The sequence below is a fragment of the Canis lupus genome, chromosome 30, assembly GCF_003254725.2.
Source record: "Canis lupus dingo isolate Sandy chromosome 30, ASM325472v2, whole genome shotgun sequence".
Taxonomy (NCBI): domain Eukaryota; kingdom Metazoa; phylum Chordata; class Mammalia; order Carnivora; family Canidae; genus Canis; species Canis lupus.
In genome coordinates, this window is record NC_064272.1 from 25,153,150 (window position 1) to 25,297,328 (window position 144,179).

Genomic DNA, 144,179 nt, shown 5'->3' on the forward strand with positions numbered 1-144,179 from the left:
ATATATCTAGAGAAACAATGGTAAGCAACACAACTAGCACACCCACTTTTACCAAGTCATAGCCATTCACATAAAGGAATAGAAAAAGGACAGATGGTTGGGTGAGTGAAGGAAAGTATATTTAAATACAGCAATTCTGATGAAATATTAGGCATAGGAAAGAAAGACTTATCTGGGTCTACTTGGTAGATATTTTTCCTGCCACATCATCTGGATGTATTAGCCACACAAATGTCCCAGAAAGCCAAAAATGTCATGAATGACCACAAATGACCCTTTATATCCTGGACTATAGGCCTTGGAAATTTTGAGAGTTGTGGGGAGAGGGAACCCAAAAAAGTCTACATGCTCTCCTGTCATGTTGAAGGAGGAAAACAACATAAGAAGCATATATTCTAGAAACCTTATAAATATTTCTTTTTTTATTTCCTGATTCTATTTTATTTTATTTTTTATCTTTTTTTGTATATTTTTTAATTAGAGTTCAATCTGCCAACATATAGTATAACACCCAGTACTCATTCCATCAAGTACCTCCCTCAGTACCTGTCACCCAGTCTCCCCAACCCCCCACCCACCTGCCCTTCCACCACCCCTTGTTTGTTTCCCAGAGTTGGAGTCTCTCATGTTCTGTCACCCTCTCTGATATTTCCCACTCATTTTCTCTCCTTTCTCCTTTATTTCCTTTCACTATTTTTTATATTCCACAAATGAATGAGACCACATAATGTTTGTCCTTCTCTGATTGACTTACTTCTCTCAGCATAATACCCTCCAGTTCTATCCACGTCGAAGCAAATGGTGGATATTTGTCATTTCTAATGGCTGAGTAATATTCCATTGTATATATAGACCACATCTTCTTTATCCATTTATCAATATTTCTAACATAAACATTTGATTGACTACTAAAAGGAAAGCAAGTATGTAGACATGCCTATTTGAAAAGAAAGCAAAGAACAATTCACACATATGATTCTGGATGTTAGCTCAAGTTTCTAAGTTTTAGCCTTGACTACTTCTTGGAAAATCCATCTTTCCTTTTTAGTAAGTGTTTTCCCCAGTTTACCATTGCTTCTTGATGAAGATGGATGGATCTGCATCTGGCATTCTAATTAGATTAGAGAATAATAACCAGGAAGATCTTGGGGAGGAGAGGATAATTTATTACTTACATTATTTCCACTCTAAGTGTTCAGAAGTAAACTATCTAATTCCCCCAGAATTCACTTATCACACTCAGAAACCACAAGTGGGAAACAAAAACTTCTACGCTTTGGTACTGTTACAATGGGTCATGGTAGGAACCTCCCGAGATATTTCCAACCATGTCCCTTAACTTTCGACCCAGAGCATAATGCTATTTGCAGGAAAAGGTGGATGGCTATAGTTGCTATCATGTATTACAAGGTGACATGGGCTGGAAATTTTTAATTCTCCAAATAAGCCTGTGAGGTAGATGGAACTATTCCTGTCATACAGAAGAAGCAAACAGGAAATCCAGAAAGTAACTTGTACAAAGGCATACAGTTGATGTATTATGGAATAAGAACTTGAACTCAAGTCTGGCTCTAAACCCATGTTCTTCATTGCTCTGTTGCCTTCCAAATGACCACTTCCTAATTAGTCCACATAATACCCAGCAACTATAACTGCAGCATCACAGTACCTAGAAACAATCTACAAGTGACAAGTGGTAATAATAATTTCATTCATTTCAGGGCCAGAGCCTGAATTAACAAATAGCAGGGCTGTAGTCGCTAAAGGTGGGGGACTAGCATGAGAGGTAGAGGTGTTCTCCTTGGTACTGTTTGTACATCTCCTTGGCATAGGCCCTCAAGTTCTATCTAGCAGGCCTGTGCTGCCCTTGGGGGTGACACAGGAGCCCCTTGCCACTCTGAGAGTTAAACTGACCAACGGATTTGCTTCCTTCCATATCATCAACCAGTTCACTGATTTTGGGGACAGAGGACACAGGTAGTTTTGGTGAGATAGAAAAACAATTGGCCACACAGTGACTGAACCATTTCTTAGAAGGAGAACACTGGGCAAATCACTTAACAGCATGACCCTCAGTTTCCTCGTCTGTAAAACAGGATTGACACAGTGTGCTTAATTCAAAGGTAGGATCAGATGTGACTATGCATGAGATACACAATATACAAGTTGGCAGAGAGAACAGAGAAAGAAAATTAACATTGATTTGACCTTCTTGACATGCTAACCTCCTGCATACCATGTATATAAATGTGACACTTGTGTACATGCTTCATTTATTTGTCACAGCACTTTGTCCAGATAGGTACTGTTACCTCCCCCTCCCCCCCCCTTTGTTTTTTTGTTACCTCCCTTTTGAGATGAGAAAACAGCAAAGCTAACTAACCTAATCATGGTCCACAGCTAGTCTGTAACAGATTTGGGTTTGAATTAAGATGAGTTTGACTTGATTTCCAGAGTCCCATACTGTCTCTCAATATAAACAGTGGAGACAGTGTTTTGTTAAGTATGAGCATTCTCTCTCTGGTAATAATCAAATAAAGATGACTGGATGCAAAGTTGGGACAGATTAGCTAGCCAGTGCCCTCAAACTCTAGAATTTGTAATTCTTTAAGTCTAACTTTCATTCATTCATATCTATTATTAAACACATATTATCAAGCACCTATGTGCCAGAGCTGCTCTGGGTGCCAAAGCAATAAACAAAACAATCAATGAGAAAGAAAATAAAGAAAAATCATTTCAGAAAGCAAAACTGCTCTTAAGAGGGTCACATGATAATGAGTTCCTGGGAGGCTGGGCGGGGGGTGAGGTAGGGGTCAGGGGGAGAGGATCCATTAGATAGGGAGTCAAGGAAGGCTCTGTGTGAAGAGGGTATCTAAACTAAGGTCTGAAGATGAGAAAGAATCAGCCATGCGGAAACAGCAGGGAAGAGCACTCCAAGCAGAGAGAATAATAAATGCAAAGGTTTGGAGGCAGGAACAAACTTGCAAATTAGGGGGAGACTATGGTGGCCAGCTGGTGGTAAGCACAGGGAGAGAAGGGAAATACACCAGGAGATGGGAGAGGCAGGCAGTAGCCTGGCCACATGAGGCTACAGGGTCTGAATTTTGTTCTAGTTATCCTGGGAATCTCTCAAAAGAATCAGAATAAAGGCCTTGTATTTGCTCCCCACCTCAGATGAGTCATACAAACTCCCGGCAAGTGAACATTTGCATTTTCCCCTAGAATGCAGAAATAGCAGCACAATGAATTACCCAGGTCTTCATGGATTGTGACTGTATCTGACATAGATCTATCCATTCACATCTGGACAACAAAGTAAATTCTCTCTGGCAGGCACTAGCCAGTAATACTGAGACCTCGAGGCTGCAAATGAAAAGTCTCCTTATTTGCTACAGGCCAAAAAAGTATTTGCCTGCAAGGCTACTGATCCTAGACTGTCCCTGTGCTCTGGCAGAGGTTTGCACTCACAAGTACCCAAGCCTATGATGACACCCTGGTGTATTTTTATTTGCACACAAGTATAGCATCACCTCCTCCAAACCTTTCTCCTCTTAGCAGAAGAGATATCAGAAACTTGTAGTTGTGGTGTAAACTATATTTAGTTTCAGATAGATGGGTAAGTTACAAGTTACATTTGGCATGAAAGGAGTTAACTAACCGCATTGAGCTCAGTTTCCTTATCTACAGAATAGTGGTAGAAAAATAAATTCCACACAATTGTAGAATAAAAAACAATGATGACAATTTGTGAAAGCACCCTACAGAGTGTCTACCATGTAATTCATGCTCAAAGATGTATATTTTTAAAAACTGGAACAGCTAAACCTTGCTACATAAACCTAGGATCAGATAAGAAACACCGCTTGGGAATTTCTATAAGCCATCTGCATCCTGTAACTGTGCAACAAGAGAAAAGGAGAATGAGAATAAATCCAAATCCAAATCATTACTTCAAAATACAAATATCTTCAGTATCACGAAAATGTAAAATTTAAATATTAGAATCAGCTAAACTTGGGAGATAGGAAAATGAATAATAAATGCAGGTAAAAATTTACAGTTCTGTTTTATGCATACAAGGGGAATAATTAACTAATCTCAAAACATGTAAATGAGGGCTTAGTAGCATTTTCAAAACACCACATCCAATTCCAGTTACATAGGCGGAATTTGCTACATTATAATAATTAGGTTTTTTTTTTTTTTACAAAAGATTTATTTATTTTGAATAGAAGTATTAAATATTATACTAATTACTGGTTATTTTACTTTGTACCCAGGGAAAAGAAATGAATATTCATTAGCTCCTTAAGCTACTGATCCTCCACCAACTAGACAGATTTCAACATCTCCATGAAGCTGTGGGTGGGTAGAAAATGCTCCCTGTAAAACAGGCTTTTGCTACAAATCACAGCCCAATGTATTCAGCTAATGTGCACATGCTAGAATCCCCAAGTGAATTCTGCTAACATTGTACCCCTGGAGCCCCCAGCTGAGTAGCCAATGAACGAGAATAACTGTTAAATCGAGAATGAGTGTTAAATTGATCATAAAACAACAGAATTTTTCTGTCTACACAATCCAGCGATCTTGAACAGGCAATTCCTAAAATACTAAACATGGTTTCACACAATAAAACAACATTGTCATCTGTGAACATGCCTAGTTCCTTCCAAAAAATATTTCAACATACATATTCAACCATTTTCCGACTTGGCTTTTGATTCTACTCTAAGGAAAATATATACCCCAAAAGGACCAAGCTTGAGATTTTAATTTATGAAGTAATCTTGCTTATAGCTCAACAGGCACCCCACCCCCACCCCACCCCACCCCCGTGAAAAGGAAAACCAGGCAATACATTTCTCAAGACACTAGTCTGGTTAACTTTTTTTTTTTTTTTCCATCTACTAGTCATCTTTTATTGGCTGTTAATTCTCAGAATACAAAAGGGTTCAGGGAAAAAAAACAAAACAAAACAAACAAAAAACAAACAAACAAAAAACAAAAGGTTTCAGGAGTGTTGACCAAAGGTCATGGTCAGAAATGCAGAGTGTGCCCTTCACACTGGGCCTGCTTCAGCAGTACTTGCACAGCCGCTCATGTTTCAGTTCCTTGTAAGAAAGGCAGTAGTTGAAAAGCATGTAAACTGCCAGCACCATAGAAATCCCAGCGATGCTCCCCCTTTTTTACTCTGACATACTTGTAATACCAATAGTAACCTTTTAGAAGCACCACAGCCATGCCTTTAGGGGTGAAATCCCACATCAGTATCCAGGTTGGCAGCTCTCCTAGTTTGACATCCATGAGCTACTTCTCTTTCAGTGGTATGACTGACCATCTCGGAGTCCTTGGGTGTCTGCAGTGAGTCTGGTTAACTTATAATTCTTGCTCAGTTTAAGGTATCTCTATGTTGGGAGTTCTCATGTGGCTTGATTTTTATTTTTTGGTTTGTTAAGCTTTGTGAACCAATTTATTGCTCAAGTAACTCCCTACCACAGAGGAGGGGAGGGACCTGGCTCTGAAGGGAATGAGTCTTGCAGAAGGGGCCTCTAGTTTTCCTCTTAGCCTTGTCTATGATGCTGACCTATAGCCCCAGTGGGGCACACTGGGAGGACTGTTAATTACACCAGATTGGGCTAGGAAAGGGTGAAAGATCAGAGTGCACACAGCAATGTTGCCTATATGGAAAACAATCCTGGGGTCCTGCTTCCATGTGGGCAGAATATCGAGATGGGGGTGGGAGTATTTAAATCGCAATAGCTTGACAGAGTTAGCTTTTGAGAAAGTAAAAATTCATCGCCATCTAACACAGAGTCCAAAAGGGTGTGTCTCCACAGGGAATTTCACATTTCTGGGTGTTTGGACAGAAGAGGACTCATTCGACAAATATTTATTGAGTAATAAGCATGTGCTATACTCTCTTGCTACTTTAAGTGTGGTTCCTGGACAGGCCACATCCTGGACAAGCCACTTGTGACCTCTTAGAAATGTTCAAGGGTCTACCCCAGACCTACTGAATGAGTATCCTAACGTGATTCCTACATTACAGTTTGAGAAACACCACTAGACACCATGTTAGGTGATCTATTCATCTCTACCACTGATGTCAATTTAATATGTTATAATAATAAAAGTCCAGGTAACACACTTGCCAGAGCTTGCTTATGTTACAACTTAAGATATAACTCTAAATCACTGGTAGGAGCACAACATAAGTATTTATGTGATATGAAGTAGGCCAAAACCTTTTATAAAGATCTCATATGCAAGCCAAGAAAGAGCCTCACTTGAAGGCAAATGAGGATGCCTCAACCCACCTGTTTGGAAGAGTTTCCCATATATAAACTCTAGACACTATGAAGACCTACGAAATTGAGGCTGGTCTCATCTGGTTTCCAGCTGGCAATGAGAGAGGGCTAGAAGGAAAATTACCCAATTCATTTAGCCAGATAATTTATTTAGGCCTTTCACTAGTCTATAGCCCTTGCATGGGAGAAATCACATGAGGAAGATAAACATCAGGGTGGATGTCTCCCCTGATTTCATTGGACAGTTGTGTTACATTTTATCTTCATTTTCTGCTCTAATAGATGCTAGTAATACTTCTTGACAGGTTGTGTAGAGCCACAGATTTTCCAAAGCCAAATGGAAGTGACTTTAAAGATATTGTAGAAATTAATGACCCATGAGAGTTTTCTATGGACTTATATCTACTCTCCCTGGAGCTTCCTCCATGTCAATCTTTATCAACTTGTCTATTTCCCAGCATCTTACTTTTACATTTTTCTTTTAATTTTTAATTATAAAAGCATTGTGTAAATTCATGTTTTAGGAAAAATTCAAATAATACAAAAATATTATAGTAAAATAGTGAAAAATCTCCTTTACTCTCCTACCCAAGAGTAATTACTATTAACACTGGAATGCATTTTTCCAGACCTTATTCAAATTTATACTGCATATGCATATATCCACGTATAGTAGTTTTACATACTTGGACCATACTATATTATTACTATGCAACTTTTTTTTTTTTTTTTTTGCTTACTTGCTTTTTTCCACTTTATCTTGGAGATGGTTCTCTCTTACCATATATTATATACGTATAATTTCTTTTCTTTTTTTCAATATACATATAATTTCTAAAGAGTTGCATAATGTTCCATAAACTAGATTTATCCTGATTAATTTAATCATTCCTCTATTGATAAAGATTTAATTTATTTCCAATGAGTTTTTAAACAATTATAACAAATTTCTCAGATGGTAAGATGTAAGAGTAATATATGAAAATTAAGAGCTTTCCATATATTACCAACAATTAAAAATATATCACCAATAATTAATATATAATTATTAAAAAGCCCATTCACAGTAATAGAATTGAGTGAGGACAATATGAAAAAAATCTATAAAATGTATTGAGAAGTATAAAAGATCAGAATAGTAGAGACATATACCTTCTTTGTTCTTAGATGAGAAGACACAATGCTGTATCAACATTGCTGTATCAATTATCTCAACAATTAAACTTACAAAAATCAATGCAACCCCAAACAAATGATAGTGGGATAGTTTATACAACTTGACAAACTGGGTGTAAAGTTATTCTGAAACAGTAAGTGTAAGGGATAGCCTAGCCAAGTAAATTTGGGGAGGAAAAAAAAGACACATAAAACACCCTCAATTTTGGTAAGTAGCTCTAATATCAACACATTTTGCCCAGCACCAGAAGAATAACCATGTTTTTAAACTGGAAGCCTGAGAGAGAGTGAGAGAGAAAGACAGAGAGGGAAAGAGAGAGAAAATGTACCAAAGTACAATTAATTTGCAAATCAAATTTCCAGAACACTATCACTGAAAAAAACAACCAGTAAAGTCAATATATTCTTTGTGACCAACTGCCAATTATAGTAAAAGTTAAGGAGTTATCTTAAAAAAAATGTAGGTCCTCTATTTATTGGCTAGAAATTAATACATATGAGGGTGCCTAGGTGGCTCAGTCTTTTTTTTTTTTGCTCAGTCTATGTTAAGTGTCAACTCTTGATTTCGGCTCAGGAGATGATCTCAGGGTTGGGAAATAGAGCCCCATGTCAGGCTCTGTGCTGGGCATGGAGCCTGCTTGAGATTCTATTTTTCTCTCCCCTCTGCCTCTCCCCGCTCAAAAAACCCCCACATATATTCATGCTCAATCTTGTTAATTTCATGAAAGGAAGTATACATTTTTGAATCTACATAGTATGTTGTTTCCTAAGGATACAAGCATTTGAGACTTTCTTCAGTTTATTTTATTATAGCTATGATTAATTCCCCCTTTTTTCCTCACTGTCTTCATTATTTCTGTTTTAATTATTGTTCCTCTTTCTTTTCTCCCTTCTTCCCTCTTCTCTCTCTGCCTCTCTCTTTCTCTTTCAGTAAATCATTAACTTTTTTAGGGTGGAGGAGCAGAGGGAGAGCTTCTTGTTTATTTTTTTCCTAATAGTTTATTTATTTATTAGACAGAGACAGTAAGCAAAGAGCACAAGCAGGGGGAGTAGTACAGGGAATGGGAGAGGGAGAAATAGGCTCCCTACTGAGCAGGGAGCCCGATGTGACCTGGGGCTCGATTCCAGGACCGTGGTATCATGACCTAAGGCAAAGGGAGACACTTAACCGACTGAGCCACCCAGGTGCCCTGAGGAAGAGATTCTTAAGCAGGCTCCATATCCAGCCTGATGCAGGGCTCAATCTTATGACCTTGACATCATGACCTAAATCAAATGGGGCTGAGGCATGATCATCAGCTTCATCGTAAAGTTTCCAACAAAATTTTATCCAATGTTTTTTTTTCATCCAATGGTTTTATCCATTGATGGTTTTTGCTCAAATTTTTTCCCAAATTATTCATTAGAGGTTTAAAATGCTGAATTTCTATTATTTCTTAGACTTTCATTTTGTGAAATTTTCCTATAACAAAAATGCTGACTTTCTATTATTTCTTATACTTTCATTTTGTGGAATTTTTCTATAACAAAAACCTTTCACTCATCCCCTAAGGCTATTTGATTACCTCAATATACGGTTCATACCAAAAAGACAAGGTGTTTACTATTTTTGATGCCAAAATCTTCCCATTCTTAGCCAAGGAAACTCCTTCATGTTTGCTCCATATCCCTTTGATATGATTCATTACTATTTTTTAAAGATTTATTTATTTAGGTATTTGAGACACACACACACAAACACACACACAGAGAGACACAGCATGTGCAGGAAGGACAGAGAGAGAGAATTTCCATCAGACTCCACAGTCAGCCTGGAACTTGACACAGGGATATATCTCACAACCCTGAGAACATGACCTGAGCTGAAACCAAGAGTTGATCGCTTAACTGACCAAGCCACCCAGGTACCTTGACCCATTAGTCTTGATAACTCCCTTGCTTTCACACACAAGACATTTGAGGGACATCTTATAAATTTCCAATCCCATACTTGAAATCAATCATTCCTCCAAGGAGTCCTGATTCCTTATGATATTTAGAAACTACAACTTGAGAGCAAGAGATTTGTTGTGATTGTGCTTCATAGCTTTTTCATATTTTTTCACTTAATAAAGGTAGGAAAATTTGGGGCATCTGGGTAGCTCAGTGGTTGAGTGTCTGCTGTTGGCTCAGGTTGTGATCCCAGGGCCCTGAGATTGAGTCCTACATCAGGCTCCCCAGAGGAAGCCTGCTTCTCCTTCTGCCTATGTCTCTGCCTCTCTGTATCTTTCATGGATAAATAAATAAAATATTTTTAAAAACCCAAAAAACAAAAAACAAAGCTGGGAAATTTTAATTTTTTAAAAACAAAACAAAATGCTGAGTTTATACTGATATTTCAAATGTAATGTTACAAGATTTTATGTATGGCTATAATTAAAAAGACAAGAAATAACAAGTGGTGGCCAGGATGTGGAGAAAAGGGAAGACTTCTGCACTATTGATGGAACATAAATTGGTGCAGTCACTATGAAAAATAGTAGGAAGGTTCCTCAAAAAATTAAGAAGAGAACTATCAGGGATCCCTGGGTGGCGCAGCGGTTTGGCGCCTGCCTTTGGCCCAGGGCGCGATCCTGGAGACCCGGGATCGAATCCCACGTCGGGCTCCCGGTGCATGGAGCCTGCTTCTCCCTCTGCCTATGTCTCTGCGCCTCTCTCTCTCTCTGTGACTATCATAAATAAAAAAAAAAAATTAAAAAAAAAAAAAAGAACTATCAAACAACCCAACAATTCCACTTCTAGGTCTATTTCCAAAGGAAAGGAAATCAATGTCTCAAATAAATATTTGCACACCCTTGTTCACTGCAGCATTATTTACAATAGCCAAGACATGCAAACAACGTTAAGTGACTACTGACAGATGAATGGATAAAGGAAATGTGGTATGTATGTATATACAATGGAATATTACTCAACCATAAGAAAGAAGAAAATACTGTCATTTTTCAACAACACGGATGGACTTTGAGGATCTTTTACTGAACAAAATAAGTCAGAGAAAAACCAATGCTGTCTTATATGTGGAATCCAAAAAAAAAAAAAAATTAAACTCATTCATACAGAGAACAGATTGGTAGTTGCCATAGGTGAGGAGGAGGTGGGGATAATGGGTAAGTGGTCAAAATGTAAAAACTTCCACTAAGATAAGTTCTGGAGATAATATGCACAGTATGATAATTATTGTTAAAAATAAATACTTATCATATATTTGAAAGATGCTAAGAGAAGAGATCTTAAAAGTTCTTATCACAAGAAAAAAAAACCTTGTAACTATGTGAGGTGATGGATACTAACTAAACCTTATTGTGGTGGTGAAGGGAAAAGGAGTGGTGAGGGGAGACATTTGTATCATGTATCTGATCTTAGAGGGGAAGTTTTGAGTTTCTCATCATTAAGTATGATGTCAGCTGCCAGTTTTTTTTGTAGACAGTCTTTATCAAGTTGAGAATGTTCCTAGATATTCCTTGTTTACTGAGTTTTTACCATGAATGTTGGTTTTGTCAAATGCTTTTTGTGTATTTATTGATATGGCCATGTGATTTTTCTTTTTTAACCTGCTGAATGGATCATATTCATTAACTGATTTTCAAATACTAAACCAGCATTGCCTATCTGGGACAAATCCCACTTGATCATGGTGTAAAATTGTTTTCATATGCATTTTTGGATTTAATTTGCTAAATATTTTATTGAGAATTTTTGCATCAATGTTCATGAGAGATATTTGTAGTTTTTTTACTGTAGCATTTTTCTCTGGCATTAATGTTGGCCTCATAGAACAAGTTAGGAAGTATTCCCTCTGATTCTATCTTCTAAAAGACATTGTAGAGAACTGGTATAGTTTCTTCCTTACATGTTTGGAAGAATTCACCAGTGAACCCACCTAGGCCTGCTGTCTTTTGTTTTGGAATGTTATTAGTTATTGATTTAATTTATTTCATAGATATGGATGTCCTGAGATAGTCTACTTTTTCTTATGTGATGTTTGGCAAGTTGTGTCTTTTAAGGAATTTGTTCATTTCACCTAGTTATCAAATTTGTGAACATAGAGTTGCTTGTAATATTCCTTTATTACCATATTGATGTCCACAGGATCTCTAGCGATGTCTCATCTGTTACTTCTAATATTAGTAATTTGTGTCATCTCTCTTTTTTTCTTAGCCAGTCTGGCTAGGGATTTATCGATTTTACTAATTTTCTCAAAGTAAGAGCATTTTAGTTCATTAATTATCTCTATTAATTTCCTGTTTACAATTTCATGATTCCTGCTGTAGTTCTTATTATTTCTTTTCTTCTCCTTACTTTGGATTTAATTTGCTCTTCTTTTTCTAATTTTCAAAGGTGAAAGTTTAGATGACTGATTTCAGATCTATCTTCTTTTTTGAATATATGCCTTAATACTATAAATTTTTCTCTCATCATTGCCCTTCACTGCACTGCACAAATTTGATGCTTTTCATTTTCATTTAGTTCAAAAATATGCTCGAATATTTAAATTTCCCCTGAGATTTATTTTTGACTCATGTGTTTATTCAACCAACAAACATTGCACTGAGCTTCTATCCTTTTTTTAATTTAATTTTATTTATTTTTTATGATAGTCACAGAGAGAGAGAGAGAGGCAGAGACACAGGCAGAGGGAGAAGCAGGCTCCATGCACCAGGAGCCCGACTTGGGATTCGATCCTGGGTCATCCGGGATCACTCCCTGGGCCAAAGGCAGGTGCCAAACCGCTGCGCCACCCAGGGATCCCTCTATCCTTTTTTTTTTAGGTTTTATTTATTTATTAGAGAGAGACACACACACACACACACAGAGGCAGAGACCTAGGCAGAGGGAGAAGCAGGAGCCCAATGCAGACTCGATCCTGGGACTCCAGGATCATGCCCTGAGCTGAAGGCAGCCGCTTAACCCCTGAGCCACCCAGGCGTCCCACTGAGCTTCTATCCTGTACTAGGTACTAAGGATAAAAGTTGAATAAAACATTCTTCGGGAGTTCTATCTAGTAAAGGAGAAGGATATGGGAACCATTACCTATAATGAAATATGTTAATACTTACTTGAGATAAATATGTATTATCCTGGAAAGAGAGAGAGAGAGAGAGAGAGAGAGAGAGAGAGAGATAGATTAAATCTGCCCTAGGGAGTCAGAAAATGCTTTCTTAGCTACTCTTACTCAATTGTAACCTCGTTTCTTATTTTTCATGCAGGATTAATTTACTTCATTATCAATACTTCCATAACACTTATATATTTATCAACTATAGCAGTTATCACAGTTTACTACAGTTTGTTTATAACTCTATCATTCACATGAAATTGTTAAGTTTTTTGAAAGCATGGTACAGATCTTCCTCATGTTTATATTTCTAGGATCCAACAGTGTTCATAATACAACAAAGTTCAGTAAACTTTCTTTTTTAAGGTTTTATTTCTTTGTGTGTGAGAGAGAGAGGGAGAATGGGTAGAGAAGGGCAGAGGGAGAGGGAGAAAGAATCTGAAGCAACCTCCACACGAAGCACAAAGCTCAATGCAGGGCTTAATCCCAGGACGGCAAGATCATGACCTAAGCCTAAACCAAGAGTCCGATGCTTAACCAACTGAGCCATCCAGGAGCTCCTCGGTAAACTTTTTAAATAAATGTATGCATGTACGGATGGATGAATGAGGTAATATATGACATTATTACAACTGTTGTATTGGTAAAACCATATTATTTATCAACACAATAATTTGTGCAGATATTAGAGCTACAACTTGGTGAACATTAAAAAAGATAGCCTTAATTGGAACATGGATGAATATTAATGAAATATTAAAATTAATATCATTTATCTTAACACATTGTAGATACTCATTTCTATGTATGTCTTATAAAAACATTTACCCCTTTAAAGCAAATATTTCTGTTTGCAAATATTCTCTTATACTAAAAAAAATTTTTTTTAAGATTCCATTTATTTATTCATGAGATACACAAAGAGAGAGGCAGAGGCATAGGCAGAGGGAGATGCAGGCTCCCCGTGGGGAGCCCAATGCAGGAAACCCAATGCAGGACTCGATCCTGGAACCCAGGATCACACCCTGAGCTGAAGGCCGTCGCTCAACCGGTGAGTCCCCAGGTGTCCCTATATTAAAATTAATAAATAACTACTCTTGTTCACTGCCTAAAGTTGGAGGATCACCTGATTATATTTGAGGCTAACACAACCGTTCAAGGTGACTATTATAACCCCAAGAAGATGAATTCAGATGCATTTAGAATGACTGCCTTTAGGAAAAAAAAAAAACAGAGTTGTGCTTACCTATACAGTGGAGGGAAATTTAGCAAAGGCTCAAAGGGTAAAATTCCAAACACTGACATATCAATATTCTACTATACAAAACACATCTCTAAGAATCATAACACATGCCATTTCTATGGCTTCTCTTTGGGAATGGAATTAACATTCTTGCACTAACTGGAAATGGCAAATTCTTAAATTGTTAATAGCTTCCCCAGGCTGCTGCTCCTTTGCAGTACATTTAGCTCCAAATTATGAAAATATTGTGATGTATGCTCATCAACCTATAATCCTAAATCTCTTTCTATTACTGAAAACAATTTTTGGACTGGGGATTAAACTACAGGGGTCCACTTCTGAGCAGGAAGTATTTTAACATGGAAATCCATTGTACATTTTATACCTGTTTTCTTGAATACTAACAGATAGCGCATCTGGATTTTAGGCTTACAAAATCTATTTTGCTAAATACAATGTCATGTTTAGCATATAGTAAATCCCGCCAATTTTCATGGTTTCAGTACTAAGGAGGAGGAGTGATGGTGGCAAATGGTGCTTATTAGTAACTAAGTATGTAACTGAAGGAGACACTGAATAGGGAAGGAAGAGAACAGGTCCAAAAAATAAGAAAAAAAGGAACTTATTACAAGAATATAAATGCAACAACCTTTAAGAAATTAAACAAAGACATGAAGGCAGAGGGAATATAAGGTTAAGGATGTGTTCAGATGAAGTAAAAAGATTAAATTAAAGTGGACAGTAAATCAGAGTTGAGATTTCCCAACTATTACTGCACAGAGAGAAACCTAATTTATATGTTCCATGGTATCCATGAGTAAAAAACAGATGCTCAGCATAATAAAAGCTTCTTACATGTCTTCATGAAAAGCCCACTGTGCGCAAATGGGGGTGAGTTGTATGTCATTTATGGAAACTTTTGAAAATCTTTAAAACAATATTACATATTGCTTGTAGATACTTGTATATGTACTAATAGTGCACAACATGTGGAAGGAAAGATACATACCAACATTAGAATAGTAGTTACTGGGATCCCTGGGTGGCGCAGTGGTTTGGCGCCTGCCCTTGGCCCAGGGCGCGATCCTGGAGACCCGGGATCGAATCCCACGTCGGGCTCCCGGTGCATGGAGCCTGCTTCTCCCTCTGCCTGTGTCTCTGCCTCATTCTCTCTCTCTCTCTCTGTGACTATCACAAATAAATAAAAATTAAAAAAAAAAAAGAATAGTGGTTACTTCTAAGGTTGGGTGGGGGAGTGTTAAACTGTAACATTCCATTTCTTTTTCAGAAATAAGACAAAGCAAAAAGTAAACTTCATGGTACTTTTGAGTCTATCATTTTCTGTAGGTTTGAAGCATGTCATAAAGAAAAATATTTAAAGTTTACAGGTGAAATATAATGAGCAATGTATTTCAACAATCTCAAAGTAAATACAATCAGTATAAGGTCTTACAGCCTTTTCTTTTTAATACTGCTTGATGAAGACAGTTGAAAGAAACAGCAATAGCTGAAAAAAAAAGCAATTCAGTCTAAGCAATTTGGTAAGGTGGGGAGGTGGTCAAAATCATGCCAATTGAATAAATGATTCTTTGGTGATCTGGCCAACCCCAGCAATGGAGAGTACCATATTAGGTAAGGGGATGAACTTCCTCTCCTTCAGAAAATTCTCCATGAATGTATTTCTTCCTGAGATTCTGATAAGCAACTGTCAGCAGTGGGTTCAAAGTTTTATTCTTTGCCAACTACTTATTTCTTCTGTTAAGTTCCATGCCTGGATACTCAGCCAAGCTGGCATAGAACAGATGTCCTCCACAGAGAGTTGTGGAGCCTGACAAAGACAAGTGACTGGATGTAAGGCACCCCATGGCAAGTAGTACTCATGGCACCTGTGGGCAGGGATTGCCTGGACTCTACGGGAATTGAGGGAAAAGCACAGATTTTTTTTTTAAAGCACAGATTTTTATGAAGAATCACATCACTACCATTTTTTAATTTTTTTCAAATGAATGGTTTAATAAATAATAACTGTTATATTAGTGTATCTTTGTATGAAGTTTAATAAGTGCATAAAATAAGAAGTTCAGATAACTACAGTAAATATTAAATAGAGTGAAATAGCACAGTCCTTATTGTATTCTTTATTACTGTGTTATTTTCATTGTAACACATCAGCAAATGAATAAACAAGTTCACTGGTACTGGGCATTTTAACTTCCACCTTAGCATTAGAATAATAATATTGCTAACAATTCCAGAAAAACCACCATAGTTCTAGAGATCTGAAAGTATCTAATATTCCCATAACTCTCCCCAACTCCTGTTATGAAGGCAAAGGGATGATGTTCCTACTTCCCCTTCCATGTGCTCTTTTTCCTATCAATTTCCAAGACTTCCCATGATAATCATGCACACATATAGTAATTGGAAGTGGGTCTGTGTAATCTTCCTAGCTCCACATCCCTAACTATTATCTCTGGGAATGACCATAACTATACAAACTAGCTTTTCTAGGGGAGTCCTTTTATGAGCATTCAGACAAGTACCTTTGCTTTGGTATGTTGTGGATGCTAGAGAAGCCATGAGGTACGAGCCTGTGTTGGAGCCCCAAGTACAGTCCCCTCCCCTTCAAGTCAAGTATCTACCAACATTCTTTCATAGGCCAAAGAACCCTGAGGTCTGGACTATCAAGATGTGTCTCTAGTCTAGACCAATGGTTCTGAAAGTGTGGTTTTCACACCATCAGCATCAGTATCATCTGGGAACTTGTTAGAAATGCAAATTCTGACATGCAGAGAGTCCAAGATGGCAGAGGAGTAGGAGAACTTAGTTTCATCTGGTCCCAGGAATTCAGCTAGATAGCTATTAAATCATTCTGAACTCATGCAAACACAACCAGAGATCTAATAGCTGCAACTCTACAAATAGAAAAGCAACCACTTTCTGCAAGGTAGGAGGCTCAGAGGAGCAAACTTGAGGAGATATATGGGAAGATAAACAGCAAGGAGAGGGAGCCTCTTGCAGCTGGCTACTGGAAAGTGATAGAGGAGCTGAATGCAAAATTGGAACTTTTAGAAGTCTGCTCAGGTGAATGCAAAATTGGAACTTTTAGAAGTCTGCTCAGGTGAGGGACATTTCTGCCTGAAAGGTGATTAGGTGGGAAAGCAGGGGTGGAATCCTAGGTGGGACAGTGTGGTCTCAGGTTCCGCGAGGTCACAGGAAGACAGGGGTGCCTGGGTGCAGCAGTTCCCAGGCATCAGAAGAGGGAAGCAGGCTGCAATCAGCAAACCCAAGAGTTTCAGCTTGGAGTTGCCATAAACCAACAACCATGGCCCATCAGTGTGACAGTTCTCAGAGCAGGGGCCCAGCAAGTGGCAGAACCAGTATGTAAGACAGCCTCCACCACCACGGCTTCCTCCTCAATGTGTGTGATGACGCAAGAATCTGCAGGGTTTGGGGACTCAAAACAGGGTCATATGCCTGAGATATAAATCCTGTCACAGGCTGGGTGAGCACAGAGTGCAGACGGGGACCAGGCAGACAGAAGTAAGTCACTGCTTTTCCTTCAGAGTGCACTGAGGAGTGGAGCCCTGAGCTTTCTGCTGGGAGCTAGAAACTGGGAGGCCACTATTTTCACTCTCATCCTCTAAAGCACGGGGGAAGCCTTCAGGGGAAAAAAGCCATCTAGAGCAATTCAGAGCAGATTACCCTGGCTTGGGAGGTGCAATTCCACCTGGGGCAAAGGCACCTGAGAACCAGTACAACAGGCCCCTCCCCCAGAAGATCAGCAAGAGCACCCAGCCAAGACCAAGTCTACTGACCACAAAGAACTGAAAACTCCCACTAGGGGAATACAGCATATAGTCTTCATGGTTTTTTGTTTTTTGTTTTCCTCCCCACAATTCTTTATGTATTTTTTTAATTGGAGTTCAATTTGCCAACATACAGTATAACACTCAGTGCTCATCCCGTCAAGTGCCCCCTCTGCCCATCACCCAGTCACCCCATCCCCCCACCCACCTCCCCTTCCACTACCCCTTGTTCATTTCCCAGAGTTAGGCACCTCTCATGTTCTGTCACCCTCACTGATTTTTCCCACTCAGTTCCCCTTCTTTCCCCTATAATCCCTTACAATTTTGAGATGTAGTTTCTTTTAATAAACTGACCAAAATACACTTAGGATGTAGTGTATTGCTCTGTCTGTTCACTTTTATGTTTATACTCCTTTTTTTGTCTTTTAATTTTCATTTTTACAATTACATTCTACCCTTTCATTATATTGAATTTTTTTTGTACATAAAATTTTTTCTTCTGTTACAATTTTGAGATCTAGTTTTCTAACAAATGGACCAAAATAACACACAGGATCCAGGATATTGCTCTATTCTGTTCACCTGTTTGATTATATTCTCTCTCTTTTTTTCAATTTTGGGTCTCTTCTGATTTGTTTAGTGTATATTTTTCTGGGGTAATCATACCCCAAAATATGACCCCAAATAGCCAAAGGAATGTTTTATTTTTTTCCCAAAGGAATGTTGAAAAAGAAAATCAAAACTGGTAGCATCACAATTCCGACTTCAAGCTCTATTACAAAGCTGTAAACATCAAGATAGTATCGTACTGGCATGAAAACAGACATATAGATCAATGGAACAGAATAGAAAACCCAGAAATGAACCCTAGAATCTATGGTCAACTAATCTTCGACAAAGCAGGAAAGAATATCCTGCTGGAAAATGGAAAAAAAACAGTCTCTTCAACAAATGGTGCTGTGAAGACTGGACAGCTACATGCAGAAGAAGGAAACTGGACCACTTTCTTACACCATACACAAAAATAGACTCAAAATGGATGAAAGACCTAAATGTGAGATAAGAATCCATCAAAATCCTAGAGGAAAACACAGGCAGGAACCTCTGTAACCTTGGCCACAGCAACTTCTTGCTAGACATGTCTCCAGAGGCAAGGGGAACAAAGGCAAAAATAAACTACTGGGACTTCATCAAGATAAAAAGCTTTTTGCACAGCAAAGGAAACAGTCAACAAAACCAAACAGCAACCTACAAAATGAATGAATATACTTGCAAATGACACATCAGATAAAAGGCTAGTATCCAAAATCTATAAAGAATTTATCAAACTCAATACCCAAAGAACAAATTATCCAATCAAGAAATGAGCAGAAGACATGAACAGACACTTCTCCAAAGAAGACATACAAATGTCCAAAAAACACATGGAAAAATGCTCAACATCACTGGGCATCAGGGAAATACATATCAAAGCCACAATGAGACCACCTGATACCAGTCAGAATGGCTAAAATTAACAAGTCAGGAAACAACAGATATTGTCGAAGATGTGAAGAAAGGGGAACCCTCCTACACTGTCATTAGGAATGCAAACTGGAGCAGCTGCTCTGGAAAACAGTATGGAGGTTCCTCAAAAAGTTAAAAATAGAACTATCCTATGACCCAGCAATTGCATCACTATGTATTTATCCAAAGGATACAAACATAGTGATCTGAAGGGGTACATGCACCCCAATGATTATAGCAGCAATGCCAAACTATGGAAAGAGCCCAGATATCCACTGACAGATAAATTGATATAGAAGATGTGGTATATATACACACATGGACTTTTTTTTTAAAAAAGATTTTATTTATGCCTGAGAGACATAGAGATAGAGGCAAAGACATAGGCAGATCAGGCTCCCTGCGAGAAACCTGATGTGGGACTCCATCCCAGGACTCTGGGATCACACCTTGAGCTGAAGGCAGATACTCAACTGCTGAGCCACCCAGGCTTCCTCCTACAACGGACTTCTACTCAGCCATCAAGTCTTGCCATTTGCAAAGATGTAAATGGAACTACAGGATATTATGCTAAGTGAAATAATTCAATCAGAGAAAGACAATTATCATACAATCTCAGTCATATGTGGATTTAAGAAACAAAACAGAGGATCATAGGGGAAGAGAGAAAAAATAAAACAAGATGAAATCAGAAAGGAAGACAAACTCTAAGAGAGTTTTAATCATAAGAAATCAACTGAGGGTCAATGGAGGGGAGATGGGTAGGGGGATAGGGTAACTGGGAAATGAACATTAAGGTGAGCATGCGATGAGTGCTGGGAATTATATAAGACTGATGAATCACTGACCTCTACCTCTGAAATCAATAATACGTTATATGTTAATTAGTTGAATTTAAATAAAATTTTTAAAAAATAAATGAAAATTCCCAAGCTTCACTGCAGTACTGATGAATCAGAAGCTTTGGGGGTGAGTACCAGCAATCTGTGTTTTAACAAACCTTCCAGATGATTCTGATTATTTGCTAAAGCTTGAGAATCATAGCTTATTCTCAATTTTGGTCCACTAGAGGTCGTACAGTGTGAAGAATGTGAATTCTGGAGCTAGATTTTTCTGATTTCAAATTCTAGGTCTCCCACCTACTATATGCTACTGCACAAATTGCCTCACCTTTCTGTGCTTCAGTTTCCTTATCTGTAAAATGATCTATAATATCATAAATAATAAAATATAATAGTATAATAGTAGTATACCTATTCATAGGATGGTTATAAGAATTAAATGGCTTTAAGATTTATTTATTTACTTGAGAAAGAGAGAGAGTGAATGCAGAGGTAAGGGGCAGAGGAAGAGGGAGACGGAATCTCAAGCAGACTCCCCACTGAACATAGAGCCAAAGTGGGGCTGGATCTCACAATCCTGAGACCACGACCTGAGCCAAAATCCAGAGTCAGACGCTTAACCAAACGAGCCACCCAGGCACCCCTAAATGAATTGTTTTAATGCTTGTTGGTTATTTTCATGATTAAACAAGGCAGAATAATTTGGCTCAAATTCTGCCTTTGGCAAACTCCTTTACTTCCCTGAGACACAAGGGCTTCACCTGTAAACAGGAAAATTTATCTGAACCACTTGCATTACTGGGCTGATATAAAGACAAAATGAGAAAATGCGTTAAGTCCTTTGTAAACTGAAATAGCTACTTAAGGCAAGGTAGCAAACATACGCCACATTCACCAACTTGATAGTGATTTTCCCCTCATTCCTCATCAGGTGCAATGTAAATCCAATAAACTGCCTCTTTCGGTTTCTCTCCACCAACTAATCACCCTACCAACTTTTTAGAGAACGCTCAATTCATACTGAGAACAGCTGTCACAGTCTACAAGGTATTCTTCTAGCATCTTCTATAGTACTTCTTTAGATACCAGACATGTTTCTCTTTAGTGACATCATTCTTGCTGAATAAATGTTTGTTACTCCCCCAGTGGTTTCCATCTGAGTTGGAATTACACCCCAGATAGCAGCATGACTTACTTGTTGATATCCTTCCAAATTTTAATATACAGAGTAACTGTACAGAAGACATATTACAAAACCAAGGATTGATCGAGCAACTATTTAGGAACAATGTACTGTACTAAGGCTTCACATACTTCCTTCCATTCATTCCTCAAAACAACCCCATGAAGCAAGTACTATAGCTACTCTCATTTTATAAATGAGAAAAACAATGTTAAAAGAGGTTAAATAACTTTACCAAAAGCTTTCCAACTAGAAAGATCTCTTTGATTCCAAAAGTTTTTTTAATAGACCCACCCTGTAGAACAAAATCATCTTGTCCTGGAACTCATTTGGCACTTTGAAAACGAAACACACAAAGACAAGGACAAAGACAAATGAACCAGCTTATCTCATATGCGTTTCAAGAAAACTTGTGTTCAGGTGAGGTTCAAGTGACATTTTTAAAATGAATGCTCAAGAAGCATTTCATTCTTCTCTAGTCACCATCTTTGCCACCACAAAGATCAGGGCTGTGTTTCAGAATGGCACCTAACTATCCCTAAGATCAAAATCAAATTACCACTCCTATCACATTACACAGTTATTGTTGTTGTTGTTGTTTTAAATATTTTATTTATTTATTCATGAGAGAGACAGAGAAAGAAGCAGAGACATAGGCAGAGGGAGAGGAAGAAGCATGCTCCATGTGGGGAGCCCAGTGCAGGACTTGATCCCAGGACCTGAGATCACGACCTGATCAAAAGGCAGATGCTCAACCACTGAGCCACTCAGGCACCTCTGTTGTTTTGTTTAAACTTGCCATATTGGTTTATTTGTTCCCCCACCTCCAACCCTACAGCACATCATTTTTAACCAACAATTGAAATGATCTTGTTCGTCTATTCAAAAACATCTTTTGCTGACTTTTTTTTCATATGCTTTTCATCAATGAAAGAGGTCAGTATGCAAAAGCACTCAGAAAAGCCTAAATATCCATAAAATCATAAAGTTTATTTAGAAATGTAAGCTGTAAGAGAGAATTCCATTTACTCATAATGTCATCTCAGGATTTAAGAGCAAATGTCCAAAGAACACCAAATGGGTGCTTAGAAAAACCTACAACTGCAAACATTTAAATAGTGCCAAAAGACCTTTCAACCAACCTTTTTACTTGACAGATGCCATCTTTGAGGGCTTTTGGAGTAGGCTCACCCACACTCCTTCAACTGGTAGAAGCAATACTTAAAACTCAGTTCTATTTAACTGGGGTTTTCACTTTGCTTTGTTATAGTGCCTTGACAAATAAATCTATGTAGTTTCCCAACCATACAGACCTGAGAACTGCCCTCTAGAAATATTTGAATAAATTAATTTGCTGACTCAAATGCAAATGAAGTGTTAATTTAGTGGATCTTTTCATCTCAAACTTAAATTCTGTTAAACTTCAAGTGCATTTGCTTCAACTTTTGAAAAAGATTTTGTAAGAATCCTTAGTTGTTATCCATGGATGGTATGAATTTATGAAGTGCTAATCTGGATGAAAACAGCATTATAACATAAAATGCATCATTAATACTTTAAAACCCAGTATGATTTATATTTATATAAATAACATAAAGGAAGCCAATTAAACCAAAGTCACTGGAGTGTAAATAACATAAAAACTTATTGTTCCTTAAGCTACTGAAAATAAACTAATAATGAAAGTATTTATCATATGTCTAAAAACCAAGCAGGTACGAGTGGGTTAAGCAGACTTCGGGGAAAACATTTTTATTTTTCTGACATCTTTTAATGCAGGCCCAACATTTTCATCGACTCAGATCCATTTAAAATGTGACATTATATCTGAAAGTTGCCTTTTGTCCATTTGAGTAATTAATAATTTAAGTGTAACAAGGACATCTTGATTCAAACACTTTGTAATCTGACTAGGAGGATATTTAAAATTCATTACAGTACATTAAACTTGCAGTGAACAGTTAGCTTCATTGCAAAATAAATAAATAGCTAATTTGCTTTGATCAGCAAAAATTCTGATAAAATCAGCAAAACACCAATTAAAATGTGAAAAATGTCACCTACCGTAGTTATTCTAATGGAACATGGACTTACAGGAAGGAACTGATTCAATGTTTATTTTCATACCAGCTGTGGCTTCCAAATGTAAATCATTTCACTTTTTACTAGTGTAGCTAGCTCCTCTGTGGTCCCTGCACTGATCCTATGGTTGAGCAGTTTGTATTACCTAACAAGGTGGCTCTATTAGGGTTGCTATTGAATTCCTTTTTCTGGCAAATCATTGTTTCCTTTAAATGTTTTACCAGTCTTCTCATGTCAGGGAGTACTGTTAATGGTTGAGGGCAAAAGCTGTGACCAAAGGATCCATAGTCCTTCCTAGCACGTATAGACACTCTTAGGTCGAGGCAGGCTCTCTTGAAGAAGGACCATGATCCTTTGATCATCTTGTCATGTTGGTCATGTTAGTCCATCAGCACCACACTGCTATCTGTCTACAATAATTCAGACTTCTTTTTTTTTTTTAATTTTTTATTCATTTATGATAGTCACAGAGAGAGAGCGAGAGAGAGAGGCAGAGAGAGAAGCAGGCTCCATGCACCGGGAGCCTGATGTGGGATTCGATCCCAGATCTCCAGGATCGCGCCCTGGGCCAAAGGCAGGCGCCAAACCGCTGCGCCACCTTCTGTCACAGCATGGTAAATTCTAGTTCAGTGTGTGTGTGTGTGTGTGTGTGTGTGTGTGTGTGTGTGTGTATTTCTACTACTTAACCTAGTACCGCTCAATAAATGAGTCCTGGGAAAACCAAGGAGTCCCACCTAGTGTCAGTCTCAGTTAATTCTATGGCAGGTGCCTGACCTTGATCTCAGAATCCAGAAATCAATTCGCATCTCCACAGTACCTCTGAAGTCAAAGGAATAATTATAGTGAGAAAGGAAAAAACTGCTTAACACTTCACTGCATGTCCTGTTTAGGGAATTAAAAAAAAAAAAAAGAATAAAAAACAGAATTGCTTTGAATTGCAAGACATTTTCTTTCCTCATCTGCCTTTTCTTCTAAGTAGGCAGTTTCTTCTTGACAAAAATCATGAATTCATTTCTAACAAGCTCCGTGGAATCTCTATCAGTTCTGGCCACTTCAGAAATCAGTAACAGGAAAGGAATATGCAAAAATGAAAATGATTGTGCTCTGTCGTGGGTGCTGTTTTCTCTTGAATTTTTTCAAAATGTTTCATCATCTTTTCAATAATTACATGCAATAGATATTTAAGAAGAAATGTTATGATGAGACCCTCAGCGTGGAATCTGGCCCATTTGCAAATGCACTTGCTCATTAACCAATTAGGAGATGAAGCCTACATTTAAGCAAATCCACAATTCAAAAACCCCCAAATTAAATTTAAATACCTCAGGGCAACCCATAATGAGTTTAAAATTAAGTGAAATAACAGGAATTTTACTGGGTTCAAAACAACTAATTGTTGGAAGCTGCTTTCACTCATTTGAAGTTCTGTCCAATTACTGCCATTGCATTTCATACCTTCAATTTATATCTTGCCACATGAGTTTCCTTTTAATAATAGGGGATGGGTCAGTCCATTTGCCAGTAAGATGAGTTCTGCATGTATGCCTTAATATATACACTGCAAAACTCAACCTTGAATATGTCCATATGAATTTAGGACTGTATTTGTATCCTTAAAGAAAAGTTAGAGAGATACATGATCTTATCTGCAACTGGTCCTTAAAGAAAAGTTAGAGAGATACATGATCTTATCTGCAACTGGTCATTTGTTTTCATTTAATTAGAAGGCATAATGGCATAGTGAAATCAGAAAGGGCTTTGTACTGACTCCAGCTACCACTCTCTAAAACCACACATTTGTGGCAATCTTAGGCAAGTACCTTTACCTCTCTAAGCCTCATCTTTCTGTATGTGTAAAATGAGACAACGGTACACTTAACTGACAGAACTGTTGTGTGGGCCAGATGATCATAAATGTAAAGCATGTAGGATAATGCTTGGCATATAGTAATCACTCAATAAATTCCAACTACTACAATTAGTCACTACCATGCCATATTAAAAAAAAAACAAAAAAACATGCAAATTAACAAGATGCAGGGTCTTGATCCTCAAAAGGGTTGCCAGATATAGCAGATAAAAATACAGGCATGGTACAATATTTGGGACAGAGTTACACTAAAAAAGTATTCACTGTTTATCTGAAATTCAAATCTAATGGGGGCATCCTGTATTTTATCTGGCAATTTAGTGCTTAAGTTCTAGTACTTAAAGACCTTAAAATTTCATATTTTCCTTTAAATTCTTGGGAATCAAGCAAAGGGCAGGTTAGAAGAGAAATGTTCAGATTACTGCCTTAATTCTTCACTTCACTTTGGGCATAGAGACAGAAAGTTTCCACTGTCACTCTGGATGTCCTTGGGACACCATGACATGCAATCAACATCACCTGTGCTGGCTGATAATTCAGAGTATATGATGCCCTTGTTTATAGCATCTTCAATTCCACAGACATTTTTACTTGACTAATTCACTGTTTCATACCAGGCAGGGGGTAGGGAGGAAATCATTCAAACTAAATGCTACTCTGAAGTTCAGTTACTTGGCTGGAAAACAGCAGATAAATTGATAATTGCAAATGGTCTGAAATTTGAATGATTTTTTTCCACTTCAACTAAATCTATTGAGCACACCCAAATAATTTAAAAGTGCTGAAAATAAGCAGTATTGGGGATTAATGAAAGCAATATATTCACTCTGTTGCATTTATTATTTTTAAATTATAGTACTCCCACTTGAAGAAATGCAATGAGGTTGAAATGAAGCAATTTTGTTGTTAAATACTGTCATTTAGAATAAAATGCACATGACTCTGGAACAGAAACAGCATATACTGTTGTTTTTTTGTTTATCCTTAGTTATTTTCAAGTGAAGCAAAAAAAAAAAAAAAAAAAGTAGTAACAAAGAATTCCTATGTATCAATGATCCCACAGGAAATTGACCAGACTTGGCACAAGTGGTGTGGGATGGGAGAACTAAGGAGGCAAAGATGAGAGTTCAGATCCTGGCAGCTCCTTCTTGGGTTCAGCTAGGAATGGCTCTTCTTGCTGGTGGATTGGCTCTAGCCTCGTGCCTCTAAGAACAGAGAGGGCTGTAGGAAATAGAGAGGCCTGGACTACAGGACATTCTCTGGGGGCACAGACTCTATCCTCATAGAACTTATTTTCTGGTAGAGGAGACAAACAAAAGAGTTAAAGTATTTTTATATCAAATGATGCTAAGTGTTATGAAAGGAAAATGGCCTTTCTTGCTGTGTAACTTTAGGCAAATTACTTACCCTCTCATCAACTCTCAGCTTGTTTGGATTCAATGTCCTTATATGCACAATAAGAGAGATCTACCATGCAGGGTCTTTATGAGAACCAGAGATGATGGATGCAAAATGCACACAGTTCCAGAAGAGAAGCCATAACTGTAATGGTTTTTTTACTATTATTTTTTATTTTGTAGTTTTATTACTATTATTTTCATTATTTTTTCTGCACTTTTTAGAAATGGAAACCAAAAGTATAGCAAAATAGAGTTGCCAGATATAGTATAGAATGCACAGTTAAATTTAAATCTCAGAAAAACATATAATTTTTAGCATAATATGTCCTATAACATACAGAACATGCTCATGCTAAAAAAATCATTTATTGCTTATCTGAAATTCAAATTTAACTGGGCATCCTACATGCCAGCCTTGCCCATTTTATAAAAATATAAAAAACTATCCTCAGTAAAAAAAGTCCCTCCCAGGAAGTCTGTCAACATAAAAATCTTTCTGAGTCACATTCCTCTTTCCCTATTTTTTTCTGTAATGTTGATATTTTCTTAATTTCATTTTCCTTCTATGTTAATGTAGGTCACAGCAACTCTTAATCAAAATAAAGGTGCAGAGTGCTAAAAGCCTTGAGGAGGCTCTATATTCCTTACAGAAGACTCTTGAATATAGGGCCACTAGAAGTGCATCCCTGTCTGTAAAATAGAGTGCCAAATAATGGTGATCTATCTTACAGCATAGTGCAATGGCCTGCAGTAAATTGGGGAACTCAGTGTGCAATGTGGAAAATGCACAAGAAAGCTATTTTTTTCACTCATTTATTCAATAAAAATTCACTGAGTTCCTATGATATGGCAGGCACTGTTTGAGGCACTCAGCAACTCTCAGCTTGTTTGGATGTTCCATATGACACAGAATCTAACCTCATTAAACTTACCTTCCATTCAGGGCAACAAACAAACAAAAAATTGTGTCAGATGATGATAAGTGCTATGGTAGAAAAAAAGGAGGGTAGGATTAGAGAGTTCCAGGGAGTTGTTATTCTCAATTGGGTGACTGAAGAAGGAAGGCAGCCCTGATGAGTGACAGTTGCAGAATCCTTAATTGAAGTCAGGAAGCAAGCTACAAGGATATCTGGGGGAAGAATATTCTAGAGGGATGGAACAACATATCTAAATTCCTGATACAGGCGGGTGTTTGACATATCACAGGAAGACCATTCATTAGTGACGAGACTGATCAGGAAAACATATTTTTATTTCCATAAGCCAGTTTACCTGGAAATACTGGCCTTACATAGACCTCAAGATTTAATTTTAAGCCCAACTCCACCACTGCTTACCAAGTTTACATTGACAAACCCCCTGTATGTGTCCAAAGGTTTGAGAAAGCACCACTTTAGAAGTCTATTCTTAAGGGAAGCAAAGCCTCTTCTAGCTGCTACCACTGCCTTTACCCAGCCTCAATGACACTATAAGGTAACGCTCCCATAGCTACCTTAAAGTTGTACTAGATGTAGGACCTTACAATGGGAAGAGAGCTCCCAGCTTACCTCATATAACTACATCTTTCCCTTCTATGTCAGCCATTTTCCTTTTTAATAGATTTAATTTCTATCCTTTGCCATAATAAGTGATTGATCTAAAAATTCTGTCCCTGCAGGTGCTAGTATACAACTTGGCCTCTGGCATTTGCCCCTTTTCTCTATTTCTTAGTCATCACGCAGTGTATATAACTTGGTAAGATGGTCTTCAGAAGAAGTACTTAAAACCTTTAAAAAATGCAGCTTGACTAGTTTTTCAGTACCTTCACATTTTCTTTCCCTAGAAGGTAAGTTTAATGAGGTTAAACTTGACTAGTTTTTCAGTACCTTCACATTTTCTTTCTTTCACTTTCTTGAAAGTGCTTTCAAGAATAGAACAAAATTATTTAAAATAATCAAATTCATTTTTAATATGCCAACACTATATTAAAGTGGTTCTTGGATTCAGTAATTGTATCTCAGTCTTAAGTAGTGTAAATATATCTTTCACTTACTTTACTTTGTTCTGTATAAAGATCAATTCTAGTAAATTAACATGTTAGGATCTATATATTCAATGATGTAGAAGGCTTCTTAAAGTTCTTTTCACTCTTCTTAGTAAATATTTTATCATTGTTGTGGTGGGTAGAGTAGATACTAGGACATTTTTCCTGTGGCTCCTTCTATCAGAATTAATACTGATACCTCTACAATACCAGGTATAAAAAATTTTCTCTGATAGAGCTTCTGAAAATTTAGTGGGAGCCATTGAAGACCTGGAAACAATGGTTCCTTGTATTTCCTGCACAATGACTTGTTTATGACATTTTGACTGCTTTTTATCAAGATTTCTGAGCAATTTCCAGCATTAACTGACAACAAAGGAGCCCACTACGGGGAAAGAGTCATTCAAGCTACAAGTTCCCTACATTGAATCCCATAACTCCTACTATACAAAGGTGAAGCATGTATTGGTAAGTTATGGGTGCTAGCAAAGTCATCTTTTAGGGAAGTAAAGCCTTCTCTACCTCTAGCTAGGATCACTTCCCCAACCCTATACTTACCTAGGGTTTCCAGTTCTCTGAGAAATGATTACCATTTCACATTTCCTTGGGATGAGATCCCTGGCTACAACTTGTTATCCTCAGATCTGGTTTTAACTCTCAAAATAGAAGTCCTAAAGAAACAGAAACAAAAACAAAAAAAAAGCATACTCTCAGCCAGATCTACCAGGCTGGTATTATTGACATTTGGCTTATGAAGAGACATACTGCATCTCCACTCTACAGAAGCACCAACCTAAAGAAGCACCAACTTCCCACTGTAATCATCTACCTTAAAAAAAATTCTGACAGTGGGAAGTGCTCCTGAATGCCGTATTTTGTGACACCAAAGATGAATCTCAACCTCCCAGAAGTTCTTTCCATCTCACAATAAAAATAAGATGCAGAGCATCAAAACAACATCATTCCCTCCCATTCTCCAAAATACCCAAGAGTAGAATGGTAGCTTATTATAAGCAAACACCATGCAAATGTAATGTACTGATTACCGGAGAAAAATAAAGTTTCCTCTTCATACTGTTCAGTTATCCTGCTCATTTCTTAATAGTCCTACATTCATAAAAGGCCAAAGGACTCTGACCTTGACAAGCTAACTGAGCAGGAAAAGGCAATCATGTGTACAAGGCTGTCACCCACCCCACAAATTATGATAAAATACACCTCGGGATCAGAAAAAAGAGTTGCGTATCTCCAGTGACATCCACAGTAGTACATTTAAGGATCTGAATAGAACAGCAATTTATTTTGCACTAACATGTTTTATGGTTATCATCAAGCATTATGTCTTCCGAGACTGAAAGGTGATGTTTTTATGGACTCTGGTTCCTTGTTGCATTATCTTCACAGCTCAGAAATGATCTCTCTCTTTTTAAGCCCCCCCTTCTCACTCCCACCTTTGCCCCTCATTTAACAAAGCAGCCGCTTTTCTAAAGGAAAGAGGAAAAATAGAATGAATCCACATTACACAAAGGGCACAAAATGAACAGATTCCAACCCTGAACAGTTTCAAAATGAATGATTATCTGGCTAATTAGTGAAATAAATAATAATAATTGCCTGTCCCTCCTCATTAGAGCCCTTAATAGTAAATGGAACCCTAGTGCGGAGTTCCAGCAAGCCAGTTTCACAAGACTCAATCCTGATTTGGAAAAAAGACATATAACTCTATGATGCAGATGCCCAAATGACAACCCCTAAGACCAGATCACAAAAAATGATCTGCAAGGGAGATGGGTGGGGGGATTCCAGGATCTGCAAGGGAGATGGTTTGGGACATAGAGGGAATATTTCTGGCTTCCTTCTATGCTTAAGGATTATTCTATGTTCTAGGCAACCAAGAAATAAAAGCCAAGAAGCTGTGGACATAGAGCACAGGGGCCAGAACATAGAAGGATTCTTACTTGTTCAAAGTTTATGTATCTGGCAAGGTTCATGTTCTTAAAGTCTGATCTAATCCATCTGCACCATTATTTAGCCAGGCTACTTGTTAAACCTACCGTTCTGGGCTCAGACCCAGTTCCACTGACTCAGAAACTTTGAGAGTGAGCCCACAGTCTGCATACTTAACAAGATTCCTAGGTGCTTTGTACACACCTGAACTTAAAACACCACTGCAGTAGTCAGTGGCTGGTGAGACTGGGCAATGCTATGAAATAAAAGCATGTTTCTGCTTTGTGGGGAAGATGCTATAGCAGGAAATGTCATCAGACTGGATCATCTTCTTGTTGGAAGTTTTGGCCTCATGGTTCAACCACAACATCCTCTTGCCAGCGTTCCTTTCTGTACCAGCCTTGCCTCAACATCTGAAGTTAGCAGAGAACCTCGATGCAGTTCTGCCCCTAGAGCCAGCCCAGCCCAGCCAAACCTATTACTCAACACTGAAAGCCTTTGATTGGGTTCTAATGAGGCAGCAGATCAGCCTTTAGGGGTCTGTTCTCAGTGTGATAAGCTCCTCTTAATGTTAATCAATGGAGAGTTCCCACTGCTTGGGCAACATTCTTGTAAAGCTCTTGCTCCTTGATGCCCAACATTTCTTTCTGTGTTTTGAAATCTACCAGTGTTCAAGTGCTGGGTGGAAATAGGAATATAAAAACTGTCTTTAAACTCTCCCCATTTTCTGAATAAACCTTCTTTCAAGACTACCTGGGTCCCTAATCCATGCTGCTTCCTACACCATGACACACTTTATCCAACCTCATAAAGTAACTAACTATCATACGCTTATCAGCACTGGGGAGACAGAGCTGTTTCATGAGCTCAAGGAACTCAGAGTCTAGGCTGGGAAACAGATTGAGAAATGGACAATTATAACACTGCAGTATCCATGGGACAGACTGAGGAGGAAACTTGGGTGGAGTTTCAAATGATGAAGAGGAGATGCTCAAGAGAAGAAAGAATAATGCTCAAGAGCAAATACTTGAAAAAAAAAAAGAGTATTCCAGTAAGGGGAAGAAGGGCTTACACAGCCAACTTAGTCAACAGGCTCCAACTTGTCTGTGTCTGTCACAGTGAGCATAGTGCCCAGGGTCCAAGATACTTTTAGGAGACCACAGAAATGTTTTAGTCTAATTTATCTCAAAAACAGAAGGAAAAATAAATACAATGATAATGAATATAGACTAATCTAGCCAGTTATACTCATTTTTATACCAATGCAGTCATAAAATACAGTATTTAATTTTTTTTTTAATGGAAGAAGAGGCCCATAAAGGTAAAAGTGCCTAGGGCACTCAAAAGCTATAATGTCGGGATCTCTAGGTGGCTCAGTGGTTTAGTGCCTGCCTTTGGCCCAGAGCGTGATCCTTCATCCTGGAGTCCCAGGACTGAGTCCCTGCATCAGGCTCCCTGCATGGGGCCTGCTTCTCCCTCTGCCTGTGTCTCTGCCTCTCTCTCTCTCATAAACAAACAAACAAATAAATAAATAAACAAACAAATAAACAAATAAATTTATTATTTATTTTATTATTATTTTTATTTATAAATAAATAAAATCTTTTTAAAAAGCCATAATGTCTAAGTCATAACCAGTGGCTAATGCAAAGATACAGGTGAGCAGTAACGTCTAGAAATGCAAGCAACAATACCTATAACGCACTGAGCCCTTACTCTATGCAAGACACTTTTCTAAGAGCAAATATTCTTTATTCCTCACAATTCTACAAAGTAGGTACAATTACTACTACCACCCCCATTTTACAGATAATGAAATCAAGGCAGAAGAAAATAAGTTCCTCAAACTCATATAGATAATATACTCACACTTCATCCAGATAACCAGGTCACCTATTTAGGCACTATTACTCTAGAGTCAACACACTTAGGCTCTAGGCTGACTCCCTGAATTATTTACAGGCATACTTCAGAGATATTGTGGGTTTGGTTTCAGACTACCACAATAAAGAGAATATCACAATAAAGAAAATCAAGTGAATTCGGGGGTTTCCCAGTGCATATAGAAGTTATGTTTACGCTATACTGCAGTCTGTTAAGTGAGCAATAACATATGTAAAGAAAAAACATACACACCTTAGTTAAAAAAATACTTTATTGCTAAAAAATGCTAACCACCATCTGAGCTTTCAGCAAGTTGTAATCTTTTCACTGATGATTGGTCTTCCTTCAATATGGATGGCGGCTGACAGATCAGGGTGGTGGTTGCTAAAGATTGGGGTGGTTGTGGCAAGCTCTTAAAACAATAATGAAGTTTGTCATATTAGTTGACTCTTTCTTTCACAAACAATTGTTCTGAAGCATGTGACACTGCTTAGTAACATTTTACCCAGAAAACTTTCTTCAAACTTAGGAAATCAATCCTCTCAAATCCTCCCACTGCTTTACCAACTAAATTTATGTAACATTCTAAATCCTCTGTTGTCATTTCAACAATCTTCATAGCATCTTTACCAAGAGTAGATGTCCTCTCAAGAAACCACTTTCTTTGTTCATCATAAGAAGCAGCTTTTTGTGTTTTATCATGAGACTGCAGCAATTCAGTCCCATCTGCATGCTCCACTTCTAATTCCAGTTCTCTTGCTATTACCACTACATCTGCGGTTACTTTCTCTCCTGAAATCCTGGGCTCCTCAAAGTCATCCAGGAGGGTTATAATCAACTTCTTCCAAACTTCTGCTAATGTTGATATTTTTAACCTCTTCCCATAAATCACAAACATTATTAATGGCCTCTAGAATAGTGAATCCTTTCTAGAAGTTTTTCAATTGACTTTGCCCAGATCCATCAGAGAAATCACAATCTGTGGCAGCTAATAGCTTTATAAAATGTGTTTCTTAAGTAATAAGACTGGAAAAACAAAAGTACTCCTTGATCCATGGGCTGCAGAACAGGCATTGTGCGAGCAGGCATGAAAACAACATTCACCTCACTATACATCTCCATCAAAGTTCTTGAGTGACCAGGTAGGTACACTATAAAGGAGTAGTATTTTGAAATCTTTTTCTCTGAGCAGCAGGTCTTAACAGTAGGCTTAAAATATTCAGTAAACCATGCTGCAAATAAATGTGCTGTCATTCAGGCTTTGTGGTTCCACAGATATAACCCAGGTAGAGTAGATTAGAATGATTCCTAAGGGCCCTAGGATTTTCATCATGGTAAATGAGAATTGGCTTCAACTTCAAGTCACCAGCTGCTTTAGCCCCTAACAAGACAGTCAGCCTGTCTGTTGAAGAGTTGAAGCCAGGCATTGACTTCTCCTGCCCAGCTATGAAAGTCCTAGATGGCATCTTCTTCCAATATAAGGCTTTTCCATCTGCATTGGAAATCTGTTGTTTAGTGCAGCCACATTCACTAATTATCTTAGCTAGATCTTCTGGATAACTCACTGCAGCTTCTACATCAGCACATGCTGCTTCATTTTGCACTTCTATGTTAAGAGGATAGCTTCTTTCCTTAAATCTCAGGAACTAATGTCTACTAGCTACAGACTTTTCTTCTGCAACTTCCTCACCTCTCTCGGCCTTCAAAGAATTGAAGAGAGTCAGGGCTTTGCTATGGCTTCAGTTTTGCCTTAAGGAAATGTGGCTGGTTTGATTTTCTATTCAATCCACTAAAACTTCACTTTCTCATCATTCATGTATTTACTGGGGTAGCATTTTTAATTTCCTTCAAGAATTTTTCTTTTGCGTTCACAACTTGGCTAACACTTTGGCACAAGAAGGCTAGCTTTCAGCTTATTTCAGCTTTTGACATGCCTTCCTCACTAAGTTTAATCATTTTTAGCTTTTAATTTAAAGTGAGAGATGTGTTACTCCTTTTATTTGAACATTCAGAGGCTACTGTAGGATTATTAATTGACCTAATTTCAATACTGTTGTGTCTCAGGCAATAGGGAGGCCCGAGGAGAAGGTGGTGAGGGATGGCCAATCAGTGGAACAGTCAGAACACACACAACATTAATCAATTAAGTTTGCCGCCTTTATTAGTGCAGTTCATGGTGCCTCAAAACAATTACAATAATAACATCCAAGATCACTGATTACATATCACGATAACAAATATAATAATTAAAAAGTATGAAATATTGCAAAATGCACAAATACTGTTGGAAAATGGAACCAAAAGACCTGCTTGATGTAGAGCTGCCACAAACCTTCAATTTGTAAAACAAACAAACAAACAAACAAAAAACACAATGTCTGCATAGTGCATAAAGTGAGTTATGCCTGTAATTATCTGTGATGAAGAACCCATTTTCCTTCTTTCCAATAAGTTACAAACCATATGTTTGTGGAAAAAAACAATAGAGAAGAATTGCTAGGGAAAAAAAAGGAAAAAATTGCTAGAAAGGTGCAACATAAAATGAAAACATATAGAAGACAACGCCAATTTTTAAAAAAATAAATGGAAAAGACATAAAATTATAGCATAATAGTTACACTTGGACGTTGTAGCCATGTCAAATTTATACAAAAGTTTCTAAAAGCTTACCCTCAATGGCTATGCTTACCACATCTCGGACCAGTAATGAACAGTTTGTAGGCCAACATGGGTCCCTGCAAGCACGTTGGGTATAAGCACTGCTCTGGCTTATACCGCCAGCTGGATGATCTGCAGTTTGTTTCTTTACGTAGTAATGGAGTGGAAGGGAGTCACACAAAGGAGGGTGCCACTTCTCTCAAATGTTGGTTAGAGGGCTTGAGAAGGGAGAGGTTTGGGAGGTAAGAGTGAATTAGGATGTGTACGTTTTTCACCAACTTGAGGGTGTGTGTGTGTGTGTGTGTGTGTGTGTGTCAGGGACTTGCTTATTACAGGCAGAATTGGGGGTGGTGTTACCTGAGCTTCTCATTCATTAAAGCCTGAAATTTTAGACTTTTGTTTCAGCCTTAAATGAATTGATACATATATATCATTGAGGCACACTCACATAATCGAAAGATGTTCAACTACAAACTTTAAATTGGGCCCCACAGATGGTCCACACTCCCTGTGGTGCTCTATGGGCTATTGTTTTTAATTTAATCCCTCATTTGTCTTATAAACCATATAACTGTGTTGATTACATAATTTTGCATCAAAAACTGGTAATTTATTAATATAAACACAATATATACCATATTTTGTCATTTGCTTTCTATATTTTATTTTACATAAGTGAATTTCTGAAAAAGTAGGAGAAAGTAGGATTTTGACAAGCACAATCGTATTTCAAACGTCCCAGAAGATATTATATGGGCAAGCAGGCTATGTGTAGTGAATTCTATTTCCCTGTTTATAAAATGAAAATGATGTAATTGGGTGATGGGCATTAAGGGGGGCATGTGATGTGATGCGCACTGGCTGTTATATACACAACTGATGAATTACTGAATACTACATTGGAAACTAAGTATGTACTATAAGTTAGCTAATTGAATTTAAATTTTTTTTTTATGATAGTCACAGAGAGAGAGAGAGAGGCAGAGACACAGGCAGAGGGAGAAGCAGGCTCCATGCACCAGGAGCCCGATGTGGGATTTGATCCCCGGTCTCCAGGATCGCGCCCTGGGCCAAAGGCAGGCGCCAAACCGCTGCGCCACCCAGGAATCCCTAACTGAATTTAAATTAAAAAAAATGACAAGTCTTTGAAAATCTTAAAGTATTGTGTATTAGCATTTGTTATTAGTAGCATTAAAAAGAAGACAACAGGCTCAAGATGACATTGTTTATGCTAAGCTCCCATCACTAAATTGAGACTTAATTACAGTTTCAGCTCTCCAGAACTAGAATCTTAAATGAGTCAGCCAGGAATCCTAGATCAGCACTAGTGATGTAATCTGCCTGACAGACTCATGCCAGGCCCTAAAGGAACTAATTCTGCAATAACCAACCCACTTTTTGCCTACTATTATTTCCTCATTCCAGCTCCCTTCTGCCTATAAAAATCTTTCATTTTGTATAGTTGCTCAGAGCTTCTTTCTATATGCTAGGCTGGATGCTGCCTGATGTTAATAGATTTTTTCCTTAAACTTTTAAAAGTGTTAATATGATTGTTTATCTTTTAACAATAATATTCTTGAAATTCATATTTTCACATGAAGGTTTGTATAAAATGAGTTTTGTATAAATTTGCACCTATACCTCCTGGTATAAATTATAGTAACTGTCTTAGATCCCTTGCTGCCTTCCACGTTAATCTCAATCAAAATGTTGTATGGCAGTAAATGTCCTTATAGCGAAAGGAATCATTTCAAATGTCTGAAGAAAGGATTTTTATGTGTTATTTCATTACCTGAATAATCTGTCTTGATTCCACCATGTTTCCATTTATCCACTTACTTCCTTTCCATCAGATATTTCTACTAGGATGGTTCCATTCGGTGATGGGGAGCAAGTCTTATTCTTTCCCCACAGAAGGAGACATGGAGAGTTGGGATTTGGGAATTCTGAATTTCCTATTAATAGCAAATCTGCAACATTGTTCTAATTCAGGCATCTAGTCCACTATGGTCACTGTCCTGAAGGAAGAAAAGCAGCCCAGGGTAGAGACACAGCTCACATGTATCTATGCCACATAAGCATCTACCCAGAAACAAACCAAACTACCCATTCATCCATTCTGGAAATGCCAATATTGCACCTCTAGGAGAAGATAGACCCACACCTGATGTATGATAAAATACTAGTAATACTAAAATGACCACCTCTTTAGAAGAAAACAGTAGCATCTTCTAAAAAGCTACGAAATGAATATGTTCTCATTCTATCGCCAAGGAAGGTATGAGGTTTCTCAGGAGGTTTAGTGACCTGTTATGCTGAGATAACTCCAGAGTACTCTTCTAAAGCTTTACAGATAATTACCTTATTTAATTTTCATGACAACCTTGTGAAACAGGTACTGTTGATTTACAGACACATGGAAATGGTGTTAACTTTCCCAGGGTCATGCAGCTAATAATTGGTGGTACTTGGATTTGAATCTGGTTGCACAGGTAAGTGTTTAATAGAATTTATTATATTGATTTGACCCATGTTTTTCCATGTAGATACTTTACACAGCCCACTGGAGGGCCCTCTTTTTCATGACTACCACCAGAACTTCAGATACAGGAGATAGTCAAGCTAATATTAGTAGTACTAAAAATAATGGTTGTAAAAAGCATGTACACAGTGAGGAATTTTCATTATTTTATTTACTTCTCCAAATGGCCTGAAATCAGTATTGTATCATACCCTAATTACAGATGAGCAAAGGATGAGTTCAGGAGATTATATAGTTGTCATAGTCACATAGCTGATTTAGGCTTGATCAGATTTAAACCTGCTCTTTCTAATTCTTCTCCAATTCCCAGCCACCATTCAGTGGTGTTTCTATTCAGGGCAAACTATTCCTATTTGGAGCCCACCTCTCTCCTCTACCTTCTCTTGAACAAACATAGTTACTCTGGGTTCTCTTTCCTCTTTACTCTCGGTCATGCCTGAGGCCCAAAATAAATAATATTTAGACAATTTAAAACTTAGTTGCAAATTTTAAGGTTGGGAAATATTGCTATATCCCATGCAGCCTCCTTCATTGTGAATCAGGTAGTTGAAGAAGCCTCCCAAAAGGCAGAGATGATTTTTTTTTTTTTGGCAGAGATGATTTGTATAAACTAATCTGAAACCAAGCAACCCAACTCCAAGCACTAATAATTACTGAAATTTGTTGAGAATAGCAATAGCTCAGTAAAGCTCAGTGTTTCCCTAAAGGGCAAGTATAATAGGCCTATAACTTCAAACGTGTAAGAATAATTTGTTATTCATGTTAATCCCCTCGCCATTGCTAGTCACATCAATCTCTTTCAAAGGGGGACATTGGGAAAAAGAAAAACCATTGAAGTTTGAAGGGAAAAATAGGCACATAAGGTAAGCAGCAGCAGATAGCAGAGCAACTCTGTGATTCTGCTTGTTGCTGCCTGGGACTTGTAATGTTTCATTAGGATTCACCCTTTACCCCGTGCCCATGTGGCTCCAACTCCCCAGTAAGGCAGCAAGTCAGCCAGATGAAAACATCATCATCAAACCATTCTAGCTATTTTTGGAATGATGATGTTTTCAAGAATTTTTACTGCAAAGGTCCAAGCAAAATTACGAGCCCTTGTTTAAGTCCATGCATTCTTTGCCGATTCAGTTTTAACTCAGGAATGGTACCCACTTCAAAACATGTATACCTACCCAGATAGGTATAGCCACACTGGTTCCCAGGACTTGGTTTTCAAAGTTGCTGAAGTATCTCTAGTAAAAAGGATGCTTAGAAATAAACAGGTGACAATACAAAAAGGGACTCTGGGAAACCAAGAATTCAAGTGTTCTGAAGGTACAGGCTGTGGGTGAACATCTTCCCAGAAAAGAAAGAAATGATGTTGGTAGTTTTAATGGCCTCCCCTTTTCCTTTTTACTTAAATCACCAATGAAGATTTATAGGAGGCATTTTCCACTCGCAGTCACAGATAGGCCACCATATAACTTCATTTTCTTGTTCCATGAACATGAGAGAGAAGAAAAGGTAAAGGTTTTCCCCTCAGCTTTGGTTTGTCTTTTTCATGGCACCAGAAAAACAATGGCATTAGTGATTTAAGTTTTCCCAGCTCCTGGCCTTTGGGGGAAAGGAAGGTTTCCTTTTAAGTGGGTACTGACCAAAGGACCTAAAGCATAAGAAACTAACTTAATGTTCACTTTCATAAAACAGAGCATTTGAATTTCCCCTCTCCCATCAGCATGGAACAAGGCACATACACTTCCAGGTATAGAGAAGGGGAACCTCAGCCACTGGCCCCAGGTAGTTCTTGACTGAGTAGCCTCTGCAGCCTAGAGCTAGGCTTCCTCTTTCAAACATCGCCTGGAAAATCACTGGAGGAGGAATCCTGGCCCCATTGTTGGGAGGGAGACAAGGCCCTCATATCGCCAGGGGCAGGATCAAGAGACAGAGTATACATGGACATGGGAAGTAGAGTAGGTGCCAACAGCTGTCTAAATAAATTGTTTTGGATTTGGTAGGCCTATATCTTAGCAGCTGCAAACGGCTTTTATTTCTGGGATGTATTTTTTTCTCTTTAGTGATTTTTATAATTTCTTAAATTAAAAAAGTTACATGTTCATTATAAGATATTTTAACAGAAGACATGTACATGTAAATGAAAAGTAAGAGTGCTTAGGTCTCTTCCCCACCCCCACCATCCTACTCCTCAACAATGTTAATTATTTGGGGCATAACCTTCTAAGTTAATTATTTGGGACATAGCCTTCTAACTTTTTTAAGTACATCTACCAGATATATTATTTTAGGTTTATCCTTCCAGCATTCTCTACAGATTCTGCTCTGAAATCTGTGTAGCTCTGAATCTGCCCATTCTCTTTTACTGTCCTAGCCTCCAACGTCAGATACATTTTTAACTTCCTGTCTGCCACAGGACCACGGATTAGGTTCTCACTCACAACAGTTTGGCCTTGACAGCTTGCTCTAGTTCTGAATCAGTTCAGCCATTTATCATGTTTAAAATCTGTTTCCTGGGCAGCCCGGGTGGCTCAGCAGTTTAGCGCCACCTTCAGCCCAGGGTGTGATCCTGGAGACCCAGGATCAAGTCCCACGTTGGGCTCCCTGCATGGAGCCTGCTTCTCCCTCTGCCCCGCCCCTCTCTCTATGTGTCTCTCATGAACAAATAAATAAAATCTTAAAAAATAATAAAATCTGTTTCAACTTGAACATCTTTTTAAAAATATTTAATTATTAGAGAAAGAGAGAGAGAGAGAGAGAAAGAAAATAAGCAGGGGGAGGGGCAGAGGGAGCAGGAGAAGCAGGCTCCCCACTGACTCCAATGTGGGGCTCTATCCCAGGACCCTGAGATCATGACCTGAGCTGAAGTTGGATGCTTAACCAACTGAGCCACCCAGGTATCCCTTACCTTTTATTTGTTTTAAAGAGTTGCCTGGCCTTTCTTTAGTCAACAATATAAGACATAGCCATGGTGGTTTTATAAGTTAAAATGCAAACAAGTTCTGAAGAAAACCTTCTAGCCTACAGGGAATGAGTAGTATTGCCTAGATTCTAAGAAAACACTGCTTACAAGATTTAACAACTTTTGTAAAAAAAAAAATACTATTAAGCATATTTATGAACTATAAGATTATTATGAACCATCAATTGTTGAAGCGTTTTTCTTTTTTAAAGTGTTTTTATGTACCTTTCTGAGTCAAAAAAATATGGTACTTAACTCACTCATCTTTTATGATGTGAAAGTCATAACCCAGACCTTTCTTTTGCCATGGTTTACCCCAATATATTATCTTAGGTATCTATGACCTTAAAAGATGGATAGTTTCAAACACTGGATACTTAAATGTACACATGAGTTAGAACCTGAATTTATCTAAATCATCTTGACATTTTAAACTAGCAAACCCTTCTTTGCTATGAAAAGGCTGTCTAGAATGATTGCTCCATTAGGAATCCTGCCCATGGCCTTTAAAAATAAATCATACCTATAGGTGATCCTTCTCTCCATGGCTGTGGCAAAAAGCATGGGTCTTAGTCACAAGCAGTAACTGGTCACTTAGCAACAGGTACCACACACCACTCCATGGTCTCCCCTCACTAGTTAACTGGCAATTCCTCTAAAAAATAGTTTTAAGTACCTATACATATGGGATGATTGAGCCACAAGGATGTCTTGATGAAGAGGTGGGATCTGAGATACGCAAATTATCACAGTCCTACCCAACCTGTTACATCTAAAATTCTACCACCAGAAATTAATTTATTTGGACTTAAATGTGTCCTGAGAAGAGCAGTATCTTAAGTTCTTGTCATTTAACTAATTCATGATTAAAAAGCTACCAGGATGGAAGGGTGAGGAACAAGATATAAAGGAGACAACCAGAAGGTGAAGATGGACGTTTAAAACAAAGTTAAAGTGTCAAAAACAAATTACAGTCTCTTCTTCATCTTCATTTTGGCTTGTCCTATTTTGGAAAGATTTTCTTCTTAGCAGTAGATAATCTTCAGAATGAACAATGATTCACTCTAATGAACCTGAAGAGGATTAATTCTAAGCAGATACTCATATACTTTGGAACCAAAATGAGTTTTTATGGATTCTAACCAACCTGACCTTCTTTTCAGTATAGCCTTGAATATCAATGATAATGTTAATACACATAAAGAGACACTATGAAGGGGAACAACAGCTTGGATTGAATCCAAGCAAAAGACAACCCCACTTTGTTTCAAGACCCTCCCTGCTGTGGGGCTAATTCCTCACAGAAAACAACAAAACTATTAAAAAATTTAATAAAGCAACCAATTAAATATTTCAGAGAGCCTCATTAAAACATTTCACTATTTGCACTGATTATCATGTGGCTACTTATACGGATGCCCATAAATCTGACTGCATTAGGTTCCCAGGCCTTTGGTTCAGATCATTTCTTCTCCCTATGTGGACGTGCCCAGGAAATGAGATTTAATGAGTCACTGGCCTCCCTGATAATCACAGGAGAGCTCATTAGCTCTTTGTCAGATTTGTACCTACTATCTGCCCCCAATATGCCTATGACTTCTTTTGAGTTAAGTATGATATTACCAAAAGGGAGAACTCAAAAAGCCTGTCTGTGCTAAATGCTGCAGACTTGAAACATTATATAAATATTTTTACATATGTTAAAAGGCATCTGAGAGCAGAAGGGAAAAAATAACAGAAACAACATCCTCTATTGGTGGCATCACTACTTAGATGACATACACGTCATTAAAAAAAAAATAAAGTTTGACATTTGTACCTTTGTAAGCCTTGCCAAATCTGTTTTGGCTGAGTCAAAGCAAGAGAAGGTTCAAAGGATAGAAGAAAACAATCCTTAGAATTCATCAAATTTGGGGAGTCTTCCATTATGCAACTTAGGGTGCTTCACCGTGGTTTCCCAATCTCATGACTTTGCATTTTCACTGAAAATGACCAGAAGGCTCTCATGGCATTTCATGGGAAGGGGTGAAATCTTGCACTCCAAGAAAAGCTTTAAGTGAATCTTACTCCTTCCACAGAACATCTTAGTAATAAGTTTGACTTGCTTGGCACTGAAATTGCCCATAAAGGAAACTGTGACATTAATAAACTTCAGCAGAAATCATCTGAGTGATTTTCTGGGTTCTCATTTGGGTCTTCCCTAAATACAGAGTTATCTGAGTAAGGTGTTGACACTGTGTGGCTGAGCAACTGCCAAGGACCAGTGCCAGTTCTTAATCAATGTTTATTGATCCAAACAAGAGCCATAAAACCTACGTGGAATGCATAAGAGTATTTAGTTCTACGGTCCTTAGATTCAAACAAAAATGGTGCTTAACTTTTAGAAGGTTGCATACCCTTTTTTTTTTTTTAAACACACACAAATAAGAGGAAGAGGCAAAGGGAGAGAATCTTCAAGCAGACTCCCCACTCAACATGGAACCCCAAAGGGGGCCCAATCCCACAATCCATGAGTCCATGATCTGAGCCAAAACCAAGAGTCAGAGTCAGATACTTAACTGACTGAGTTACCCGGGTGCTCCAGAGGTTGCATACTTTAAGAATCTGATGGAAACTATTAACTGGCTCCCAAGAAAAATGCACCAACCTCTTAACAAATGCATATGCAGATGTATACAACACACACACACACAATTTTTTGTGTAATTCCAGAAGATTCTCAAACACTGATCTTATTTCTGCTTGGGTCCTTGGACCTAAGATTAGATCTTATATAGATTATGATATCCAGGGATGTAAACTAATACTTACTGAGAACTCACTATATGTCAGTAACTACTACATTTCATTTAACCCCTATAACAACCCCAATTATATATATATATTATATATATATTATATATATAATTATATATATATACACACAATTATAATTATATATATACACACACACACATATATATATATATATATATATATATATATATATATATGATATGATATGGGAGAGACACGTGGAAAGAGGCACAGATAATTCAATCAACATTCCCAAAAAGCTAGTTAGTGTTAGAACTGGGGCTTCAAACTCAGTGTGGCTCTGGAGTCTGTACCGAACCACTAGGTGATGTTGCCTCTCTTATATACCACATTTTTGTTTCAAGGCGTGTTCACTTTTGCTTTCTCATTTAATTTTTGTAACCTCCTCCAGGAGTTAGATTAGGAAGGTATCTCCAATTCAGTGGGTGTTAAGGGCATTTCAAAGTGGGCAGAAGATTTGCTTTCTACTCTCTTTTTCAGACAATGAGGACTATAACAATGAAGTCATAGTTGATGAAATTAAAAATTAAAAACCAAAATTCTGACTTGAGCCTACCTCCATTAACTACAGATTGAAATGCCCTAGGAATATTTCTAATTCCTTTCTTCACAACCAACCACTGCCTTGAGGACTAAATCAGCATGGTAAGGTTTTGAAGCCATGTGGTGTTTCCTGCAAAAACTTGGCTTCCTGCAGTTCACAGAGCAGTTTTGTTTCTACAAAGGAAAAGGCATGGGGAAGAGAGAGAAGAAAAGTCAAGTTGTCAGTCTGCAGAAAATAACAATGCTGTGTGTCTATGACTGTACTAGACATTACATACATATCTTTGTCCTTACATATAGCTCTAATTCTAATTGACATGTAAAAATACTTTTTAAAGTATTTAACCCTCCTTTATCTGAACTCCACTTGGTATCCTTCAGCAATTGGCTGTTCCCACTCTTTTTTGTAGGTTTTTTTTTAATTGAAGTATGATTAACACAGTGTTATATTAATTTTAGATATACAATATAATGATTCAACAATTTATACTCAATGCTCACCATGATAAGTATACCCCTTTCAATCCTATTTATCTATTTCACCTCTCTTCCCACCTACCTCCTCTGATAACCACTAGTTCTCTTTTTACTGTTCATTTGTTTTGTTTTTTAAATTCCACATATGAGTAAAATCATATCATATTTGTCTTTCTCTGACTTATTTCATTCAGCACTGTACTCTCTAGATCTATCCATAATGTTGCAAATGGCAAGATTTCATTCTTTTTTATGGCTGAGTAATATTCCATTGTATATATACCACATTTTTATTCATTCATCTATTGATGGACACTGGGGTTGCTTCTATATCTTGACTATGGTAAATAATGCAGCAGTAAACATAGGTGTATATATCTTTTCAAATTATTTTTTTTTCCCTTGGGTATATATCCAAGAGTAGAATTGCTGAATCATATGGTAATCTCATTTTCAATTTTTTTGAGGAACCTCAATATGGTTTTCCACAGTGGCTTCACCGGTTTGCATTCCTACCAACAGTGAACAGGATTCCTTTTTCTCCACATCCTCACCAATGCTTGTTATTTTTGTTTCCATTCTTCAGTGAATCTCTCCCTCCTTAAAACCCATATTAGTATGTACTGCTCATTCTTCACAATCACTCAATGTCAGACATTGGTCTCAGCTTCTCATTCGGGTGAAATGGTAAGACTGCACGTACATAGCTTCCAATCTCCTTCTTTTAAAAATACACAGAAATACTCAGGGAAATGTAGCAAAAACTATTCTGAAAAAAACAAACTTGAAAGAATGTGAGAGAGTAAAGATGAAAGAAATTCCTATGTACTAGAAATAAAGAGAAACACATAGCCAGAGCTGCCATTTTGCCATTTGTGAACTGATGCTTTGGTGGCCCAGCAGGGTGTGGATCTACATATAAGCCCAAATGGTGGGAGGTTGGAATTTAAATGCCCACTTAGCAGCAGGAGAGGAAGAATAGGACCTGTGCATGGTGTGGAGGCAGAACTGACAAGCCTGTATAAAGTCAAGATCCTAGAAGGCACAGGAAGGAGTCAAGGAACTTTCTTTTCCCAGTCCCAAGTGAAAAAAAAAAGTCAGTTATGGAAAATCAAAATTCCAAGCCTGTTTGGGCATCTAGGGTGCAGAGTCTGAACTCATGTTATCCACCCATAAAGAAACCTCAGTGAAGAAATTAAAATAAAAATTGGCTGCAGACCAATGAAACCACTGAGATACTCATCATAAGAAAATACAAAGCTCCTCTGCAGAAATACTTTCACGACCCAAAGATCATGGGATGTCCCCAAGACAGGGACAACCCTTTGGTGAAAGTAAGTTCACAAGTAAAAGAAAAAAATTACAAATCACAAGCAAAATGATCCTTCAAAAGAGAGAGTAAGCAGACAAACAGAAAATTAACACTCTAAGAATTTAACATGATAGAACAATCTGAAACAGGAAATAAAAATAAGCATGTTCAAAATCATTAAAGACAAAAGATTAGAAGCCATGATGTAAGAACAAGATATCATATAATAAAAAGAACTACTTGGAAATTAAAAAAGAATCACTGAAATTTAAGACTAAATAAATGGCATATTAGTGTTCCAGGGCTGCCCAACAGAGTATCACACATTTTTTGACTTAGAACAAAAGAAATGTTTCTTCCCATAGTTCTGGAGGCTACAAGTATGAAATTGAGGAGTTGGCAGGACCACGCTCCTTCACCCAAAGAGGAAGGATCCTTCCTTGCCTCTTCTAACTTCTGGCAGCCCCTATGTTCTTTGGCTTGTGGCAGCCTAACTCCAGTCACACAGCCCTCTCTCTAGGCTTAGCGTGTCTGTGTCCGAATTCAACACCCACCCCCCTGCCCTACCACCTTCTTACGGATATCAGTCGGGTTGGGTTAGGATCTATTCTAATGACTTCATTTTTAACTTGATTATATCTGTAAAGACCCTACTTCTAAAATAAAGTTATATTTAAAGTACTGGGAGTTATGACTTCAATGTATCTCTTTTGGAGGACACAATTCAATTCATAACAAATAAATTTAGCAGTAGATCAGGTACAACAGAAGAGAATCAATTTAAAAAAAGATAAATCAGGAAATAATCCAGAATGCAACATAGAAAAATTGAGATAGAAAATAATCAAAGACAAGTCCAAAGTTAGAAAGGACACGATAAGATCCACTATATATTCTTAAGAGTTTTAGAAAGATGAAAAGAATGAGACAGAAGAAATATTCAATAAGATAATGGATGAGATTTTTCCAGAATTTCTGAAGAACATCTCCCTCTATCCAGGAAACATGCTAAGAGCAAAGTAGTACAAACAGAAATAAATCCACAGAGATATATAATGTAATGAAACTGTAAGTCATCAAAAAAATCTGAAAGACATGAGAAAAAAAGATTAACTATAAGTAAATAAAGACTAGATTGACAGCTGTTTTCTCATCAGCAAAAACAGAAACTAAAACTAACCTATGCTGGTAGAAGTCCAGATAGTGTTTAACTATTAGGGGGCTGGCTAGTGGCTGGCTGGGGACACCAGGAGAGCTTCTGGGGTGCTGGCTGTGTTCTGTACTTTATCTAGGTTTTGATTACACAGATTCATTGAGCTGTAAATTCACAATATGTATGCTTTTCTACATGTATATTACATTTCAACAAAAATTTTTCAAAAGACAGACCAGAAGGCGAAGACTAATATCTTTAAGGAGAAAAAGTCAGTGAAATTGTCGTTCAAATAGCATGACAAAATAAAGACATTCTTTAATCAAAAGAAGATTGTGAGATTTTACTATTCATCTCCCATGCCAAAAGAGCCACTAAAAGACGTATCACAGTAGGAAGAAAACTGAACCCACTGCAAAGAGCAATAGTGAGGCAAGAAGTTAATAAATGTAAGATAAATCTAAATAAACACATGCTGAAAAAGCAACAGTAGAGATGACTAGTTTTTAACCTAGGAAAAATAAAAATCCCAAGTGGGGAAAACATCATGGATGATGAGAGGGATCTTTGGGTATAAAGGTTCTCGTATAATTTAGGAAAAGTGAAAAAATATTACATTTTGGCTTTAAGCATGCATGGTAAAAAACTAATGATAACCACTAAAAAAAAAAAAATAGAAGAAAATAGAAGAAAAGGAAAAAAGAGAAGAAAAGGAATAAAGAAAATTCAGTCTATTCAAGGGAAGCCAGCAAAGGAGAAAAACTAAACCAAGAAAAAGCAGGGTATGCTGAAACAACCAAACAAGACTGTGGGGCGAAAAATCCAAAGAAATAGTGACATAAATCGTGAAATTTAAAAGGGTTAAATTGGCCAACTAAAGTGAAATATTCTTAAAATTTTTAATAATTCAGTTATATGCTGTTTGAAAGATACATGCATGAAATATAACACATAAAAGTTGAAAGGTAAGAAATGAGGAAAAAGAGGGGCACCTGGGTGGCTCAGTCAATTGGGTGTCTGCCTTTGCCTCAGGTCATGATCTCAGGCCCTGGGATCGAGCCCCCGCCCCCAAAAAATCAGACTTCCTGCTCAGTAGGGAGTCTGCTTCTCCTTCTTCCTTCTTCCTCCTTCTTCTTCTGCTTCTCCTTCTTCCTCCTCCCCCTCTCATGCTTTCTTGCTCTCTCTACTCTCAAATAAATAATTTTTTAAAGGAGGAAAAAGATAAGCCATCTAATATTAACTCAAAGAAAGTTTAAAAGTACTAATATCACAAAAAATAAGTTAAGGGGAAAATTTTTATTTAGGGTTAAGAATTTATAATTAATTTACAAGATATAAAAGAATCAATTAATTCTCCAAGATGATCTAACAATTATGAGATTGAATGAATCATGAATCAAACAACATTGCCTCTGAAGAAAAAATTTCACTGAATTACAAGAGGAAGTTGATAAATTCTAAAAAACACTGTTTTAATTCTGGTAAGTCTAGTTGGCATGCATATATTTCATCTCCATAATGATACTGCACAGTCTTTGAGGTAAGAGTGCCATGTCTTCTGCCATGTTCTTCAGCACATGTGACGCATTTCTCCTCCACCCAAAATTAACTCTTTCTTTATAATGGATGGAAGGCTAAGTGTTAAAAGCAAATGCAAAGCACGAAAAGTGTGTACTAGTAATTTATTACTGATACTAGCCTTTTTGTTAGCAAGCAAACTATTTAATAAGAATAATTAATGAAGACATAAAATAACGGATTGAAAAAAACTGTTCTATCTTACTCTACATCTTTTGCAGCACTTATAAGACATCAGGATCATTTCTTAAATTATAAAATTACTGCATTAGGCAGAAAATCAGTTCTATTCACTCTAAATGAGGAAAATATACACTTGGAAAAGTTAAAAAAAACTGTAAATAGAGTTCACCTTTAATGGACTCAAGACAATAACAATCATGCTACCCCCTAGTGGCAGAGAACAACAACCCAAAAAGTTTTCTATTTTCTGGGTAATTTTCTTAACAAAAATATTAAACTACAGAACACACACAGAGTTGACAGTGATATGTGTTTGATTAGATGTCTATTGTATAATGTCATCATTATCATCATCTTTTTCCTCATGCTCAGCCTTTGTGACAGGTGGCAATTTCTGGGCCATCAGCTGTGGCCAGAGCTGCAAGGTCACATCACATAGGGAAATTTATAATCATGGGATAGCCTTTAGCTACTTTTCTCAGAAAAGGGCAATGTAACCATCAGACACTTGAAGGTTTCCTGGCCTTTCCAGCACATCATGAAGAAAGCAGTTCTTTGAAGATCAGTGATGTGAAGTTCCATGGTAAAGAACACTAAGGGTATCCCATAATGGAATAGAATGCCATTATCATGTGGCTCTCAGTTAAAAATAAAGAAGACAGCCATTTCAGTTACAACTCAATAGGTCCTATCTCAGGTGTAAGTATGTCCCACGTGGTGGATTGAAAGTGCACAATTTATGTTTTAAAAGCTGTCAAAGTCCCTATTTTATTTGTCAAGAGATTCTCTTACAGTAAATGCCATAAATTATAGGTAGCAAGCAGTGGTTCTACCATTTCTTACTTTAGTGAGGGTCCAGAATCTAATTTGTTGAGAAGGTCTACCATGTAGTTTCCATTAGACTTTCATCTAAACCCAATGCCCCAGTGCAGGCTTTGCACAATCTAATTCTTTAATAGAAAAAGAATTTTAGAATCCCTGCATATCTTTGTCCTACACATGAAATAATACTCTTTGTAACTTGAGTAATTCCCTCCAGGCTTCAGCTCATTTTGTTGTGTGTCTTTCAGACCAGTCAGGTGAAACACTTAACAATTTTAAATCTTTTTCATGAGTTATGACTAATCAGTGGACAAAGAAAGGAACTGGAGTTGAAGACAAACATGGAAGGAATGTGATAAAAGACAATTTGAAGATGACTTGACAGTGTAAAATGCAATGATCAAAATTTCCTGTTTAAAATGTTTTAAGTGTGGCCTTCACATAAAAGGGAATGTGGCAAATTGTGATTCCAAACTAAACAAAAATCCAATCACAGCTGCCAATCTACCTATTTGGTAATTTTACCTTTTGGTCATTTTTGCTTATAGAGAAAACTACCGGTTGGCTGTCATTTCAAACCCACCAGAATGGCTAAAATAAAATGTACAATACTGAGTGTTGGCAAGGGCACAGAGCACCTAAAACTCTGTTCCACATTCTTGGTGGGAATGCAAAATGGGTAATTTGGGGAACCATTTGGCAGCTTCTTACACAATAAAACCTATATCTACTTTATGACCTAATTAGCCCATCCCTAGGCAATTAATTAAGATAAATGAAAACATAGGTCCACAAAAGATGCTTTTACATGAAGAGCAGAAGTTTTAAATATAGATGAAGTCCAATTTATTGGTTGTTTATTTTACAGTTCATGCTTTTGGTATTTAATCTAGGAAAATTTTGCCTATCTCTAGAGTTGTGAAGATTTTATTTATTTTCTTTAGAAGTTGTATAGTTTTAATTTTCATATCTAGGTCATGATCCATTCTGAGTTAACAAAAAGACTGGTACATAAATGTTCATAGCAGTTTTATTCATAATGGTCCCAAACTGGGAACCACCAAATGTCCATCAACAAAAGAATGGATAAATACAATGTGACATATTCATACAACAGAAAGGAATGAAGAATTTATATGCATGACATAAATTAATCTCAGAAACATTATGTTGTGTGAAAAATGACACAAAAGACTATTCTATATGTTTCCATTTATATGAAGTTCAATAATAAGCAAATCTAACCCATGGGAAAGAGGTCAGAAAAATGGTTGCCAGGGCTGAACAAGGGGAGGATGCTGACTGGTATGAAACACAGGGGAACTTTCTCAGGAGATGAAAATGTTATATAACTTGTTTCGAGTTAACAGTTACACAAGAATTTAATTGTCAAATTCTTCAAACTATATACTCTCAGACACTGCTTATTTTATCGTATATACATTATAACTCAATATACAAAGAATATTGTTGATTTCAGTTTAATCCACTAGAGAACACCTTCCAAGGCACAACAAGATTACTTTCCTGGAAATGAGAAGTAAAAGTATTTTCAGCTTTTTGGGCCTTGTCCAAGCAGAAAGGTAGAATCAGGCCAGTGTGGAGTTACATCTCACTTTTCCAGCTTCTGCTATTTGAAAATTCCTTAATAACAGGTTCTTGAATCTCTGCTATTTTCTTCCCTAGGAATAGCTGAGTGACAATGAACAGGATTCATTTTTTTAATTAACTTAATACTACTTTTATTTTCAAAACAGGAACATGCAGCAGAATCCCAGATTTCATTTTGAATTCAGTGTTCCTGTTCCTGCTTCATCCATTATTCATCTACACTGCATTTTCTTGGTTTATGATTTTACTAAATTTCTTCATTTGAATTATGGCCTTGTGGTCAACAGCGGGCAATATATTATTCTTATATAATTTTTAAATACAAAGGCAAATGGCACGGAACAATTAGAATCGATGGCTTGGGAGTCTGGCTCTCGGATGTCATAGGCAAACACCATGCTCTTGACTTTAACCTATGGGTTCCACTTCATGTGGGTTGTATTTTTCATACATCAGGGGTTTTTATAAATTTACTATTCAATCCAGCAGCCCTACTTTGTTCGCAAAATATAAGCAAAACAAATATGTCAGGGTAATGATGCCAGGACTCTCCCTTATTGAAAAAAGCAGTTTATTAATACCTTATTGCTACAAGCTAGATCTTATTATCATCTTGGGTCATTTAGAATCTTATTAGGTATTCTGCTGGTGGATGAATAATCCTGTGATAAATTCTTTGCCATGTCCTTCACAGTTGTCATAGCAGGATCATAAACAGCATTTATAACAATCTAGCCTAGAGGAAGCGGCTGACAATGGTCTGCTTAGCATGCAGGAAATATTCAGATCGGCTCTGTCTGGTTAGACACAAGCCCACAAGAGAGATCCCAAAGTTAAATGTAGCATGGGTTTCTCTGAAGATTCCCCTTCGAAAAATGCATGAGGTCAGGGATGTGGGGACCAAAAACATTTTGGAAGTCACAGATAGTTTCTTCCCATCAGATCTGTTGGGCAGCAGGGGAAGACTCAGGTACAAGCCATTTTATTCCTGACAGACTGTTCAGGTCTTTATTTGAAAACTCCAGATCAAGGTACAAATTATTTTGTATTGACTGATTTTTGTTCTCATTTTGACTTCACATACAAAACTATGATTCACCTGTACTACTGCTCTGTGTCTAATTAGTACATTTGATGAGAAGATGAGTCTGAAGGAGAACAAGATTATAATTTCCAGCATAAACCAGGTACTTATGCTCTATTCCAAAACTGTAGATTTCAACACTTATTAAAAAAAAAAAAAAAAAAAAAAAAACCCAGGCAGCCTCAGTGGCTTAGCGGTTTAGCGCCGCCTTCAGTCCAGGGCGTGATCCTGGAGACCCAGGATAGAGTCCCACATCAGGCTCCCTGCATGGAGCCTGCTTCTCCGTCTGGCGCGCTCTCTCTCGCTCTCTCTCTCTAATAAATAAATAAAATCTTTTTTTCAAAAAGCCCATGTTAAAAAAAATATATATATATATATAAAATTTTGTATACACAGAAATATTTCTTTCCTGTTCACATAGGGAGGACTATTGGTAGATGAGTGCAAATCAGTCACCACTATTTTTAGAAAAATTTAGACAAGAGGCAAATAAGCCAGTGTAATATTTTTCAGCCTCCTCTCCTGCTATTCCCTGCCACTCGCCTCACAATCAATCCAAAGTAGTTTCTCATTATTCTCTAAATATTTCAGGCTCTTTTCCAGCTCTGGGCATTAATATAAGCCACTGTCTTTGTCCCAGAATACCCTGGTTTTTTCTTTGCCATATGTCCTAAGTTGGATGTTCTTAGAATCAGAACCTGAAGCAAGCATTTGAGGTAGGTAACTTATTTTAGAGATGACCCCAGGAAGCACAGGTGGGGGACTGGGGATGTGAGACAAGGGAAGAGTAGGAATGCAACAGTGAGCCCAAACTATGAGCAACTGAAATTCTATCCCCCTGGGGATCTCTAAGAGATCATGAATGTACCTTGGATGACCCACTTCCCCAAACGGCAAGGAAGCCGAGTATTGATTACCTTTTCCTATTAGTGGGCTTCTCCTAGAAGGTATTTAATTCTCCAGCACTTTCAGCCTGTTCTCTTGAGAACAAGAGAAAGCTCTCAGACAAATCAGAAGTACTGGGGTCTGGGAGCACTCAAATGGTGAATGCCAAGGAGATAGAGTAGGAGAGTGACAGTATCTATTCCTCAGCATAAGTCACCCTTATTGTTCAAGTCTTAGTCAAGTATTATTTCCTCTAGGAAAGTTTCTTTGATTCTGCCAGTGTGAGTTACATAGTCCTTCACTTGAATCTCATAGCATGATGTCTAATCATTGTACTTATCAAATTATATTATAAATGTGACTAAGTTCCCCTCTAAATCATAAGCTCCTTTAGAAAAGAGGCTGTGCCTAACTCATGTTGGTATCACCAGTACAGTTCTTGACACAATGAAGAAATTCAGTGGATGCATACATCCCACAAATATTCACTGAGGACCTACCATAAGCCAGGCACCATTCTAGGACCTGGGGGATAGAGGGATAAACAATATATTCCACTCGAGGATCTTACAGACAGAGGTAGGAAAAAAACATGTGACCAAATTGATATAATTTTAGGTGGTAGCAAATGCTGTAAAGAAAACAGAAGTGGTAGAAAAAGACTAGGGTAAGAAGAGGTTGCTATTTTGGCTAGGCTGCTCATGAAGATCTTGAGAAGGTAATATATGAACACAGATTTAAAAAATAATGAGCAAGTGTTGGAGGGAAGAGAGGATGGATAAATAGGCAGAATACAGAGGGTTTTTAGGGCAGTGAAGCTACTCTGTATGATACCTTAACAGCAGATATCATTATATCACTTAATATTACTCATATCATTAAACATTTGTCCAAACCCACAAGATATACAACGCCAAGAGTGAACTCTACTGTCAACTATGGTCTTTGGATCATAATGATGTGTCAGTATAAATTAATCGATTGTAACAAATTCATAACTCTGGTGGGGGATGTTGATGATGGGGATGCTCTGCTTGTGAGGTAGGAGGTATCTGGAAAATCTCTGTATCTTCCACTCAGTTTTGCTGTGAACCTAACTCTGCTTCAAAAAATAAAATTTATTTAAAATAATGATAATAACGAGAGGGACTCAGACTTGCAAAGAGATGGAAGAAGAATTCCAGGAAGAGGAAATAAGTCCAAAGAGGCTGGCAGGTGGGAACAATCATGGCATACTGGAGGGTCAGAAAAGCCAGGAGAGCTGCACTGTAGTGAATGAGGAGGAACATGTCAGAAGTGCTCAGAGAGAGGGGTTGCTAGGGGCTAATCATATAGAGACTTTCTGCTGTTAGAAACTAAATTAATCTAAAATCCCAAAATTAAGTAGAAGAAAATTCATGACCACATTAAAAAACTATCTTCCTCAATTGTCTGGATATTTAGGCTAATGGTGACTTCTGGATTTATTTAGCATTATACTGCCTCAGGCTGTGTGGTACAACCACAGGGTTGCAATGGTGATTAGAATGCTTTCTCAACAAACTGTTTACTCACACATTCCAGGTAACACCCAAAGTACCATCTTAGAAATAGCCAAGGCAATGAAAAATAAGTCCCTTACAGTGATTGAATTCTTGCATCAGCCCTATTACAAGGAAGCTTTGAAAGTTCTTTAACGTCATGTCCTTAGTTTCCTTTTCAGCAAAGTAAGAGTAGAGACTAAATGGCCTGCAGAGTATCTGACAGCCTACAAGTCTATGCATTGCACAAGGTGAGAACAGAAGTTATGTGGCTGATTCTTTTATTTAACTTCTTATTAAGAAAATTGTAGAACATTCACAGAGGTGGAGAAAATACACAATAAAGCTGCAGGAAGCCATTATCTATCTACAAAACTTAAGAGCATTATCGATATCACTCAGCGTCAGGGAAAAACAAATCAAAACCACAATGAGATACCACTTCCTACAGTCAGAATGGCTAAAATTAACAATTTAGGAAACAATATATGTTGATGGAGAAAGGGGAACCCTCTTACACTGCTGGTGGGAATGCAAACTGGTGCAGCCATTCTGGAAAATAGTATGGAGGTTCCTCAAAAAATTAAAAATAGAGCTATTCCACAACCTAGGAATTGCACTACTATTATCCTTTGCATCCAAAGCATATATAGTAATTCGAAGGGGCACATACACCCCAATGTTTATAGCAGCAATGTCCACAATAGCCAAACTATGGATAGAGTCCAGATGTCCATCAACATATGAATGGATAAAGATGGAAATATATGTGTATGTGCGTACACACACACACACACACACACACACACACTGGAATATTACTCAGCCATAAAAAAATTAAATAGTGCCATTGTAACAACAATGGCAACAATGTTCCTCTAGATGGAACTAGAGGATACTAAGCTAAGAGAAATAGGTCAGAGAAAGACAAATACCATATGATTTCATACATATGTGGAATTTAAGAAACAAAACAGATGAACATAGGGGAAAGGAGGGAGAAATAAAATAAGATGAAAATGAGGGAGGCAAACCATAAGAAATTCTTAACTATACGGAACAAACTGAAGGTTGCTGGAGGGGACGTGGGTGATGGGCATTAAGGAGGGCCCTTGAAGTAATGAGCACTGGGTGTTGTGTACAATTGATGAATCACTAAATTCTACCTCTGAAACTAATAATTGAATTTAAATAAAATTTTTAAAATTTTTGAGCATTATGTCATGGTTGGCTTTTTTTCATATGCATCAGTATTTGTGCAACCAAATATCCATAATCCTGTCAAATTGGATGCTCTGAGAGTTGATCCTGATCCCTGTATGGAGAGATGCAGCACATTCTTGCACAATAGTCTCAGCAGGGAAGGGTTGATTTAGGACACGGCTTAAAACCAAGGTCAGAGAAAAAAGTAGAATAAGATAGATGACCATTCATAAAATAGATATTAAACATTAAATAGTACACATTGAGTTTCTAAATTGAAAACAAATAATTTGGGCACCTGGATGGCTCAGTAGTTGAGCACCTGTCTTTGGCTCAGGTGGTGATCCTGGGGTCCTGGGATTGAGTCCTGCATCAGGCTCCCCACAGGGAGCCTGCTTCTCCCTCTGCCTATGCCTCTGCCTCTCTCTGTGTGTCTCTTATGAATAAATAAAATATTTTTAAAAAGAAGAAAAATAATTTAAGAAAGGAAATAGCTTCTTTTTCACAAGTGCATAAAACTGACTTTGAAAATATATACATGCTTCTAGCAGTGGTTATCCACTATTGGAGTGTTTTCATACGTTTATTCAGTAATTTTTCAGTAATTCCTGCACATGAGGCCTAGGAATATACACTGTGAGGGATACACAGATGCATGATTTACAATAGTTGAGGAATTCATGGCCCAACTAATGAGAACTGGAGTGGTTCTGCTGGCTCTGGTGCCTACATTCTACTATGCATGATCACGCAGCAGCCTCACCAACATATCTAAGGATTCAGGCTTGCCTTTGCTCCCCTCTGCAAGGCAGCTTTTGTTATAGCTGACAGTCTCCCTGATCTCCAACCTGATGAGGAAACACAATTCTAACACATTTCTTTCTCTAGCATGATGCTCCAGGACAATCTGCTTCTCCTGAAACTCTGCACACAGGAAAGGTTGAGATGCATGCCATCCTTGGCCAGGCATTCATGGATACCCACCACTTGGGCCCTTTACAATGTGTAGTTCTTTTTTGAATAAGTAATTTCTCCTGGAGTATCTGGCACCAACTACATCAACTGCTCTCACAATTCCCAATGAGTGAATGTGCAACTCTCTAATTGATTGATTAACACCAGCCAATTAGAGCTTAAACTGTCTAATTAAGTCAGAGATGGAGCCATCAACTTGCTGAATTCTGAGCCCTGTTAACTTTACCTAAACAATAAAATGATGTCAGGTATGTATTAGCACAGGGAATAACTAGTAAAACAGAATAAAGCACTTTGCAAATATAAAACACTCCAGGAATGTTAACAAGGAGAAGCAAAAGATACATCTAGACTAAAGAAAAAGTTAAAACCTGTACAAAATTCATAGATAATTCTTTCTAAAATCCTCTTTCAACATATATAGTTCTGAATTTACTTTCTGTATAAATAACATGAACTATACATCATTTCATAGGACTCTACCATAATGGTTTTCATTTCATCCATGTTTTTTGCAATTATCACTGACCTGTGTTGTATCCGACACTACAACTATCAAGACACCTTTCTTATATTCGTTTAGCCATAATTCACAGTTAATATGTGCTTCTTTCTCAACTCCCTACATAGATATCATAATTATTCCCTACTTTCCTCCTCTAAAAACAATAAAACTGCTCACCTCTAAAGCATGATTGTCATCCTCTTCAAGAACAAACGATAGAGAATATTACTGATTTGCCTTAAAATCAGTTCACTTAGGAAAAGATTAAACTTATCAACTCAAAACACTTTTTTTTACTGTAAAACTAGCAACTGCAAATGAAATATACACAAAGAGATGTCAGAATCTGCCTTGTTTAGCCAAGTACTCATGTTTTATAAATGGTGCAACATACAGAAACACCATCCAGTTTGTCCCTAAAACTATAGCTGTATTGGACCCTGAGATAATATTTAGCAAGAGGCATTTTAAGAAAGTCAGCATGAGAGAGAGAAAAAAATCCTCTCAGGTATGTGTATGTTATTAATCATAATTAAGGCATATTTGACAGCTTCTTGGCAACAGAGACGATGAGTTCCTTTCTCTGACATCAAAATCCTAAAGGAATACTTGCTCTTTCATTATCAACTTCACTGGTCTTTACACCTATAATATCCACTTTGAGAACATGAGGTCTTAGAGAAACCTGAGCTCTGACAATTGCTGTTTGCCCACCGCTGACACCATGTGAGGTACAACATAAGCTGGGATCTTACTAAGATAAAGCACAGGGAACCATGCTGGGGTTAAAATGTGAGTTTCAGGAAAACACATGGCCTGCCCCATAATGCATTTCTACTGAAGGGTCATCCTTCAGAGTTGTTGATTTTTGTCTGTGCAGGTGGCTCTGCACTTTTGATTTCCCATTAAATTGGAAAGGGAGCACTTGGTTCCCACTGCAAAGGCATCCTCTGATAAGATAGTGAGAAATGGGAAATGGATCTGTTTCAAGAGATAAACTCATTTTAATAAAACCAAACAAGAGACTTGCTTCCATTTAATCATGCCCAATTTCATTAATGCGTTTTCTAAAATGATGCCACTTTGGAAAGGTTCTTATATGATGGCTGACTCCTAGAGGAACCATCACCAGGATTTCTGTTTGGTGCCTTTGCAGGTGATTTCAAGGAATTTATTTGATCATCTACTGATCACAAGCCAAGTTTCTCTTGGGCCCAACTGGGAGATTTGATTCAGTCAGTACTGTGCAAACCCCCAACTCACTTCTACTGTTCTCTTTCTCAGAAAACCTTTTCTCAGAAACCTTTGCCTACATGGGCACCTATTTAGAGCACAGGTTGAGCTTTGGATGGTTTTTCAAACATAGTATGTTTCTACTTGGAAAAATGATCACAACCATTTTCACATGTCTCCCTCTTCCTCATTCTCTAAAGCTGTCTTTCTCACTGCATCCCTCTTTCTTTGCCTTTGGTTTAACTCTCTGTCCTGCTATCCTTCCCTCCGTGTCTTTCAGTCTTCTTCTCTTATAATGTCTTTCTTCATCAATGCAGGCTCAGAAGCACAGGAGTCAAGTGAAGACAAATGGTTTTGTCTCCATTATGTAAGTAAAATGAAAGAAAGTAAAATTTAAAATCGTAATTACTCAGTTTTCAGCTTAATTCTTCCCAAAGATATCTAGAAATGGAATCTATGATACCCTGAGGTTAGAAGGGACCTTAAGGGAAAACAAACAGGTTAACTTCCTTCATCAAGGCAGGGTGCTCCTCAGATCAGTTATTCATTAATGATTGGTGTCTGCCTCTACTAACTTAACATCATGACTATAACATATCTTTAAATATGGCCTTCAAGATGTTAAAATCACTACCTTTGCTGATCTGGGGTTTTATTGTCTATTCTGGGCCATATCTCATCTTAGTGAGATCCCATGGGATTCAGCAATTAGCATGAATACAGCAGTTTAATAATCAGAAGTAATTAATGGCATCAGAACACAGTCTTGCCTGCTTCTGAGAACTTGTTACACAAATCTAGATCTTTCTTTTTAAATGGGTACTTTATTCCTATTAGAAAATTATCTACCACAAAATTCTATTTAGAAAGAAAACAATTCAGCTTCATATATGGACATGTTTAAAATAACATTGGGAATGTGACTCAATATACCAATTGGCAGTAAGTTCCTAATCTACTAATAATTAATAATTGTAGTAACAAAAGAAATACCAATATTGTTCTTTGCAACTATGTACAGCACCAAAAAGTCATGGTTCCTTTTTAAAAAACAAGTAAAATTGTAAAATAGGTATTCTATCAACTATTAAATGAAAATTTAAGAAAAATTATGGTTATTTTTTTCTTCCAAAACTCTCATTTAAATATTGCTGAGGAAAAGGAAAGGGGAGGGAGATACTTTATTGTAAGTGTTCAATTTGCCATGCATCAATTTTTTTTAAAAATTCTGAAGTTTCTTATAGTAAGAGAAAAGTGTAGGGAAAGAAAAGTTTTCCTTAACCTTCTCAGGATTCCTTACTAGATCTGAAGATTAAACTGACAAAGACATATTAACAGGAGAAAAGCATATAAATTTACTGAACATTAAGTTTCTAAGTGACTCTGGAGCCTTCAGAAGGAAACAGACCTGAGTATTTTTATGCTAGGTTTGATGAAGAGTGGGTAGTTGTATAGAAATATGATAGATCAGAGAGTATAAGGTAAATGTATAAACTGCGGAAAACAGAAAGGCCTGTTTTTTCAGATTCTTCTCAGTACTTTTTTGTCTTTGGAGATAAGGATGCTCCTTTTCTCCAGGTATAGGGAGGGCACCTCTCACAAGAGCGTTTAATGATCTGTTTCAGGGAAGAAGGCCAAGGAGAAGGTCAGAGTGATCTTCTTGCTTCTGCTGTTTTCTCAAACTCCTTCAGCTTAAAATATTCAATATGCAAACATACCATATTTTGGAGTAGCATGTTCTGAGTCCCAACAGAAGTAAATGTGGGTTTTAGTCTAAATAGATAAATGCAAGTTCTTACCTGATAACTCTGGATTCCCTTTAACAAGTCACTGCTCATCGTGTCATTGGTGAAGTTGATCTTGTCTTCATATCAACAGGATATTCAGGGTAAAGGTTAGGAAAGGGGGAATGTTTCCTCTCCCCAGAGGAACTTTATTTTTTAACTGATTTTCATTTAAAATGTCCCCAGTTTCAGATAGACTGAAGCCCAGCACACATGAGCCTTTACAGTTCTCCACATCTGTAACTCATTTCCATTTCTTAAAAAATTGATGATGTTTGCTTTAATGCCAAAATCTCCCCTGACCACAAGGGATATTAGCTTCAGGCAGCTTGGTATCATTATTTAAAAAGCTAACACTTGGGCCTTTAAAGGAGAACCAAAAGTGAGAGGAATGAGGTGACTGGCTGCTGTAAAAGTGAGAAGCTCTTTGGAAGCTCTTCTGGAAGCTTCCATGTTTGGCATTTCTATTTCTAGTGCCACTAATATTAAGATAAACATCAAGTCTGGGCAATCTGAACAAACCTCTAATGTCATCTGCTGATCTTCAAGACCAAATGGAGTATATACATGAGCTGTCCTTTCAAGGATTTAAAGTCTCTACGGTATAGGATTATGAAAAAATGCAACCTAAAAAAATACTTTTTTAAGTGTTACTTTAATCATATATTCCATCTGCTTTGTGCTCAAAAAAATAAATGAGAACTTCTGATGCTTAAAGCAATGGAAAGAGATTAACAATGAAAGACAATGGGACTTGGATGCCTTTTTACTTACCCAAGGAAAGGGAAACATGGAAGTAACTTGCTAATTTCTTACAAAGAACTAGGTAAGTGTGTATATCTTCCAGCTTGCCCATATTACTGTCTACCAACAATAATATATTTCATCCAGATTGAAGGTAACACATATAAGAAATAAAAAGACTCAAAAACTTAATATTAAAATATTTGTAATATTTTATAAAATTAGGGGCTTTAAACATGGCATTTGCAGGCATTTATATATGTACTTCCTTTATAGCTGTAGTCATATAAAATGGGCATTCCTTATTAAGTTTCCTTTGAAGAAATCTCAAAGGTTATTTTAGTTATTAAATATTTAATGGAAACAAGGATAGAAAATCACTTAACAATCACAAATGTAACTTACCATTCAGTTTGTTAAAGCTTAACATTTTGCCACATTTGCTTCAGACCCTTTTTCTTAAGGAGATAAAACACTACAGATATATAGTTGAGGCCCTCAAGTATCCCAATCTGTATCATTGCTCCCCTTAAAAAAACAACAAAAAAAAAAAAACACTGATAAGCAACTCGAGTAGAGCTAAAACTGCAATAGGTCCTCTTTAAAATAGTGTACTCATATACTCTGTAAGAAGACTGATTTCTTCATCTTAGGATGCCTAACAATGGTTTGTCACCCCATCACATAGACACATTAGAAAGTCTTTGTATGTCAACCCAAAGGAAGTTGTCCTAGGCATCAGGACAGGCAGATATGGAAGATTAGGGCAAGTGGCCTTTTGTATCTCACAGTCGTTTATTTTAAAAATATTCCCATTACTTCTCTAGTCCTCCTTATCCATTCCCCAGCCTTTACCCAGAGTGATCTTAAAAATCAAATCTGATCATGCCACTCCCAACTTTAAATTCCTAGGTACCTTCCACATCACATGAAGGAGAAACTAAGCCCTTTATCCCCACATGGCCAACAAACACACCTCCTTTGCCCCTTGTCCTCTGCACTAGCCACATTAACCTCCTTTCAATTTCTTAAAGGCACCATGCCATTCACTTGTTTCTTTCACTTGAAATGCTCTTTTCCAATCCATGAGCATGGAATATTTTTCCATTTCTTTGTGTCTTCCTCAATTTCTTTTTTTATTTTTTTTTTCATTTTCTTCCTCAATTTCTTTCAGAAGTGTTCTATAGTTTTGAGGGTATAGATCCTTTACCTCTTTGGTTAGGTTTATTTCTAGGTATCTTATGCTTTTGGGTGCAATTGTAAATGGGATTGACTCCTTAATTTCTCTTTCTTCAGTCTCATTATTAGTGTATAGGAATGCCACTGATTTCTGGGCATTGATTTTGTATCCTGCCACGTTACCGAATTGCTATATGAGTTCTAGCAATCTTGGGGTGGAGACTTTTGGGTTTTCTATGTAGAGTATCATGTCATCGGCAAAGAGGGAGAGTTTGACTTCTTCTTTGCCAATTTGAATGCCTTTAATGTCTTTTTGTTGTCTGATTGCTGAGGCTAGGACTTCCAGTACTATGTTGAATAGCAGTGGTGAGAGTGGACATCCCTGTCTTGTTCCTGATCTTAGGGGAAAGGCTCCCAGTGCTTCCCCATTGAGAATGATATTTGCTGTGGGCTTTTCGTAGATGGCTTTTAAGATGTTGAGGAATGTTCCCTCTATCCCTACACTCTGAAGAGTTTTGATCAGAAATGGATGCTGTATTTTGTCAAATGCTTTCTCTGCATCTAATGAGAGGATCATATGGTTCTTGGTTTTTCTCTTGCTGATATGATGAATCACATTGATTGTTTTACAGGTGTTGAACCAGCCTTGTGTCCTGGGGATAAATCCTACTTGGTCATGGTGAATAATTTTCTTAATGTACTGTTGGATCCTAATGGCTAGTATGTTGTTGAGAATTTTTGCATCCATGTTCATCAGGGATATTGGTCTGTAATTCTCCTTTGGTGGGGTCTTTGTCTGGTTTTAGAATTAAGGTGATGCTGGCCTCATAGAACGAATTTGGAAGTCCTCCATCTCTATCTTTCCAAACAGCTTTAGTAGAATAGGTATGGTTTCTTCTTTAAACTTTTGATAGAATTCCCCTGGGAAGCCATCTGGCCCTGGACTTTTGTGTCTGGGAGGTTTTTGATGACTGCTTCAATTTCCTCCCTGGTTATTGGCCTGTTTAGGTTTTCTATTTCTTCCTGTTCCAGTTTTGGTAGTTTGTGGCTTTCCAGGAATGCGTCCATTTCTTCTAGATTGCCTAATTTATTGGCGTATAGCTGTTCATAATATGTTTTTAACCCAGAAGTGGACCCTCAACTTTATGGTCAACTAATATTCGATGAAGGAGGAAATACTATCCATTGGAAGAAAGACAGTCTCTTCAATAAATGGTGCTGGGAAAATTGGACATCCACATGCAGAAGAATGAAACTAGACCACTCTCTTGCACCATACACAAAGATAAACTCAAAATGGATGAAAGATCTAAATGTGAGACAAGAGTCCATCAAAATCCTAGAGGAGAACACAGGCAACACCCTTTTTGAACTCGGCCACAGTAACTTCTTGCAAGATACATCCACGAAGGCAAAAGAAACAAAAGCAAAAATGAACTACTGGGACTTCATCAAGATAAGAAGCTTCTGCACAGCAAAGGATACAGTCAACAAAACTAAAAGAACCTACAGGATGGGAGAAGATATTTGCAAATGACCTATCAGATAAAGGGCTAGTTTCCAAGATCTATAAAGAACTTATTAAACTCAACAGCAAAGAAACAAACAATCCAATCATGAAATGGGCAGAAGACATGAAGAGAAATCTCACAGAGGAAGACATAGACATGGCCAACACGCACATGAGAAAATGCTCTGCATCACTTGCCATCAGGGAAATACAAATCAAAACCACAATGAGATACCACCTCACACCAGTGAGAATGGGGAAAATTAACAAGGCAGGAAACCACAAATGTTGGAGAGGATGCGGAGAAAGGGGAACCCTCTTACACTGTTGCTGGGAATGTGAACTGGTGCAGCCACTCTGGAAAACTGTGTGGAGGTTCCTCAAAGAGTTAAAAATAAACCTGCCCTACGACCCAGCAATTGCACTGTTGGGGATTTACCCCAAAGATACAGATGCAATGAAATGCCGGGACACCTGCACCCTGATGTTTATAGAAGCAATGTCCACAATAGCCAAACTGTGGAAAGAGCCTCAGTGTCCATCGAAAGATGAGTGGATAAAGAAGATGTGGTTTATGTATACAATGGAATATTACTCAGCCATTAGAAATGACAAATACCCACCATTTGCTTCAACGTGGATGGAACTGCAGGGTATTATGCTGAGTGAAGTAAGTCAATCGGAGAAGGACAAACATTATATGTTCTCATTCATTTGGGGAATATAAATAATAGTGAAAGGGAATATAAGGGAAGGGAGAAGAAATGAGTGGGAAATATCAGAAAGGGAGACAGAACATAAAGACTCCTAACTCTGGGAAACGAACTAGGGGTGGTAGAAGGGGAGGAGGGCGGGGGTGGGAGTGAATGGGTGATGGGCACTGGGTGTTATTCTGTATGTTGGTAAATTGAACACCAATACAAAATAAATTAAAAAAAAAAAAGAAATGCTCTTTTCCCTCTGTAGTTAGCCAGCTCTGAATCATCTTTTAGTTTTCACATTAAAACTGCTTTAATAGAAAAACTTTCCCTGGCTTCTCCTCACACTTTCAATCTTATTAAATCTCTTGGATTTTTTAAAAAGATTTATTTATTTATTTATTTATTTATTTATTCATGATAGAAAGAGAGAGAGAGGCAGAGACACAGGAGGAGGGAGAAGCAGGCTCCATGCTGCGAACCTGACATGAGACTCGATCCCGGGACTCCAGGATCACGCCCTGGGCCAAAGGCAGGTGTTAAACCACTGAGCCACCCAGGGATCTCCTCTCTTGGATTTTTAAAAACATAATTTGCAAGTGCATACTTACTTGTATTTGTTTAATGTCTATTTCTTTTAATACACTGCAAGCTTCATGAAGATAGGGACCTTGATCTTTTTTTCTCTACTTCTAGATTTACCAGCATAGTGCCTATCTATTACATAATCAGGAATTCTTTATTGAATAAATGGTTGGAGATTTCCTGTTCCAGACCTCAGTATTTAAGGCTTTCTTTCCCAATACTGTGTAATTGCCCTAATTCTTCCCTCTTTTTCTCTACCAACTTTTATGTAGTGCCTTTCCACTCTTCCCCTCCACTTCTTTCCCCTACTCCCAATATCACATCTTTTCTCCCATTAGAGAAATAATAAACTAAGGGTTGGTAATAACAAGGTATGTCTTATGTTGATGATATTAATTCTAGTCTATTTCTCCTAAGTATTGCAAAATAAATCATCCCTGTTACATGGCATATATGCAATGAAAGATTTATTTCAAAATTTAGAAAGATCTCCTTTAAAGATATCTTAAGAATACCTCCATCGGTTCAAGATGATTTAATAAGCAAAATGGCCAAACTAATAAGCCAAATAGCTATTTTGCAAACATGGAATGAGCCAAAAAAAGCTCAACTATAAGATTGAAGATAATGTCAGTCCAAAAAAAAAAAAAGTGGTTTTGAACAGAATTGCAAGGATCGTTAACTGCAGCTGAACAGTCATGTTCCCACAGGAAGTCCTTACAAATATGATACACCATCTTGTCATCTAATATTCAGAGATACATTTGGAGGTTTAAAATTGGATTTTGATCCCTAATACAAAAATTTCTCCAGTCATAGGTTGAAATTAAAAAAAAAAAAAAAACAGAAGCAGCAGTGGAATATGACCAAATTCCATGCTTAAAATTGAAAGTCAATACTCGGAAAAACATGGTTTTTTCAAAAATTCATCAATGTTTTTACATATGTTTTTCAACCTCCATTGTTCACCCTCACAAAATCCCACCAAATTAATCCATGTTTCTTTTTCCTGCAAGAACTCTTGATATGACTTCCATGCAATATTAGAATTCATGCCTCTCTTCCTTTAAAACTGAGATAATCTCAAGACTGGGATAATTGCACTGAGATGGAGATAGAACAGAGGCAAACTGTTCCTATTCCAAAAGCAGCTAAGGCTATAAACAGAAAACACAGTGTTGAATCCAAAATCCAAAGTTTTGACTGGAGGATGTTACTAGCTATGTTCTTCTGGGATCTTTCCTTAGTTGCCCAGGAACCCACAACCCCTATTCTGTTGAGAAAGATACTTCAGAGCAAGGAATGACCAGCCTTCCAATTTCCTTCTTACTATTGCTTCTAAACTAGTGATTAAAAGTAGAAGGGTGAGAGAAGTGGATGAAGGATCCTTCAGTGAAAACATTAAGACTCATTCATTCATTCACTCATTCAATAATTATTTACTGATTTTTCATCATGAGCTCAAGCACTCTGGCCACAAGGGATATGATGGTGAGCAAAAAATTCCTGTTTAGGGATGAAAGACCAACACAGATGAGACAATTGCACAAATGAATATAAATCTACAAACTGTGGTGAGTGCTTGGAAGGAAAAGTATACGCTCCTATTGGAAATTATAAAAGGAAGAGCTGGATTTTTGAGCTGAATTGTAAATGAAAGAAAGATGAATAGGTATAAAAAGATGAGGAAGGGCACCTCCTGCACAGGGAATGGCAAGTGCAAAGGGCCTGAAGGAGGAAGACACGCAGCACAGCACATGTACTATGTTAAGAAGGGTTAAAGAGGAAAGAGGGAGATATGAAGTTGAAAGGTAGAGGGTCAGATCCAATCACCAAAGGCCTTGGAGGCCACTGTAAAGATTTTGGTCTTTGTCTGAAGAGGAGGTTGAAGTTAATGAAAGGTTATGACTAGTGAGATTCATTACCTAATTAGTTCTCAGGTCACTCTGACTGTCATGTTGAAATGTACTGAAGTGGGTCAAAGAACAGAAGTGGTAAAACCAGTTAACAATATTGTTGTGTGATTTTTAAGGTCATTGGCTACCATGTATAGAATGACTTGGAAGGAAGCCAGAGAGCAGATGGGGAAATGAGTTCACTGGCAGGTACAGCCACCCAGGTGGGAGGTGCTGATAGTCTGGGCCAGGAGGGACATGCTCATGCCAGGAGAACTGCCATGGTGACATGTGAGCTGGCTCACTGCTGCTTTCCCCATGCCTAGGCGTTGAGTCCTGAAAGGACTGCCCTCCAAAACATCTATGTGCACGTTGAATAAGCTCCTCAAAAAGACTCCTAAGAGACAGCAGTCTTCAATACAAAAGCCAAAAATCCTCTTGCTTTTTCTGAGCAATTGACTTATTTTAAGCCCCAGGCACATGAGACAATCACCCGTTATGGTGTCACTGTTTTGTTAGTGGAGCAAGAACTCAATAACCAATTTGAAGCCCCTTTTTCACCAAGTATATCATACTTATAGGCTGCCTCTTTGCAGGTAAACTCAGTCTTTCTTTCAGCTTACTTTTCCTATTCTTATTTTCTTCTTTAATTTTTTTCTTTTATTGAATGGGTATATGTAATTTTTTAACACATTCCTATTTATTATTTAGCAAGATTCTATCAGGATTATTTTTTTAAACCAGTTATTATTTAACACTTATTTTCTTATTTAAAGTATATGAAAGGAGAAGCTGTTACTCTTTTCACAACAGTTCCATCTCCAAATATGTGGGTCTTCCATACCAAACAATTCTCCAGTTCTCTGTGGACACCAAGTGGATGTTCTATAATTTAATTCAATTCTGACACTAACTATCCAGAATTGGTGCATACCCCATAGGTTCAGGGCTCAGTCCCACTAGACTGCTCCATGTCGGATTCTGGTTGCAAATATTAGGTGCTAAGAGTACCCACATTCCTGTCTAACTTGACGACAAATCAAATTCTACAACCCCCTCCCTTCCTCCGCTTTGATAATTTGCTATAATGGTTCACACAACCCAGTGAAACACTTCATTTACATTTAGTGGCTAACTATGAAGGATATTATGAAGTATATCAATGAAACACCAGATGAAGAGGTACAAAGCATGAGGTCCAAAAGTGTCCCAAGCACAGGAGGTTCTATCTCAGTGGAGTTGGGTATGCCATCTTCCCATCATATAGATGTGTTCATCAACCCAGAAGCTCCCCCAAACTATCTAGTTTTGGGATTTTTATGAAGGCTTCATCATGTAAGCATGATCAATTATTACCTCAATCTTCATTCCCTCTCTCTTCCCCAGGGTATGTGAGTCAGTCTGAAAGTTCCAAGCTTCCAGTCATGCTTAAGTCTTTCTGATGACCACTCCTGATCCTGAAGCTATCCAGGAGTCCCCAGTCATCTTCCATCTCATTAGTATACAAAAAGACAATCTTACCACTCCAGAGACTCCAAAAAGTCTTAGAAGCTCTTACATCAGGAACTAAGTACTAAGAACAAATATTCTAACAGAATATTACCCCTAAATATAAATAATAGTGAAAGGGAATATAAGGGAAGGGAGAAGAAATGTGTGGGAAATATCAGAAAGGGAGACAGAACGTAAAGACTGCTAACTCTGGGAAACGAACTAGGGGTGGTAGAAGGGGAGGAGGGCGGGGGGTGGGAGTGAATGGGTGATGGGCACTGGGGGTTATTCTGTATGTTAGTAAATTGAACACCAATAAAAAATAAATTAAAAAAAAAGAATATTACCCCTACTACTTTGTAAATTTTATAAGGGTTTTAGGAGTTCTATACCAGGAACCAGGGATGAAAACCAAATATATATTTTTTATTATATATTTTATTATATCATAGCATTACAATATGATACATTCACTGCAGAAATACTGTGAAATATAGCAAACCTCAAGAAGAAAACAAAAATAATCAATAATCTCACAATGCAGAGAAAACATTTTGGGATACAGTCTTCCAATCTTATTTCTATGCCTATCATATACCTATCATCTCCCTATCTTTTCCATAGCAAATAATATGTGTGCGTATGTGCACACATTAGTATTTGTTAAGTCTTTTAAATCCATTTTGGAGCAGTGAGAGAAATGGATAGAAAGACGAAGTGAAGGATAGATGACACACAGACAGACAGACACAGAGACAGATAGACACTTTCCCTTGCATTCTGAGTGCTAAGATGATTTAAATCCTAAGCTGCTTCTTTGACAATGTCAAAATTGTTTCTTTACAACTACTTCTATCAATAAATAATACTCTTGCTTGCTCAGAAGCAATTGTTTGGCCAAGTGATGAATGATTGCTTAGAGGTTATGTGATTCCAGTCTTTCCATCTTGAATCCTAAGAGTATTCAGGCTGATGGAAGACTGACCACAGGTGAAAAGTAAACACTCCCCATGGTCACGTCACATGCTACCAGACCGTACAGCACATTATATTTTAAATTGTTTATATAGCAAAACTAGATTGCCAGTGGAAATGACAAATCCCTTTAGCTTTCTTGTTTCTGGTAGCATTCTGTGGAAAAGCAGAAAATTGCTCCCAAGCTATATCAAAACTTGATATAACTTTGATACTTTTGGTTTTGTTTTATTTATAATTGCAAAACAATCCGAATTCAATTTCCAGAGGAAAGGCATAATCAAGAACTACAACCCTCATACCACCTGCCTGAGGGAGACTGTAGCAATATCACCTAGAACAAATGTCACTTGAAACTCATGCAGGAAAAGCCCATGACTAAATTGTTCTTTAACAGATACTCAAACTTGCCCAACTCCTCTTGCCCAACCAGTTGAGACTGTTTAAAAATACAAATATCTAATAGAATACTTAGTCTATCTGGTTTCATTTTGACTGTATCTATGTGGCCATTTTGCACTGAAACCCAGAGAAATTTGTACTGTGCAATACCAACACCAAGCCAGAAGAGTATGTTGATGAGTTTCCAACATATAACCTTGAAGGGACAAAGTGCTCACTTCTAGAGCTCTACCACCTGAATTCTCTCTTCCTCTCTTTCTCTTTCCCTTTCTTCCTACTTTTATTTATTTATATAGGCCTAACATTTTGAGAATTTACTATTGAAATGGATGTTGTTTTTTAAATTAAATAATTTAATAGAATATTGTTATATGGAAAAATGTTTACATTCTAGACCCACCGCCAAATCATCTTCTCATTCCCTTACCCCTATTATTTAGGATATGCTCAGGGAAGGTAACTTTATTGTAATATTAATTGAGCTCAATTTGAAAACTTTTATTGAACATCTAAATTATTTCAGACGCTATTTGAGGCATTGGGAATTCCAAAATAAAGAGACATAACCCACCCTCATAAATCTCCCAGTGTAGTCGGTTACTCATGAACCCTAACGGAATGAAATCTCCTAATTTTAAAAATGTTTTGATTATTTTAAAATACGAATGTTTCTTTGAACTTTAACATAAAAATTCAAGAGTCTTTTTCTCCCCAATATTATGTTCTTTCTCATTAGCCTAATACCTGTTTCTCTTTGATGATTAAAGATAAAACTCAGTTGTATCTGTGCAATAGATACTTTTGTATCTACTTAGCTTATACTCTCCTTTCCTATAGAGATCACAGCCCCAAAGTTAAGCTTATGCTATGAAACGTGACACTCATGATCACAACTAAATGAACCAGGAGTAAAAACTGGACTCAGGCTAGTGCCAACCAGATGTAGTTCTTCCTCTTCTGGCTATAATGGACAAGCTTGGATCAGAACAAACCTCTCATTGAAAACACCTAGAAAAGATGGATAATACAGAAAAAAAAAACCTATTTGAAGGCAGAAGAACACTAAAATGCATCAAGACTTAGGGAAATAAGATCCTAGAGACACAAAGGCTCAGAAAGTTGATTCTTACATTTTTGCCCTTTAGGCATGTGTGGATTCTAAGTGATGGCTGAGGAGCTTAAACATGAGCAGAACCTTCAGTAGTTTCACAGAACTATAGGGGGAAGAACTGGAATTTAGAGTCCATCAGGGAAGAGTGAACATACTATAGATATATCCCAGGCTTTCAACTAGGACTTCTAAAGAGTATACACACTCTAGTTATAAGGGTGAACTGGAAGTAGATAAGCCTTCACAGTAACGGAAGTTCAATTTTTAATCAACATAATCCCATACTGGATCAAAGTGATCTGTCTCTGGAGTAGGTAGCCTCTAAGAAGGCCCCCAGTGATACCCATCTCCTAGTACTCATGCCCTTGGATAATTCCTTGAGTATGGGCTGGACCTAGTGCATTCTAACAAAAAGAACTGGCAAATGTGATGGGCATCACTTCGAAGATTAGTTTACAAAGAGACTGTCCTTCTGTCTTGCCCTTCCTCTGTAATTCTCTCACGTGTTCTGAGACTAGCCAGACACCATGTTGTGAACTGGCCTAAAAAGGAGGTCTACATGGCAAAGAATTAATAACTCCAGCAAATAGTAGGTAGAGACCCGAGGCCTGCCAACAGTCATGTGAGCTTGGAAGCATGTTCAACCCCTAGGGGAGGCTTTTAAGATGAAACCAGAGACTGTCAACAGCTGAATTCCTAACTCGTGAGAGACTTAGAGACAGAGGCACCCAACAAAGCCACATCTGGGTTCTGGATACACAGAAATACTATGATAATAAATGTTTGATATCTGAAGTTACTGAGTTCTGAGATAATTTGTTGCTCAGCATTAGATAATATAGCCTCTATCTTAATGGCTTCTAGTATAAAAATAAATCATCTTTCAAGAACTATAAAATTATCCAGAGTTTCAAATTAGCTCTAAAATTTCTTCTTCTTTTTAAGAAAGGAGGAGAGAGAGAGGAAGAAGGGCAGAAAGAGAGGAGAGAGAATCCCAAGAAGGCTCCCCACCCAGCATGAAGCCTGATGTGGGCCTCCATCTCACAACCCTGATATCATGACCTGACCTAAAATCAAAAGTCGGACAATTTAACTGGCTGAGCCACCCAGGCACCCCATTAGCTCTAAAATGTTTATACTTATTGTCTGATATTTAATGCAACCATAACAAACACTTATACCTTGACAATTAAGAGAAAAGAACAGTTTCAGATTCACTAGACATTCAGGCATTGGTATTGTCAGAAAAAAACCTTAAAAGGATTAACATGTTTAAGAAAGTAGATGGTATGACAGAGAATTTCAGCAGAGAACTGTAAAGCATTATTTTAAAATAATCAAATAGAAATTACAAAATCAAAACATAGTAAATAAAATTTAAAATTCGATGAATAAGTTTAATGGCAGATTAGACATAGCTAAAGGAGAGAACTAGGAACTGGAAAACTGGCACACACACATACACACACACACACACACACACATGCCAGACTAAAGTGCACATTAAAAAACAAAGATGGGAAATACAAAAGTAAAAAAAAAAAGCTACAACTATGTGTAATAATTTTATGAGTAAAATGATAAAACTATTAAAAGACAAAAAAGATTTGTAAAACAGAAGATTTTATGAATATATTTATGTTGGAAACAAGCTGAATGTCACTAGAAGGAAAATGAAAATAAAAAATGAAAATAAAATGTGCTATTTCTATTAAATGGAATATTGCAGAGAGTTAAAATAAATAAACTGGATTTATATGTACAGATAAGGATAAAACTAAAAACCTTAAAGTTGAGTGATGAAAAAAGATAAACAGCATCATAACGTTGATCTAAAATCTGTCAGCATATATAACTATCCCATTGGAGGTCGAATTACTCCAGTGCTAATGAAACTTAAACTTCAGGGCCCCTTACTTAGTCTGGGTCCCTTACTTTTCTGGGCCCCTTTCAGAGCCCTGTTAGAGGCTCTGGCAATGTGTCCATATGATCATATATTTTATAAAATTTGTATAAGTAATATTTTAACCACAATTGGTTAAGACAGTTGTCTCTTCCCTTGCCAACTTCACCATCTACTTCCCTTCCCTTTATGTCAAATGGCATTGCAGAGACCATGGGCATTTTGGGATCAGTCCAGGAGAATTTCTGGGGGGGATACATTTTGGTTAGACTTTGTGAAATGTGTTCATGAACTATACTACACCCAGTGCAGGAACTGGTCCTAGGAATTCTCTTGCTGCCTACCATATGGACCCTTAGGTATGGCATCATGACTCTAAGGTACCCTGCGCAAGATCAGATCAAAACATAAATGTGTCATATACCACTAGGCACTAGAAGTATGGTGAGATTAAAAAAAACAAAGCTTGAAATATATGGAAGCAGAAGCTGGTCAGTGGAAAATTCTTCAGTCAGATATGAAAAACTGTAAATGAGAAATTTGGTTTTCATTGATACCTCATAAAAACAAATTTCTTTCTTATCAGGAATAGACTCATAATGCAGCATATGCAATTATAAACTGTTTTTCTTTGGGGGAAATCTTACAAAGAGAGTTTATCATAATTCTTGTGTGTAAAATGAAAAAAATCCATAGAAGTAGTAGTACAAAAAAATGAATATTTCTGTCTGCAAAGTTTCAAGCTTTATGAATCTTGACTACCAAGAATTTTTAAAAAATTCATCAACCATGCTAAAGGAAAAAATTGTCTTTGTATTCAGACTATTATTTAGGTAATGCTATTTCTCTAAAAGCTTAGGGGAGAAATCTATTTAGAAAAAGCTAATTTAGAAAACTATAGAGACAGTATTATTAAATCATTTCATATGAAATAAAAGGTATGAAAAAAAGGTATGTATCCAAAAAAATTAGAGAAAAAGTATAACTAAAGTGTGTCAATAATTAACAAAGTTATTATTTTTCTAGATTTTTATGATACTTGTGAGTTTTAAAAATTTATAATTTGTTACAATTTCTTTTTTCATTATGCGTGAATGATCATTTTAAAAGATTACTAAAATCTTAACAAGTTTCTTGTATGTGAAACTACGATCTGCTCCTGATCCCTCCATATTATTTATTTATGATTTATATATAGTAAAAACTGAAAACACACATGGGAAGAATACAAATCAACTTTGGAATCTTGTTTGCTTTAGGAATGGGAAGAGTATTGGAATCTTGTTTGCTTTAGGAATGGGAAGGTATTGGGGGTGATGGGCATGGTGCTTCCTCTGTGTTTGTAGCATTAACAAACTCAGTAACTGGAATCTCTGAATTCTGGTGTAAGTACCAAGCTAAATCTGAAACATGGTCTCAATAATGGTATTATATTTTAAGAAAATAAGTGGGATAAAATTTGCCTCATTCTGTAAAATTGGGTATTTTATCTTTATTTTTATTAAATAGATGCAGTTAAATTTGAACACAAGTCAGAGGGATTTACACATTGCAAAATAGTCAAATATTAGTTTGCAAGATGACAATCTATATCCAAGTGTTTAGAATGTCAATGATATTATCTGATATTTAGAGTGCTTACTATATATCAGGTACTCTTCTGTGTGTCTGGTATGTATTTATTTCACTTAAAAATCCCAATAAGCCTATGAGGGAGGTATTACTATTACACCTATTTTACATACCAGATAAATATGAAACTTCTTGATGGACCTATAAAATATTTACCTGCATTTATTTAATACATTTAAAATATTTAAATAAATGAGTCAGTTGCCTCACTCAAAAACCACCAGTGTAGCTGTATGAGGTTATGTTAAGTGTGATATGGGTTGTAGGCAAGTATGATACAATTAGTGAATGAATTTTCATTTTTTCAGTAATTGTTGCATCTGAATATATGTCATGATAAATCAGTTTGAACTTTAGGGAATAATACAAAGTAATGTGTATAGATTTTCAGTTTCTCCCTTAAACTTTAATCCAGATTCCACATTGTTCCTTCTAAAGTCAAAACTCAGCAAATTCAGAGGATCGTTCTATCAAATTCGGAAGTTTCATTTTGGTATTTATGTGTGGACCATCTTATTTATCTAAAGCATTGTAGGGGATCCCTGGGTGGTGCAGCGGTTTGGCGCCTGCCTTTGGCCCAGGGCGCGGTCCTGGAGACCCGGGATCGAATCCCAAGTCAGGCTCCCGGTGCATGGAGCCTGCTTCTCCCTCTGCCTGTGTCTCTGCCTCTCTCTCTCTCTCACTGTGTGCCTATCATAAATAAATAAAAGTTTAAAAAATAAATAAATAAATGAATGAATGAATGAATGAATGAATAAATAAATAAATAAATAAATAAATAAATAAATAAATCATTGTAAAATGCCACAACCATATCAGAAAATTTCAGCTTTGTGGAATCCACAGTTCCATTAAACATTCAACAACTATATTTGTACAATGTAGGAACTATATGCCACAAATGGAGGTTTGAAAGAGAAAAAAAATTCCTTCTCTCACAGAGCTTATAGATCCAAAATGAACAAGCCAATAAAGTAATAAATAATAGAGAGAACTCTAACATAAACCAAGGGGACAGTTATTAAGGTGAGAGCCTGAGGAAACAAAAACTGAAAGGGGAAAAAACCACCAGACCAGATTCTTTGTAGACTTCCACACTGCCTCACTTCTAAAATGATCCACAGTCCAACAGTTTCATTACCAATGGCATGAGTCAGGAGCAGGAACTCTAAAATATCACACTATGGCCACAAATAGAGGGGTGAGGGGGATCTCTGGTAAAGCAAATGGAGAAAAAGTTGGACAGAAAATTTCCTGCTGGAACATGTTGGGAGTGTGTGGTGTTTCAGCCACAGGCTCCTGATGATGGAACTTTACTTGCTGAACATGAAGATAATTTCAGCACCCTACAATTATGTGCCTAATTAAAATTAAGAAATTAGAACACAGTTAAAAGGAATAATATTTTGCTCACAGCTAATTTCATTAAAGTATTAATGAACAGGACTCTTTTTATGGCCAGAGGGCAACCACTTTCTACAGAGTACTTCCATGCTAGCTAATTTATTCATGCATGAAAAACAATCCAATGAGAAATGAGGGAGCTGAGAACTGCTGGTCCTAATTAAAATATTTAAAACACCATGTCTATTTTCTTCCATCTAGCCAAATACCTAAGCTTGAGCCAGCATGGTGCCAATTAACATGGAAAAAGCAAACACAAACACCCACAGTTTCTGATTAAAGTGCACATTATTGTACCATGCAATATATTGTTCAGCACATATATGTAAATGTTTAATTAACCCATGTCTAAATCTCAGCAACATTCAAAAATCGATACTTTATTCCTAAACAAGTGGCAATCTGTGTAGGGGAGACATTTACTTATTTATTACAGTGTTTTATTCAAACCTAATTTGAAGCAGTCCAGTGCTAGACATACTAAAGTGTTTCTTAAGGGAAAGAGCAGGGAGGAGATTCTTTGCTTGGCAGACTTCTCTTCAGATGGCAGCAAGATTGTTAGTCGCCAAAGACTTGTGAAAGGAGCTAGGTTAGCCTCAGGTGATATGCAATTTTTCATTAATAATGCAGGGGGATGGGGGAGTCCGGACCTAAACCCATTTGTCAGCCTGGACAGCAATGACAATAAGAACGAACACACACACACACACACACACACACACACACACAAACACACCCCTCTTTTCTTTGTTAACTAAAGACCTGTCTGCCAGAATAAATTCCAGAGACATCCCTGCTATGGGAACATGTTGGAGAAAAATGTCTGAAACTCTCAGAAGGTGAAGATTTGAAAACCTCACAAATATTAACTGGAACTTTATCGGTATGTTAAAAACAATCATAAAAGAATTAACATTTTCATAACTTCTGTGATTTATAAGCATCTTCATTCCAGTTATTTTTGTCTTAAGAATCCTGTGTTGTTGGAAGAGCAAGGCTGAGCAAGGGAAATCAAAGCTGAGAGCGGTAAAGTGACTTAGGGAAGGTCATGCAGAATACATACATGCAAGAGCTAGAACTTAAACCCATGTCTTTCAACCCTCAAATCATTTTACTACATACCACACATTGATATTAAAGTTATTAATTTTCTTAATAAGAGATACAATCTTAAGAAACTTAATTACTACCCATTTAGCTATTAAAAAATCATTTGTAGTTTGCTTTTCTTGGAAGGGACTGGGAGGGTAAGGATATATTAAATAACTTTTCCTCCTTCTATGTTTCAACAGCTAAAATCCAGAAATTTCAGCCTAAAAAACAGAATCCTTTTTTTCCAAACTTAATAAACACAATCTTTCATGAAATACCACTGTACTGACATAGGTAAAAGTAGAACCCTTTAACAAATGGGTAGATCTCACTCTCCAAGCTGGCAACCACGGCACGACCCCAGAACTACCTTCTAAAACCACTGTGTTCATCAGAACCTTCATTAAACAGCTGGAGGAACTGGGGCCCAAGGAGGTGAGGCCACCAATTAAGTACTTATGCAATATAAAAGACCTGAAATATGCCTACAGTAACCCTGACCCTTTGCTCAGTGCTCTTTCCATAGTACCATGGTCCCAAATAGAATCAACAGGGGCAGCCCAGGTGGCTCAGCGGTTTAGCGCTGCCTTCCACCCAGGGCATGATCCTGGAAACCTGGGATCGAGTCTCCCTTGCATGGAGCCTGCTTCTCACTCTGCCTGTGTCTCTGCCTCTCTCTCTCTCTCTCTCTCTCTCTCTCTCTCTCGTGTCTCTCATGAATAAATAAATAAAATCTTAAAAAAAAAACAGAATCAACAGAGACTATAATGCATGGAGAGTTACAATGTCAAATAGAGGCAGAAGTGTTCATGCAAAATTACCAGCAATAATACCAGAATGCAGGGCCATGAAGCAGGTCAGTCTGCTGCACAAAGCCAGAGGTGAGATTGGAACCAAGAGGCTTAAGGGAGAAATGTGTCCCTGCCCAAGACTGTAGGTTCTTCATTCTACTTCCCTGGGCTCCAGATTCCTCATCTGAAAATGGGGTTAATATTTCATAGAATTATTTTAAGAGCCAAATAAGAATCTATAAATATGCCGTTATAAAAAATACTTTATCACATTGTATCGCAATTGCTTCCTTGTCTATTTCTGTCATTAGATTCTATGCTTATTCCAAAATAATGCCTATGTTTTACTATTTTTTTTATTCTCAGTGCCTATACAGAAAAGATGTTCAATTAGCATTGTATGGTGTTGTTGAATTCGTAATGATAACAATAATTGCTAACATATATTAAGCATTTATTATGTGTTAGGCATTGACATTAAGCACTTGATGTTATTTATTTAATCCTCATAGCAATCCAGTAAGACTGATATTATTGTTTTCAATGCACACCTGAAAAACTGAGACACAGAAAAGAGATTTGCTTGCCTGTTTCCAAAACTATTAAGTTGTGGAGAAAAGATTTAAACTGAGATGGTCAAATCAAGCTCTTAATATATTCTTCAAAAGCAGCAAAATGGGGTAATAAACTGAGAGTTATTAGCTACAGAATAAGACAAATGTCCTAGATGGAAAACTATGTGAAACATACCATACATCCACTGAAAAACATGAAATGCAAATTCCAGAAAGAATTTTGCTCACAATGACTGTTCTAACAAATAGAAGTTAGGGATGATTAGTGGACATCTCTAAGAATGATGTTGTGGAGGCCATGTCTCTGATTCAATGTATCTAAAAGAGAAAGATTCTCAAATATGCAATTGTGAAAGGAAGAGAAGAATCAGAAGGAGTGGGAAGGAAAGAGGAAACACAAGGACGTGGTTCACAGTGCACCAGGGATTAACACCTGTGATCAACAACTTCACTGTTCTCATTTATAAACGTATGTACACACTGTGCTAAACAGTCCAATAGATGTGCCTGGTCACAATGCAGATGGAGGAGAATCAACAGAAGATGGCACTAGTCCTCTCTCATACGAACCACTGAATCACTATTTTAAACTATAAGTAGAATTGGCAAGGGTTTACAGAAACACATTAGTGATAGAGCCATAGTTATTCATGAAGTAAAGTTGTACATATCTGGGTTACATCCCAGACATTTTCAGGGACTTTTTGGGTAATCATAGTCATATTATCATCAAAAACTAATAATGGGCTGGCTGGACCACTGGCCTAACCCTATGTAATAGTCTTCATGAGATTTTGATATTTAATCAGTAATTAGCAACTACATTCATTTTATACAGTCTCTCTTTGAAGACAAGATGGGTTGTATGTTCCTGGGTTGCTAATTTTGCAGCTGGCATTGACTGAGCCCTTGGTGATTACAGTTTTCAAATTAACACTTGAAGGAAAGAGTTAATATCTAATTATCCTCTACAACTTACCTATATTCTACCAAATTTCTTAGTTCCTTAGAATCCAAATTTAATTAAATACATTTTATTATAATGTCCCAACATGTAAGTTAGTATTTCAAACATCTGGCATTTTCTAAAAAAAAAAAAAAAGCCTGTATTAGATAACTACATTTTTCAAAAGGTTTGTTTGTTTGTTTTTAATTCTCTCTCCATAAGCAAGTTTGGTTTTTGAAATTTTCACTTTCAAGGAAAAAAAAAGCAACAAAGCAAATCTCCAAAATAGAGTTTGCATTTTTATGCATCTTTAGCCAGACAAACATTAGTCCTTCCCCAGAACTGGAGCAGCTATTCTGAAGAATGTAAATTTGCTGTTTTCTCAATATGCAGATAGGCTGTTGTCACAGATCCCCATAGTAATGAACAACTTCTCAATATTTAATAAGCCTGGCATTCCTGTCCCCAGGCGGAGAGCACAGACAGTTGGTAGCCAGCTACTAACTGACCATTAAAATACAGAATCTCTCTTTAAAATGTGCTTCACAAATAGGTTATATCACCTGCAGTGGGCAGTGAATGCTGTCTTCTGCCGGGAGGTGGCCTGTTCTCCCTGCCTGAAGAGATCTGGCAGGAGCAAAAGCAAAGTTAGCCTGCTCAATATTCAAACAGGGGCTACAACACAATCCTGTTTTGTGACAGGGCTTTTAAAGGAGGAGGGGGGAGCCCTTCAACAACCCTACTTTTTGAAGTGTTTTAGGACCAAGAACTACCAAGCAAGTGAAAATTAGGAAATCAGCTATGAGATTTTTTTTTTTTTAATGTCAAAGAACGGAACTGTTCTGCAAATCTCTTTTTCATTCTTTTCGTGCGTGCTTGTACACAAGAGTGGTTTGTGCTGCCTCTGGTGTGCTGCGTGAGTATAAATATATTGCAACAATAATGCTCACTAATTAGATGAAGAAGCCTTAATTTAGAACAATAATATTTGAACATTTTAGAAGTGGCTTTTTTAATTCAAGGAGTAAAACTAATGTTAATATGATTATATGGGAATTCAGAAAATCATTAATACAATTAGGTCATTTTCTGAATAACAGAAAAGCTAATGAGTTCTCCTTGCTCTCTTATTGACCATTAAGACAAGATGTTTGACTGTAACTATAATTTCAGGTTAACACAAATATTCCAACAGTCATATTAAGCATATAGTGTTTTAAAATTCTTGAGTGGCCTACTACATCCCTGCCATCACTTCATAAAACCTGACTGCTTTTCTTCTTCACCAACAGCAATAGGAATTACTGTATTTTTCAGGACCACTTTCCATGAGGAAATGAGAATTTTTTTCTTCATTTCAAGAGAGTTGTTGCATACATAATGATGAAGGGGAAATGATAAAGAGGTGGAAGATAAAGATATGGATGATAGGTGACTTCCTGGCAAATAACTGACTCTTATGACCATCCTCTAAATAATGACTCTAATCCATGCCCCTAGAAAACTAAAAATGCATTAATTCAGAAGCATTAATTCTAAAAGTGTTTATAGTCATGTGTTGCTTAGCAGTAAAAGGAGCAAACCTGTTCTGTGTTTTGTCAGAAGACAAAACTAGGACCAGGGCTAACTGCTAAAATGAAGCAGATTCAGGGCCTCATGAGAATTTCTCAGCAGAGGTGTACAGTAATGCAATGAACAGGATAACGTATAAGGTAGAGGCTCAAATAGAGACTAAAAGACTATTTATCATGGGTGCTATTAGTAGCATTTTCAAGAAAAAATGTAGTATATTTTTCCCAAAACCTCACGTAAAATCCCAAAATATAACACAAATGAAATCAGCACTGTTCTGGTTGAAGTAAAAGATGAAGAACCTAGAACTCCATTTATTCACCTTGTTCTTACCCCCAAGTCTCCTTAGGCAGTACCACAAGGCTGTAAGAAATAAAATTTAAAAACAACTGCAAAACTATGTGGTAGACTGTACTGACCCACCAATTCTCAAGTTTTCTGTACTGGGAAACACACAGCAAGTGATAATTAACATAGAGAACTTGAACATATATACAGATTCAAATATCCCAAAAAAATTCATGGAGAAGTAAAGCACCACAAGAATTCCCAGGCTCCACATATGCTAACAATACTTACAGGTCTCAGGAAACTAGCTATAACTCAGTCAGCCTCATCCACTCAAGGTATGTCCCAGAATACAAGAAAGTTCAAAATACAGTATTATTACTGATGTAGCCTTGAATCTATTCTAATTTGTGAAAGTAAGAAATTAAAAAAAATATTCACAACTTTAAGTACAGTATCAATAATGATCAATTCTTTGGGTCATACCTCACAACTGATCACTACACATCAGGGCATTTTAACCCTGAGCTTAAGAACCTTGGGTGACTAAAGTGGTATCCTCACCTAAACCAAAGCACAATGTTGATTCTACATACTAGGTAATGCTGAAACAAAGTGAACATTTTTATTAGCTTATACAACTGTTTTGAAATATCCAAATTTTTAGGATTTTATATATAAAAGTAAACAGTAGTCAATTTCTCTTTGTTCAGCCAGAGGTTTAGGCCTCATCTAAAAAGTTGCCTAATGAATCTTTATTGCCCCTGCTCCTTTGAAATTATTTCAAAGTATTCAATATTGTGATCAGCAGCTTAGGTTTATCCATGTGGTAGACTTTAAAACAATGAGACATCTTTTAAAGAACTTTTCTGAGTATTTATGATTCACCAGACATGGTTGTGAACATTTTATAAGCATTAGCTCATTTAGGTTCCACAAAAAACCCATGATACGGCCATTGTTGCTACTAACCCCTTTTCATGGATGTGGAAACTGAGGCTTAGTGGAGCTAAGTAGCTTACTGAGTTCTACACAATAAAGAAACTTTAAAGCTGGGATTTGAACTCAGGCAAATCTGACCCCATAGCACACAAGCTTAACCTTTACACTAGGCAAGAAGCCAGAAAAATCCTACTATCTAGAATGAAATTGAAGAGGCAGTTCACAAAAGAACTGATTCTCAAGTTGTTATATGAGCTTCTCATCTCTGTTCTATGTTGTCAATGAGCGACAAAAGAAAAAGACATAAATAAAATGGAGTTGAGGAACTGGAGGAAAGGGTATGGTAAGCTACTTTTCTTGTAAAAGACAAAAAATGTCAAGAATTCTGATTACTTCACCCAAAGGTCAAAAGAGAATTTTTTTCTTTTGAGAAGATAAAGATGAAATGTGTTGGCTCACCCTGGGGCTAAAGAATAATTAGAAACACCCCTCCACAGCTAATTGATGAGTCCAGGGGCACTGGCTCCCTGCTGGACGCAATGCAGTGCTGGGGAGCCTCCTGGAGGGCCAGCCTTGAGCAAAACACACAGGAGACCTGTGGCTCCCCAGAAGGGACTGTGCTGTCAGCCTTGTGACAACTACAGCAATAGTATCATTGACAGCATATCTAGAGAATTGTTTAGAATTATAAAACATCCTAGCAATCATGGAGTTTGAGCCTCACAATCAGCCTGTGAAGTATATGTTATCACCTGGTCTACAGATGAGGAAATTGAGACACACAGAGTCATTAAGAGCCTTACTCAAAGCTTCCCAGCTGGTTAAGGGCAGAGTTGGGACTCAGATACAATGTCAAAGCACCTCTTTCTCATCACACCCCTTGATGCAGATGTTACTCACTCACTAGATTGGCAGTACAGTCTCAGGGACAGTGTACAGGATGCCCTGGCCTCACATCTTGGCTCTACCATCTACTAGTTGCTGGATGACCCTTAGCAAGTTACTTGACCTCCCTAAGACTGTTTTCTAAGCTGTAAAATGAGAATCATAACAGTACATGTCTCATAGAACTTTTGTTGTAATTAACTGAAATTTAAGGAGTTAATGTATAGAAAGAAAAGGAAAGTGACTAGTAATACTAAGCATTCAATACATGTTCATTTTTATCATTAATCATTCATTTAACAAAATTTGATCACATGGTTATTCTGCACCAGGCCTATATGCTTGGGCCTGATGATATGTGATAAACCAGACATGGTATGTGATAAACTCTGCTTGGCAGTTGATCACAGACCTTGGGAGACCAACACAATGAGAGATTTATAAGATAAGAAGTACAATGGCAAGTTATGATACAGGATATCATGCAGGCATATAAAAAAATGGCTTTTTACCTAGAGCAATCAAAGCAAGATGCTTGAAGAGTTTATAAAACAAGTATTTTTTAATACCAAGAAAAATGCAACAAATTGAAACACCATTCCAAATTAAATATCAATGTTACAATACTTAATAAAAATAAACAACACAACTCTGAGATTTAGAGCTGAAGACCTAGTTTATTTATTTATATATTTTTAAAAATTTCATTTATTTATTCATGAGAGACACACATAGAGAGAGAGGGGGGGGAGAGAGAGAGAGAGAGAGAGGTAGAGACACAGGCAGAGGGAGAAACAAGCTCCATGAAGGGTGCCTGACATGGGACTCAATCCCGGGTCTCCAGGACCACAACCTGGGCTGAAGGTGGCACTAAAGCGCTGAGCCACCCGGGCTGCCCTGAAGACCTAGTTTATTTTTTTTTTAAAGATTTTATTTATTTATTCACGATAGTCACACACAGAGAGACAGAGAGGCAGAGACACAGGTAGAGGGAGAAGCAGGCTCCATGCAGGAGCCTAACGTGGGATTCGATCCCGGGTCTCCAGGATCACGCACCGGGCCAAAGGCAGGCGCCAAACCACTGCACCACCCAGGGATCCCTGAAGACCTAGTTTAAATCCCAATTCCAAAACCTACCAACTATGTGACTTTAAATAACTGAACTTCTCTGGACCTCAATTTATTCATCCCTAAAACTGAGATATAACAGCTATGCACCTCATAAGGTTGTTATATATGTGAAATTTTTTTGTAAATTTAAAAATGTCATTATAGGGATGCCTGGGTGGCTCAGTTGCTGAGCACCTGCCTTTGGCCCAGGACATGATCCTGGAGTCCCAGGATCGAGTCCCACATTGGGCTCTCAGCGTGGAGCCTGCTTCTCTCTCTGCCTATGTCTCTGCCTCTATGTGTCTCTCATGAATAAATATCTTTTAAAAAATTAAAAAAATAAAAATGTCATTATAATTACTACTAACTACAGGAAATGAGGAAGTCACAAAGTGGAAGAAAAGGAGGAGGGGGTAGGGAGTAATGCTCAGGCACTTGCTGGGGTGTTTGGGCAACCACAAAGAGCAGAAGTCCCGTCATGCTCCCAGAGTCTGAGGTGTGCACAAGAAGTGACATTTCTCATTGAACAGAGCAAGCAAGGATTTTGCCAAAATTTTAAATCTACACAACTAGTTCTCTCCCTTCCTTCTTTCTCTCAGGCCCTAAGTACTCTTCAGAGATTTGAACATATTGACCTGGGGAAGCCACACTATTAGTCTGTGAGTATTTAGAACTGAAGGCTGCCACCTGCCTCCATCTTGGGAGCCCTTTTGTCCCATAGCTCGCTTCCTAGCTGCAGAGAAGGGTAGCCATTCCTAAGCTATCTACAGAAATGTTTCTCTTCACTACAATTCTTCTGGAGGCCCAGCCAAAAAATAGTAAATTGAGCCAGAAGAGGTGAAGTCTCAGTTTGCCATGTGGACAAGGACAGTGAATGGCACTTGCAGATGGCACAATCTGAGGAACAATACAGTGTCATAAAAGAGTCTGGGGATTGAGAGAATGAGGAGCAGAGCAAGGTATACAAAGGAGATGAAAAAACTGGGGAAGTGAAGGGCCACATGGCAAGACAAGGTTAGTTTAGGTTTTATTATGGTAAGTATATAGAGAGGAACAGGGCTTTTCTGAAGAGGTCACTTTGGCCACAGAATAGTAAAGAACAGACTAGAAGCTGAGGAAACTAGTGGCAGAAAGGCCACTTACCCTAAAGGCCCATAATGAGGGCACAGACTCCATACCAGTGTGCTTGGGAAGAAAGGGGAAGGATTCAAGAATGACTTAAGGCAAAAGCAACAGGATTTGGAGACTAGTTGGCTGTAAGAGAATGAAGCAAAGAGTAAAATCAACACAATACTTTCCTGGGTGACTGGACTAATGGACTATGGCTTTGTCAAAATAGTCAATTTCAATAAAAATAGTATCACCTTACATTGAAAATGAGATTTCTTATTTTTATTATAAACCTCATTTGATACTTCCATGAATTAGGAGTTGTTGGGTCAGGTAATACCTCTTCTTTATGGTGGTTGAGGCTCAGAGAGACTAATGCTTGCCTCAGTTTCTGCAGACAGCTGTAAGAGGGAAGGATTAGCATTAGCCCCATCAACTCCTGGTTGAGAAATAGGTCTCAAGTTGTATGCCAACTGGTAATAACTATGTGAAGCACTATGCTGAGATTCTGGTCTGGCCTTGGAAAGCAAGACACTGTGACAAATTGGCAATGTCTGCCATGACACCAGGAAAGGAGAGTGGCAGTTTGTCAGGTATTTGCCACCCTTGCATTAGACTATGCTGACTCGTTAGAAATAGATAGAATGAGAAGTCAGATTGTCTTGGATCTAGCAAATAGCTCCTAAAAAATTGACCTTTCTGGGTACAGATCATATATTGTACCAACTGACAAAAACTGATACCCACAAAAGTGTGAGGTGAACCAAACATGCCTAAAGTCCTTCCAGTCCTATCCTTATCTCAACACTGTCAAATAGGAGGCTTCCTTTTTCCAGACAACCAAAGTCCTGTTCCAACATTTCAATTGCCAAAAGTGTACCCCCACTCCATACCTCCCCTGAAATTTTAGGCAATGCAACATTTTCTTTATGCCCATCAGAAGACCTTTTCCTAGAAAGCAACAAAAAATGGAAAAAGACACTGGATTTGAGGACTTCCATTCTTTATCTGTTTAAAAAAAGAGTATTAATACCCTAATCTCAGAAGTGTTGAAAGGATTAAATAACACATGGACCTGCATGACATATAACGATCATTCTATTAGCGCTTTAAAATTCTTGTTTATACAATAAACTGATAGGATAAAAGGACGCAATATTTTGGTCAAATAGGCTTTTGGTGCCCTTAAAGTCCTATCACTGCTTAGAAGTCGTTTTCTAGCTTCAAATGACAAATGTTTCCATAATCTGATGGCTGCACCATTTATTTCAGACAAAATGAATCCAAATCATTTACAAGTGGTGCTTAATGTTTAAAGTCAAAGATCAAAATAAAAATTGTTCCTAAGTCCAACTATCATACTCTAAGACTACTCAATCAATTCAACAAAATTAGTGATAAAAGTTGCTTCTAACCTAAAATTCCAGGAGTCCATGAGTTGGTAATTTTTTTTTCTCAATAAAGCAAAATATTCTCATGAACAACATGCGGAAGCAGGAGACTGAGCCTAACAGCAGTTAGGAGTGCAGACTGTGCAATCAAACAGACATGAATTTGAATTCTAGCTCTTTCATTTACTCACTATGTGGACTTGGGAAAGTTACTCAATTGCTCATAACCTCAGATTTCTCATCTATAAAATGGGTAATGGCAACTTTAGAGGGCTTGATCAAACTAAAAAGAAGTAATGTATATAAAGCACTTTTAGCAAAGTGCCTGATACATAGCAGGTGCTACAAATAGCAGTTATTTTATATAGATTCATTAAAGAGATATAAAAAAATGATCAGGTCTACCAATACACCGACTAGCATCAGTTGACATGACCTTGCCTTTCCAATGCAGTTTCCCAATTATAATAACTTTGTCTTCCCAGAATAGCAGGTGTAAACTACAGACTTTTCAAGAATAAACTCCACCCATCAATCTGTATTTTTGATAATGTATATAACAAGCATAAAAGGGATGAACAAAAATTCAGATTGAGTTGGCCCAAACATCTTGGTATTGTGTATCATTAAGAGATACTTCATAATTATTATTAAAATTATTTTATGAGGGTCGTCATTTTCCATATAAAAGAACAAAGTTCTCATTTGACACTGAAAAACTCAGTCAGTCACAGGAATTAAGCCAATGAAATCACTATTTTTCAAGCTCTTGGTACATACTTAGCACAGTTCTAGGCATGGAGATAGAAGTAAAGTGTAAAATATGGCTTCTATGTATAATTTATCACCTTACTAAGGAGATGTGATTGGACAAAGGGATTCCATTCAAAGCCATAACTACCAGACCATAATCAAGATCCAGTAACTAGAGCTCACCCCACAACGAGGTGAGTGAGACAGCATAAAGCTAATATTTGGAAAAAACTGGGTTTTCCAGTCCTTATCATAAATGCCCAGGTAGCTAAGGAGTCTTTTTGAGAAGAAATGAAGCCATTTTTTTGAAAGCCTCAGGCAGTTGACCATAACTGAAGAGAACATTACCAATTTTCTCTGGGCTATTTATCTTTATTGGCACTATTTTTACAGGCAAACAAGAGGCACTATTTGTTCCCATATAGAATTCAATTATTATAACTTTCAGAAACCCCTTCCCTGCCACTATCACAATCACCACACATATACACACACACGTGCGCGCGCGCGCGCACACACACACACACACACACACACACACATATAACAGCTCCGGAATTCTTAACTGTGACTCTACTGCTCAGCAATACCATATGTGTGATTCTTGTTACAACCAACTTTTTTCTTGAGAACCCATTTGCTAGACTCCTAAGTAGGAAGCATTTTCCCCTACCCTTATTCCAGTCAGCTATCAGAAAATCCATTAGACAACCTTCTCCCTCAGAACAAAAGGGCTTCCAGGATGTTTCACAAGCTCTTCTCTGTGGGTTTGAAATTATACACAGCAGTGCCAAAGGTAAGGCATTTCTAGAGGTTTTTTTTCTTTTCTTTTCTTTTTTTTTATTACAGTTCTGGGTTGGTTTTTTTTTTTTTTTTTCCCCTGCTCCCTCTCCCTCTTGTGGTATATATTTGTGGCCTACAGCAATCACTTTAGACTTTTTAGACACGTCCGGATAGAGATAGATGACACAAGTGATCTACTTATCTTCCTTTCCCATCACCAATAAAAGTGACAGCCCGCCTAATTAGGCCTAATAAAGCAGCCGCAAAAAGAGTGGCGCAGCGGCGATCTAAAGAGAGATGGCACTGACCCGGAGATACAGGTGCTGCCTTAAGGCATTGCTGCTATTACTTTATCTCCAATACATTACAGCTCTGCTCATGCCATATTCAAATGCAAGTAGCATGTTTTTCTCCTCAATTCTTAGATCAAGAACAAAAAAAAAAATCCCATCTAATCAAAAAAGGCACTGACAATTTTTCAGCCCCACATTAAAAGCAAAGAGTCATTCAGAACAGTGCACTCCATATTCTATTTTATAATATCACTTTAAGCTATTGCTTTGAATCTCAGACATTTCTTTGTTAAGAAGGAAAATCAAAAATTCATCAGAAGAAGTTCTTTCTTCCCCCCCTCTCTTTTTTTTTCTTCCAGGGCTAGCATGGGGTTTGGAGCTGGAACCAACATTTGTAGAAGTTAGGGGTTCTTAAGCAATTATTGGCGATGAGAGTTTGACACGCTTGAGAGTTGTCAACAACTGACTTTAAACAAAGTGGAAGGAAAGAGAAATAAACGGTGCTCTCAGCAAAATTAATATACAGGCCTGCAAATTAATGATGTCGTGTATTTTTTAAACAAGGGAAAAATATCTGAACTTTGCATGAAACAGCATTTTAAGTACATCTTTGCAAAAATTATCAGATTGTCAAAGGGCATCAAAGTGAATTGAGTCTGCAACTATTCATAATATTTCCACATATGCTAAATGCAAAATTTATCTTACTTTGTTCGCCTGTTCTGTAGCAATTATTTAAAGCTATTAGAAAGGGGAAGATGTCCTTGATCTGAAGTTCCAGTGCTTGTTACACAGCAGTTATTATAAGAAACATAACCCCCTACTTTGCCCTTATGCACGTGCACGCGTACACACTCTCTCTCTCTCTCTCTCTCTCTCTCTTTCTCTCTCTCTCTCTCTCTCCAACATAAGCTACTACTTACTACTGACCAGATGCTACTCAGTCCTGTGCATTCCATCTCACTTTTAACTTATTCCTGCAAATAACCCATCCACTCATATGAATTTGATTGCTACATGTATGCAAATAAGTTTCTCCAATCTCTACTTCCAACTAGTAGTTCTAACACTCTTCTATATCCAAAATGAAACTCATGATCTTCTTCCCACCCTTGCCCAATATGAACCCCCTTCAAACATTCTCCTCTCCAACATTCCCCCATTTCCAGTAGTAGGTATAGCTCTCTATTGATAAGCTGTAATTCATCCTGACTCCTCTTTCTCCTCTGTGCTTTCCAAGATGAGGGTGATGTCATAATCATAGCCATCACCTATGGAGGGCCTGCGAGGTGTTCTGCAGGATGACATACATATTACATATAATGGTTAATTTAATTACATAACAATTCTGTGGAATAGGCATATTTTGTCATGTTTTAACCAGTGATGAAACTTTGAGAAGTAATATAATTTGTACAAGGCTGTACAGACACAGTAAGTAGCAGAACTGACAGTTAGGTCAGCAGAACCTGCTGACTATCACAGCAAAGCTGTTTTTTAAAAAAAGGAGGGGGGACCTTTGGAACTGGTGGCCAGTTGTCTCATTTCATCGTGTGTATCTTCACAATTATGCATACCAATCACTTCTCTGGATACTAGAATGGGCCCTTAGCCAAGTTTTTCACCTCTAGTGTCCTACATAAGAACAGGTCCCATTTCCTCACATATGAAATTCCTGAAACTGCCCCCTATCAGCTGGCTAACACTGGGAGACTCACTTACCCAGTGTGAGTCCCAATATCCTATTCTACAAAAGGGGATTTATGAGTGCTCACCTTGGAGGTTTCTGGTCAGGATCAATGAGGCTGTATGGAAAGGGTCTGGCACAGTACTTACCACCCAGCAAGCCCAATTACTAGCAATTTCTATTGTTACTGTTATTCCTTCCTCTCATATCATGCCTCACCACCCCTTGGAAGCTCAGCTTAAGAGGCTTTTTGCAAAATCAAATGTCAAATCAGGGAAAAACTGAGCTTAGAATTTCACAGATCTTGGGCAGCCCGGGTGGCTCAGTGGTTTAGTGCCGCCTTCAGCCCAGGCCCTGATCCTGGAGACCCGGGATCGGGTCCCATGTAGGGCTCCTTGCATGGAGCCTGCTTCTCCCTCTGCCTGTGTCTCTGCCTCTCTTTCTCTTTGTGTCTCTCATGAATAAATAAATAAAATCTTTTTTTTTAAAGGAATTTCACAGATCTCACTTGAATTCTGAAGTTTGCCATTTATTACCTTGTGACATTGGGCAATGTCACTTACCTCTCTAGTCCTCAGGTTTTTCTTTCTTTTTTTTTTTTTTCTAGTCCTCAGTTTTATCAATAGTAAAAAAGGGTATGATAGCACAGGCTGCTCAGTGTTGGTAAAACAAAAAAAAAACCAAAAAAACAAAAAAGCAAAAAAAAAGTTCTAAGTGTGATCATAGAGAGCTCCTAGTGCTATGCCTGATATACAACAAATCATCTCATTTAATCAGAAAGAGGAGGAAGAGCTGTTGTACTATTCTACTACATGCCAGGCACAAGCTAAGTACTTCACATACACTTTATAGTCCCTGATCCCTTCACTAACCCTATGAAGTCACTCCCAGAATCTCTAGTTTTTAGATTAGAAAATTGAGGCTTAGAGAGATCATGTAACTTCCCTAAATCACACAGCTAGTCAGCGGCTGAGATTTTAACCTAAGCTGCCTCTCTCCAGAAATTAGCCCTAAATCTTCTTGAATAATTATAGTCCCTTTTTCCTCCCTCTAGGAAGACTTCATTGAGTAACAGTTGCACTCCATCCTTCATCAACCAAGAACACACACATTTGGTCATATGTGAAGTTCAAAAACAGGCAAAACCAAGCCACATCTAAAGAAATCAGAACTGTGGTTCCTTTTGGGAAGAGTTCATGGATTGAGTGGGAAGGACACAAGAGAACTTTCTGGGGTGATAAAAGTTCTGTATATTTCTTAATTCGAGTGTTGGTCACATAGATGTCAGAATCCATCAAATTGTACACTTTAGATTTATGCATTTTAATGTATATAAACTACAAAATATACTTCAATATAAAAAGACAAGACAAAATGAGATAAATTATACAAAACTAGCAAGTGTCAAGCAAACAATATAACACTATATATTTCAAACGCTCAGTAACTATTTAATAATAATTCCCACCAAATGTCAAACACTGTGGTTGGGGACAGAAATAGCATGGTGGTCAATCATTACTATCACTTATGTGGTATCTATAACTCTCACTGTTTAATAGTGAGTGCAGCTGGACACAGAATGGTAACTTACCAATAGAAAGTAGACAATAAAAGAGCTGAAGCTGAAAGCTGACTGTGCCCATGGTCAGGTGGTAGATAGTAAATGGTAGGCACCATTCACTGTGGGAATGGTGCCATCAGAAAGGCAGACACTACAATGAAAGGATAATAATAGGAAACAGAGAAGAGTCCAGGTAACCTTAGCAATAGAAAGGAGGAAGGAGTATGCCCTGATAGGCAAGCAGAGCACATCAATATATCCAGTACAAGGGCACCATTATAGAGCAGGCACCCATTTACCCAAATCCAGGGACAAGGTAAGGCCCTGGCAATAATATTGGTCCAAGCACCAGGGTGGGGCAGACTAACATAGTGCTGGCTGATGCTGAGATGCACTAGAGTCCATGCTCACCTCCTCTGTCCAGAACTGTCCCCCAGCAGGAGCAGGGAATGACAAAAGACTCCCAAGTATGGGGAGAAAAGAGATATGGGGTCAAGGCAAAGCAGATCCCAACATAAACACTTTCCAGGCTTTCAGGGTAAAAAGCTCATCTGCAAGAGGGCAACTGGTCAATAACATGTATCCTCAGATTAACTATGGAATTCCATGGGAATGGTAGTACATCTTGGGACTTGCACAGGGCTCCTGATACATGTGTTCTGTATTCAAACTAAAAACAGTCACTTGGAACTCAGATGGACCTGGGTTTAAAATCAGCTCTGCTGGGGCACCTGGATGGCCCAGTCACTTAAGTGTCTGCGTTGAGCTCAGGTCATAACCCCAGGGTCCTGGAATGAAGCTCCACATAGGGCTCTCTGCTTAGTGGGGAGTCTGCTTCTTCCTTTCCCTCTGCCTACTGATCACCCTGCTTGTGCTCTCGCTATAAATAAATAAATAAATAAATAAATAAATAAATAAATAAGATAAAATCAGCTCTGCCACTCACTGTCTGACTGACCTTGTGGGTCTTAGAGTTCTTTTCAGTAAAATGGAGATGATAACAGTAACTGCCACTTAAGTCTGTTAAAAAGATTCAGTGAGGTAATGTTTGTAAAATTCATAACAGTGCCTGACACATAGTAAGTGTCCAACAATATAAAGTACTGTTATTAAGAGCTGAATGACAACTCAAAGCAGAGGAGCCAGCACACAATGGGATGTGCTTTAGTTTTATGTAAAACATAAATGGCAACAACACTGGGGTGGTCACTCATATTATTTTATTCATGCCCTCTATACAATATGGCCAATAGGAGAATTTCCATTCCATAATAGTAAAAGCTGAAAATCCCTTTTTAATAACTCTTGGGAAGAATTCTTCAGGTTACTCAGAGGCTTAATTTGCAAACGAGTGGGTGTCCTCCAATAGCCTTGGTGACCAAAAATGGCAAACCCCACAAGTACATTCAGTATGTGACCACCAATCTGGTTTGAAGGACTAAGTACAGTAAGTAGTACTGCTTTTCATGACTGGTTGGATTCTACTGAGTGGCAGGCAACTGGCTTTTGCATTTCCTACACTTGGCTTTCTGCTTCCTCTTTTAAATACACCTCTTTAGGTAATTGATCAGCAAACCAAATGCAAAGAAATGCCTTTGCTAACAAAATACATGTGGCCATTGCTGGCTCAGCATTGCTCTATCTCAGGATCAACTGGTAAAAAATTGAACTAAAGTCTTTAATTTTTAATGAAATTAAGTAATGTGCTTTCCTGCTTAGGCCCACCTTTCCTTCTAAGGAATGTGCACATATACACACACACACACACACACACACATACACAAAAGTGATAATGAAACATGATAACAAGAGATAATGAAAGCTGTTGCAAGAAAACAAAAGCAAGAACAACTTTACCTGTAAAGAGGCAGAGGAACTCCACGTAAGCCTTTCCTATTTTGAAAGTCATGTACTTAGACGTCCCAGGTTCCAGAACTGTTTAGTGAACTCCAGAACAACATGGGAAACAGGCAGTCCTGGGACTGAGTGGTTTTACACTGAGAACATCTTCCATATCACAAAATGAAGGTTTCATGCAGTATCTTGCCCCCCTTCCCTCACCTTCCAACAGCACTATCACTTCTTACCAGAGGGAAAAAAAATTGCTCTTTAAATATTGACTTTCTCAGTCACTGCCAAGGTCAACCAGTCAGCCGTGAACCACATTTGTTGCTGCCATCTTTTACAGATCTTGAACTATGCTGCTTGCCAAAAACTATCTCCAGGGCAACAGCAAAGCTGACGTAACTATCCTGAGCTGAGATTCTAGGCATCTGAGCCAGGAATGCAGGGAACAATTGCTTCCTTCAGTGTAGGAGTCATCATTCAATGTCCTTCTAGTGACATGTCTCAATGATACCACAAACCTCTACATTCTGAGTCCTTACCCTTCACTGCAAGGCTCCCAAGCCAACTTTGCCTTGTGAAGCTAATCATCATTATCACTAACAATTAATTTAATAGTTACTACATGAGAGGCACTGTTCTAAATTAGTCTACATCTATGACTACCACTACTACCACTAATAGTAATAGCTAATACTTAGATAGCATGTATTATTTGTCAGGCACTGTTTCCAGAATTGTATTATGTGTAATCCTCGTAATATCCCTAAGAAATAGGTACCATTATTATCCCTGTTTCACAGATGAGGAAACTGCAACACAGAGTGGTTAAGTAACTTACCTGAGGACATGTCTAGCCAATGGAAAAGCTAACCTTCTAACACAGGCTGCCTAGCTCTAGAGCCTGCTGTCCACATATACATGCCCTCAGGTCTCATGGGAAAGACAGACCTGTAATAATCAATCAATAGTCCTGGTTCCTTTAAAGAGGAACTCAGGAAGGGCTTCTGAGACCTGGTCCACCTTCTCAGAGAGAGTGACTCTTGAAGGATCAGGAGGAGTTAAGTCAGGGAGGAAAGAAAAGGAAGAGCTTTCTTAACAGGGGGAATAGTACAGACACAGACCTGGGATGGGGAGGAGAGAAGAGTTTACTCAGGAAACTCTAGGCATTTCTATAAAGTTAGAGCAAAGGTCACAGAGGGGAAGAATTTAGAAATAATAGTGAAGAAGGTACTGAACCTAATCTACACTAGTGCTGCTGCTCATCTAAAGTTGGACTGATCCTGAAAACAATGGCAGCCTCTAAAGGATAGAAGCCAAGGGGCTGTCTGTCACATGGGCTCCCTTTTCAGGAATATCCCTTGGCAATCACAAAGACATGAAAGAGAAACTAATTAGGAAGCTATCAGAGTAATCCAGGTGAGAAATGATGAAAGTTTGAACTAACACAATGTCAGTAATTATAAACACAGGAGAAAACATCCAGTCTTGAACATTTTGATATTGCTTTAATAAGAAAATACCTGTGTAGACAGGAATCCTCAAAGTTCTTTTCCCTTCAAGGATTGACTGTAGTTAACCCATTCTCCATGGACCTCATACTGTTATATCTTGAAATCAAACATAAATGAGCTCACCATTTTAAGTTTCATTACAATAAAACTCAACTGCTTAGCTGTTTTCATTATTTAATAAAATATTTAATTAACCAAATATTAACAGTTCATGTCTATCTTATAAAAAAAATCTTTATCATCACCATCCTTCTCCTCTACAACATCCTCTTTCACACGAAGCAATTTTTACCACAAAAATTTATGAATTCTCTATTATGTCTCACCTTGGGCCATGGCTCTTCAAATAATGCCTATAACCTACCAGGAATCCAAAGGCTGTTTGACCTCTTACAAATCTGTGCAGATCAGTGACATCACACCTGGCTCATACTAGGCACTCAAAAGTTTAGTGAAAAAAAATCATGGGGTGCCTGGGTAGCTCAGTCAATTAAACATCTACTTTCAGCTCAGGTCATGATCCCATGATGGGCTTCCTACTCAATGGGGAGCCTGTTTCTCACCACCCCCCCACCTTGTGCACGTGTGCTTTCTCTCTCAAATAAATAAATAAAATCTTTTTAAAAATCAGTGATTAGGTGGCACCTATAACTGGACATGAACAACTATTATACAGTATGTCACAAATCTACATATTATCCCATTATGTTCTCACAAAAATATATGCCATTTTACCTCTTTTCTTTGGCAAGGTGTCCTAAGGGATATCTTAACTATAAAAACAGTGGCTTAGGTGATTCAGTTATGGTGGACTACAGACCAAAAGAGTTTGAGAAACTGTTAAGGTACTTGGGAGGTCTCACAGAAACCACTTCTGATAACCTTTATAATCACCAGAAAGAAGCTGGACTGGGATCATTTGAAACAGGCGATAAACATATTCCACAAATTATGAGGATTTTAGAAGATATTGGAAGAGACTGGCCCAGAAAGCTGAAGAGATTCACCTAAGGTCACAGCCAATCAGTGGCAAAACTGAGACCAGGATGCACATAATCCTTAATTCTCAGACCGGTCTTCTTTTCATTATTTCATGCTGCCTCCTCACTCTGTATAAAAATATAACTTGAAATTTGATGGTATACAAAGCCAAGGATATGCAAATAATGCTGAAATGGTAAACAAGCCTCAGAAATCCTAATTTTGGGACGCCTGGGTGGCTCAGCAGTTGAGCACCTCCCTTCAGCACATGTCATGATCCCATGGTCCTGGGATTGAGTCCTACATTGGGCTCTCTGCATGGAGCCTGCTTCTCCATCTGCCTTTGTCTCTGCCTCTATCGCTCTGTCTCTCATGAGTAAAAAAATAAAATCTTAAAAAAAGAAAAAGGAAATCCTAATGTTTAGTTCTATTTTGACACTTGTTATTGTGTGGTCACTTGATATTTTGTCTCAGGTTTCCTGTTTGTTAAAGGCAGTAAATTTAAAAAGGGGGGGGGGGCATTAAATTCACCAGTTCTGCTTCTCATTATCTAGGAGACTCAACATTTTCTTTGCCATAGTTGCTTTCCCCCTACTTAGAAATCTATTCATAGCATCCCTATCTCAAGGCCCTGTCTCCAGCTCAGCCTACAATCTGTTTTTCCTCTTTCCTTTCAGAACCAAATTCCTCAGAAGAATCTATACTCACAACTGCCTATTGATAGTTCCACCTCCAGATTTCTGGGAGGTTTAAATGACATAACCAAGGCAAAGTATGTAGGCATTCATTCAACAAATATTTATTCAGCACCTCTTATGTACCAGGCAGCATTCTCAGCCTGAAGATAAAACAATGAACCAAAATAAATGTGAACTCTCATTTCCATGAGGCCGGAGAAGCCTACTTTTGAGAGTTCTCCTGCATCTCATCATTCCCCTTTGGACATTTACAATAGGGTAAATAGAGTATTGCCTCTTTGCCTTAGAACTTGAAGGAGCTGAGCACAATAGTGTAGATGAAACTACTATGAAAACTATAAAAATCAACACAAATGGAAGAGATTTTTATTAGTATTTCTCAAGCATAAACAAAGATTTGGCAAGCCAATCCCAATATTGCCTTTCCTCCTAGGGATACTGGAATCTATGATGAATTAGAATCTTCCTCAGGTATTGGATTAAGAAACCAGAGTACAACCCCAGTAAATTACCGTACTTTCTATTCGAGTCTTCAGGCTACAGAATCTGCAAATCTGTTGAAAGTGAAGTCTCCCTCTGGGATTTCCTTAACCCTCCTCAATCTGTCTTCTCTCGCTGACCTCCTCCCACTCTGTTTTTATGCATGTCTCATTACTCCCATGGGGCCATAAGCTCCTGGAGGCAAGGTATGTGTCTGGTTCACACTGTCACCATCTCTCTCTCCCAGACATGTGCTTTGACACAGAGTAGGCCTGCAAAAAGTTTTACTGGTGATTAGTCACCGGGTGTAAAGGAGAGGCTGGGCCCTCCAGAGGGCAGTGTGTATTTTGGTGTCCACCTCTTCCACTGTGTTCACTATGTTTTTCTTTTAAGCTCATCAGTGTGCTTTATAAGTAAATAGAAAATGCTAACCTAGCATATTCAAAAGAACATTTTAGCATGCAGCAATTAGGTTATCTCTCGGTTATTTATTTCTTCGGCTTGTTATTAGCTCTGCGTGGAATATTATTCTAATTATGTCAGCCCAATCAGCAGTATTGCATGTCCAGGCTCATTTCCATTAGTTTGAGCTTTGTCTTTCACACTGTGATACTAATTCAATGAGACATCAAACATTTAAATCGACCCGGGATGCCGAGGTCAGGCAGTTTTGCCCTTCCACTCTATTAGCACTCGGGTGTAATTGTGTTTGTCACTCCCCACATGACGAATAGTATCAGGGTGACTATTGGAGCACAAATGAGCAATGTGCTAATATATTATTTTGTTCTATAATATCAATATGTGTTTATTCAGTGCTCATGTTAGCCAACTTGAAACGGTCACTTTAATACAGCTGCATAAATGGCTATACTCCCAGCAAAGCAGTTACTTGGAAAATTTGCTAGACTCTCAGTGGAATTTGGTTGAAGAGAGGGAAATAAAAATGGTTGCTGGGAAAAGGAATCACAAAGGTCTCAAATTCAGAGCCTCTTATCAGCACCAGGAAGAACTTGGAAACCACAGAAGCAAACGGTAGGATGCAACATTCTTATTACCTCAGTAGTGTTTTGCAAAACTCTCCATTCTCTGATAGTTTAAAAATCAAGCAGCCTATTGTATTTGAACAAATATACATCTGACCTGCAGTTAGCTCAAGTTGTTGATCTCTATGACACTGTTTTTTAAGAGTAAGAATAATTGAAGATATTGGCAAGCAGTAAAAATAAAAGCTTTTGGAAATCTGTTTGTTTTGGTTTCCATGATAGGGTAGGCATTGGACAATGAATTTCATCTCTCAGACACCAACAAACCCTATTGTGCTACTGTTATATAATTTATCCTTAATGTGAGACTTAAATTTGAATAGTGATATAACATAGTGTTACTCATAGTCTTTTACTATATTTCACATTATAATATCAAATATATGACTAGGGAAATTGGTTTGGAAAGTAGTCCAAGCCAGTATGCTGCACAATCTCATCAGTAGGCACTGTTAATTCTAAAAACAATTCTATTTCTGAGTCTCATTGCCTTTTCACAGTCAATATAAAGGCAGATTTTGCTATGACCATGTTGTAAAGTAAAGAAGTCAGGCTTAGAAAGGACTTGATGTCCAAGTTTAAGAACCCATAGTTTCTCAGCAACAAAGCTAGAACCAAGTATGAGTTTTTAGGTTCCTGCATGTCATGACCTGTCCCAAAACCCTGAACTGCCAGCGGGAGCTTGGGTCGCCTCTGCTCTGGTACCATCTCTTATCCAGGCTGTCCTTCAATCTTGGCTCCCAGCATATTCCAAATAACCTGTGCCTGGCACTCTGCCCAGGTTGACTTATCTATCTTCTCCAAATCATAAACTTCTTGAACTAATGCTTGCATGTGCAAAGATATGCATTGAAAGAAAGTAGGAGGATAAATCATCCCTAACCTCTGCCGACAGGTTCAATGAATTACACCAATGTATGTTAATTGAAAAATCGCTCTTTATAAATATAGATAAACCTAAAAAGACACAATTAAGTACTTTTTAATAGCTTTTTTAAAACTCACCGTTGCTTTAGATGACCCTTAGATGTATTTTTATTCTATTGATTTTACCATTTTAAATATAGATGCATCTTTTAATTTACTGAGGAATTAGCTAAGAATTTCTTTCTTTTTTATTTTTTTTAATTTTTTTATTTATTTATGATAGTCACAGAGAGAGAGAGAGAGAGAGAGAGAGAGAGGCAGAGACACAGGCAGAGGGAGAAGCAGGCTCCATGCACCGGGAGCCTGATGTGGGATTCGATCCCGGGTCTCCAGGATCGCGCCCTGGGCCAAAGGCAGGCGCCAAACCACTGCGCCACCCAGGGATCCCTCTTTCTTTTTTTAAAAGAAGATTTTATTTATTTATTCATGAGAGACACAGAGAGAGGTAGAGACACAGCAGAGGGAGAAGCAGGCTCCTTGCAAGGAGCCTAATACAGGACTCGAACCCAGTACCCCAGGATCATGCCCTAAGCTAAAGGCAGACACTCAACTGCTGAGTCACCCAGCCATCCCAAATCTCTCATTTTCTGTTTGGGCCTCAGTCTGCATGTCAGAACCACCTCTAATGTAGATATCATCAAAATTTAGTGTTTCCACAGTTTAAGACACACAGTTCTAATAAATGGTTCACTGTGGAGGGAAATGGAACTTTTTACATTGAAATTACAACTGGACCAAAAAACTGAAAGCAAACTAACATACAAGAATCTGATGCTATTATTACCAGTCAATGACTTTTCAAGGAATGGGGAGGGGATTCATGTGCTTCAACACTTGTTTTTCACAACACTTCATATTTAGCCATCATACTATCTGCAATAATGAAAGTAGCACATCAGACTTTTGTTTTCAAATATTCAAGTTGAGCAGAAATGAAAGTGGAAATAAGAGACCAACTCCAAGGTAAAGAGAAGCCCTCTGAGATGCAGACACAAATCCTCTGAGTGCATAGCACTTTGGAAAGGTGACAGGAGTAGTAAATAAGCCATCGGCTGGCAACCTTTTAAAAGGAGTGGACTGGAAAGTTGACCCCTTTCTTTCTAGCATGCTGTTTCTTTGATGACCACATCTTTGCAAAGTAGAAAAGACTGAACTGCCATCTGCCAATTAGGTGGGAAGGGCTGTTAACCCTTCTTGCTACTGGTGGCCCAGCCACCATATGCATGTTGAAAAAAATTCTGACTTGGATGCCACCTCAGGCAATGACGGGCCAGATTCACTCTCATAAACATTGAGATCTGTGATCAGGGAAGCAAAATTCATCAGGTATCCTTATAACATAATTCTGATGGCATGCAAAGTATAGATAACATAAAATAATGAGACCAAAAGAAAGGGATGAAAGGCTAACAGATCACCTAAGGATCAATGATTATGTCCCACCCTTCTTTGCCCTCCTATTAAAAGAAATTAGACACAAGAAATACGGAACAAGTGCCTTTATGGGGGGAAGGTGGTACATAGTATCATAGCAGACTGGAAATAAAGGCAAGTGAAACCATAGCCAACATAATATGCAGAAGTAGCCATTTATTTATGCACTCTTTCCATTTATAAAAGATGTGTTTCAGCCTCTGGCTGCATGTACATAATAATTAGTGCTAATGAATATAAATGATACTCGCAACTCAACCTGTTTACAGAGTCTCTCCATGTCATTCAGGGAAGAATTGAGTTTGAAAATGAGATATACGCTGTGTTCTTGGGCTTGAAGATGACCCAAAGGTTACAGAAGCTAAGGATGATGAAATCAATTAACAATTAACAAGGCAAGAAGACAACCAATCCACAGAATTCAGCACTTGCAGTCTCAGGCACTGTGCAAAGGACACTCCTCTTTTCTTCATGGACATTTGTCCAGAGTAACAACTTTAAAATCACAAGAGGTCTGACAAAGAGAACAGTGAATGTAAAAAAAGGTTTAAAAGAATTATACTTCCTTAGCCAATGTGCCCTGTGGGAAAAGGAATAAACTACAGAGCTATTTAGCATTTATTTGCCAAACCGAAGAAATGTTCCCTAATCTCAAGTTTGCTTTTTGGTTATTCTTGATTACCTGAAACATAGCTGAGAACCCCAAAACAAGCTAAAAATAACTGACCTAGACATCCAAAAGTTCCTCTCCAAAGCTCACTTTATTCACAGGATAACCACTATGCTCACCTTCTAATTCTACTTATTCTTATGCCCAAACAAAGAAGGTAATCTGGTTTCCTATCTCAGAGCATGTTTGAAGCCAGAAACTCAGATATGCAAGAAGCTAACAGAAACACCACAAAGATAATGGCAACAGGTAATATATGATATGATAGAGACTGAAAAACTCCAGAAATCAGATATAAGATTTCTTGAAAATAATATCCAGGAGCTATTTAGTGTAGAGGAAAGCATCCTCACAATAACTCAATAAGTACACCCTGAAATTTTACAGTATCAAAATGGGCTGGATTATAAATGAAAAGATCACTGATATTTGATATGCTCTGTTTAATAAGAAATAAAAGGCACAACACAATTAGAAAAGATTTTTGTCTGCAGTTACATATGTACAACAAAATTTATGTGTTTTAAAAATGCCTGTCTCAGATATTTGGAAAATTCACTTACAGGACACCTCATTTTCCTGCAGACCCAAGATCCAATGCTTCGTTTCTGACATTCCTGAGAAAGCATTACTCCCTCAACATTAGATGCAGCTCCTTCCTGCCTTTGAGGATACTGCAATCCAGGATATTTCACAAGTGGAAGGATCCTGTAAGACCAACATTCTCAATTTAGAGGAAACAACTGAGCCCAGAGCAGGGACATCCCAAGGTTCCAAAATAACTTAGGGACAGAGGTGAGTGGAACTAAGGAACCAAGAATCCAAGCTTCCAGCAGTTTCCATGAAATTAAGTCCAGTGCACAAAGGACAGTGACATATTTGGCCCCTGGAAGCTGACTGTCTGCCTAGTTTATCTTTCTGAAGGAATCAGAAGGAGCCAAGTTAAGTGGCAGGAAAGACCTGGGAGAGTCAGGCAGTATGAAGAAGAAGAAAAGAAGAAAAGAAGAAGAAAGAAAGAAGAAAGAAGAAAGAAGAAAGAAGAAAGAAGAAGAAGAAGAAGAAGAAGAAGAAGAAGAAGAAGAAGAAGAAGAAGAAGAAGAAAGAAGAAAGAAGAAGAAAGAAGAAAGAAGAAAGAAGAAGAAGAGAGAAGCAGCAGCAGTGGAGGAGGAGGATGAAGAGGAAGAAGAGAAGGAGAAGGAGGAGGAAGAGGAAGAGGAACTCTTTTCACTTGCCTGATCCTACAGCAAACTTTCACACAATTGCCTCTGTCCTTCTGTTTTTCTAAAACTATGCTTCAAATTTGCTGCATCCAGGAAGCCTACCAGGTTAGACTACTTCTAATCATTCACCACAACCCAAGTCCTCCACTGACTAGCCATATGATATCTGCCTGATTATAAGAGCTTCAATTTCTTCATCTGAAAAAATGGAGATACTAAGACCTACTTCCTAGGATGGTTGTGAAACTCAATGAGATAATATGTGAAGAACCTAGCACAACACAGACAATAATATAAAAATAAAATTAAAATAGGAGGTACTTGGTTAAAGGTTGGTATTAGTACATTGCAACAGCAAATGTGTCTCTACAACTAAGTTGCTGTGTGCCTCTAGGTAGGTTGCTTTAGCATAATGATATTACATTTAGCTTTATTACTTTGGTGTTATTTTGGTCTCACCCACCATGAGCTCCTTGGAGACCAGGGCTGATCCATGCATATGTCTTTGCATGTGGGTTGAGGTACTCCCCTCATTTTTCTATCTTCCCTCACTAAATTTGGAGTTTCTTATGAGTATGGTGGTCACAGACCAACTACCAGCAGCTGACTATGCCTGAGCTGATAAATAGTAACTAACACTCTGTTGTTACAGTCATTGTTACAATCATTTATGAGACAATTTCACATACAGAATTTCATTTGATCCTTGCAATTACCCTGGAAGGTGAGCAGGACACTTACTATTATCCTCATCTTAGAGAAGAGGCGAAAACACAGGCTTGGACAGGGAGAATAGCTTGCCTCTCACCTTGAGTGGTGCTGATACAGTTTTGGAATCAGAAGCACTCTTGTCTGGCTCATCAGTTTTCAATAGAGGATATTAATCCTTCCCCAAGATGATCTTTAAAACTATGATTGTTACTGTAGGTGGAAGATTCTGTGATGTGTGAATGGAGGTCTAGGTTCTCAGATTCCCCATGAAAGACTGACGTGAGGATCTGTGCTCAAATAAAGACAGCCAAAAGGAAAACAGCAAGCACAAAGCAGTTTATTAAGGACAGCACACTCTAGATGGGAGAGCAGGTAGGCCCAGAGATGGCAACTGTACCAGCGGTAGGGGTGTCTTTTCTTTTTATGTTCACCTAAGTTATGAGTCACAGCTAGGGTGGTCTCCAACTGAGGCTGTTTCCAATCATCTAAGGACTCCTCCTAGTTGCCAAGAGGGATAGTTTTTGGCCCAGCAAGGTTCTTGATGGAACTGTCATGGGTGTCTTCTCCCAGTGAGGGTGGGGTGGGGGGTGGGGGTGTTAAAACCACAAAGTAAATATATTATAATGAAGTTATAGGTTATTGTAGGACACAGGCTGGAAAGAATCGTGCATGCTCTGCACCTGCTATTCTTGATCTGAAAGCTCCAGGAAGTGGGAAGCCACGAAACCACTGTTTACCACCATCCTTTCCTCCAATTCATATCTAGCTAAACTGCCTACTTGATCAAATGCTGCCATGCAGTGTCCACCCAATGAAGAGTTTCTAAAACATATTTCTCTATGTTTTTAGCACCTACAACTACTGGGTGGCTCAGTCGGTTAAATGGCTGCCTTTGGCTCAGGTCATGAACTCAGGGTCCTGGGATGGAGCCCCACATTCTCCCTTTCCTCTGCTCCTCCTCCTCCCCCACTCATGCTTTCTCTCTTGTTCTCTCAAATAAAATCTTAAAAAAAAAATCTGGCCCATAGCATCTTTTGATATGGTCTGCAAGTTAAGGATTTTAAAGGGCTACGAAAACCAAAACAAACAAACAAATAAGAACATGTACCAGACATGTATATGGCCCATAAAGCTGAAAATATTTACTATCTGACCCATTAAAGAAAATGTTTGCTGGTCCCTGCATCAAATTGTAGTTTTTCCTGCTGTGGCAGCCTAGAAGCTTAGAGCTCAATCTGTGGCTCTTTTCCAGCAATTGAACAGAACTTCATGTGATTTATTTTAGGAATTTCATTCTGACCTCCATTTTGCTCTCAAAGGAAATATTTACTGTGACTCTTTTGATGCTCAAGAAATTAGGATCACCACTCATGACCCTAAAACTCAAACCATTACACTTCTCAGTTCCTTTTTTACCAAGTAATACTTAAAACAGACATCCTCATCTTGTACTCTACCCCAGTATATCCTTAAGCCTTTCCCCTTTCACATGATTCAGGCTTAAGGATGCTTCAAAATGTTCTACCTACTAATTTTTTAACTTATGTCAAATGTTTTAAGTTGTACCATAATAATCATTCTTGAAAATTACTGAATCCTTTTGAGGATAAAGATTTAAGGGCTCTACATTAAATAACTTCCTTAGAACTGCCCAGGTAGCACAGAGTGGGCTTGAATCCAGCTTACCTCATTCCATATCCAGGGCTTCTTACCACTATCCCTAAAAGGTAAGAAGGTTATAAATGGAAACAGTTAAACACTGAAACCTGTTACTTAGTGACCTCTGCAGTGGTACAGCCCATTATCCTAGTAGGACTATCCTGAAGGAGCCATTTGGGCTTTCTCTTACACCACCATAGAAGGTACACACACCACTCAGCATTCTTGAGTTTTGGGTTGTTCTCTACCTACCTATGCACCATTTCAAAGGAAGAGAGTGGGTCAAAAAACCTATTCCTAATTATGTGAAAAGAATTGCTGGAATTTGGGACCAAACAGCTGGGTTTCTGTTCTGCCCTCACCACTCACCAGCAATATAACCTTGGACTAGTCATGCACCATCTCTGACTCCTTCCTTGTCTGTAGAAGGGGCTTATACCTAACTTCACATTCTCCTAGAGCTGTCATGAATTGCATAGGCAAGTGTGGGTAATAAATAAATAAAGCGCTTGGTAACTTTTGGAAGCCATGTACCACCATAAAAGATTGTAGTCACAGGAACAGCTGTTCTGCAATCAGCCAGAGATACTTAGAGCTAATCATTCCCCCACCACCCCTGCCATCAGCTCAGCTACTCTAAGAATTTGGACAACTGGGCTTTTCAGGAAAAAGAAAGTTCTGTATTTTTCTTTACTTCATTCCCTGAACCTGCAGGGACTGGACGAACCCTTTATTTACAGAAAAATCAGTAGACAACACATACACCCAAAAGGCTTTAAATGACACCCTACCTCTCCATTGGAAGATCTTTGATTTTAAAGAAACAGGGCAAAAAAAGTCCTTACCCATGCTGCCAATTAGATGAGACAGAGGAGTCTGGAATACAAAGTGATATTGATCCCATTCTGGCTCCAGGGAATGGCCAGGATAACCTTACACATTATCCACTTCAAATTTCCGTGATTATGTCCTGCATATATTATATACTCCCACACAGAATAAACATATTATTTGTGTGTTTTATTTTCCCTCCCCAAGCTCAGTAATTAAGCCCCTGTGTATTGAATCTATTCACTTGAGAACATGCCTTTCATTTGACAGATCAAAAGATTAAGCATATATTTTTCCTCTTCTCTCAGACCAGCCATTGCCTCTAAGGAGTATTGACTTCCTTCCTTAAAATTGCTATTCTGTTGGGGAGTTTTCACCTTGGGACTAAAGAACACCTTTTACCCTTAGGCTTGGTCAAAGCACTGGCTGGTCCAAAAGAGAGAAGTGAAACCACTAGGGCCACCATCATTTGTAAGCAGAAGAGTCTGTGTAGCAACATTTCAGAACTGCTGCTAAAACTAAAAGGAAAAGTTCTAGCTAGTTGCAAGGGCTGCTCTAAGGCCTTTACTGGCTCCATGCACTCTTGCTTTCTTGGAAGTCCTATCCCTCTCACATGATATAGAATACACAGGAACCCACACTTATGATTTGCATAAAATTATATGAATTGAAATGGAGTGCAGTTGATAAACAGGTTTCATTTTGTAAAAGCTTAAACCTTTATTAATATCAATTTTATAGTTTATAATTTTTCATTCAGTAATTTTCTTCCAGAATTCCGATGTTTTATTGAGCTCTTGCAAATTCCAAAGTCTCAGACTCTGGTTTACGGATCCAGTGGTTATTAAATGGCCCATTACCAATTATCACTGCTTGGGCTCTAACAGAAGGTTTTGAAAGAAGCATGGAAGGTATGAGAAGGGCCTAGAGCACATGGAATGGAAGAATATAGGACTAAAACTCTTTGGTTATGACAGTAAGTGTCTTACTTCCTATTCTCCTAGAACCAAGTTTTCTGCCAAATATTGGGAAAAAGTGTATTTGAAGTTGCTGTATCTTTTACTATTGACCTTATAAATCTTCGCAAATATGGTGACATATCATAATGATACTGTAAGGAGCACTGTGCTAGGGACTATGACTTCCAGCTAAAGTTTCAGGCCTAGATGTACCTACTAGCCACTTTGTAGCACCACAGAAATGCCTTGTATCTTGGGCAATACAGATTTCCTGAGCCTCATTCATCCAAAAAGCAGGTATAATTCCATCTGATCGTCCATAGCATTGTGGTAAGCATGAAATACTATGAGATGGGTGAAAATTCTTTGAAAACTTTAAACTGCTAATTTTAAAATGCAAAAGAATATTATGAGAGAGATCATGATGAGCTAGTCATGCTGTAATTCATAGGATATACAGTTTTACATGAAGGCAATGTACTCTCACATTGACTCATCATTCTTTGTGGAAACAATTCCCCTGCTCTTTTTTTAAGATGTATTTTTAAATTCAAGTTTGATTAACATACAGGATTATATTAGTTTCAGGTGTACAATAATTCAACAATTCTATACATTACTCAGTGCTCATCAAGGTAAGTATACTCTTAATACCCTTGATATAGTTCACCCATCCCTCTACCTCCTTTATGGCAACCACCTGTTTATTCTCTATATTTAAAAGTCTCTTTTCTTCTGTTAGTTTGTTTTGTTCTTAAATTCCACATATGAGTGAAATCATATGGTATTTGTCTCTGACTTCTTTCGCTTAGTATTATACAATCTAGGTCAATCCATGTTGTTGCAAGAGGCAAAATTTCATTCTTTTTATGGCTGGGTAATACTCTATTCTATATATTATCTTCTTTATCTGTTCATCTACTGATCAACACTTGGGTTGCTGCCATATCCTGGCTACTGTAAATAACGTTGCAATAAACACAGGGATGCATATATTTTTTCAAATCAGTGTTTTCAATTTCAAACCCAGTAATGGAATTTACTGGATAATATGGTAATTCTGTTTTTAATTTTCTGAAGAACCTCCATACTGTTTTCCACAGTGGCTGCAACAATTTGCATTCCCACCAATATTGCAAGAGAGTTCCCTTTTCTCCACATGCTCACCAATACTTGATATTTCTTGTTTTATTTTAGCCATTCTGACAGTCAAAAACAGTTCATTATGGTTTGAATTTGTATTACTCTGATGATTAGTGATGTTGAGCATTTTCCATGTGTCTGTTTGGCCATCTGTATGCCACCTTTGGAAAAATGTCTATTCAGGTCCTTTGTCCATTTCCTAATCGGATTATTTGTGGGGTTTTTGGTGTTGAGTTGCAGAAGTTCTTTATATATCTTGAATATTAACCCTTTATTTGATATATCATTTACAACAAATATCTTCTCATATTCAGTAGGCTGCCTTTTGGTTGATGATTTCCCTCACTGTCCAAAACTTTTTATTTAGATGTAGTCCCAATAATTTAATTTTGCTTTTGTTTCCCTTGCCAGAGGAGACATATCTAGAAAAACATTTTTAGAGTTGATGTCAAAGAAATTATTGCTTATTAGGAACTTTATAGTTCCAGGTCTCACATTTAGGTCTTTAATCCATTTTGAGATTTCTGAGTGAGTGATATAAGAAAGTGGTCCAATTTCATTCTTTTGCATGTAGCTATCCAGTTTTCCCAAGACCATTTGTCGAAGATACCATCTTCTTCCCATTGTAAATCCCTGCCTCCTTTGTCACAGATTAACTGACCATAAAAAATGGGTTTATTTCTGGTCTCTCTGTTGTGTTTCATTACGTATGTGCCAATTTTTGTGCCAATACCATATGGTTTTGATTACTACAGCTTTGTAGCCTATCTTGAAATTTGGGATTATGATACCTCCAGCTTTGTTCTTCTTTTTAAAGACTGCTTTGGGTACTCAGGGTCTTTTGTGGTTCTACACAGATATCAGGATTTTTCTAGTTTTGTGGAAAATACTACTGGTATTTTGATACTGATTGTACTGAATCTATAGATTGCTTTGAGTGATGGACAGCTTAATACTATTGGTTCTTCTAATCCATGAGCATGGAATGTCTTTCCATTTGTTTGCTTAATCCTAAATTTCTTTCATCAGTATTTCATAGTTTTTGGATTACAGGTCTCTCACTTCCGGGGTTAAATTTATTCCTATGCATTTTATTCTTTTTGGTGCAATTGTTAATGAGATTACTTTCTTAATTTATCTTTCTGTTCCTTCATTATTAGTGTATAGGAATACAACAGATTTCTGTATGTAGATTTTGTATCCTGTGACTTTACTAAATTCATTTATCAGTTCTAGTAGTTTTTTGGTGGACTCCTTAGGGTTTTCCAATATATATATATTATATATACATATAATCATGTTATCTGCAAATAGCAAAAATCTTACTTCTTCCTTACCAGTATGGATGCCTTTTATTTCTTTTTCTTATCTGACTGCTGTGGCTAGGACCTCCAGTACTATGTGGAATAAAAGTGGTGCAAGTGGACATTCCTGGGTTGATTCTGATCTAGAATCGCTGAGTATAATAAGTTCAGCTGTGGGTTTCATAGATGGCCTTTATAATGTTGAGGTATGTTCCCTCTAAACAAACTTTATTGAGAGTTTTTATCATGAATGGATGTTGTACTTTGCCAAATCTTTTTTCTGCAGCTAATGAGATGACCATATGGTTTTTATCCTTACTCTTGTCAATGTGATATATCATGTGATATATTGATGTACTGAATCACCCTTATATCCCTGGAACAAATCCCACTTGATCCAGTTTTCCCAAGACCCACTTGATCATGGCGGGATTTTTTTTTTCATGTTTTGTTGGATTAGGTTTACTAGTATTTTGTTGAAGATTTTTACATCTATGTTCATCAGAGATATTGGCCTGTACTTTTCTTTTGTAGTATCTTTATCTGGTTTTGGTATCAGGATAATGCTGGTTTCATAAAATGAATTTGGAGTTTCCTTCTATTTTTGGCATAATTTGAGAATAGGTATTAATGCTTCTTTAAGTTTGGTAGAATTCACCTATGAAGCCATTTGGTCCTGGACTTTTGTTTGTTGGGAGTTTTTTTTTTTTTTTAAGATTTATTCACTAGAGAGAGAGAAAAAAAAAACACAGGATGGGAGGACAGAGGGAGAGGGAGAGAGAGAATCTCAAGAAGACCCCCCTGCTGAGCATGGAGCTGAATGTGGGGCTTGATCCCATAATCCTGAGATCATGACCTGAGCTGATATCAAGAGTTGGATGTTTAACCAACTGCTCTTGTTGAGATTTTTTTTGATTATTGACCCAATTTCATTGCTAGTGATCAGTCTGTTCAAATCTTCTATTTCTTCCTGTTTCAGTTTAGGAAGGTTATATATTTCCAGGAATTTATACATTTCTTCTAGGTTGTTCAATTTCTTGGCATAACATTTTTCATAATATTCTCTTACAATCCTAGGGCACCTAGGTGGCTCAGTCAGTAAGTGTCTGCCTTTAACTCAGGTCATTATCCCAGGGTCCTGGAATCAAGCCCCACATTGGGCTCGCTGCTCAACAGGGAGTCTGCTTCTCCCTCTCCCTGCTTTTTGTGGTCTGTCTCGCTCTTTCTCTCTCAATAAATAAATAAAATCTTTAAAAAAAAATATTCTCTTACACTCCTTTTGTATCTCTGGGATGTTGGTTGTTATTTCTTCCATTTGATTTTTTTTTTTTTTTTTTTTTTTTTACCTGAGTCCTCTCTTTTCTTTTTAAAGTTACCTGGCTGGGGCTGCGCGTCCCGGGAGCAGCTCGGAGGCGGCTCTGGCAGAGGAAGAGGCTCCAGGAGCAGCTCGGAGGGGCTCGGGAGGCGAATCCAACAGCGCAGGCCCAGGAGCACTGGGCGCCGGGGACACAGCCCAGGATCCAGCCTCCCCCGGGACAGGCAGAGGCCGGGAGGGCAGAGGACCACAAGGACGCTCCTGCCCCGAGCTGAACAGATCAGCGGCCCCGCCCCGGAGCCTCCAGGCCCTGCGGACGGAGAGCTCTGTAGTTACTGCGGGAGCTGAATCCAGGGCTCCAGAGCTGGCCGTCGCCACTACGGTTGTTCCTCCTGGGGCCTCACGGGGTAAACAGCCCCCACTGAGCCCTGCACCAGGCAGGGGGCAGAGCAGCTCCCCCAAACGCTAACACCTGAAAATCAGCACAACAGGCCCCTTCCCCCGAAGACCAGCTAGACGGACAAGTTCCAGGGGAAGTCAAGGGACTTAAAGTATACAGAATCAGAAGATAATCCCCCGTGGTTTTGTTGTTGTTGTTGTTGTTGTTGTTGTTGTTGTTGTTTTTGCTTTTTGATTTGTTTGCTTCCCCCACCCTTTTTTCCCTTTCTTTTTCTTCTTTTTTTTCTTCCTTTTTTCTTTTTTCTTTTTCTCTTTTCTTTCCTTCTTTCTCTCCTCTCTTTTTCTCCTTTTCCCAATACAACTTGTTTTGGCCACTCTGCACTGAGCAAAATGACTAGAAGGAAAACCTCACCTCAAAAGAATCAGAAACAGTCCTCTCTCCCAGAGTTACAAAATCTGGATTACAATTTAATGTCAGAAAGCCAATTCAGAAGCACTATTATACAGCTACTGGTGGCTCTAGAAAAAAGCATAAAGGACCCAAGAGACTTCATGACTGCAGAATTTAGATCTAATCAGGCAGAAATTAAAAATCAACTGAATGAGATGCAATCCAAACTAGAAGTCCTAATGACAAGGGTTAACGAGGTGGAAGAACGAGTGAGTGACATAGAAGACAAGGTGATGGCAAAGAGGGAAACTGAGGAAAAAAGAGATGAACAATTAAAAGACCATGAAGAAAGATTAAGGGAAATAAACGACAGCCTGAGGAAGAAAAACCTACGTTTAATTGGGGTTCCCGAGGGCGCCGAAAGGGACAGAGGGCCAGAATATGTATTTGAACAAATCATAGCTGAAAACTTTCCTAATCTGGGAAGGGAAACAGGCATTCAGATCCAGGAAATAGAGAGATCCCCTCCTAAAATCAATAAAAACCGTTCAACACCTCAACATTTAATATTTAAGCTTGCAAATTCCAAAGATAAAGAGAAGATCCTTAAAGCAGCAAGAGACAAGAAATCCCTGACTTTTATGGGGAGGAGTATTAGAGTAACAGCAGACCTCTCCACAGAGACCTGGCAGGCCAGAAAGGGCTGGCAGGATATATTCAGGGTCCTAAATGAGAAGAACATGCAACCAAGAATACTTTATCCAGCAACGCTCTCATTCAAAATGGAAGGAGAGATAAAGAGCTTCCAAAACAGACAGGAACTGAAAGAATATGTGACCTCCAAACCAGCACTGCAAGAAATTTTAAGGGGGACTTTTAAAATTCCCCTTTAAGAAGAAGTTCAGTGGAACAATCCACAAAAACAGGGACTGAATAGATATCGTGATGACACTAAACTCATATCTCTCAATAGTAACTCTGAACGTGAACGGGCTTAATGACCCCATCAAAAGGTGTAGGGTTTCAGACTGGATAAAAAAGCAGGACCCATCTATTTGCTGTCTACAAGAGACTCATTTTAGACAGAAGGACACCTATAGCCTGAAAATAAAAGGTTGGAGAACCATTTACCATTCAAATGGTCCTCAAAGGAAAGCAGGGGTAGCCATCCTTATATCAGATAAACTAAAATTTACCCCGAAACTGTAGTGAGAGATGAAGAGGGACACTATATCATACTTAAAGGATCTATCTAACAAGAGGACTTAACAATCCTCAATATATATGCCCCGAATGTGGGAGCTGCCAAATATATAAATCAATTAATAACCAAAGTGAAGAAATACTTAGATAATAATACACTTATACTTGGTGACTTCAATCTAGTAGCTCTTTCTATACTCGATAAGTCTTCTAAGCAAAACATCTCCAAAGAAACAAGAGCTTTAAATGATACACTGGACCAGATGGATTTCACAGATATCTACAGGACTTTACATCCAAACTCAACTGAATACACATTCTTCTCAAGTGCACACGGAACTTTCTCCAGAATAGACCACATACTGGGTCACAAATCGGGTCTGAACCGATACCAAAAGATTGGGATCGTCCCCTGCATATTCTCAGACCAAAATGCCTTGAAATTAGAACTAAATCACAACAAGAAGTTTGGAAGGACCTCAAACACGTGGAGGTTAAGGTCCATCCTGCTAAAAGATGAAAGGGTCAACCAGGAAATTAAGGAAGAATTAAAAAGATTCATGGAAATTAATGAGAATGAAGATACAACCGTTCAAAATCTTTGGGATGCAGCAAAAGCAGTCCTAAGGCGGAAATACATCACAATACAAGCATCCATTCAAAAACTGGAAAGAACTCAAATACAAAAGCTAACCTTACACATAAAGGAGCTAGAGAAAAAACAGCAAATAGATCCTACACCCAGGAGAAGAAGAGAATTAATAAAGATTCGAGCAGAACTCAACGAAATCGAGACCAGAAGAACTGTGGAACAGATCAACAGAACCAGGAGTTGGTTCTTTGAAAGAATTAATAAGATAGATAAACCATTAGCCAGCCTTATTAAAAAGAAGAGAGAAGACTCAAATTAATAAAATCATGAATGAGAAAGGAGAGATCACTACCAACACCAAGAAAATACAAACTATTTTAAAAACATATTATGAACAGCTATACGCCAATAAATTAGGCAATCTAGAAGAAATGGACGCATTCCTGGAAAGCCACAAACTACCAAAACTGGAACAGGAAGAAATAGAAAACCTAAACAGGACAATAACCAGGGAGGAAATTGAAGCAGTCATCAAAAACCTCCCAAGACACAAAAGTCCAGGGCCAGATGGCTTCCCAGGGGAATTCTATCAAATGTTTAAAGAAGAAACCATACCTATTCTACTAAAGCTGTTTGGAAAGATAGAAAGAGATGGAGGACTTCCAAATTCGTTCTATGAGGCCAGCATCACCTTAATTCCAAAACCAAAGACCCCACCAAAAAGGAGAATTACAGACCAATATCCCTGATGAACATGGATGCAAAAATTCTCAACAAGATACTAGCCAATAGGATCCAACAATACATTAAGAAAATTATTCACCATGACCAAGTAGGATTTATCCCCGGGACACAAGGCTGGTTCAACACCCGTAAAACAATCAATGTGATTCATCATATCAGCAAGAGAAAAACCAAGAACCATATGATCCTCTCATTAGATGCAGAGAAAGCATTTGACAAAATACAGCATCCATTTCTGATCAAAACTCTTCAGAGTGTAGGGATAGAGGGAACATTCCTCAACATCTTAAAAGCCATCTACGAAAAGCCCACAGCAAATATCATTCTCAATGGGGAAGCACTGGGAGCCTTTCCCCTAAGATCAGGAACAAGACAGGGATGTCCACTCTCACCACTGCTATTCAACATAGTACTGGAAGTCCTAGCCTCAGCAATCAGACAACAAAAAGACATTAAAGGCATTCAAATTGGCAAAGAAGAAGTCAAACTCTCCCTCTTTGCCGATGACATGATACTCTACATAGAAAACCCAAAAGTCTCCACCCCAAGATTGCTAGAACTCATACAGCAATTCGGTAACGTGGCAGGATACAAAATCAATGCCCAGAAATCAGTGGCATTCCTATACACTAATAATGAGACTGAAGAAAGAGAAATTAAGGAGTCAATCCCATTTACAATTGCACCCAAAAACATAAGATACCTAGAAATAAACCTCACCAAAGAGGTAAAGGATCTATACCCTCAAAACTATAGAACACTTCTGAAAGAAATTGAGGAAGACACAAAGAGATGGAAAAATATTCCATGCTCATGGATTGGCAGAATTAATATTGTGAAAATGTCAATGTTACCCAGGGCAATTTACACGTTTAATGCAATCCCTATCAAAATACCATGGACTTTCTTCAGAGAGTTAGAACAAATTATTTTAAGATTTGTGTGGAATCAGAAAAGACCCCGAATAGCCAGGGGAATTTTAAAAAAGAAAACCATAGCTGGGGGCATCACAATGCCAGATTTCAGGTTGTACTACAAAGCTGTGAGCATCAAGACAGTGTGGTACTGGCACAAAAACAGACACATAGACCAATGGAACAGAATAGAGAACCCAGAAGTGGACCCTGAACTTTATGGTCAACTAATATTCGATAAAGGAGGAAAGACTATCCATTGGAAGAAAGACAGTCTCTTCAATAAATGGTGCTGGGAAAATTGGACATCCACATGCAGAAGAATGAAACTAGACCACTCTCTTGCACCATACACAAAGATAAATTCAAAATGGATGAAAGATCTAAATGTGAGACAAGAGTCCATCAAAATCCTAGAGGAGAACACAGGCAACACCCTTTTTGAACTCAGCCACAGTAACTTCTTGCAAGATACATCCACGAAGGCAAAAGAAACAAAAGCAAAAATGAACTATTGGGACTTCATCAAGATAAGAAGCCTTTGCACAGCAAAGGATACAGTCAACAAAACTAAAAGACAACCTACAGGATGGGAGAAGATATTTGCAAATGACCTATCAGATAAAGGGCTAGTTTCCAAGATGTATAAAGAACTTATTAAACTCAACAGCAAAGAAACAAACAATCCAATCATGAAATGGGCAAAAGACATGAAGAGAAATCTCACAGAGGAAGACATAGACATGGCCAACACGCACATGAGAAAATGCTCTGCATCACTTGCCATCAGGGAAATACAAATCAAAACCACAATGAGATACCACCTCACACCAGTGAGAATGGGGAAAATTAACAAGGCAGGAAACAACAAATGTTGGAGAGGATGCAGAGAAAGGGGAACCCTCTTACACTGTTGGTGGGAATGTGAACTGGTGCAGCCACTCTGGAAAACTGTGTGGAGGTTCCTCAAAGAGTTAAAAATAGACCTGCCCTACGACCCAGCAATTGCACTGTTGGGGATTTACCCCAAAGATACAGATGCAATGAAACACCGGGACACCTGCACCCCGATGTTTCTAGCAGCAATATCCACAATAGCCAAACTGTGGAAGGAGCCTCGGTGTCCATCGAAAGATGAATGGATAAAGAAGATGTGGTTTATGTATACAATGGAATATTCCTCAGCCATTAGAAACGACAAATACCCACCATTTGCTTCAACGTGGATGGAACTGGAGGGTATTATGCTGAGTGAAGTAAGTCAGTCGGAGAAGGACAAACATTTATGGTCTCATTCATTTGGGGAATATAAATAATAGTGAAAGGGAATAGAGGGGAAGGGAGAAGAAACGTGTGGGAAATATCAGAAAGGGAGACAGAACATAAAGACTCCTAACTCTGGGAAACGAACTAGTGGTGGTGGAAGGGGAGGAGGGCGGGGGGTGAGGGTGAATGTGTGACAGGCACTGAGGGGGGCACTTGACGGGATGAGCACTGGGTGTTATTCTGTATGTTGGTAAATTAAACACCAATAAAAAATAAATTTATTATAAAAAAAAATAAAGTTACCTGGCTAAAGACTGATCAATTTCATTGATCTTTTTAAAAAACTAGCTCCTGTTTTAATTGATCTGTTTTATTATTTTTTTTTAGTCTCTATTTCATTTATTTCTGCTCTAATCTTTATTTTTCCTTCCCTCTAGTGTCTTTGGGCTTTGTTGTTTTTTTTCTAGTTCCTTTAGGTGGGAGGTTAGAGTGTTTGAGATTTTTCTTGCTTCTTGAGGTAGGCTTGTACTGCTATAATCTGCTGTCTCAGAACAGATTTGTTGCATCCCAAAGACTGTGGACCATCAGGTTTTCATTCTGATTTGTCTTCATGTATTTTTTGATTTCCTCTTTTATTTCCTGATTAACCCATTCATAATTTATGTTTTTTATTAAATATTATATTTTAGTGTGTACTATACACTTTTCACAATTATAATATATAAGCAAATTTTTACTGTTACCATTTTGTGGGATTCATTCTGTTTTTAAAGAAAATATATGATCTGTTCACAAACGAATTTATTTTTTTCAAATTTTCATTTAAATTCTAGTTAGTTAACATATTGTGTAATACTGGGTTCAGAAAAAAAAATACTGGGTTCAGGGTAGAATTTATTTTTTTATTTTTATTTTTTTCAGGGTAGAATTTAATTATTCATCACTTACCTATAATACCTAGTGCTCATCATAACAAGTGCCCTCCTGGGGGCACCTGGGTGGCTCAGTGGTTGAATGTCTACCTTTGGCCCAGGTTATGATGTCAGGGTCCCGGGATCAAGTCCTGCATCAGGCTCCCCAGAAGGAGCCTGCTTCTCCCTCTGCCTGTCTCTGCCTCTGTCTCTCCTGAATAAATAAAATCTTTAAAAAAAATAAGTGCCCTCCTTAATACCCACCACCTATTTAGCCCACCTCCCACCACTGCCCTTCATCAACCCTGTTTATTGTCTATCATTAAGAGTCTTTTATGGTTTGTTTCCCTGCCTCCTTTTTTCTTTTCTCTCTACCCGTATGTTCATCCATTTTCTTTCTTAAATTCCATATGAATGAGATCATATGGTATTTGCCTTTCTTTGACTTATTTCACTTAGCATAATGTACTCTAGCTCCATTCACATCATAGCAAATGACAAGATTTCATTCTTTTTGATGGCTAATATTCCATTGTATGTGGGAACACCACATCATCTTTACCCATTCATCAGTCAATGGACATTTGGGCTCTTTACATAGTTTGGCTATTGTTGATAATGCTGCTAAAAACAACAGGGTGCATGTACCCTTTGGAATTTCTATTTTTGTATCCTTTGGGTAAATACCTAGTACTACAATTGCTGGGTCGTGGGGTAGTTAGTTCTAATTTTAACTTTCTGAGGAACCTCCATACTATTTTCCACAGTGACTAGTCTAGTCTTGTCTAGTCTTCATTCCCACCAACAGTGTAAGAGGACTCCCCTTTCTCCACATCCTTGGCAATATCTGTTGTTTCCTGTGTTGCTAATTTTAGCCATTCTGACTGGTGTGAGGTGGTATCTCATTGCGGTTTTGATTTATATTTCCCTGATGCCAAGTGATATTGAGCATTTTTTCACGTGTCTGTTGGCTATCTGGATGTCTCTTCTTTGGAGAAATGTCTGTTCATGTCTTCTATCCATTTCTGAACTGGATTTTTGGTTTTTGGGTATTGGATTTGATAAGTTATTTATAGATTTTTGGATTCTAACCCTTTATCAGATACATCATTTGTTAGTCTCTTCTCTCATTCTGTAGGTTGCTCTTTAGTTTTTTTTTTTTTTTACTCTTTCCTTCACTGTGCAGAATATTTTTATCCTGATGAAGTCCCAGCAGCTTTTTTGTTTTTGTTTCCCTTGCCTCCAGCAACATGTCTAGTACTTTTTGTACTTGTTGAGGGCTGATTTGTGACCTAATACGTGATCTATTCTGGAGGAGGTTCCATGTGCACTCAAAAAGAATGTGTATTCTGCTGCTTTAGGATGAAATGTTCTGAAATATTCTGTTAAGTCCATCTGGTACAGTGTGGCATTCAAAGCCATGGTTTGTTTCCTTGTTGATTTTCTTCTTAGATGATCTGTCCATTGCTGTAAGTGCTGTGTTAAAGTTTCCTATTATTATACTATTATCAATGAGTTTCTTTATGTCTGTTATTAATTGACTTATATATTTGGGTGCTCCCAAGTTGGGGGTATAAATACATACAATTATTAGATCTTCTTGATGGAGATACCCTTAATTATGATATAGTGCCCTTCTTCTTCATCTCGCTACAGTCTATATCAAGTTTGTCTGATATAAGTATGGCTACTCTGGCTTTCTTTCGACAGCCATTAGCATGATAGATGGTTCTCTATGCCCTCACTTTCAGTCTGCAGGTATCCTTAGGTCTAAAATGAGTCTCTTGTAAACAGCATCTTGTTTTTTTATCCATTCTGATAGCCTATGTTTTTCAACTGGAGCATTTAGTCCATTTACTTTCAGAGTGATTATGATAGATGTGAATTGTGTTACCTGTAAAATTGACAATTCTGGTGGTGTTCACTGTTCCTTTCTAGTCTTTGTTGCTTTTGGTCTTTTTTCCTCATCTAAAGAGTCCCCTTTAATATTTTTTGCAAGGTTGGTCTACTAGTCAAAAACTCCTTTAGTTTTTGTTTGTCTTGGAAACTCTTTACCTCTCTTATTCTTAATGACAACCTTGCTGGAGAAAATATCTTTAGTTGCATATTTTCCCCATTCAACATGTTGAACATACACCATGCTGTTCTCTTCCAGCTTGGCAAGTTTCTGGGGGCACATCTACTATGAAGCTAATTTGTCTTCTCTTGTAGGTTGAGGACTTTTTTCCCCTTGATTTCAGGATTTATTCCTTGCCTGTGTATTTTGTGAATTTGACTTTGTGAATATGTCTTGGTGATGGCCACCATTGGTTGAATTAAATGGGAGTTCTCTGTACTTCCTTAATTTCAATGTCTGTTTCCTTCCCTGGGTTAGGGAAGTTTTCAGCTATAATTTCTCAAATAAACCTTCTGTCCCTTCTTTCTCTTCTTCTGGGACTCCTAAGACAAGAATGCTAATACACTCTAAGGAATTGCTGAGTTCCCTAAGTCTACATTTGTGATCCAATACCTTTCCTTTTTTTTTGTTTCATTACTTTCCATAATTTTATCTTCTATATCACTGATTCATCCTTCTGCTTCTTTCACCCTCATTGTCATTGCATCCAGAAAGTTTTAGGTCTCAATTATAGCATTTTTAATTTTGGTCTGACTAGGTTTTAGTTCTTTTATCTCTGCAGTAAGGGATTCTCTAGTGTCTTTGATGCTTTTCTCAAGCCCAGCTAGTGTCTTTTTGACTGTTGTTTTAAATTCTGGTTTAGGAATCTTACTTATATCTCTATGGACTAAACCCCTGACCATTACTTCTTCTTGTTCTCTCTTTTGGGATGAATTCCTCCATATTGTCATTATGTCTAGGTCACTGTTTTTTGTGTGACTGTTGGGAAAGCCTATTATATCCCTATTTCTGAGAGTAATGGCCATATTAAGAAGAAGTCCTACACTGTCTTGGGTCTGGTGCTTCATAAGGTGTTTCAGAGTATACAGTCTGCTGTTGTGTTTTGGCTGCTCCTTCCTTCATGTCAGTCCTCTGTAGGGTTTCTCCTTGCCTTCAGTGGGGGGTATTTGGACCTTGTCCACCATGTGGCAAGTTTTAACAAGGTATGTTTTGGTCTGCTTATTAAAAGAAGCTAGACCCTATTTTCCCTGGAGCTGAATCTTTGCAGCATTCTATGATCAATAGATGCAGTGTGTGTGAAGGGTTTATGCTGGTCTTCTGGGGGAGGGGCCTGCTGCACTGCTTCTCAGGTGGACCTGCCCTTGTGAAGACACACTACAGGGTGCAGGGGTACAGAGCGTGGTGTAAGCAGATACAGCTTCCATTGGAGGCTCAGGGTTGTGAGATCAAGCCCCACATGGGGCTTCACATTCAGTGAGGAGTCTACTTGAATTTCTCTCCCCCTCTCCTTCTGCCCACTCCCCCTGCCCACTCTCTCTCTCTCTAAAACAAATTAATCCTAAAAAAAAAAGATAATTGTACTCTTAATCCCCTTCACCTATTTCACCCATTCTCCCCACCAACTTCTCCTTTGGTAACCATCTGTTCTCCAGAATTAAGAGTATGGTTTTGAATTTGTCTCTTTTTTGTTTGTTTGTTTGCTTTGTTTCTTAAATTCCATATATGAGTGAAATCATATGTATTTCTCTTTCTCTGACTTATTTTGCTTAGCATTTTACTCTCTAGCTCCATCCATGTTGTTGCGAATGGCAAGATTTCATTCTCTTTTATGCCTGACCATTCATTGTTTAGTAGCTTGTTATTTAGTCTCTGTGTATTTGTGCTCTTCTCAGATTTTTCTGGTGATTTTTAGTTTTGTATCATTGTGGTCAGAAAAGATGCATAATATGATTTTCATCTGTTTGAATTGAGATTTGTTTTGTGGCCTAACATGTCATCTATTCTGGAGAATGTTCCATGTGCTCTTGAAAAGAATGTGTACTCCACTGTTCTGGGATGGAATGTTCTGATTACATATGTTAGTTCTATGTGGTCCAATATGTCATTCATAGCCACTTTCATTATTGATTTTCTGTGTGGATAATCCATCCACTGATGTAAGTGGGGTAGTAAAGTCCCCAACTATTATTGTATTACTGTCAACTTCTTCCTTTGTTACTAGTTGCTTTATGTATTTAGGTGCTCTTATGTTGGGTACATAAATATTTACAACTGTTATATCCTCTTGTTGGATTGTTCCTTTACCATTATGTAGAATTCATCCTTGTATCTTCTTAGATCTTTCTTATAAAGTCCATTTTCTCTGATATTAAGTACTGGTACTCCAGCTTTCTTTTTGCTTCTATTTGCATGGTGTATGTTTTCCCATCCCTTCACTTTCAGTCTTCAAGTGTCTTTAAGTGTGAAGTGAGTCTTTTGTATAGATGGCTCTTGCATTTTTATCTATCTTATCACTCTATGTTTTTGGATTGGAACACTCAATCTATTTACACTCAAAGTAATTACTGATGGGTGTATACTTATTGCCTTTTTTGTAGCTTGTTTTATAGTTGCTTTTGTAGTTCCTTTCTGTTCCTTTCTTTTCTTGCTTTCTACCCTTGTAGTCTGATGGCTTTCTTTAGTGATATGCTTACATTCCTTTCTATTTATCTTTTGCATATGTTAGAGGTTTCTAGCTTGTAGTTACCATTAGGTTCATACACAACATCTTATGCATATAGCAGTCTATATTAAGTTGACAGTCGTTTAAGTTTGGACCCATTCTAAAATCACTAAATTTTTACCACCCCCCCCACCACCTCTGCATATTTGATATGTCATAATTTACATCCTTCTATTTTGTGCATCCTTGACTGATTTTTATACATATACCTACTTTTACTGTTTTTATGCCTCCTACTTTTTTCTTTTTTTTTTCTCCTACTTTTTTCTTGTTTATGGTCTTTCCTTCCATTCAAAGAATCCCCTTTAAAAAAAAAAAAAAAGAATCCCCTTTAGCATTTCTTGTAAGGATGGTTTAGTGGTGAACTTCTTTAACTTTTGTTTGTCTGGGGAACTATCTTTCCATCAATTCTGAATGATATACCCTCCTGGACAGAGTATTCTTAATTGCAGGTTTTTTCCTTTAAGCCCTTTGAATATATCATGCCCTCTCTTCTAGCCTGCAAAGTTTCTGCTGAAGAAATAAGCTGACAATCTATGGAGCTTCCCTTGTATGTAATTTTTTCTCTTGCTGCTTTTAAAATTCTGTTTTTATCACTAATTTTTGCCATTTTAATTATCATGTGTCTTGGTATGGACCTCCTTGGGTGGACTGTCAGGGGCTCTCTGTGCCTCTTGGATCTGGATTTCTGTTTCCTTCCCCAGATTTGACAAGTTTTCAGCTATTATTTCTTCAAATAAATTTTCTGCCCCTCTTTATCTCTCTTCTCCTTCTGGTATCCCTAAAATGTGAATGTTATCATGCTTATAATGTCATTGAGTTCTCTTAACCTATTTTCATTTTTTGTTATTCTTTTGTTCAACTTGGTTGTTCTCCATTACACTGTCTTCTAGATCACTGATTCTTCTGTCTCCTCTGATCTGCCATTCATTCCTTCTAGTGTAATTTCATTTTCCACTATTAAGTTCATCTCTGGTTGGTTCTTTTTTATATTTCCTATCTCTTTATTGAAGGTCTCACTGAGATCCTCCACTCTTTTCTCAAGTCTAGTATTTTTATAGCCATTACTTTCAATTCTCTATCAGGGATACTTCTTATGTATGTTTCATTTAGCTCTCTTGCTGTGGTTTTTGTCCTGTTCTTTCATTTGGGAAATATTCCTCTATCTCATTTTTGTCTCTTTGTTTGCTTCCATATATTAGGAAAGTCAGCTATATCTCCTGATCTTGAAAATAGTGGCTTTACGAAGAAGAGGTCCTGTGGCCCTATAGCACAATATCCCCTGTTTATCAGAGTCAGATGCTTCAGAAATGTCCCCTATGTGGGTTACATGTGCCCTACTATTGTGGCTGGGCCACATTTGCCTCCAGTACAGTTGGCTGCAATAGCCCACTTTTCCTATTGTGGGCAGGGTTTGGTGCCTATGTTGCTAAAGGGTCAGTCTAGAGCTGCTGTGGGCTTGCAGTTAGGCAGCATCAGTAGTCAAACCAGATGCCTGTCCTCAGGCTGCCTGCAGGGGCTGCAGATATGCTGATTGATAGTGTCAGGGTTATAGGGTTCTGCATTGCTGGTTATAGGGTTCAGCAGATGGGGCTACAGATGAATGGGTGTGTGGTTATCTTCCCCTCTCAACAGGGCAAGAGTCACTTTAGAGCAGCACCAACCCCTTCCTACCAGGGCTGCTTGTAGAATGACATGTGGCAGGAACTGCTCTGAAGGGATGCCTGCTTAGTAGAGCAGGTTGGATAGGACAGATCTGCAGGACAATGTGGGGGGTGGGAAGTATACCATTAGCAAGGTAGGTGGAGGCTGTTTGCTGGTTCCCACACGTGTCCTACTCTCTAAGCTGGGGTAGGGGACTGTGGAGAAAAATGGTGCCCACTGGCCCTTTTGTTCTTGGAGAAATCTCCCTAAGATCCCTGCCCCTCTAGCATATATTCTGAGATTAGTAAACAAATCTCCTTCATGTATACCCCCAGGACTTTTCAAACTACTGCTTCTATACTGTATCTCAGTGGAGTTGTTTGTTATACTAGCTCTCTGAGTGCAGGGACTCAGTTTTCTACCACCCTCCAGCTCTCCCAGAGCTAAGTCTGCTGATTTTTAAAGTACCCAGAGTTAAGCCCCACTGATTGTAAAAATTCACAAAGTTAAGCCCCACTGGTTTTCAAAGCCAAATGTTATGGGAACTTGTCTTTCCACCACAGGTCCCCTGTGTGTGGGGTGCCTGGTGTGGGGTCCACTCCTCTCCCCTCTTGGTGCTTATGGTGTCCTTCCTATTTGTGGTTAGTCTCCTGGGAGCTTGGTTCCTGACTGACGACATCTCCATCCCTCCTATCCCTTTCTGATGTGGCCTCCTCTCTATGATTAACTGTGGTAAGTCTGTTCTGTCAGTATTTGGGTCATTTTCTGGGCCGGCTGTACTGATTTGGCTGTTACCTAGGTATGTCCATGGAATAAGGTGAGCTTAGGATCCTCCTACTCTCTCATCTTCTCAGAAGTCTTCCCTTGCAATTTTTGATAATAGCATTAGAAATATTCAGTAGAGAGAGGGGAAAATAACCATTATGAAATATAACTAAAACATCTGTTCTCCATAACAAAGGCCTGCCCTCAAGAAAAATTACTTTACCAGACAACTTGAGCCCCCTCTACCCTTTCTATCTCACATCAGAGGAGGAAAAACAATGCTAAGAAACAATTCTGAGGGGAATCAGGCACACACACACAAAAAAAAAACCCTGAAATTTAATTATAGACTTCTTCCTCTCCCCCAAACTTACCATCCCATCAACAAGGCTCCAGTGTAACAAGAGTGGATTATAACTTAGAGTGGCAAGATGCCAACTCTATTTAAAAGGGAATTTCTGGGGATACCCAAAGACAGCAGGGCAGACAGAAACAAGTACAGGAGACAAAACTGAAGCCTAACACCGACATCTACAGTAAACATTAAACACAACCTAACTCCTAATTAATAAACATAAAACCTCACCCTAAAAGCCTGTTTACCTCAGTTCCTTTTAACTGATAGATAATGTCCAACTTTCAACAAAAAATTACAAAGCAGGTTAAAATGTCAAAATAAACATAGTCTGAAGAGACAAAGCATCAGAACAATATTCAGCTTTGACATTTATATTAGAATTATCAGATAGAGAATTTAAAATAACTATGATTAATATGTTTATCCCTGGTAAAGACAGATGCAAAATCCTCAACAAAGTACTGGTAAAGCAAATTCAACAATACAGTAAAAGATCACACATCATGATCGATTGGAATCTAATCCAGGAATACAAGAGCCGTTTACCATCTGCAGAAAAATGTGATAGACCATAATGACAAAATGAAGGCTGGGACACCTGGGTGGCTCAGCTGGTTGGATATTTGACTTGATCTCAGCTAAGGTCTCAATCTCAAGGTTGTTGAGTTCAAGCCCTACAATGAGTTAAGATGGATAAAGAAAGATAAAAATCATATGATCATTCAATATATACAGAAGAAGCATGACAAAATTCAATATCCATTCATGACAAAAAGTCTCAACAAATTAGGCATAAAGGGAGTGTATATTAATATAATAAAGGCCACAAATCACATGCTCACAGTAACATCATATTCAATGGTGAAAAGCTGAAAACTTTTCCTCTAAGATCAAGACAAGGATGCCCACTCTGACCACTTTTATTCAACATAGTAGTGGGGGTATTAACCTGAGCAATTAGGCAAGAAAAAGGAAGAAAAAAGAAAGAAAAGAAAAATCATCGAAGTCAGAAAGGAAGACTGCAAACAGTCTCTATTTTCAGATGACATGTTACTACATATAGAAAACTCCAAAGATGCTGCTAAAAAACTGTTAGAATAAGTGAATTATGCAAAGTTGAAGGATACAAAATCAACACGAATCAGTTGTATTTCTATACAGTAACAAAGACCTATCAGAAAAAGAAATAAGAATCCTATGTACAATTGAATCAAAAAGAATAAAATATCTAGAAATAAATTTAACCAAGGAAAGGAAAGATCTGTACACTGAGAAATATATGACATTGATGAAAGAAAGATTTAAAAATGGAAAGATATTCCATGCTCATAGATCAGAAGAATTAACATTGTTAAAATGCCCACACTACCCAAAGCAGTCTACAGACTCAATGCAATCCCTAGCAAAATTCCAATGGCATTTTTCACAGAAATAAAACAAATAATCCTAAAATTTGTATGGAACAAGAACAAAATAACTCCAAATAGCCAAAGCAACCCTGGAGAAAAACAAAACTGGAGGCCATAAAAAGGAATCAAACACTGACACATGCATATATGTACACATATACATATTTGCACAAACCTCAAACCATTATACTAAGTGGAATCAGTGAGATGCAAAGAACACATAATATATGATCTCACTCAGTTAAAAATTCTGGAAAAGAAAAACCTTAGCACCAGAAAGCAGATGAGTAGTTGCCTGGTGCTGAAGGTGAGAAAGGCAAAATTGAAGATCAACTACAAATGGGTATAAGGGCACTTTAGGGGTAACAGAAATGTTCTAAACCTGGATTGTGGTGGTAATTGCATAGCTCTTTAAGTTCACTATAATCACTGAATTGTATACTTAACAACAGGTGAGTTTTATATACATAAATTATACTTCCAAAAAAGCTGTTAAGAAATACTTGAGTTTTCTGGTAGCAAAGAGAATAAAATCATTCCATATTTTTCAAAAAGAATGAAATTTCAAAGAAAGTTAGTTCTAGGGAGTTTGAATTTTAGCCAATATGAGGAAGCACATACACTGATAATCAGTTATTCAATAGGAATACCTTGGATTCCCAAAGCAAGCAGAATGGTTGGTTGGCCAACCCAACAGACATTTCTGGTACCTTCTCCTTTATCACTGTAAAAACACAGGGTTTGCAAAGTGACCTGTTGAATATGCTGTTATTTGCAACTGAATGAAGCCTAATGGATAACTTTAACTTTTCCAAGAATAGTCCTAAAACGCTGAAAACTTTCTGCCCAGGGAAGGTGTGAAATATTCTTACTGGAGAGAGATGATATAATTAGTTGGTTAAATTTTAAAAAATTAATCATAAGTTTTTGAAAAACACCTGCATTATATAATTCTTTGAATTTAATCAAAGTAATTGTCACTGTGAATATATACACATTTCAGAAAGGGAAATATTCTTTGCTTTGTCATTTCAGCTTATACGCACACACATGCATACACACATATGCACGTGCACATACCCACGCACACACATACATACACACCCCTTTATTTCCTCAGGAGCTTTGAAAATCAAAGTAGGAGACTACTTTTACCAGAAGATGAAAAGTACACAAAAGTATAATATTTGGCCTCTGCCCTCAAGGTGTTGAAAAACAATCTTTGTAGAGGCAGGTGAACACACCTGAAATAATTAACAGATATTAGATACTGTACAATTTACTGTACAATTAAGCCATTAAAAAACAATTAAGCCATTAATTGTAGCATATAATTACAATTAAATTCTGCAAAAGCCAAACCATAGATGGCTTTACAAACCACCAGGATTAAAAAATGCTACCTGATGGTGAAAGCAAGCAATTGACCTATATTTACATAAGATATGAGTGCAAATGCTCTGGTTCTCGATATTCTGGATGCTCAGCAACCTGGCTCAATACCTTGACTTTTATTATTTCCCCATTTGATGTTCTAGCTTGTTCTTGCTTGCTCTTAGGACACACTCCAAGATACAGTTTCTAGTAATTGTCTTTGAACACCTCTCCCTTCACCAGAAACATCTTAAGTAAGAGGATGTGAAAATACACATAACAGACAGATATAAATAGAATCTCACTGATTTATAATTAGCAAAGACTTCACTACAGAATATTTAAGAAGAATGTCCACCTCTATTATTTTTCTCATATACAGTAACTCACAGGAAGCTAATTATATCACTCAATAAGACTTAAGAACTAGGAGATAATGTAAGAAACAAAATAATTGTTAGTATATTATTTTTTTGTAAGTGAAAAGTTATCTAACGTGCTTGAGAATACTTAAAAGCGGTTTCAACTCACTCATATAATATATACTGAACCAACATTTGTTTGCCATCTTTATATTCATTACCAGAGAAAGAAAGTTTGTTCACTTCAAAGGAAACTAGAGATACATTATAACTTACCTAGAGTTTCAATATTACAAATGACTAAAGCAAAATTAATGAAGTCTTCCATGTTAAAAATTACAAACCAATGTACAATTTCTAAACTTAAGTCAAAGTGAAATTTTACATAATATATTGTTTAGTAAAGAATATTGAAAAAATAAATGAAGAAGTGATTTTCTAAAATCAGGTAATTTTGTAGAACTTGAGACAACACTCCTGATACAGAATGCTTGGCTAGATTGGTAGTTCTTTCCCTGCCAAATTCCTGCCTAGCTTTACAAGAAGTGAAGGTCTCATTCTACAATAAAAATAAGAAAAGATTCTTTGCCTAGAATACCCTTAACTCCAGTTAGGTTTTAGTATGTGCTGATAAAGCATCTTAAATCATCTTAGCAACAGTCTAATCTAAACGAGCATCAGCCAGCAAAACCATTGTTCCAAGTGGCTTTGGGAAACACAGTCCAGCCATTGGTCTTAAAACTCCAGCAGAGGGCAGCTCTGGTGGCTCAGTGGTTTAGCGCTGCCTTTAGCCGAGGGTGTGATCCTGAAGACCCAAGATCAAGTCCCGCATCAGGCTCCCTGCATGTAGCCTGCTTCTCTCTCTGCCTGTGCCTGTGCCCCTCTCTGTATCTCTCATGAATAGATAAATAAAATCTTTTTAAAAATTCCAGGCGGGCATGCTTAATGTCTGGCTGTTATGATTGGATCCACTAGAGGACAAGACCAAGGATCCTATCTTTCTCAGGCAATAAGCATGACAAAGCTAGAGAGTAACTCACAAAAAAAGTAACTAAATTCATCAGCAAAATACATAAAAATTTCAATTAAACAAAGTGCTTTGGGAGTAAGCTAGTCTTAGATGTCTAAGACTACAGAATTAAATAAATTATAGGGCACTGACACAATACTACACAGGAGTTAAATACTGTTAAATACTACACAGGATTAAAGATCATGTTCCAGAATGTTAATTGACATTGAAAATGCTCCTATGTAAAATACTATATGAAAAGCAGGTCATAAAAAAGTAAGATCAGTTTTTATGTTTTTTTTTTTTTTTTAAATATATATACAGGAGCACCTGGGTGGTTCCATTGGTTAAGTGCTTGCCTTCAGCTCAGGTCATAATCACTTGCTATCAGGGAAATACAAATCAAAACCACAATGAGATACCACCTCACACCAGTGAATATGGCGAAAATTAACAAGACAGGAAACAACAAATGTTGGAGAGGATGTATAGAAAGGGGAACCCTCTTGCACAATTGGTGGAAAAGCAAACTGGTACAGCCACTCTGGAAAACAGTGTGGAGGTTCCTCAAAGAGTTAAAAACAGAGCTACCCTACGACGCAGCAACTGCACTGGGTATTTACCCCAAAGATACTGATGCAGTGGAACGCTGGGACACCTGCACCCAACGTTTATAGCAGCAATGTCCACAATAGCCAAACTGTGGAAAGAGCCTCAATGTCCTTCAACAGATGAACAGATGAAGAATATGTGGTTATGTATGTATGTATGTGTGTGTGTGTATATACACACACACACACAAATAGAATCTTACTCAGCCATTAGAAAGGACGAATACCCACCATTTGCTTCCACATGGATGAAACTGGAGGGTATCATGCTGAGTGAAGTAAGTCAATCTGAAAAGGACAATCATCATATGGGGAATATAAGACATAGTGAAAAGGGTTATAATGGAAAGGAGGGAAAATGAATGGGAAAAATTAGAGAGGGTGACAAAATATGAGAAACTCCTAACTCTAGGAAACGAAAAAAAGGGTAGTGGAGGGGAGGCAGGTGGGGAGATGGAGTAACTGGGTGATGGGCACTGAGGAGGGCACTTGATGGAATGAGCGCTGGGTGTTATACTATATGTTGGCAAATCAAATCTCAATAAAAAATATTATTTTAAATAAAAAATAAAATCCCAGGGTCCTGGGATCAAGCCCCACGTCAGACTCTTTGCTCAGCAGGGAGCCTGCTTTTTTCCCTTTACCTCTGCCTGCTGCTCCGCCTGCTTGTGTGTGCTCTATATCTCTCTCTGTCAAATAATAAATAAGTAAATAAGTAATTAAAAATATATATACATACACATATATACATATATATTCAGATTAAAAAAGACATCAAAATGCTAACAAAGATTATATTACAAGATTTTTTATTTTCTTTTCCTGAATTTTTAAATTTATTACTTTGATGTAAGAAAATATAATGATAGAAAATCAACTAATCTATTTAACTATATTTTCTAGTTAACTAAAAAGCAAGTAAAGCAATTTGGGATTAAATATATCTTACTCAATATCTTGCTTACTAGTCAACACAAACCCAACAGTGTGATGATTTACAGTGAAATCAGTCATCCAACCAATCAATTAATTTGGCAAAACACCTTTAGCATGTTTTTTATGGTAAGACTTAAGTTTCTATGTCCATTCTGTTATTCCGATGGTAAGGTGATAAAAAACTTGACATAAATTTGAGAGAGGTCAACACAACTACATCTTTCCCTTCTTATTTAAGTATCTCATAGGAGCTACCAGTTTTAAAGTTAAACATCACTCACTCACTAATCATTACCATATGAATGCAGGTGTAGAGGGTTTAATATACACTGGTTCAGGTATCATAGTTTGTTTAGTGACTAAATTTCTGGTTTACATTTTGCTATTTCAAATATACAAGTTCTATTTAAATTTTAACCCACTTCTAGATTTTTTTTTAAAAAATTATTCCATTTACTGTTTTTGAAAAGGTAAAATACTCAGGTGGTTCAGTCATCAAAATGTACAAAACAGCATACTCCCTTCCCATCCATGTACAAAAAATAACAGTGACCACAAAGGAACAGAGACAATATACAGAAATAGTGACTTTACAGGTAATACAATGGCACTAAATTCATATCTTTTAATAGTTATTCTGAATGCAAATGGGCTAAATGCACCAATCCAAAAATACAGGATATCAGATTTGATTTAAAAAAGCAAGACTCATTGATATGCTGTCTGCAAGAGACTCAGTTTAGACCCAAAGATACCTCCAGATTTAAAGTAAGGGGGTAAAAAAAAATAAAGTAAGGAGGTAAAAAAAAATAAAATAAAAAATAAAAAATAAAAAATAAAAAAAAATAAAAAAAAAAAGTAAGGAGGTAAAAAACCACTTATGATAATGGACGTCAAAAGAAAGATGGGGTGGCAATCCTTATATCAGAAAAATCAGATTTTAAACCAAAGACTGTAATAAGAAATGAGGATGGTTACTATATCACAAATAAAGGGTCTATCCAACAAGAAGATCTAGCAATTGTAAATATTTATGCCCCTAATATGGGAACAGCCTATTATATAAAGCCAATAAATAAGAATATTTTAAAAACACACTGGTAATAATACAGTAATAGCAGGGGACTTTAACACTCACAGCAATGGGCAGATCATCTAAGCAGATCAATAAAGAAATAAGGGCTTTAAATGACATACTGGACCAGATGGACTTCACAGATACATTCAAACCATTCCATCCTAAAGCAACAGAATACTTCTCAAGTGCACATGGAACATTTACCAGAATAGATCACATACTGGGTCACAAATCAGGTCTCAACTGGCACCAAAAGCCTGGGATTACACCCTGCATATATTCTTGGACCACAATGCTTTAAAACTAAAACTAAAACACAAGATACATGGAGGCTAAAGTACAGCCTACTAAAAAATGAATAGGTCAACCATAAAATTAAAGAAAAATTATAAAAATTCATGGAAACAAATGAAAATGAAAATACAACTGTTCTTAGTCTTTGGGATGCAGCAAAGGGATCGAGTCCCACATCAGGCTCCCTGCGTGGAGCCTGCTTCTCCCTCTGCCTGTGTCTCTGCCTCTCTCTGTCTCTCATGAATGAATAAATAAAATCTTAAAAAAAAGAAAAACAGAAATGGAAGGAAAACTTCCAAACTCTTCCTATAAGGCCAGCATTACCTTGATCCTAAAACCAAAGACTCCACCAAAAAGAATTACAGACCAATATCCCTGATGAACATGGATGTTAAAATTCTCACCAAGATGCTATCCAAGAGGATCCAACAATATATTAAAAGGATTATTCACTATGACCAAGTGGTATTTGCCACTCCCCCTGCTTGTGCTTGCTCTCTCACTCTCTCACTCTCTGTCAAATAAATAAAATCTTAAAAAAAAATAAAATAAAATAACGCTTTACAGTGTAAAGACAGAGAGTACATACCTCAGTATAATTAAAAGCATCTATGAAAAGGCCACAGTGAATATCATTCTCAATACGGAAAACCTGAGGGCTTTCCTCCTAAGATCAGGAACATGGCAGGGATGTCCACTATCACCAATGTTGTTCAACATAGTACTAGAAGTCTAGCCTCAGCAATCAGACAACAAAAAGAAATAAAAGACATTCAAATCAGCAAAGAAGAAGTTAAACTTTCACTCTTTGCAGATGACATACTACTCCATGTGGAAAACCCAAAAGACTCCACCCCAAAATTGCTAATAGAACTCATACAGGAATTTAGCAAGATATAAAATAAATGCACAGAAATCAGTTGCATTTCTATACACTAACAATGAGACAGAAGAAAGAGAAATTACGGAGTTGATTCCATTTACAATTCCACCAAAACCATAAGATACCTAGGAATAAACCTAACCAAAGAAGCAAAGGATCTATACTCGGAAAACTATAGAACACTCATGAAAGAAACTGAGGAAGACACAAAGAAATAGAAAGAAACTCCATGCTCATGGATTGAAAGAATGAATATTGCTAAGATGTCTATGTTATCTAGAGCAATCTATCCATACAATGCAATTTATCAAAATACCATCAACTTTTTTCACAGGGCTGGAACAAATAATCCTAAAATTTGTATGGAACCAGAAAACACCACAACTAGCCAGAGCAATGTTGAAAAAGAAAACCAAAGTTGGTGGCATCACAATTTCAGGCTTCAAGTTCTATTACAAAACGGTAATCATCAAGACAGGATGGTACTAGCACAAAAACATATAGATCAATGGAACAGAACAGAGAATCCAGAAATGGACCTGGAATCTATGGTCAACTAATCTTTGACAAAGCAGGAAAGAATATCCAATGGAAAAAAGAGTCTCTTCAACAAATGGTGTTGGGAAAATTGAACAGCCCCATGCAGAACAGTGAAATCGGACCATTTCCTCACACCATACACAAAAATAGACTCAAACTGGATGAAAGACCTAAATGTGAGACAGGAATCCATCAAAATCCTAGAGGAGAATACAGGCAGCAACCTCTAAGACCTTGGCCATAGCAGCTTCATGCTCAGCACATCTCCAGAGGCAAAGACAACAAAAGCAAAAATGAACGATTGGGACTTCATCAGGATAAAAGGCTTTTACACAGCAAAGGAAACAGTCAACAAAATCAAAAGACAACCAAGTGAATGGAGGAGGTATTTGCAAATGATATATCAGATAAAGGGCTAGTATCCAAAATCTATAAAGAACTTAACAAACTCAACATCCAAAGAACAAATAATGCAATCAAGAAATGGGGCACTTGATGGGATGAGCACTGGGTATTATGCTATATGTTGGCAAACTGAACTCCAATAATAAATAAATAAATGGGCAGAAGATATGAATAGACATTTCTCTAAAGAAGACAAATGGCTAACAGATACATGAAAAGTGCTCAACATCACTCAGCATTAGGGAAATACAAATCAAAACCACAATGATATACTACCTAATACCACTGAGAATGGCTAAAATTGACAAGTCAGGAAACAACAGATATTGGTGAGGATGTGAAGAAAGGGGAACCCTCTTACACTGTATTTGGGAATGCAAGCTGGTGCAGCTGCTCTGGAAAACAGTATGGAGGTTCATCACAAAATTAAAAGTAGAACTACCCTATGACCCAGCAATTGCATTACTGGGTATTTACTCTAAAGATACAAATGTAGTGATCCAAAGGGGCACATCCACCCCAATGTTTATAGCAGCAATGTCCACAACAGCCAAACTATGGAAAGAGCCCAGATGTCCATCAACAGATGAATGGATACAGAAGATATATATGTATCTCATGCAATATACATACAACAGAATACTTCTCAGCCTCCCCCTCCCCCCTGGCAAAAAAAGGAATCTTGGCATTTGCAATGACATGGATAGAACTAAATGGTATTATGCTAAGCAAAATAAGTCAATTATAAGACAATTATCATATGATCTCAGTCAAATGTGGGACTTAAAAAACAAAACAGAAGATCATAGGGAAAGAGAGGAAAAAAAATAAAATGATGAAACCAGAGAAAGAGATAAACCATATGACTCTCAATCATAGGAAACAAAATGAGGGTTGCTGGAGGGGAGGGGAGGAGAAGTTAGGTAAATGAATGATGTACATTAATGAGGGCACATGATGCAATGAACACTGGGTATTACATAAGACTGATGAATCACTAGCCTCTACCTTTGAAACCAGTAATATATTATATATTAATTAATTGAATTTAAATAAAAAATAAATTAAAAAAAAACTAAAAATAAAAACCTAAAGACTCCACCAAAAACTACTAGGACCGAAAATGAGTTGAGTAAAGTCACAGGATCCAAAATCAATGTACAGACATCTGCTGTATTTCTACACACTAAGAAGCTGCAGGAAGAGAAATGAGAAAACCATCCCATTTACAATTGTGCCCAAAATAATAAGATACCTAGGAATAAACTTAACCAAAGAGGTGAAAGACCTGTGCTCTGAAAACTATAAAACACTGATAAAGAGATTAAAGAATACGAATGGAAAGATATTCCACATTCATGGATTAGAAGAACAAACATTGTTAAAATGTTTATACTACTGAAAGCAATCTACAAATTTAATTCAATTCCTATCAAAATACCAATAGCATTTGTCATATAACTAGAACAAACAATCCTAATATTTGTATAGAACCACAAAAGACCCAGAATAGCCAAAGCAATCCTGAAAAAGGAAAACAAAACTGGAGGTATCACAATTCCAAACTTCAAATTATATTACAGAGGTGTAGTATTCAAAACAGTATGGTAGAGCCAAAAATACACATGGAACAGAATGTGTCTCACATTTAGATCAATGGAACAGAATAGAAAACCTAGAAATAAACCCACAATCATATGATCAATTAATCTTCAGCATAGAAGGAAAGAATATGCAATGAGAAAAAGTCTTCAACAAACTGTGTTGGGAACACTGGATAGCAATGTGCCAAAGAATGAAACTGGACTACTTTCTTAAATCATACACAAAAACAAACTTAAAATTGATTAAATTTGAGACCCAAAACCCTAAAAATCCAAGAAGAGAGCACAGGCAGTAGGAATGTCTGACACTGGCTGTAGCAACATATGCTAGAATTCCCTTCCTGAGGCAAGGGAAATAAAGGCAAAAGTAAACTACTGGGACTACATCAAAATAAAAAAGCTTCTGCACAGTGAAGGAAACCATCAACAAAACAGAAAGGCAATCTATGGAATGGGAGAAGATATTTGTAAATGACATATCCAATAGGGGGTCAGTATCTGAAATATATGAAGAACTGATACAACTCAACACCCCCTAAAACCCAAATAATCGAGTTTAAAAAATGGGCAGAAGCATGAATAAACATTTCCCCAAAGAAGACATACATATGGCCAACAGACACATAGAAAGATGCTCAACGTCACTCATCATCAGGGAAATGCAAATCAAAACTAAAATGAGATATCACCACACACATATCAGAATGGCTAAAATCAAAAACACAAGAAACAAGTGTTGGCAAGGATATGGAGAAAAAGGAACCCTCATGTACTGTTGGTAGGAATGTAAACTGGTACAGCCACTGTGGAAAACAGAATGGAGGTTTCTCAAAAAGTTAAAAATAGAACTATCCAATAATCCAGTAATTGCACTACTGGGTATTATCCCCAAAACACAAAAACACTAATTGAGAGGGATACATGCACCCCTGTGTTTACTACAGCACTATTTACAATAGCCAAGATATATAAGGAACATAACTGTCCATTCATAGATGAATGGATAAAGAAGATGTAGTATATATACACAATGGAATATTACTCAACCATAAAAAGACTGAACTCTTGTCAACTGCAAAGACATGGACAGAGCTAGAGAATATAATGCTGAGCAAAGTAATTCAGTGAAAGAGAAATACCATATGATTTCATTCCTATGTGAAATTTAAGAAACAAAATAAGCAAAGAAAAGAAGAGAGACAGAATGGCAAACCAAGAAACAGACTCTTCACTATGGAGAACAAACTGATGGGTACCAGAGGGAAGGTGGGTTGGGGGATGGGTGAAATAGGTGATGGGGATTAAATAGTACACGTATTCAGGATAGCACTGAATCATACATAGAAATGGTGAATCATATGTTGGACACCTGAAACTAATATAACAATGTTATTAACTATACTGGAATCAAAATTAACCAAATTAAAAAAAAGAATGTTGTCTCTCTCTCCAAAAAAAAATTATATTTTGAGATCTATTTCTGAACTTTCTATTCTATTCCATTGTTCTGACTACATTCACTAATTACACAAAATTTTAACAACTAATCTTTACTGCATACCTTACTATCTGGAATATCTTATCCCCCTTAATTTTTGTTCTTTTTCAAAAATTTTCCAGCTCGTTAGAAAAAAAACTCCTGTCAGTAGCTATAATTTACTTCTGAAGAAAAATATCTCTTCCGTATTATTGAGGCACTGTATTAAATTTATGAATTAACTTAGAGAAGACTGCCATCTCTTTGACATTGAATCTTCCTAACCTAGAACAAGGTAGGCTTTTTTCCTTTTTTTCTTTCAATTATTTTAAATCACTCAGGAATATTTTAAAGTTTTCTTCATATACAACTTTTGCATTTATGCTTAATTTATTCCTAAGTCTTTTATCTTTTGGGTTGGTATTGCAGGGTTTTTTTTTCCCTCATTTTATCCTTTCTGTTCTCTGTGTATATAAAAACTATTAATTTGTGTATTAATTCTGTACCCTATTTTGCTAAATTCTCTATCATTTTTCAATTTTTCCCCAAACATGTATTTTAAGTATACAACAATATTACCTACCAATAATATTTGCTCCTTTGTCATTTTCATTTATTTCTATTTTAAGAGGTTGAGGAGCAAATCTAGCATCCAGCACAATATTAACTACTTCACATCTTTGCCTTATTCCTGACTTTAGTAGGATTAAGTTTAAGATTTACCATTGGAAGTAATGCTTAGTTGGGGTCTGAGATAAATATATTTTTAATTTTAAGAAATATCCTCCATTTTGAGTTTATCTTTGTGTATGGTGAAAGAGAGTGGTCTGGTTTCATTCTTCTGCATGTGGATGTCCAATTTTCCCAGCACCATTTATTGAAGAGACTGTCTTTCTTCCAATGGATAGTCTTTTCTCCTTTATCGAATATTAGTTGACCATAAAGTTCAGGGTCCACTTCTGGGTTCTCTATTCTGTTCCATTGGTCTATGTGTCTGTTTTTGTGCCAGTACCACACTGTCTTGATGCTCACAGCTTTGTAGTACAACCTGAAATCTGGCATTGTGATGCCCCCAGCTATGGTTTTCTTTTTTAAAATTCCCCTGGCTATTCGGGGTCTTTTCTGATTCCACACAAATCTTAAAATAATTTGTTCTAACTCTCTGAAGAAAGTCCATGGTATTTTGATAGGGATTGCATTAAACGTGTAAATTGCCCTGGGTAACATTGACATTTTCACAATATTAATTCTGCCAATCCATGAGCATGGAATATTTTTCCATCTCTTTGTGTCTTCCTCAATTTAAACTCAAAATGGATGAAAGATCTAAATGTGAGACAAGATTCCATCAAAATTAGAGAAGAACACAGGCAACACGTTTCTGAACTCGGCCACAGTAACTTCTTGCAAGATACAACCACGAAGGCAAAAGAAACAAAAGCAAAAATGAACTATTGGGACTTCATCAAGATAAGAAGCTTTTGCACAGCAAAGGATACAGTCAACAAAACTCAAAGACAACCTACAGAATGGGAGAAGATATTTGCAAATGGCCTATCAGATAAAGGGCTAGTTTCCAAGATCTATAAAGAACTTATTAAACTCAACACCAAAGAAACAAACAATCCAATCATGAAATGGGCAAAGACATGAACAGAAATCTCACAGAGGAAGACATAGACATGGCCAACAAGTACACGAGAAAATGCTCTGCATCACTTGCCATCAGGGAAATACAAATCAAAACCACAATGAGATACCACCTCACACCAGTGAGAATGGGGAAATTAACAAGGCAGGAAACAACAAATGTTGGAGAGGATGTGGAGAAAAGGGAACCCTCTTACACTGTTGGTGGGAATGTGAACTGGTACAGCCACTCTGGAAACCTGTGTGGAGGTTCCTCAAAGAGTTAAAAACAGACCTACCCTACGACCCAGCAATTACACTGCTGGGGATTTACCCCAAAGATACAGATGCAATGAAATGCCAGGACACCTGCATCCCGATGTTTCTAGCAGCAATGTCCACAATAGCCAAACTGTGGAAGGAGCCTCGGTGTCCATCAAAAGATGAATGGATAAAGAAGATGTGGTTTATGTATACAATGGAATATTACTCAGCCATTAGAAATGACAAATACCCACCATTTGCTTCAACATGGATGGAACTGGAGGGTATTATACTGAGTGAAGTAAGTCAGTCGGAGAAGGACAAACATTATATGTTCTCATTCATTTGGGGAATATAAATAATAGTGAAAGAGAATAGAAGGGAAGGGAGAAGAAATGTGTGGGAAATATCAGAAAGGGAGACAGAACGTAAAGACTGCTAACTCTGGGAAACTAACTAGGGGTGGTAGAAGGGGAGGAGGGCGGGGGGTGGGAGTGAATGGGTGACGGGTACTGGGGGTTATTCTGTATGTTAGCAAATTGAACACCAATAAAAAATAAATTTAAAAAAAAGATGAATGGATAAAGAAGTTGTGGTTTTTGTATACAATGGAATATTACTCACCCACTAGAAATGACAAATACCCACCATTTGCTTTGACGTGGATGGAACTGGAGGGTATTATGCTGAGTGAAAGAAGTCAATCAGAGAAGGACAAACATTATATGGTCTCATTCATTTGGGGAATATAAATAATAGTGAAAGGGAATACCGGGGAAGGGAGAAGAAATGGGTAGGAAACATCAGAAAGGGAGACAGAACATGGAAGACTCCTAACTCTGGGAAACGAACTAGGGGTGGTGGAAGGGGAGGAGGGTTTAGGGTGGGGATGACTAGGTGGCGGGCACTGAGGGGGGCACTGGGTGTTATTCTGTATGTTGACAAATTGAACACCAATAAAAAATAAATTTATTATTAAAAAAAGAAATATCCTACTGTATTGAGTGTTTTCTATCAAAGATACTGTTGATTTTTTTCAAAAGCCTTTTCAGCATGTGTGGATATAGTCATATGATTTCTTAGATTTACCAGTATTATACATTGTGGTAATATATTTTCTAACATTCAAACATGTTTTCCAAAAAAAGCCCACATGATTTGTTCTTTTAATGTGTTTCCAGATTATGTCTGTAGATATTTTACTTAGCATTTTTACTTCTATATTCCTAAGTGAGATTGGTCTATAATATCCTTTTTTGTGTGTAATTCCTATTAGTTTTTTTAAAAGATTTTATTTATTCATGAGAGATACAGAGAGGCAGAGACATAGGCAGAGGGAGAAACAGGCTCCCCATGGGACTCCGGAATCATGACCCGAGCCAAACATAGACGCCAACCACTGAACCACCCAAGCGTCCCTTGAATTATTTTACTAATATCAACCTGGCCATATTGTGATTAAAATCTGTCTTCTGTTTCTTCAGGAAGGGCTCGTGACAGTGTGCCAAGCCATACTGGAGCCTGAGGCAAAAGAAAAAAATCAGTAATAATGATCTTTAAAATTTGGTTTTATTTATCACGGATGTTTTCTAAAATTAATTTTATTTTAATATTGCTTTAAATATTATCCTTGATTATAGAGCTTTTTGGCATCCCCTTAAATTTCATGTCCAAAGCACCTAATATTCCTTGGGTTTTTGTATGTATGTTCCTGTATGTATATTGAAAAACAGTTTGGCTGGCTCAGTCCTTCCTTGAAAAACTTTTATGTAACACCCCAGACCTGCTGTTATTAAAAGATAATGTGGAAAAGTCTTATACCAGCTGATTTTCATTTAAGTGAAATCCCTACCCTCCCACTCGCATCTCTCGTTTTCCCAAAAGTTCATCTTTAAAGTTCTATAACTGTCCTAATGTTGACAGTTCTGGGTCAATTTTCCCCAGTACACGGTATTACTTTTGCAGATTCAAGTCTTTTTGTTTCTTGAATTGTTATTTTAAAATATTTTTTCTGTACCATTTTAAATTTTAATCTCTGGGTACTCTATATACTTTTGGATCCCCCTCATATATCTTCTGTATTATCTTATAATCTTTTTAAATTTCTTTTATTTCTATTTCACTGTGTTCACCTTCTTACTTTTTATGTCCTTATCAGTATTTTCCATTGTTACTTCTTCCAATTTTGTCTTGATTTCTGTGTTTGTTTCCCTCTACCTCTTTCCTAAGTCCTACTAGTATATATTTCTTCTCTGTCTACCATCTCACTCTCTTTTCTTTCAAATATTGCATTTCCACCTAGTGGTACTTTTTAATAGAAGTGATTGACTTATTGAGTTTTGGGGTTTTTTTTAAGATTTATGTCAAAATATTCATTCATAGTTTTCCTCTACTTCATGACATCTTTCTGGTAAGGGCTGGTCATTTGCTAATATACTTTTTCTGTACCCTTCCTTCTTTTTTCTTATAGTTTCTCTTCACAGACATTGTTCTAGTTCCTTTACCATTACTTATTGTTGAATGTGTCCATTTCTAATGGACTAATAAGCATTTGCAAAGGTAAGAACCATAAATGGTAGACCATAAAGACTTTTATGAGGGAGCAAGGACAGTATTCCAGGCTAGCTGTTTTTCACTATTCAAAGCCTCTCTTGTCAGCTGCTTCTTTTTCTTGTGATTTTTTAAAAATTTATTTGAGAGAGAGAGAGAAAAAAAAGAGAGCAAGCAGGGAGGGGCAGAAGGCGATGGAGAGGGAGAAGGAGAAAGAATATGAAGCAGACTCTGCACTGAGCATGGAGCCCAATGCAGGACTCAATTCCACAACTGTAAGATCTTGACCTGAGCCAAAACGAGTCAGATACTTAACTGAATGAGCCACCCAGGTGCCCCTCTTCTCAGCTGTTTCTAATTTTTCTGCAGGATTATTTATCTATCCAATATGTCTCTAATCTGAACTGTATCCCAAGAATCTTTTGTCAACACCCAACTACCCCTGTCTCCAATCACTACTATCCCAGATAAAGGATACAAATTCTAACCTAAGAGATTTCTCACTTTCAGAAATCACAGCAATTTTAAAAGGCTCATTAAGTGGAAGCATCTGGAGATGGTAACAAAGAAGGAAATTAAATAAGAAATATATGTTTGAAGACCATGTAAGAAATAATTTGACTCCCAGATCCAGGCCATTGAACAAGCCCCCACTCCAACAAAGGACTGAAAGCTTTTTGTCTACTGATAAGAGAGTATTTAGACTAAAAACTACCAGGTACAGCTGATGGTGGATATACCATTCACAAAATAGGGAGAATACATAAAACTGAGACCCTCTCCACTAGCCTTGCCTTACTTAGATTAGAGGATCCTGGCAGTCAGAATTTGACTTTTTAAGAATTTGAAAATTCTTACCAAACCAAGAGCAAAGACTGATACATATTACATCAAGGGCTCCTCACTGAAGGCTCAGTCTAATCATTCTAAAACAAAGCTCATGGTCAAGACTACTTATGTGTTCTAACATTCTTACCAGATTTTTAGTCTCGGTCTGCTCAGGCTGCCATAACAAAATACCAGCTGGCCCAGACTGGCTTACAAAACACTTTTGTAAGATTATTTTCCCAAACTTCTGGAGGCTAGAATCCCATGATCAGGGGGCCAAACAATTCAGTTTCTGGTGAAGCCTCTCTTCCTTGCTTTTAAAGAATACCATTTCACTATGTGGCCACATGCCCTTTCCATGTACGCACATGGGAGACTGAGTGAGTTCTCTTCTCCTAAGGACACTAATCCTATTGGGTGAGAGCCCCAGCCTATGACCTCATTTAACCTTAGCAGTGTTTTTGAAGATATAGTTGGCTTTATTAAGCAATTCATGAACTGAGCAGCATCCCATGTAGGAAGTAGGGAGGTGTCCCTCTTATTTTCTTATAGGCACTATCTCCAAATACTGTTTATATTGGGGATTAAGGTTTTAACATATGAATTGGGATGGAGGGTCACAGTCCACAACGGTCCCCCAAACATCAAACCAAACTGTAACTATGGGATTTCAATATACTTTAATTAATGAGATCTATATGCACAGTAATTAACTACTACCTCTTATTTAAATGTTTCACCTCTGGGTATGCTGAGTTTCCATACCCAGGGTGTAATGAAGTGGGAAAACACTTCCTGTTTTAGAAGCAGGACATTTAGATCCACTGGGTGTAGAGTACACAGGATGTGGCATTGCCCTCTGTGGACTGTATTACCACACCTTCTTCCTGAGTTTTAAGTCTGTTGAAGTCTTGTAAAACTGGTTACAGATGGAGAACTGAAGAATGCTGATTAGCTCCTTTTCATTGAATATGCTCAAATAAGGTATTGTTAAAAAATATCTATTAATATATGGGAATATGCATGTATCTACACCCTGTAAAAACTGTCAGTTTGCTGATGTACACATTCTTCATCCTCTAGTATTCCTTATGCACAGGTGAATCCCCCATCACCAACAGAGGCTATTGATGACTTCATATTGGAATGGGTGAACACTGAAAAACCACTTAAGGTAGGACATCCACATGCCACACCATGAACCAAGTCTTCCCTTCAAGGCACCCTCACGTCCACTTATGTGGGTTCTTTGCCTCCATCTCATCTGTCTGTAGGGCCTGGAAGGAAACTGATCCTCTAGCAAACCCAGCTCTCAATAGTAAGTTTATGTGAGATATGTTGTCCCTTTGTTTGTTGCTGACAAGCGTAAAAGAACCACTTTCACTGCTGGTAATAATGGTTAATTTATCACATCCAGCTGAGGCTGACCTCTGGGTGTCCCAGCCCCTCCATCACCTTCACACCTGCTCAGGCTAATTGTTAGAGCCAAGTGTAAATGAAAATCAACCGGGCTAATAATGAATGTAGCCCATTACTTGCAACAGCACACTGCTTTAAGAAGGTTTATCAAGAAACATTATAACCAGTCCTCAGTCACAGTTCCCTGTTTCATAGATGAGAAAAAGCGAGCAAACAAGGAGGAACAAGCATATAAAAACAAGCACAGTGACGGGAAACACATTTGGCATTTAGCTATGGAGCTCTGGAATAGCGATTCTTACACTCTACCAAAATCCACTAAAATATCCCCCTAAAAAAGATTAGAGATATTTCTCCCCATATTGTTGTCATCTGTTTCTATAAGCAAATGAGATCATTACTGGATATGAAGACCTTAATTAATATGCTAATCTCATTCCTCCATCAAAACCATTTTTTAAGGAGGTTATCCCCATGGCTCCTCCAATAACTGCCACCTGCCTGCCTTAGAATGGCCTAGCCATTCCCATCTGAAAGCACAGACCCAGCTCCTAAATGCCTTAAAATAAAATGACCAGAACTCTCATTAAAAGAAGCTGTCAAAAGAAAATTCAGATAACTTTACTATCTTGATAACAATATTTTACTCAGAATCAAAATGTTCAGGAACAGAGACTTCCAAGCAAAAGGTGGTTAGGAAGTTCTCCACTTTCAGTAGTTACGACTCACTTTATAATGTGGGAATAAGTAAGTGCATAGTTTTCTACTGTGATTTGTTATTAGAAACTTAAATTCTCTTTCATGCATAAGCTTCCTTATTTTATCACTTGTCATAAACTAACTTGTAGCTGATTAGCTAGGAAGCTGCAAGGTCCCACAGACATAAAGAAAGCTTAATTTTGTTGAAGGTCAGAGTCAACATTTTGGGCAAATCGGGGCAGTTTCATGTTTTGGTTATGTAATTGAGCCTTCAGTCTAGGGATATATTCAAACAGTGGCCTCCACTTTAATCTCTTTAACACCTGAGTATTTTCAAGGAGCAGATGGGAGACTATCAGGAATTAACTGTAGTTTGAAGATACAGCCCTATGAGATTGCAAGAAGTCCCTTCTCATCACCAAATGGGGTTTTTAAGTATTTAGGGAATGTTTTAAAAGTGTTTGCATGCTGAAATATATTTGTTTATTTTTAGTGCACTTACAAGCAATTGAGCTCATAATGTTAAGCTATAAATCAGAAGGATCACTCATCACCACTACCCCACCCCACCCCCAGCAAACCCAATGAGAACAGGAAATGCTGGTAACCCCATGCGTCCAAGCACACACTTCATGTGGACTTCTATGAAGTAATCCATTAGACTTACATGTCAGACCACCAGAAATTTCAGACTAATTTGGACCAAACATGGAGTCATTCCATATTAGATTTGAAC

The 144,179-nt window shown here is 37.6% G+C and overlaps 1 long non-coding RNA gene and 1 pseudogene across 1 annotated transcript; both read right to left on the bottom strand.

The window, feature by feature from the left end:
- Positions 1 to 4,919: 4,919 nt before the first annotated feature.
- LOC112675523 (ATP synthase subunit f, mitochondrial-like) lies at positions 4,920 to 6,080 on the bottom strand (annotated as a pseudogene).
- Positions 6,081 to 26,115: 20,035 nt separating this feature from the next.
- LOC112675833 (uncharacterized) lies at positions 26,116 to 93,727 on the bottom strand. Its single transcript, XR_007407254.1, has 6 exons — positions 93,384 to 93,727; positions 91,557 to 91,677; positions 77,658 to 77,811; positions 43,904 to 44,064; positions 29,105 to 29,217; positions 26,116 to 26,344 (listed from the first exon to the last, which is right to left on the bottom strand). It is a non-coding gene; the product is annotated as an uncharacterized LOC112675833 (long non-coding RNA).
- Positions 93,728 to 144,179: the final 50,452 nt, after the last annotated feature.